At 39.5% G+C, this 144,179-nt stretch overlaps 4 protein-coding genes across 9 annotated transcripts in view; 2 read left to right on the top strand and 2 right to left on the bottom strand.

Annotated features, from left to right (window-relative positions):
• fan1 (FANCD2 and FANCI associated nuclease 1) overlaps positions 1-13,988 on the bottom strand; it is a 15,435-nt gene extending 1,447 nt beyond the window's left edge. Inside the window, exons 1-9 of one of the 2 annotated variants that reach the window (XM_061969731.2) lie at positions 12,358-13,988; positions 7,665-7,805; positions 7,283-7,484; positions 6,989-7,222; positions 6,760-6,891; positions 3,774-3,912; positions 3,585-3,704; positions 3,314-3,478; positions 3,084-3,240 (exon numbers count right to left, since the gene is read on the bottom strand). In XM_061969731.2, the coding sequence (XP_061825715.1) occupies positions 3,084-3,240; positions 3,314-3,478; positions 3,585-3,704; positions 3,774-3,912; positions 6,760-6,891; positions 6,989-7,222; positions 7,283-7,484; positions 7,665-7,805; positions 12,358-13,348 (2,281 nt within the window). In that variant the 5' untranslated portion in view covers positions 13,349-13,988. The remainder of the gene's footprint in view (positions 1-3,083; positions 3,241-3,313; positions 3,479-3,584; positions 3,705-3,773; positions 3,913-6,759; positions 6,892-6,988; positions 7,223-7,282; positions 7,485-7,664; positions 7,806-12,357) is intronic. The other variant, XM_061969732.2, reaches the window with a different exon arrangement.
• A 10,624-nt stretch (positions 13,989-24,612) lies between these two features.
• On the top strand, positions 24,613-63,799 carry apba2a (amyloid beta (A4) precursor protein-binding, family A, member 2a). Of its 3 annotated transcripts, none has more exons than XM_061969734.2 (12): positions 24,613-24,733; positions 32,396-33,563; positions 35,607-35,714; positions 43,053-43,089; positions 43,177-43,322; positions 48,021-48,107; positions 48,178-48,366; positions 52,160-52,339; positions 52,419-52,631; positions 56,811-56,930; positions 57,011-57,151; positions 62,986-63,799. In XM_061969734.2, exons 2-12 carry the CDS (start codon positions 32,427-32,429, stop codon positions 63,055-63,057), a joined length of 2,430 nt encoding a protein of 809 aa, XP_061825718.2. In that variant the 5' UTR covers positions 24,613-24,733; positions 32,396-32,426; the 3' UTR covers positions 63,058-63,799. The 3 variants fall into 3 exon arrangements, with proteins under 3 accessions (XP_061825718.2, XP_061825719.2, XP_061825717.2); XM_061969735.2 differs by having other exon boundaries at positions 35,604-35,714; positions 43,183-43,322; positions 62,986-63,795; XM_061969733.2 differs by having other exon boundaries at positions 35,604-35,714; positions 62,986-63,795.
• Positions 63,685-83,564, bottom strand: duox2 (dual oxidase 2). 3 transcript variants are annotated; one of them, XM_061969736.2, is made up of 10 exons: positions 83,383-83,564; positions 78,934-79,052; positions 78,756-78,830; positions 78,523-78,689; positions 70,629-70,686; positions 70,407-70,541; positions 67,372-67,579; positions 67,092-67,306; positions 66,819-67,018; positions 63,685-63,951 (listed from the first exon to the last, which is right to left on the bottom strand). In XM_061969736.2, exons 3-10 carry the CDS (start codon positions 78,796-78,798, stop codon positions 63,940-63,942), a joined length of 1,038 nt encoding a protein of 345 aa, XP_061825720.2. In that variant the 5' UTR covers positions 78,799-78,830; positions 78,934-79,052; positions 83,383-83,564; the 3' UTR covers positions 63,685-63,939. The 3 variants fall into 3 exon arrangements, with proteins under 3 accessions (XP_061825720.2, XP_061825721.2, XP_061825722.2); XM_061969737.2 differs by having other exon boundaries at positions 66,825-67,018; XM_061969738.2 differs by lacking the exons at positions 78,523-78,689; positions 78,756-78,830; positions 78,934-79,052.
• On the top strand, positions 83,273-116,957 carry duox (dual oxidase). Its single transcript, XM_061969739.2, has 32 exons — positions 83,273-83,477; positions 83,550-83,714; positions 88,690-88,877; positions 88,948-89,149; positions 92,527-92,693; positions 93,346-93,409; positions 93,663-93,756; positions 95,084-95,174; positions 96,763-96,865; positions 97,573-97,745; positions 97,817-97,992; positions 99,820-99,938; positions 100,014-100,151; positions 100,220-100,333; positions 100,399-100,601; positions 102,527-102,712; positions 102,839-103,064; positions 103,577-103,670; positions 103,739-103,914; positions 106,313-106,382; positions 106,531-106,575; positions 106,655-106,833; positions 106,906-107,136; positions 107,213-107,312; positions 107,745-107,794; positions 107,862-107,989; positions 108,076-108,229; positions 110,036-110,268; positions 114,877-115,035; positions 115,109-115,264; positions 115,358-115,486; positions 116,680-116,957. Exons 1-32 carry the CDS (start codon positions 83,357-83,359, stop codon positions 116,800-116,802), a joined length of 4,557 nt encoding a protein of 1,518 aa, XP_061825723.2. The 5' UTR covers positions 83,273-83,356; the 3' UTR covers positions 116,803-116,957.
• The last annotated feature ends 27,222 nt before the right edge of the window (positions 116,958-144,179 follow it).

Here is a 144,179-nt window from a genome sequence, read left to right as displayed (position 1 = left end):
TATTATTGATGTAACACACTAGGGGTTATAGGGCTGACTGTAGCCTCGTGAGTATTGTAATACAGTCGTCCCTCGCCACGTCACGCTTCGAGGTTTGCAGCTTGTAAAGCTGACTATGTGGTTGTTATTTCATGTCGAGAGGGCTGTTGTAGCCTCCTAAGACCCACACTTTTGTATGGCATGATTTTTTAATCTTGGCTATTTGGGCTCTATGGGAACCCAATAAGTATAAAAACAAAAAAAGGTAAAAGTTGCCATCTGAACTTTTGGATGTGTTTACAGCCATCTTGAATCCAACATGTGATTTTCTGCCCCACTAATTGGCAGTATAATGTCCTTGTAAATGGAAACCAGGGTCTTGTAGAGAAACATTTTGTTTTGTACTCTCCACAACCAAAACATGTGATGTCCACATATGTGGACGCCAGGACCTGGGAGATTTAATGTTAAAAAACATATTTTGAAAGATGTAAACCGTTTATTTATGCTCCATCTATAAAAAAAATATTCAATTTATAATCTATAATTCCTACTTCGCTGAAATTCATTTACAAAGACCAAATAAAAGAGATAAACAATGTTTACAGTATTACTCTTAGCAACCAAAAGTAGATTTGGCTTTGGGAGCCTGAGTGTGTGCAAAAAAAGACGCAACCAACAAAAATGTCGTACATGCGTCACAATAGGTAACGTCAGTTAGATGTTTGAGGCACATTTGCAATGCCTATTACTTTAACATTACGCCATTGTCATCTGTCATGTTTTCATAATTAGAAATGCTCGATATTGCCTTTCAATATCCGATATGCCACGACAGTCCAAAACTTCATTTACAATACAGATAACAGAAGGCAAAACTTATATAGGTCTAGACCACAGACATATTGAACTATCAAGCTAGTAGCTCTGTAGAGCATTGAACAGTTTGATGAGGTGATCATTTGCGTGGCGGTAATGATCACATGACCATTGACATTCCCAGAAATTTGCAGTGAAATCCAGGCAATCATTCAGCACTGATTTGTTTTTAGGATAATTTGTTTAAAATTGTTAAGTAAAACGTGCCCCAGTGACCTTTGATCTTCACCCCTCAAGTACAGTGGAATAATACCAAAACTCAAGATCTGTGAAGACTTCAAAGTACAATTTGGACTTCAACCAAAAATATCTGTAAAATCAAGGATGTGCCGATTGAGCGACCACCAATCATTATCGGCCAAATTTTGCACTTTGCATGTCGTTCTCGCTAGTTCCAGGTCCTAAATGGCTGACAAAGTGTCCCAAATTGTTGGATTATATCCTCAGCCATCTACTTTTCAGGTGAAAGGCATGATTTATGATCTACAATAAACATACAGGGAGCAGGGAAGCGAGGAAACAGCAGACCACGGAAGACCATAGACCAGTGGTTCTTAACCTTGTTGGAGGTACTGAACCCCACCAGTTTCATAACCCTTCTTTAGTGAAAAATAAAATGTTTTTTTTCAAATTCAAGACAAAGTTATATGTTTTTGGTAACACTTTAGTATGGGAAACATATTCTAAGTAACAAAGACTTAACTTAGAGTTTTTTGGACACTAGGGGAACATATTCTAAGTAACAAAGACTTAATTTTGTTATGATCCGCTGCCCGGATCATATTTCTGTTTGGGTTTTCTGTTAGTCTTGGACTCATTTTGTTCCTGTCTGTGCACCTTTGAGTTGGTTACCATAGTTACATATTAATTCCACCTGCCGCTTGTGTTTCTGACGCGCACCTGTTGTAATCACAGACGCTATTTAAGCCCACCTTTGTTCATCACTCGTTCTGCTTTCTTTGTTTTTGCATCACGCGACTGCCACGTAAGTTTGTTCTTGTTTCCTAGACTCAGCTAAGTCCCATAGTTTGTGCTAAGTGTTAGCCTTAGCTTCCAGTGCGTTCGGCACCTCTTCCTGTCGGTTTGTTTTCTGTTTTGTACCAGTTTTGTGTTATTTTTATTATTAAATCAAGTTATTACCTGCAAGTCCTGTCCGGATTCGTCCCTTGCATCTTGGAAGAACAAAACCCCGCATCACCATGCGCACCACACGTGACAAATTTAGAGTTAATTGGTTAGGGTTAGAGGGTTAGGGCCAGGATTAGAGGGTTAGGGTTATAATAAGGCCATGCCGAATAAGGCATTAATAAGTACTTAATAATGACTAGTTAAGAGAAAATATGTTACTAATTTGCATGTTAATAAGCAACTAATTAATGGTGAATATGTTCCCCATACTAAAGTGTTACCATGTTTTATTACTGGTGCACAAAATGAACCGTGCATGAACATCACCTTGTTCAAAGAACAAAACCAACACAGTGCATGACCTCACAACAAATTACACACCTGCAAATCAGTGTGACTTCTGCTGTTGCCGTATCCGTAATACGCCGATAGGGAGAAGTTTTTATTTACACGATGAGTCGGGTGTGTCTTGACCTCCGTCGAACCCCTGAGCCTGACTCACCGAACCCCTAGGGTTCGATCGAACCCAGGTTAAGAACCACTGCCATAGACCATAGGCACACACGGAAGTGATCACGCCGCCGCTATAAATAGTTTGTCTTCTTTACCGTTTATAATAACCATAACATTAATACTTGGTTAATATTCAAGTCACAAAATGTGAATTATGTATTGTTGGCGATTTTTGAATGGTTATTTATTGTATTTTAATGGGCGGAATAGTGGAGCTCCCATTGACTCCGCTGTAAGCGGACTTTTATATACGTTTATTTAATATTTAAGTCTTAATAACAGTGGTTAACTTTTTGTGACGAGTGAAAAGCCCAATACATGTTCTATAAAACATACAGCTTTTATCAATAAAACAGTTTGATGATGGAACAAATTATTTGTATTTTCATTTTTTCCGAAGAGAAAGTGTTTTTTGAACTCTGACCAGTATAATTTTTGCTGTGAGCAAGCATATTCCTCAGATATCTAAGCCCTATTTTAGGGGTGTTATTTGTACTGAGCAATGCCATATTGTCCGAAAATGGGAAACTTCACATTTTGGAAGGCTTAATCCGATTAGTTCTGCTGCTTTTGGAGTCTCTCACCTTGGTCAAAACCTTGCTGGCGGTAATGCGCTAAAGACAAGTCTTCCACAGAGCAAATTACAGTGGCATCAGAGCAATCATCCTCATTGGATGGTACCAGAAAGCGAGATTTGCCCATGCCCCCTTCATGGGGAAACAGCTGACCTCGAATGGTCACCTGCAGACAAAAGTCTGAAGCTGTAAAAGAGATATGAATTGACTTCAGCTTTGCATAGAAATATAAAACCCACATGTTTAACATCCTGGACATCCAGAGTAGGGAGATCTCTAAGCTGTAGACGGTACTTCTTAAAGCTGGGTGATTCTCTCATCCTGACAGCTCTCTGGTGGAGAGACAGCTTATGTCCAGTTCGCACGAGTGGGTCAGACAAGCCATCTCTCATTGCACAGATAGCCTGCAGAGCACCAGAGAGCACATCTTTGACTGAGCATTGTCACACAGAGAGCTTACAGTGAGCATGTCGAGAAGACAACAATGGAGCAACAGTTACAGGCACTGACTTTTTCGGGTTTTTTGAGGTGCTGCTGAAGGTTCAGTGCTAGTCTGTCCCACCAGCGCCCTCGACTGTCAGGACAGTAAACATCTTGCAGCAGTAACGACTGCAGCTCACTGACTGCCTCCTGTAATGTAAAAAAAAAGTCCAAATATATGTTTTTGAATTATTCCAAATAAAGATCAGATGAGCAAACCTCATAACGGCGTAGCCTCTGTAAGATCTCAACTCCTCTTGATAATATGCGAGTGTAGGCCCATCCTGCTGTAAAGCTGCGCAGAAACACTGGCAGCTCCTCCTGGTGACTGGTGCATACCACAATAATGTATATAATCCTTTACACAGACAGAAATACTCTGTTTTGATTGACAATGTTTGTAGAGGTAACAATTTATCATTTATTGTATTTCATTTTATTTAGGAATTTACTACATCATAAGTGTTTCTGATATTTTGATTTAAAAATATTACAAAGAGCTCTCAGTATGAAGCAGTGCATTCCTACACCACTGTAAACTACAACCACACAATAAACAATAAACCATTGGACATTATCGTCTTTGTTGAGCTCTTGTATTAGATATGATTACAGTAAACTACAACATATTTGTGGATTTCTTATTTTCTGCTTTTCGTTTTAAATATATATCTTTTTCATGGTAACTTAAAGGTGTCATATTATGATATTTTTTTTTACATTTTAAAACACTTATGGTCTACATAACATGCAATGGTGGTGCTTTGATCCGAATTTTGCATGGATTGTTTTACAGACCACCTTCAAGGCGCTTTCTGACTTTTTAGAATGTGCCGTTTTGCGGGCGGTCTTTTTTACGTGCCCATGTCCTCCTCCAGGCCGAGTCCCTTTCGACTGTGTCTTCACCCACTCAGCCAAATTGTAGTTTTTAGAGCTTCCATATCGAGTATACTGAGTTAATAAGTTAGAACTTTACTGTACTTTTTTTTTTTAGAAATGGCAACGGCAGAGGATTTTAGCATGTATGTGCATGTATGAACGAGTCTTCCCAACAACACGAGGACAGAGAAAAAGAAGCAACTTATTGACTACAACTTTGGACAACAACTGAATAACAATGGCAGACTCGTGCAAAGCTCTACCATATATGGAGATATCCGCTGTCGTAACCAAGGCAAAATGTTATTATAGTCGCAAATTCCAAACAGCTCATTTGGACAAAGTTTGGAAGGAGGCAAGATTTTTATAAATATCTGCACCATGCCTCCATGGTTTGAGTTAACATTTTCGGGACTTATAGGGATCCCAAATACACAAAAAGAGGTGAAAAAGTAGGTTTTGCCCAGTAGGACAATAGGACATTGTGAAAAAATATGAAAGTGGTTTGATGGCACTATCCATAAGGGAAAAAGAATCCAGCAGCGGGAGCTGTCTCACAAGATTTTTTGATAAGACGTGAGGATGTGTAACTGCACATTTTCTGAGTATAATACTGTATATATTCCTTAATGAGTAAAACTTAATTCAAAATTTGCACTACAGGATCACAATGTACTCTATTTTATTTTATTATATTTATAATCTACTACGATTAACCTATGCCACTTATAACTTACTCAATATCCATTTCTATTCTATTTAAATTGCTACTGTATGTAACGTACATACTATTGTTCTTGTAGTATTCATTGGGATAAATCTGGGACCTTGGGTACTAAATTTCATACTCATGTGTGCTGGCTGGTATGACAATAAAGTTCCTCGAATAACTGTGAGAGGCATTGTGTGGGCGTTGATCAAATGATCAAAAATTGTTTTTTTTTGTTTTTTTGTGGTGTGTCCATTATTTTTTTCTCCATAGCAAGTTCTAACTGCATTTTGGTTAAGTGTACCTGATACATGGGTTGTTATTATGGCCATGAAAAACTTGGAAAGGACCTGGAATATAATATTTTTTCAGAAATTTAGGAAAAGTTAAGGAGACATATCTAAAGTTTCATTAATCCAAAAACAATCAATAGGGATTGTGATTGCCTTTACTTTGGAATGTTCCCTGACAGCCAGATTGCAGCAAAATGTACCTGTGGCGAGAACAAGTGTGCTTATGTCTGTGCTTTTGGCCTTGCACCTAAAAAGACTCTTACTGTCATTAGTGTTCCAACAAACGGCATATGTATAAAAGCCTAAACCACCATTTGTCCACCAAATGGATTTATATGTGAGGCTGTGGGGTGGAGCAGACGCAAAGACTAAATGTGTAAGAACTGAAATATGAGGAGATGTATTTAGCATGCCTGTCTGGTGGGTTTTTTTGGTTGAAAATGGCACTATACATTTCGGGGAAACCTAATTTCACTGATTCAAGGAACTTTATTTTCATAGCATATGGGATTGCACAAAAAGTATGGTGCGTTCCATTAACCTTGAAAGTTTGAAGGCGGAGCTGGGAATGACATCACAGCCGAGTTAGGGGCATTCCAGTTACGAGATCAGAAATCAATCTATTCATCCGCTGGCCTTAACTGAATACAGTACAAACAACTTCTGGACAAATACTTCTGCAACTTTCAAACACGGTGGATGAAGAGGAAACACAGACGGTATTGCTCGAGATGTAGAACGTATGAAAGACATGAAATGATTTACACTACAGTAACATTACCATACATTAACAGTCAACAATACATTGTATATGGCTGTCTGATTTAGTGCAAAAGAAAATAGCCACGAGGGGAAACAAAAAGAATACTACAGAAGCTTATATTATTGTTCAGCAAGAATAGCCATCTTTGAAGCCAACTTGGGTCATGGTGTGAGTTCAAGTTGAAATTTCAACTTCCCAGAAAACTGGAATGTACCATGAGTATTCAAGGTCCTAGATATAGCCCCATAAACATTACAAAAACAATAGCATGTACATAACAATGTAGTGTTACTGGTATGATAATTAGTTATCAGTCGTCCCATCCATCCATCCATCTATGCATTTTCTACCGCTTGTCCCTCTTGGGGTTGTGGGGGGCTGGAGCCTATTCCAGCCCAATGAGATTAAATAAGTTATTTTGGTCAAGAAAATTCAGAAAAAGGTTATGGAAAAGTCATATAAAAATCATTGATAAGAAAGTTTATGAACCCTGATAGTATTGTGTCAATTGCAATAGTTAAAGATGTCTTTTGGCAGATGATTGAAACAATGCTGTCTAACCTGAGATCAAGACTCTCCTTCAGGTGCTGCCAGTCATTCTTGGCAGCAGTATAAAGGTCCGATGCCTCTTCCCAATGACCTGACTGCATAGCCAGGATGACCTCCTGTAAGGTCCGCATGGATGCTTCATATCTGACAAAGATTTACACAGTCACAAACTTAAAAATTGCTGCTAAACTACTTGAAAATGAACTACTTGAAAAACAATTCTAGGGTCACTAGAAGTCACCTGATCAGGTCGTCTCTGTCTTGAAACACTTTTGCAGTGCGCTGCACCGTGTACCCTGGGAAAGCCAGACGCCCTGAATTGACAAGCAAGATGGTATAAAGCTGGCTTTGTCCACCTGCTGCCATCTCCTCCTCATCCATAGTGTCCGTCAGAGAGAAGAGTAGAAGGATTCGAGAAAAAACGGCCCGAGGACCACGACACAGGCGCACGCAGGAACCCGCAAGCTGCTTTGCCCTTTGAGAGGAAAAAGAACATTATTACTATTGCATTGCAAAACGGTGCTCATTCGCTCACCTTTTCAAGATGATGGCGCCAATGTTGTTTTGAGCCTGGCTCAGAGAAAACAGCGACTTCTGCTTGCTCAGGCGGAGAAGCCCCTCCACTAGCTGTTGTTTTTGAGTGCCAGAATTGCCCAGATGAAATATCTTGGCCAGAGATTTGAGCTCGGGAGCCGGCAAGAGTTCCAGAGCTTCTGCTACTTCGTGAAGGTCATTCTCTTCAAAATGTGAGAACAAGTGTGTGGCATGATAGATTTTCTGGGTGATAAATTGATGTTGGACCTGAGAGATGGACTGCAAGCTCACAAACTTTGTTATAGTTAATCTCAAAATAATTTTTCCCGTTTCTATCTGCATATTTATATTGTAATCATACTATGAGCCATAACAACAATTACCTGACTGTAGAAGACCACCTTGCACCAGCTCATGAGCAACAGGCTCCAAGTTACTGCATATTTCTTCATAATCCAGTTTATCCACTTGAAGCCACTTCAATTTTCGTTGAAACAATCTCACATACAACTTCTGTCCCATGACTGTAAAAGAGGACGAAAAAATACATGTCACAAAATTGAGGACACCCCTCACACTTCACTCTATAATGTCTTCTAAAGTGACAATATGATAGAAATGAAACTTGTGTGTACATCTATTAAGTCTTAACGTATATACAAGTTTAATTTCTACGGTCAGATAAAGCCTTGAACCACTTCAGCCAATTGGTTCGAGAATTTCTTGAAATGTCACGTGTGCTTCGGCACAATAAACCCCCTGCTGGCCAAATGTATAGTTACAAACCATTATGTGTGATGCATTAAATGTTTGCGCCTGTTACAGTCTTTGGAAATGATGATGAATTACAATAAATGTTTGACCAAATGGTTTTGTTAGTCATTATTATTAAACTTAATGTTTGGAGTGATAAGCAAATTCAGAAACTGATGTTGCCAAGAATCGAACTCACATCATGTGGCATAAAAGGTAAAAAATACTCGAACAGAGGATTTTTGAGACCTGGGTGAAAGTCACCATTTACATGTGGTTGACAGTACACTAAACAACTTGGATTAAGTTTGCTTTTAAATGTATTATAATGCGCTGTTAATCTTTGATTCTAATAGGATTTCGAAAAACTTTTTACTCTCTATCCAGATTTCTCAAAAGCCCACATTATTAATGGAGCTTGGGCGGTTTATGTGTTGTCGAATCTCCCGGCAAAATCTGAACCACGTCTCCAAGAAGTCACGTGGTACGGCCTGGCAGCGAGGACTTTACAGATCATCATTTCCGACTCCTCCCCTATATGAAGCAAACCTCGATACACGATTAGCAGAAACGCCCCCTCAATTAATCGACACACGCCTCGAAGCTTGGGGACATTTCATCCAATCACCACTTTTAAAGTAGTACCTGTACAGCGTGCAAAGTTGTAAATATTTACAATCCACTGAAAATACACTGCCATAATTGTATAAGTCTGACAACACAAGTAAATCACCTCACAGTGAATATGTTCACATTGTAACTGTACAGTGTTGGCAATGACTGCACGATACGTATCACGATGCTTGAGTCACAATAAGATACAGCATTGCAATATTCTACATAGTTCACCGATGATTCCAAAATGCAACAAAGTTGTATAATGTTTACTACACTAGATGACAATAATTATTAACTGGACAAACTAGGTCAGAAAACAATGTAATTAAAATGATCAATTTCCATTAACTGCAATTGCACAGAAAGTGGATCCAGTTTCTTGCCTGTTAATGTAACAAAAAGCCCTCTACTTCTTAACAGCCTACTTCTTGTACTGCCTTGCTCACCACTAAGCTGCACAGCGACACTTTGCAAAACAGAGGTGCGGAAGTCGTACTTGAGTTACAATCGCCCCATAACATGACTTTAAAAAATATATATATACATATATACAGTCGTGGTGAAAAGTGTACATACACTTGTAAAGAACATAATGTCATGGCTGTCTTGAGTTTCCAATCATTTCTACAACTCTTATTTTTTTGTGAAAGAGTTATTGGAGCACATACTTGTTGGTCACAAAAAACATTCATTAAGTTTTTTATTTTATTTTATTATTTATTATGGGTCTACTGAAAATGTGACCAAATCTGCTGGGTCAAAAGTATACATACAGCAATGTTAATATTTGGTTACATGTCCCTTGGCAAGTTTCACTGCAATAAGGCACTTTTGGTAGCCATCCACAAGCTTCTGGTTGAGTTTTTGACCACTCCTTTTGACAAAATTGGTGCAGTTCAGCTAAATATGTTGGTTGAAAAGTCCATGTCAGAAAACCAACAAATTTAGCTGAACTTCACCAATTTTGTCAAAAGGAGTGGCCAAAAACTCAACCAGAAGCTTGTGGATGGCTACCAAAAGCGCCTTATTGCAGTTTCCAAAAACTATTTGAAATGTGGACTCGTCAGACCACAGAACACTTTTCCACTTTGTATCAGTCCATCTTAGATGAGCTTAGGCCCAGCGAAGCCGACGGCGTTTCTGGGTGTTGTTGATAAACGGATTTAGCCTTGCATAGGAGAGTTTTAACTTGCACTTACAGATGTAGCGACCAACTGTAGTTACTGACAGTGGGTTTCTGAAGTGTTCCTGAGCCCATGTGGTGATATCCTTTACACACTGATGTCGCTTGTTGATGCAGTACAGCCTGAGGGATCGAAGGTCATGGGCTTAGCTGCTTACGTGCAGTGATTTCTCCAGATTCTCTGAACCCTTTGATGATATTACGGACCGTAGATGGTGAAATCCCTAAATTCCTTGCAATAGCTGGTTGAGAAAGGTTTTACTTAAACTGTTCAACAATTTGCTCACACATTTGTTGACAAAGTGGTGACCCTCGCCCCATCCTTGTTTGTGAATGACTGAGCATTTCATGAAATCTACTTTTATACCCAATCATGGCACCCACCTGTTCCCAATTTGCCTGTTCACCTGTGGGATGTTCCAAATAAGTGTTTGATGAACATTCCTCAACTTTATCAATATTTATTGCCACCTTTCCCAACTTCTTTGTCACGTGTTGCTGGCATCAAATTCTAAAGTTAATGATTATTTGCAAAAAAAAAAAAAAAAAAGTTTATCAGTTTGAACATCAAATATGTTGTCTTTGTAGCATATTCAACTGAATATGGGTTGAAAATTATTTGCAAATCATTGTATTCCTTTTATATTTACATCTAACACAATTTCCCAAGTCATATGGAAACGGGGTTTGTACTTGAATTGTGGAAAGAGGCGCAGGTTTGTAAAAGGTCAGTGATCAATTCTAACAGTGGTGCTTGTTGGCAAATTTTGCTTCAAAATACACCCTGACTGGACTTTAGCTTAACATTTTAGGAAGTTTAAGCAAATACATGACATACTATCATTTAAACATTTTCCTGTATGACATTATGGCAATGTAATTGCATTTGTGTTCAAATATTGGGGTCTTTTTTTAAGTTAATTTGAAAGCGATGCAAGCGAGTAATAACCTGTGATTTATCATGAACAATCCAAATGCAAAAGTGTGATTAAGCTGATTAAATGTTTTCTAATTTCACAGCACTAACATATTTAAAAAAATTTATATTTATATCGTTAGAAAAAGTATTGCGACATATTGCCTTATCAATATCTTTTCCCACCCATAACAAGCATCAATATTGTCTAGCACTGCCTAAATCCTCTTGGACATGGAATCCACCAGTACATCTTACTGAAATCCTCTTCTACACCTACAAAACCCAAAACCAGTGAAGTTGGCACGTTGTGTAATTCGTAAATAAAAACGGAATACAATGATTTGCAAATCCTTTTCAACTTATATTCAACTGAATAGACTGCAAAGACAAGATATTTAATGTTCAAACTGAGAAACTTTATTTTTTTTTGCAAATAATCATTAACTTAGAATTTAATGGCACCAACACATTGCAAAAAAGTTGGCACAGGGGCATTTTTACCACTGTGTTACATGGCCTTTCCTTTTAACAACACTCAGTAAATGTTTGGGAACTGAGGAGACCAATTTTTGAAGCTTTTCAGGAGGAATTATTTCCCATTCTTGCTTGATGTACAGCTTAATTTGTTCAACTGTCTGGGGTCTCAATTGTGGTATTTTAGGCTTCCTATTGCGCCACACATTTTCAATGGGAGACAGGTCTGTACTACAGGCAGGCCAGTCTAGTACCTGCACTCTTTTACGATGAAGCCACACTGTTGTAACACGTGGCTTCGATGATATTACGGACCGTAGATGGTGAAATCCCTAAATTCCTTGCAATAGCTCGTTGAGAAATGTTGTTCTTAAACTGTTCCAACAACTTGCTCACGCATTTGTTCACAAAGTGGTGACCCTCGCCCCATCCTTGTTTGTGAATGACTGAGCATTTCATGGAAGCTGCTTTTATTCCCAAACATGGCACCCGCCTGTTCCCAATTAGCCTGTTCACATGTGGGATGTTCCAAATAAGTGTTTGATGAGCATTCCTCAACTTTCTCAGTCTTTTTTGCCACTTGTGCCAGCTTTTTTGAAACATGTTGCAGGCATCAAATTCCAAATGAGCTAATATTTGCAAAAAATAACATAGTTTTCCAGTTCAAACATTAAGTATCTTGTCTTTGCAGTCTATTCAATTGAATATAAGTTGAAAAGGATTTACACAAGATGCCAACTTCACTGGTTTTGGGTTCAGTACATGATGACATCACTGGATGACGTTAGAGACCTTGCGCTCTTCCAACTTACGCTAGAGGATGTGCCACAGGTCAGGTATTCAATTAAAATTCAGGCCTGCAGACATACTTGATCACACTGCTTCAAAATGTCAGTCCAGCTCCTTAGTGCCAACAGCACTCATGCAGCTTATTGTGTTGCCATTTATGTGGAGTAATTTTCAGAGGATATGCTAAATACACAAGTTGAACACTGACTACTCTAACACATATACACATTTGTTTTCGATACTGTTGTCTCTTAAGATATACTGTAATGAAATGCTTTCTGAAATGCCCGGGTGTTCGAGTTGTTGCGATAATTGACGTTACAATATATTAGTAACATACCTGATAGCTTCTCAAAGGCTTGTACCAGTGTCATGTCCTCCTGGTTGAACAGGCGTCTGTCATCTTCGTTCTGCAGCACGGCCTGCAGGACAGTTTGGAAGTTGCGTAGGTAGTATGGCAGTCTTTGTGTGGGCGAGGTGTCAACCGTCTGGTTGTTATTGTTTTTCTCAGCCTCGGAGATTGCCTGTAAATCACTGACAACGTGAGAGGAGGATTGGTTTGAGTCGGAAAGGAGGTTACAATCAGGTGCAGATGGCTCTTCGGTTGTCTGTGCTGCATTTTTACCAAACAATGTTCGAGTCCAGCTGGATGCTTCATGTTTGGGTTTCTTTCTCAAACTAGGTATCTTCTGACTGTCAGGGGATTTTCTCTTCGACAGTGTGGAAGATGAGGGATGCAGATGAATAGGAGATAGTTTTGTTGCTTTCTCGAAACCTTCTGTCGTCGTCGTGCATTTCTGAGCACTTGTTGTCAGGTCAATGGTGCTTTCCGAATTTTCTTTCTGCGAGTTGCTTGCATAATCCACAGACTCTCGGGTCTGATCAGGATGCTTTATTTCATTTCTCTTCGTGCATTTTCTCGATAACTTGGATGACAAACGTCCAAGATCTAAAGTTCCAACTACAGTTTTGTCGCACTTCTCCCCGGACACATTGGGAGAGCTTCTTGCTTTGAAATATGGGCTTGTTTTGGACTCTGCCTCATCTGGAATCAACTCCAACTCAGACGATTTGCTTGTGGGTGACACCACGATATTACTTGCTGGTGTTGCACTGCTATCTCCTCTCTCAAAGTTATTGCACTGCAAATCGATGTGCTCATTGATAGCAAATCTGGGAACTATTTGACCACACAGCGGACAGGGCAGTTTAGGAGGATGCGGGTTGCTAAAGAAAGACGTGATGGGAGTCGTGTTTACACCACTTTTCTTCTTGTTTTTGGACAAAGACAAACTCCTCCTCGGGGTTTTTTGCTCCCTTCTGTCAGCCATGTTGCACACGATAAAACGTATTGATGAAAATAACCTGGATGAGATGGCAACTTGTCCAGGGTGTACACCGCCTTCCACCCGAATGCAGCTGAGATAGACTCCAGCACCCCCCGCCACCCCAAAAGGGACAAGCGGTAGTAAATGGATGGATGGAACCTGGATTAGGTGGCGACTTGTCCGGGGTTTACCCCGCCTAGCGCCCGAATGCAGCTGACATAGACTCCAGCACCCCCACGCGACCCCGAAAGGGACAAGCGGTAGGAAAATGATGGATGGAATTCCTCGATGGAAGACGGTCGGTTGCTAGCTCGCACTTTTTTAAGCTAGCATACATGCTAATTTATCTGGGGGAAAAAGACTCAGAAAACTAGTTTAGAATCGGCGAAGAAGTGCGGTCCTTGTGCACGTCAAACATACGATGGATTAATGCCCCCAAATAAAAACAACGAGGGGAATAAATATCGCTAAAGGCGACTCCCATCATAGCGGAAGTGCTAGATAAACAAACCCGCTTGTCAAACTAGACTAGCAGAGCAACGAGAGCTTTTTCAGGCCAAAGCAATCGATCCCAAATCCACAGATGTACTCCTCTTTCCTTGTGTATGGTAATGTTGGGAACGGTGGTAGATATGAATGAATTTAACAGATATTCTTATTGTGTGAATGTTACAAAGCGTTACACCAAAATTCCATCCATCCATCCATTTTCTCTACCGCCCTGCAAAAAATGTTCTATAGAATTTCTAAAGAATATCTCTATAGAATTTCTAATGAACTTTAGGACCGAAGTTCTATAGAATTTCTAAAGAATATCTCTATAGAATTTCTAATGAACTTTAGGACCGAAGTTCTATAGAACAGGATTCTAAAGAATGGTTCTATAGAACATGGTTCTAAAGAATGGTTCTATAGAACAGGGTTCTAAAGAATGGTTCTATAGATCTCTAAAGAATAGTGCTATAGAAGAAAGTTCTAAAGAGTAGTTCTATAGAACAGGCTCCTATGGAATGGCTTTCTGTGGAATACGGTTCAGAATGATGTAGAAATGATTGGGCAGGCATTCTACAAAATCTGTGGTCTAACACTGGCAATGGAGAAAGACAAATATTGCAGTTGAATGAATGTTGACTTGTATTTATTATATACATGTAACTCAAATCTTGACGTAATAAATAAATGTCAGCAGCATAAATCAACATGATCACCGCGCTTCCCCGACTGTTAGAGACGGCTAGACGTCCAGCAGAATTTGTTTCTGAGGCCTTCTTTTTTTCCCATTTTCTGCGCAATGTTCAGTTTCACTCCAATGATTTTCTTTATCACATTTGCTTCACTTGAGGGATGGAGCTTCTTCACAAAATCTGAAAGATCAATAAAATATACCAGAATTAGTGTCTGCAGACACCAAGACACTAGCTGTCATGCAATGAGTTACACTATGGCATTTTTCAGCTCGATAAAGAGAGTGATGTCTATCATTTAATCAATGCAATGGATAGTCAACACACTGCATACATTGCATATCACGCGTTTCTATGCTGTAAGGCACTTGCACTGCTTGACGCACACAAAATCATATGTGGTGCAATCATGCCAGGCTTTACGAACTGCAACAAATCTGTATCAAATTCTGACAGTGCATGTACACTATTCATTAGCTATATAGAAAATCCATTCAGTGTGTGAAATATTTTTCAAATTATTTTCAGGATTTCACTATCTTGTGAATCTTGTTGTGTACTTGATGGGTGTCCCCAATGGCGTTCGAACAATCACGAAAGTGCATTAATAGAATTCTAATAAAAATATTTAACTTCAATCTGATTGAAACCATATCCACATCGGGAAGGGGATCTGACACATTCCCTATCTAAAAGTCGTTCACTTCTCAACTTGCAGCAGAACTCACGGAAATTCCCGACGCTAGTTGTTAAATAGTAAGGCGGAGAATGCCGATATAAGATATCAAACGAGAAAAAGGTGTAGATATCCGTGCGCTGCGGTTTTTGCTTTGTCACTTGATGTTGGTTTCCGACGAGATCAAAGCTAATGTGACCACCCATGCCTATAAATCTGTCAAAACGAACATCTCGCAGTCAATTCATGGACCAAGCAGACTGGAAGCTATGGATATCTATACTTCATGCCAAACGATCACGGAACGACTTGGAGATAGGAAAAGGGTCAGATCCACTTCCCTGATGTGGATATGGTTTTAATCAGATTGATTTAACTTATACTCACCAATAATAGCAGACACTTTCTTGTCATCCAGTTTTGGTTTCTCATGCTTATCCTTAAAAGCATTGGATTTTTTTCCTGTCAAGCTGCTGTTGGCCAGCTCCTCTCTGGCAGAGCGACAGCAGGACGTCGAGCTGATAGTATTGTTGCCTGACGTGATAAGTCGTCCATCTTCATTAGCAGGCCAGGAAGTCCTTTAATAGAAAAAAGTACATTGTGATGCAGACACAATAAAAAAAAAAAAACATTAATAACATGAAGCTGGCGATATCCAAACCGCTCGGCTCTAACCCCAGCTATCATAATGTAAGGGTATTTTGATAGGAATCTTGTTCAAGTCAAGGGAAACATGGTAAGGAAGCAATCAAAGATGAAAAATATATATAACCATATATATTAATTCATCCTGACCACGCGAAGATTTAATATTTGTCGGTCAAGTATTAATCAGATATCCAGCTGAGACAAAATATCAAGAAGGAAGGGCCGTAACTCTTGCTAATATAAGAGAAACACACAAAAACGGACGGACAGACAGACAAACAAACAAGTACCATATGTCCTCCCCTTATTTAGAGGGGAGGACATCACAACTTAGGATGTTGTATATGCAACAGTTCTGAAATTATCCCAAATCATAAATGGATTTTTATTGGAAAAAAGGGGCATAACTCTGGAAAATATTGTCCGAGACGACTCATTTTCGATAGGCTTCTTGTTACACTAAGATAAATAGATGTAACAAGTTTGGTTTCCGTACATGAAACGATTCTGTAAATATTGCGGTGACGGATGGACAGCCGTACATGACGACAATACCCGTAGGCCAAAGTTAGATGAAAATACAGTAATAAGAAAGTTATTTCATACATCGACATGTAAGCATATTTTCCATCAACCTATGATAATTACAATAACATACTTCTAGAATAAGAAAACCTACCTTCAACAACCCTCAATGCATCTCGAAGGGATTTGTTTTCCTCTCTCAACTGGAGGACTTCCTTCTTCAGGGATTCCATTTCTGTACATGTATCTTTCGGTGAAGTTCTTCCCAGCTGAAAATGTCAAAATAGTAAATCAAATGAAATAATTTGTATTATGATTAATTTGGGCGCTCATATGTTTTCCGGAAGCAATTTGTCCTGGATACGGCCCTGACAGCACCATATAAGTTTTACATGTATAAGCAACCTTGTAGGCACATTAATTTGAATATGCTACATGTACATGTAGCAGTAAGCCATTCACACAGGAGGCACTGTTCATCAGGTATTTGTAGTGTTATTTTCATATAAGTAAAAGTATAAACTTGTGTTTTAAACCAGTTGCCAGGGATGCAATTTTTACGTCCTCGATTTCAAATGAATGCTAGGCACTTGTGATTGTTTGCCTCGAGAGGGTGCTTTGATTAACCAATAAAATCCTATTCTATTCTATTCATGTACTCACAGCAGCAAGTTGGGCCTTCAATTGTGCCCGAGCATCATATCCCACAGCTGTACGGCTTACTTTCCTCTTTTTCTTCTGAAAAATCAAGATTAACAAGAAAACGTGTTCAGTTCTTTTATATGCCATTGAAGTGAAGAAATATGTTTGCAGAAATGATAGATTTTCGAGTACATGCAGAAAGTCTGTCAACACCTCAATTTGTCTTGAATATTATTCTGTCTGAGTTGGTCGAATTGAATCAAAATATTCAATAACTTTAAAGCCTACAATGAAACATGATTTGATTAACTTTTATGATAAAGAAAAACTGACAAGGTACTTCAAAAGTATGGGATTGAATCCTACAAAACCTCACACAGTTGAAACACCACTGAAATAGTGAGTGAGTGAATTAACGTTTAACGTCGCTTTCAACACTATTTCGGTCATATCGCGACAACACCACTGAAATAAAAGTACCTGCTGTCTGTCAGATAGAGTCTCCTCAACACTTTCATCCTTGCTCTCACTGTCTGATGACCAAGACTTTGGCTGTTTGTTTCTCGTGCCTCTGCCATATTCCAAATCACCAGTAAGGGGTACATCCTTGCCATCCTGAGCGGCTTTCAAATATGGCGTCAGTTCACGTGTGTCTTCTGTGTAAAAACAAATATGTGCCACATTAAGCTAAATTAAACTGTACAGTTAGTCATACATTTCAGCAGCAGATTGTTATCACTAAATTACTTTGGTATACCTACAGTTCTGATGATTCAGAAATTCACCTCAGCGAGAAACAAATTTCACCTTACTTTCCCTTATTTACAGGCTTACAGCCATATTAAAAAATTGTCAAGGTTAAGTCTGTACTATCATGACAATCACCTCAGCATTGCAGATTGAAACATTCAGTATACCAGGGCTGCACTGATGAGAAATTACTATCAATCATGGAAGAAAAAAAATTATATTAATTAAATTTAACTTTACATAAAGAAAGTCGAAAGTTCAAGGTGTAAAATCAGAAGTACATTAAATATATCTATATTAAATATATCTATATTTATATGTACTTCTGGTAAAACGTATACTTTTTACTGAATTGAATTGAAAAGTTTTCAACTGTTTATTAATTACCACCAAATCTCAGAATTCTTGCCACGTATTTGGTTTGTGACTGCTTCCTTCCTCCTGCTTTGTTGAGTGGCCATGGAACTTGGACTTCTTCATCACTGTCCCAATTTTCTCCATTCATCTTCTCTCGAGAACCGCGTGGTTAATATACTATATTTCGTCTCGATGATCATCCTCCCCTTGCTTCCGTTTGGCGACCTGACTGGGGGCCAAACTCCTTCTCTGTGTGATCACACAAGCCTGACGTTACAAACAATGGAGGGATGATAATAATAATAATAATAATAATAAATTAGGCTAGTTTTGCTAGCTCACCATTTCCGCCCGTGCCTCGAAGCTGCTGTTTGGCTCAACGTTAGCCCGCTTGTGACGTCTCGCATCGCGCCTTGAAGACCCTAAACCTAAATGTGATGTTTAAGCCAACAAAGTTACCGTCAATGAACTCCGACGTGACTTGAGCAGTTTAGAAAGAGCGAGTGAAGTCAACATGGACGTTGTGGCCGCCATCACCAACTCAAACTGCCCGCGAAATCTGCTTTGCAACTACGGCAAGCGCGAAGGGGAAAAATAAATAATTTAAAAAAAAAGTTGATTTGAAACATATTCGCACTTATTAGTGTCGGATATGAGAAACATTGATACAACGCGATTATTACCAACTATACATGAATTTGGTTGTGATTGCAGCCTTAAAACAGTTTTGTTATTTTATAACAAAACGAGAGCAGTTCTATCTATCGTGTTTGGGGGGGGGGGTAGTAAAAGTAGTAAACTAAATATAACATTGAACCATGCTTTTGAAAATGTATACATTTAAATCCTGGCAAATACTGACTTTTAACAATATAAATTGTTACTTACATGAGTTCGGTAAAGTGTTTTCCTATTGGGCTCCGTGAAGAAACGTGTCTGGGCTTGTTCTTCCACAGCTGCATGCAGGTACGCGTGGGCGGGTCCTGACGTTTTAGGTCTGATTTAAACCTTTGAACTGAGTTTTGCTAAATCAAATTATGTTGGAAGTCCAATAAAATTAATTTTATCACATAAAAAAGTAAGTTACGAAAATATTCACACTTTTTACTTATAGATAACTCAAAAACTCTAAAAATAAAAATAAATTGATTTATTGGAATAAATATACTTTTAAAAATAAAGTCTGCCGAAGTTCTGGGTGTCCGCCTTGAAATGACACCTCACAATTTTGAATGATACAAAATTAACATTTTCATAATTGAGGGAGACATCCTGCATTGTTCAAAAAACAAGCTCAAGTCTGGTGAATCAACTTAATGAGATTAATCAATGCTATGGTGATAGCGCTGCTGCCATTTTATAGAATTTTATTCCATGGAACAATCTATAGAACTTTCAGCAGATAAAGGATAATGTCTATAGAATTTCTGTTAGACATTCTATAGAATGCCCAGTTCTATAGAACAATCTATAGACCTTTCAGCAGATAAAGTAATGTCTATAGAATTTCTGTTAGACATTCTATAGAATGCCCAGTTCTATAGAACAATCTATGGACTTTTCATCAGATAATGTAATGTCTATAGAATTTCTATAGGATATTCTATAGAATTCCCAGCTCTATAGAATAGTGAAAAGACCTTCCAGCACATGAAGCTGATGTCTATAGAATTTCTATAGAATTTTGAATACATATTCTATAGAATCTTCAGTTCTAAAGAAATTCCGACGAAATTCTATAGCGTTCTATATATTTCTATAGAGATTCTATAGAACATTTTTTGCAGGGCGCCCCCCGCGCCTTTGGGGTCGCGGGGGGCGCTGCATGGAGCCTATCTCAGCTACAATCGGGCGGAAGGCGGGGTACACCCTGGACAAGTGTTACACCAAAATTAATCTATTTATTATTTAACCTCAATTTATTCTTTTTCTTCTACAGATTTTGGCGAAGTCTACCTTCCACGTTTTTCAAACCGTTCTAACTTCAAACTGTTCCGCCTATTCGGGAATCGCAGGCTTTCCCTTGACAAATACCACACAAAAAAATCACATATTTCCCAGAATTCCCGGTTTTCCGGGACATTTTTCCCATTTAAAATGAATTGGCCATTTTTCAAACTTCCACCATTCCACATGTTTCAACCTATTTGCCACCTTCAACACATTCCACCATCCTGGAAATCCAAACGACCCTTTTTCCAAGTTCAAAAAAAATTCCAGGATTTTCCAGAATTCCTGGTTTTCCAAAGCCCTATTTCCACCCTTTTTTCTGGAGACTACTCCTCCCACATTTTTCAACCCACTTCAACCATTCCTCGGTTAGGACAAAAAACTAAGTTCCCGGTTTTCCCGAAATTCCAGGAATTCCATAACACCGTTTCTCAATTCAAGATGTTACTACTTCAACATTTCTCGACCGAATTGAAAAATTGCAACACCAGACCATTCATGTTTGTTTTTTTAGCATTTTCAAAAAAAATCCCGCTTTTCCCGAAATCCCCCATTTTTTTGGAAATTCCCATTGAAGTCAAAGGGACATTCTTCAAAGTTGCACAATTCCCACATTTTTCATCTGATTCAAACCGTTCCAACTTCAAAAATATTCAGCCTGTTCAGGAATTGTGTGCTCAACTCCAACAATTCTAAAATAAATTCCCGGATTTCCCATAATTCCTTTTTTTTTTTTTTTTTTTTTGCATTTTCCCCATTCAAAATGAATTGTCCATTTTTCAAACTTCCACAATCCCCACATTCTTCGACATATTCCACTCACCCTAGACCAGGGGTGTCAAACTCAAATACAGAATGGGCCAAAATTTAAAACTGAACAAAGCGGCAGGCCACGGTTGGACAAATTAACCTTTTAATAGGGACCCAAACAAGTTTTGCATTGAATATTGAACAAGCAAGGCTTTTATAAATTATAGTGACATGCAAAATCCAGTTTCAAATGATAATAATAATAATAAAAAAATATCAATAGCATATCAAATACAATTGAAATAAAAATGTAATGCCTCTTTTCTATTTGCAGCCTTCTGAGGTAAATATCAACATTAACTTTTTCGACAGGCTAATAAATTTGAAAATACAATAACAATGAATAAACCAACCATTCAGGACTTTAAACTGCTCAGTTTGCAACACACTGATCTAATCTGATGTGCCCAAGCCAGATACCTGGCTTTGAGCTGAGGCAACCTTCATTATCGAACAAAGGTGTTCATCAGTCATTATATCTCGTAGTCCACAGTCTTGGGGGCGTGCCTTAAAGGCACTGCCTTTAACGTCCTCTACGAGCTGTCGTCACGTCCGCTTTTCAACCATTTTAACAACGTGCTGGCCCAGTCACAAGATATGTGCGGCTTCTGTACGCACACACACGTGAATGCAACGCGTACTTGATCAACAGCGATACAGGTTACACTGAGGGTGGCCGTATAAACAACTTTAATACTGTTAGAAATATACGCCACACTGTGAATCCACCCCAAACAAGAATGACAAACACATTTCGGGAGAACATCCGCACCGTAACACAACACAAACACAACAGAACAAATACCCAGAACCCTTTGCAGCACTAACTCTTCCGGGACGCTACAAAATACCCCCCCTGCCCCCCACACACACACCTTGTAGCATTCTTGTTTGGTGTGGGTTCACAGTGTGGCGTATATTTCTAACAGTGTTAAAGTTGTTTATACGGCCACCCTCAGTGTAACCTGTATGGCTGGTGATCAAGTATGCGTTGCATTCACTTGTGTGTGCGTGCAGAAGCCGCACATATTATGTGACTGGGCCAGCACTCGTTGGACTGGATGAAAAGCGGACGTGACGATTTTCGGGAGGGGCACTGAGATTTGGGAGTCTCCCGGGAGGGTTGGCAAGTATGAGAATTAGCGGTGAATGCGGCGTTACCGCGGCATCGCCGCTGTATATAATCTGCGGGCCAGCTCTAGTGTTAATTTGATATCGCCTCAAGGGCCAAGTGAAATTACACGGCGGGCCAATTTTGGCCCGCGGGCCAGTGTTTGACACCCATGCCCTCGACATTCAAACAAGTTGCAAACCAAATTCCCGTTTTCCTGGAAATTCAAACATTCAAACCATTTTAACATTCAAACTATTCTTACATTCATACTACATTCTGTCAGCATTTCAGTTCAACTTCACCGTTGAAGCATTCACACACAAGTCCTTCAGGAATTGCTTCATCTAAAACCCCCGTTTCCATATAAGTTGGAAAATTGTGTTAGATGTAAATACAAACGGAACACATCCGTCCATCCATCCATTTTCTACCGCTTATTACCTTCGGGGTCGCGGGGGGCGCTGGAGCCTATCTAAAGTTAAAGTTAAAGTTAAAGTACCAATGATTGTCACACACACACTAGGTGTGGCGAAATTATTCTCTGCATTTGACCCATCACCCTTGATCACCCCCTGGGAGGTGAGGGGAGCAGCGGGCAACAGCGGTGGCCGCGCCCGGGAATCATTTTTGGTGATTTAACCCCCAATTCCAACCCTTGATGCTGAGTGCCAAGCAGGGAGGTAATGGGTCCCATTTTAATAGTCTTTGGTATGACTCGGCCGGGGTTTGAACTCACAACCTACCGATCTCAGGGCGGACACTCTAACCACTAGGCCACTGAGTAGGTACAATCTCAGCTACAATCGGGCGGAAGGCGGGGTACACCCTGGACAAGTCGCCACCTCATCGCAGAAACGGAATACAATGATTTGCAAATCATTTTCAACCCATATTCAGTTGAATATGCTACAAAGACAACATATTTGATGTTCAAACTGATAAACATTTTTTTTTGTGCAAATAGTCATTAACTTTAGAATTTGATGCCAGCAACACGTGACAAAGAAGTTGGGAAAGGTGGCAATAAATACTGATAAAGTTGAGGAATGCTCTTGCAACACTTATTTGGAACATCCCACAGATGCACAGGCAAATTGGGAACAGGTGGGTGCCATGATTGGGTATAAAAGTAGATTCCATGAAATGCTCAGTCATTCACAAGCAAGGATGGGGCGAGGGTCACCACTTTGTCAACAAATGCGTGAGCAAATTGTTGAACAGTTTAAGAAAAACCTTTCTCAACCAGCTATTGCAAGGAATTTAGGGATTTCACCATCTACGGTCCGTAATATCATCAAAGGGTTCAGAGAATCTGGAGAAATCACTGCACATAAGCAGCTAAGCCCGTGACCTTCGATCCATCAGGCTGTACTGCATCAACAAGCGACATCAGTGTGTAAAGGATATCAAAACACGGGCTCAGGAACACTTCAGAAACCCACTGTCAGTAACTACAGTTGGTCGCTACATCTGTAAGTGCAAGTTAAAACTCTCCTATGCAAGGCGAAAACCGTTTCTCAACAACACCCAGAAATGCCGTCGGCTTCGCTGGGCCTGAGCTCATCTAAGATGGACTGATACAAAGTGGAAAAGTGTTCTGTGGTCTGACGAGTCCACATTTCAAATTGTTTTTGGAAATTGTGGACGTTGTGTCCTCCGGACCAAAGAGGAAAAGAACCATCCGGATTGTTATAGGCGCAAAGTTGAAAAGCCAGCATCTGTGATGGTTTGGGGGTGTATTAGTGCCCAAGACATGGGTAACTTACACATCTGTGAAGGCACCATTAATGCTGGAAGATACATACAGGTTTGGAGTAACATATGTTGCCATCCAAGCAACGTTACCATGGATGCCCCTGCTTATTTCAGCAAGACAATGCCAAGCCACGTGTTGCATCAACGTGGCTTCATAGTAAAAGAGTGCGGGTACGAGACATGGCCTGCCTGTAGTCCAGACCTGTCTCCCATTGAAAATATGTGGCACATTATGAAGCCTAAAATACCACAACGGAGACCCCCGGACTGTTGAACAACTTAAGCTGTACATCAAGCAAGAATGGGAAAGAATTCCACCTGAGAAGCTTAAAAAACGTGTCTCCTCAGTTCCCAAACGTTTACTGAGTGTTGTTAAAAGGAAAGGCAATGTAACACAGTGGTGAACATGCCCTTTCCCAACTACTTTGGCACGTGTTGTAGCCATGGAATTCTAAGTTAATTCTTATTTGCAAAAAAAAACATAAAGTTTGAGTTTGAACATCAAATATCTTGTCTTTGTAGTGCATTCAATTGAATATGGGTTGAAAAGGATTTGCAAATCATTGTATTCCATTTATATTTACATCTAACACAATTTCCGAACTCATATGGAAACGGGGTTTGTAGTTATTAATATTATTTGGCTTAATTGTTTCCTACAAATAAAGACAACTTTTAACATGCGTCACACAATTGAGCAAATTTTGCGATATATAATTAAATGTTGAATGTCACTTAGTTTCTTCTAGCGTTATGTCGTATGTGCTTAATCGAAATAATGCTTGATTTAATGTCTTTATTGTTGAGGAACCAGAACTGTGGTCACGTGACTCCGCCTGTATCTTCTACTCATGTTCCTGGGCAGCCGTGCGGCTTTTATTTATTAAAAAAAAAAAAAAAAAAACATCCACTCGGGAGAAGACTGATCAGAGGCACACGCAGCTAATTGAGTAGGCTATACGACAGCATCAATGTCGGTAAGTGCGATGGAGAATCATGCATGTTTACAAATAGATCGTATTTGGATGTGTAGGCCTGTGCTGGTTGGATGACGGACAAAGCTGGACGTGCTCATCTGGTCGCACATCAGTGGGGTGTCAGCGTGGTGCAGCCTTTAAATCAAGGTCGACGTGCAGCTTTTGCATTTGCAATAAATAAAGGCTCCGTTTGCATGGGGGAACAAAAGCAAGGGAGTGGTCGGCCAAAATGCACTGTGATGTTTACATGTTTACATTTACAATGGCTGTCATATCATGCGGCAAAACACAACAAGCGACCGTGAAGCTGCGGCAAAAAGTTCCTCGTAAAACGTATGAAATAAGGCTGAAGGTGCACGTCAAGGGCAGGGGAAAATATGTGCATAGGGGATTCAAATAAAAAATTCAATTAAGCCTTTGGTTTTTTTCATCACCAGTTCAGTACCATGGATAGATAAGTGACATGGGAGGGTCTCACCCTTATAACAACATGGCTTGATAAATAAATGACCAATATTTGGAATTATACGCTGATAAACAAACAATATTATTACTTTTCTAAAGGTGGGATGACAATTACAGTAGCTTTGAAGTCATGTTACTCTGGAAAACAATAGTATGTTTTATTTCCCTTTCAATGCTTATGCAATTTTGAGTCTTGATAACATCAAATAGTAGTGGATAATCACCCACATGTACAAAACCCAAAACCAGTGAAGTTGGCACGTTGTGTAAATCGTAAATAAAAACAGAATACAAATATTTGCAAATCCTTTTCAACTTATATTCAATTGAATAGACTGCAAAGACAAGCTACTTAACGTTCGAACTGGGAAGCTTTGTTATTTTTTTAGCAAATATTAGCTCATTTGGAATTTGATGCCTGCAACATGTTTCAAAAAAGCTGCCACAAGTGGCAAAAAAGACTGAGAAAGTTGAGGAATGCTCATCAAACACTTATTTGGAACATACCACAGGCGAACGGGCTAATTGGAAACAGGTGGGTGCCATGATTGGGTATAAAAGCAGCTTCCATGAAATGCTCAGTCATTCACAAACAAGGATGGGGCGAGGGTCACCACTTTGTGAAAAAATGCGTGAGCAAATTGTTTAAGAACAACATTTCTCAACGATTGCAAGGAATTTAGGGATTTCACCATCTACGGTCCGTAATATCATCAAAAGGTTCAGAAAATCTGGAAAAATCACTGCACGTAAGCAGCAAGGCTGGAAACCAACGAAACCTTCGATCCCTCAGGTTGTACTGCATCAAAAAGTGACATCATTGTGTAAAGGATATCCCCACATAGATTCAGGAACACTTCAGAAAACCACTGTCAGTAACTAGTTTGTCGCTACATCTGTAAGTGCAAGTTAAAACTCTACTATGCAAAGCGAAAGCCATTTATCAGCAACACCCAGAAACGCTTCGCTGGGCCCGAGCTCATCTAAGATGGACTGATGCAAAGTGGAAAAAGCGTTCTGTGGTCTGACAAGTCCACATTTCAAATTGTTTTTGGAAACTGTGGACGTTGTGTCCTGCGGACCAAAGAGGAAAATAACTATCCTGATTGTTCTAGGCGCACAGTTCAAAAGCCAGCTTCTGTGATGGTATGGGGGTGTATTAGTGCCCAAGACATGGGTAACTTACACATCTGTGAAGGCACCATTAATGCTGAAAGGCACATACAGGTTTTGGAGCAACATATGTTGTCATTCAAGCAACGTTATCATGGACGCCCCTGCTTATTTCAGCAAGACAATGCCAAGCCACGTGTTACAACAGCTTGGCTTCATAGTAAAAGAGTGTGGGTACTAGACTGGCCTGCCTGTAGTCCAGACCTGTCTCCCATTGAAAATGTGTGGCGCACTATGAAGCCTAAAATACCACAACGGAGACCCCCGGACTGTTGAACAACTTAAGCTGTACATCAAGCAAGAATGGGAAAGAATTCCACCTGAAAAGCTTCAAAAATTGGTCTCCTCAGTTCCCAAACAATGGCAGAGTGTTGTTAAAAGGAAAGGCCATGTAACACAGTGGTAAAAATGCCCCTGTGCCAACTTTTTTGCAATGTGTTGCTGCCATTAAATTCTAAGTTAATGATTATTTGCCCAAAAAAATTAAGTTTCTCAGTTCGAACATTAAATATCTTGTCTTTGCAGTCTATTCAATTGAATATAAGTTGAAAAGGATTTGCAAATCATCGTATTCTGTTTTTATTTACGAATTACACAAGGTGCCAACTTCACTGGTTTTGGGTTTTGAATTTCCATGCATCCATCTTCTTCCGCTTATCCGAAGTCGCGTCGCTGGGCAGCAGTCTAAGCAGAGAAGCCCAGACTTTCCTCTCCCCACCCAACTCAAAAACCATAACACTTTGAAGTTGTTTGTTTTTGTCAGGCTACTAAAGCTGATTTTAGACCAGTGGTTCTTAACCTTATTGGAGGTACCGAACCCCACCAATTTCATATGCTCATTCACCGAACCCGTCTTTAGTGAAAAATTTAAAAAAAGAATCATTTCAAATTCAAGACAAAGTTATGTTTTTTTTATTGGTGTATAAAATGCACAGTGCATGCACATCACCTTGTTCAAAGAACAAAACCAACACATGAAGTCACAATAAATTACACACCTGCAAATCGGATGGAAAATTAGAGGGAACATTGTTTGGGGGTATCCATATTACACCAATACGGAGAAGTTTTTATTTACACGATGACTTGGGTGTGTCTTGACCTCCGCGGCGGAGGCTCCGCCGAACCCCTGAGGCCGACTCACCGAACCCCTAGGGTTCGATCGAACCCAGATTAAGAACCACTGTTTTAGATGTACAGTAAACAGGTGGTCTCTTGTCTCAAGTGAGATTTCAAATGGTTTCCAATGTATTTTTCTGCAGGTTAATCTCTTAAAGGACTAATTGCCTCAGCTTCAAATATGATTGTGTGTTTTAGCACTGTTTAACTACACAGAGTGGAGATATAATGTTTTCCCAAAGTCCCTAGATCAGATCAAACTTTTTGGCTAACGGACCCACATTGGCTTTTGAAATTTGACATACGGGCCGACCGAGCACATGATGCATTTCAAAGCACATCATATCTATTGAGAGGGGAGTAGACTTCCCAAACATTGGCTATATATTTTTTTTCAACAATATCATATCAGAACCTCAAAGAAACACAACAATGGTATTACAGGGTTAACACTTACATTCTCTTTCAGTGGGAGCAGTGTTGTTGATCACCCTTTTTTGCCAATGCGTCGAAGTCTAGTATCAGTTTTGTTGTGGCAATTCTCAAAACAGATCTTTGCTTAATTTTGTTCTACTATTTGGCGGGGGCGGATTAAAAAGACTAATGGGCCGGATGTGGTCCATCCCTGCCCTAGATGCATCATCAGGGAACGGTGGCGTTATCAATAATTTGCTAGTGTACATATTTTGGTGATATTGTCCACAGAGAGATGTTATGCAGATGTAAAATTTCACATTATGACATTATAATGGTACACACAATAAGATCTCAATTCTACTTCATGCTGAGCTGGTTTGTGCTTTAATTTGGCACAAGTACTTCAAAGCAGACTGATTACCCTCGATGGTTCACTTGCACAAACTAATGAGATCCAATGGAGAGCTGCTTTGAAAAGTCGGACTTTAAAAAGATAATGAACTGTTTCAGAGAGGTATTCATTTTTAACAATATGCTTGTTATTAGTGTAAACCAGCAAGCACTGCATCATACTTAGAGATGTTGATAATATTTTTATTCCTGTTATGTTGCTGAATGTGGCAACACACTAGAGTGGTACAGTACTTCAACTTACGTGTACATTGCATTTCACGACCAAGCTCAAAACTCAGAACAGTCATATCTCCCATTGAAAGGAATTGAATTCACTTTGCTCTGTGCTTTGTTCTCCCAAAACACAACCATTTTAACTATAAGTAACATGCCTTTTAACAAGAAAAACAAACATTTAGATAATAAGTACGGTTATGGAAATCAATGCAAAGACATGTACCAAACAACCCCAGTAGTTTTACGTTAAACTATATTAATATTGTACATTATTTACATTGGGCAACAGACAAATATGTCTCCTTTGCTTATTCTACGTGCAGTGTTGTCAAATCCGCGTATTATCCCCCCTTCTTATAATACTTATTTTCATAGAGCTGCTGCATGTTTCTCTCGTGGCACCTGGCAACCCAGTGTCCGATGTCTTTGAGGGACAGACCAGAGAAGTCACTTTTGAGTTGAAAACATAAAAAGCGATGTGTTTGTCTGTCAACCAAGGCTAATGTTTGAGCATCCAGTTTGTTAAGTCAGGACTAAACGTACAAAATTGAAACTGAGTTTTTCTGCAGCTTTTCAATATTTTAATAGATAAATGTTTGTCGTTTGTTCCCGCATGCGCGAAGGCTTGCTGCAGCTTTTCTTCTTTTTGTTTTCAAAGTATTTTTATTGTAAATTTTCTTAATGGTTGAAACAACAGACAAACATATACACATATGATAATAAAAATAAATGAATAAATAAATAATATATGAAAATAAAAATAATGAATAAAGAAGGTTTTTACACAGATTGTAACATGTAAAAACAAAATACACACAGAGGCTTAACATATCATCAGTTGAATGTCCACTTTCATCGATCACATCAATTATGCCAAGACAGATACTTCTTAGGAGGGTTGACTACAGTTTCAGGTATTCCCAGATACTTCTCCACACACCACAACATTTCTGTAAATTACCAGATATCTCATATCTCAGATTTTCAATGTGGAGGATTCCCACTAACTCCCTCAACCAGGCTTCAAACTTAGGTGGTGAGTCAGATTTCCACACTCTCAAAGTGCATCTTTTTGCTATGACCATACCATAGGCCACCACTGGGCTAACATTCATTCAATCAATGTTTATTTATATAGCCCTAAATCACAAGTGTCTCAAAGGGCTGCACAAGCCACAACCACATCCGCGGTACAGAGCACCCATAAGGGCAAGGAAAACTCACCCCAGTGGGACGTCGATGTGAATGACTGTGAGAAACCTTGGAGAGGACCGCATATGTGGGTAACCCCCCCCCCCCCCTCCTCCGACCCATCTTGTCCAAAGTGTTAGAAATGCCAAGCAAAGCAGCTTCAGGGTGAGGATCCAGATTTACTTTAAGTACATGAGAATACCTGCTGCAGCTTTTCTGATGCAGACTTTGCAGCGGGGCTTGATTTGCCGAGGTAGAACATATTTTTACTGTTTTTTCTCTCTTTTATGGTCATTTGCTTCTCTTCCTTCGCACTAATTGTCTTAGTTCTGATGGTTTTGAGAGCAAGACGTGGATCTCTGCACGGCGCTTAAACACACACGTCAACTGGCAAATCAAAACTTATGTTTGTTTCTTAAGTAAATGAAGCAGGAACAATAATTTGTAACATTTGTAACAATTTATTGCTCAAATGGCACAAGCCCGTAACAAATATCACTTCAACAGAGCGCGAAATTACTCATAACTCAAGGTATACTCGCAATTTAAAGCATACCAAAAAGCCGACAGACAACTATTTCGTGAGTTAAGTTACTCGTAAGTTAAGTTACTGTATGATTAATTCTACTAACACAAGGAAAAATAAATAACATCGCTCAGTATCAATCAATCAATTAAACTTTATTTGTATAGCACTTTTCATGCACAGGCAAGTTACAAAACTGTTTTTTACACCAGTAAAAAAAAAAAGAATAGAAAAATAACACACGCACACACTACAAACTTTTTGACTCGGGGGCCGCATTGGGTTAAAAAAATTTGGCATATATATTATATACAGTGCAGGTCAAAAGTTTGGACACACCTTCTCATTTCAATGCGTTTTCTTTATTTTCATGACTATTTACATTGTAGATTGTCACTGAAGGCATCAAAACTATGACACCTGTGAAGTGAAAACTATTTCAGGTGACTACCTCTGGAAGGTCATCGAAAGAATGGCCAACAGTGTTCAAAGCATGTTTTCAGTTATTTCACCTTTTTTTGTTAAGTACATAACTCCACATGTGTTCATTCATAGTTTTGATGCCTTCAGTGACAATCTACAATGTAAATAGTCATGAAAATAAAGAAAACACATTGAATGAGAAGGTGTGTCCAAACTTTTGGCCTGTACTATATATATATATATATATATATATATATATATATATATATATATATATATATATATATATATATATATATATATATATATTCCGATAGCGATGTCACGTTATTGATAGGAAAATGCATTTTTAGACAATATGATTTGCCTGAGTGGTTAGAAGACACTGAGAGTAACAAGCGGTAGAAAATGCATTAGAAAAGACAGATTAAAAAAAAAAATAATAATAATAATAATTATTTATTTTATTTTATTTTTTTTACTTGGGACTTCCCGCAGGCCGGTTTTTGGACGCTGGGGCCGTAGTTTGGGGACCCCTGCACTACACTATTGACAATAACAACAAATGGCATGGCACTGTGGCATGATGAAAAAATGCCAACTTTGAGGCATCCACACTGGCGGACACGTAACAAAAGAAAACGCAACTTGAAAAATAATATAAAACACATTTAAAAATATATGTAAAAATAAAATATAAATGCAAAAATTCATAAGTGAATAAAAACATAAAATAGTGAGGATAATAGTAGTAATATTAGCAATACAGAAAATAGAAAATAACTGAATACAATTAATAATCTAAGAAGAGTTTAGATATTCAGTAAAAATCCTGATTAAAAAGGTGTGCCTTTAACCTTCAAAAAATATCAAAGGTCTCTGCCATCCTTTGTTCCACAGATGGGGGGCCTTAGTGGCTAAATGCCACCTCACCGTGTGTCTTTGCTCTGGTATTTGGTAAAGTTAAAATGTTGATGTATGATGCAGTGCAGTTCTACACCACCACAAACTACCTTCAAATTAATGAACAATTTTGTTACAAAGTCAAACAGAATTTAGCATTATTGTACTGGGTTTCATCAGAGGCGATTGTGTATGACTGTAAAAGATGCGAATGAGTACCATATTTTTCAAAGTATAAGTCGCACCTGCCGAAAATGCATAATAAAGAAGAAAAAAAACATATATAAGTCGCACTGGAGTATAAGTCGCATTTTTGGGGGAAATGTATTTGATAAAACCCAACACCAAGAATAGACATTTGAAAGGCAATTTAAAATAAATAAAGAATAGTGAACAACAGGCTGAATAAGTGTACGTTATATGAGGCATAAATAACCAACTGAGAACGTGCCTGGTATGTTAACGTAACATATTATGGTAAGAGTCATTCAAATAACTATAACATATAGAACATGCTATACGTTTACCAAACAATCTGTCACTTCTAATCGCTAAATCCCATGAAATCTTATACGTCTAGTCTCTTACGTGAATGAGCTAAATAATATTATTTGATATTTTACGGTAATGTGTTAATAATTTCACACATAAGTCGCTCCTGAGTATAAGTCGCACCCCCGGCCAAACTATGAAAAAAACTGCGACTTATAATCCGAAAAATACGGTATACTGTATTATTTTTTTTCATGTTACCATGTGGTATGTGGCAAGGAGAATAATGCAAAAACTCATTGTTATATTTTCTCTGTTCACAGGGTTGAGAGCTTTTGGCTGACTGGGCCAGTAATGGCTCATGGGAATAAACCAGCAGCTGCCATTTCCAATTTAGCAGCAGCCGGTCCACAGCTATGTCCAGGACCTAGTAAACCCAGTCAAGAAGACCACACGGATTTAGTGAGGGAGGTGTCATCCTGCACTTTAAAGGACGACAACAATGCCCAGTTGACTGCTGCCTATAGTAATCGCGAAGACATGGAGGACACATGCTCTGAGTACGACAACGTGGGCTCCGATGTGGAGCAGGACTATGACGAGGTGCTCCATCTGAACAGAAAGGGCGTCATGGACACACGGTACTACAAACAGTATTGCCCCGAGGATGGGGCTTACCTAAAGCACGCTGGAGTAGGTAAAGTCGTCACTGAGGGCAGCAGGGCCACACCTCGTCCAAGCACAGACCGATGCGATGGATCACAATCGGACACTAAGCCTTGTAAGGTGGGCCGCCCCTTTAGGGCACGTTGCACCCCGATTAGAAGGGAAGCAGTGGAGGGAGAAGAAGTGGTGAAGGGTCTGGAGAACAGGTTCTTCTTTTGCGATGGAGATGAGATTGAAGAGGTGCTGGATGGTGCCAGATTCATAGAAGATTTAGAGGATGACGGTCTCGAAAACAAGGTTCCAAGTCAAGTTGGCCATTATCAGGACAATAATAAGAGTAGAAAAGGCTGCGTTGGAAGGGATAGAGAAGACGACCAAGGAAACACAAGAACACAGAACATGCCTGCAGGAGCCAATAGGAAGTGTGAGTCATCTCAGGTGAACGCCAAGGAGGACAGGCAGGGGAAAGGGCGAGGCAGGAGGGCAGCTGGACAGGATGTCGGAGTCAAAGCTTGCACGGCCAACAAAAATGATAATCGAGTGAAGACGTCGTCAAAGGAAAACAAAAAAGCTCCTGTGCGGACAAAAGCTAAATCCAGCTCCGGTAAGCAACAACCGCCTCCTCGTCACCCTAATGGCCAGACACCTGTGAACAGCCAGAAGAGAGAGAGCCCTCCTGTCACAAGACCCGGCGCCTCCACTAATAACCTAGAGAGCCAGCAGGGGGTCATCAAGCCGCCCCCGCCTCCTTGTCACGCACCCGAACAAGAGACCAGGCCTCCCGAAGAGAGCCAGAGCCAGAGCCAGCACCAGAAGCTCCAGCAGGTTTGTCTTGTTTCATTCCCAGAGGCCATCTGCAATCATGTTGGGTTTAATTAAAAACTAGACAAGGACAATGCAATATTTAGTTTTCAAGCCACATAACTTCCTGCCAGTATTGATAACTTATTTTATCTATTATTTTTTTTAAATATAGATTCAACAAATATCTTGTCTTTGTAGTGCATTCAATTGAATATGGGTTGAAAAGTTTTTGCAAATCATTGTATTCCGTTTATATTTACATCCAACACAATTTCCCAACTCATATGGAAACGGGGTTTGTAGAATATAAAATAGAATGTACTACTAACAACTACATTAGTTTTATGCAGTAATGTAATAGTAATGTACAGCATTAACATTGGAGAGTGGGCCTCTAAGGTATCTCCGTCGAGCTGCTTCTCTGTCAAACACACCATCAGCAGCTTTTTCATATTTTCATGGATGATTGTCCGCCATTTAGATATAATTTTAACATTCTTGGTTGGTGTTAGACTCATTCTGCTTTATTATGATGCAGACTAGCAGTGATACGCTCGAATTACAGCGCCAAGTTGGCGACACGCCGTGTCATGTTCTTAACTACCGTATTTTCCGCACTATTAGCCGCACCTAAAAACCACAAATTTACTCAAAAGCTGACAGTGCGGCTTATAACCCGGTGCGCTTTATATATGGATTAATATTAAGATTCATTTTCATAAAGTTTAGGTCTCGCAACTACGGTAAACAGCCGCCATCTTTTTTCCCCGTAGAAGAGGAAGCGCTTCTTCTTCTACGGCAAGCAACCGCCAAGGTAAGCACCCGCCCCCATAGAAGAGGAAGCGCTTCTTCTTCTACTGTAAGCAACCACCCGCCCCCGTAGAAGAAGAAGAAGCGCGCGGATATTACGTTTCATTTCCTTTGTGTGTTTACATCTGTAAAGACCACAAAATGGCTCCTACTAAGCGACAGGTTTCCGGTTCATGAAATCTCTCCATCCGCACACGGACTACTATTTCACAGCAACTGCCTAAAGACTTTCAAGAAAAGCTGGCTACTTTCCGTGCATATTGTAAAAACAAGATAGCTGAAAAAAAGATCCGGCCAGAGAACATTATCAACATGGACGAGGTTCCACTGACTTTTGATATTCCTGTGAACCGCACTGTGGATACAACGGGAGCACGTATGGTGAATATTCGCACCACAGGGAATGAGAAGTCATCCTTCACTGTGGTTCTAGCTTGCCATGCTAATGGCCAGAAACTTCCACCCATGGTGATATTCAAAAGGAAGACCTTGCCAAAAGAGACCTTTCCAGCCGGCGTCATCATAAAAGCTAACTCGAAGGGATGGATGGATGAAGAAAAGATGAGCGAGTGGTTAAGGGAAGTTTACGCGAAGAGGCCGGGTGGCTTTTTTCACGCAGCTCCGTCCATGTTGATATATGACTCCATGCGCGCCCACATCACGCTGGTTTTTAATATATTATTAAAGTTTGACAGACCTATCTGACTGTTTTTTTGACATTCCCTTTAGCGCAGTTAGATGCGGCTTATAACACGGGGCGGCTTATAGGTGGACAAAGTTTTGAAATATGCCGTTCATTGAAGGCGCGGCTTATAACCCAGGGCGGCTTATGGTGCGGAAAATACGGTATTTCTTTCTTTATTTAATGAATGTCATCAACTTCTCCTACTCAGTAATTCCCACTCACTTTCTTCCTTTTCATGGTTGGAAAACCAAGTTATGTCGATCTCTAGCTACATGCTATTGCTAACAAGTAAGACCAGATGTTTTGGGGCCAATCCTATTGGGCTCACTGTGATAATAACTGCGTCAACTAATGATGCTTGTATCTCATGTTTTTGCTTGCAACTTAAAGCATAACAATTAGCCGAGAGCCACCTCTTATCTCAAAGCATGTCTAAGTTGAGGTACCACTGTGTATATATAACTACCTTTTCGATTATATTGTCTCTTGAGAAACTTTTGGTTTGTGAAATGTGAGCGTTATAATCACCTTAGTGAGATGGTGCTGAGGTGGTTGTTTGTGTACAGCAGGATGAGAAGGAGCCAAGCACCGCCGCGACGCACATGGAAGTGCCAGAGCAGCCGAGGAGGCCTCCGAGTCCAGATCTCCTTCCAGAAGACGAGAGTGGCTCCCCCAAGGTAAGGATGCATTTTTGAATATTACCCATCGTAAGACACTAGGTTCTTGATATTCATCCATAATTACAGTAGATGTGTTTTTACCGTTGAGACATGACCGCATCAGTAAAACGTCCAACGCCGCCAAAATCATTATGGCGCTGTCCATCTGTTCCAGGAAGAGTGGCCTACTAACGAACTAACAGATGGACAAACAAACCCAAATACAATGCACAACATTCTCCTAATCTTTAATAACATTTATTTCTGCTCTCTACTAAGTTACATTCTAATTCTATAAGGTCCTTGAATAATTATCAATGATCATCATCATAATTGTTATGTTTACTTAGTGCTGTAGTAAAACGGCACAAATCCAAACTAAACATTTAGGTCGAGATTTTAATTAAACTAATGTGAATTGTAACTGTCAGGTTCAAACACTGATGACACCTATCAAACAAGACAAGAAGCAAGGAATTAAACAGAGACAGAATTCAATTCAGCTCAATTGAGGAGAAACGCGTAGACACTGTACCCTTTGACAGTGTCGTCCCACGCTCTGACAAAAGATTGTACGCCTTCTCTTTTATTTGGACTTTCCCTGATTACATGGCAACAGCTGTTTCTAAAGGAAGGGGGTCATAAACATCCGCTGCCTTTGGTCACAAAACAGTTCAAAGAAAAGGTGCCTGGAGGGGAGTCAGGCCCTGCTTCCTCTCTGCTTTGTAGATCTCGGGTCAAGACAAAATCTTCCTGTGGATTACAATACATCAAAGAAACCGACGCCTTCATGTCGCTTCCCATCCTACACAGTGGAGTTTTACAAGCCTTTTGCTTGGTAGGATCAAAGACAGCTTTTGTCCTGTCGCAGAGCGAGCTGAACTCAATGTAACACAAAGTTTTGTGATAACTTAGATACAATTATTCTGACAGTAACCACGTCGGGATTGCTTATAAGAAATTAATTCACATTAATATGCAATAATGCCTGAAGATTCCGTTACCAAATATGTCTCTATCTCAGGCCTGGGCAATTATTTTGACTCGGGGGGCAAAATTTAGTAGAAAAAATGTGTCCGCGAGCCGGTATAATCTATTTATAGGTACACTAATACAAAACCTCACAATAATGTCTGATTGAATGCTAAAAACGCTGTGACAGACCACCTTAAAAACGGAATGGAAATCGTCAGGTTCAAACACTGATGACATCTATTAAACAAGACAAGAGGCAAAGAATTAAACAGGGACAGAATTCTACTTGGACTCAATTGAGGAGACACGTGTGGACACACTGTACTCTTGTACAGGCTCCAGCACGCTCTGCCAAAAGATTGCACGCCTCCTTCTTTTATTTTGGACCCTCCCCGACCACATGTCCACCTTTGTTTCCAAAGGACAAAGGTCGCAAAAGGTTCACAGAAAAGGTCCTAAACAATTCACAGGAAAGGTCAGTTCAAAAAGAGTTCGTAAAATAGTTCAAAAAGAGTTCCATAAAATAGTTCAAAAAGAGTTCGTAAAATACTTCAAAAAGAGGTCGTCTGGAAATTGGGCAGATCCTGTCATCTCTCCGCTCTGAAGTCCTTGGGCCAGAACAACATCCTTCTGTTGATTACCATACATGAAAGAACACAGGAACACCTTCATCTTACTTCCCCCCTACACAGTGGAGTTTTACGAGCCTTACTCTTGGTAGGTTTCAAAGACAGTTTTTGTCTTCTTGTCAGGAACTCAATGTAATTCAAAGTTTTTGTGATAATTTAGAAACAATTATTCTAACAGAAATTTAGATTTTTTTTTACTGAATGAGACACCCAGAATGGTACATGACAATAAATAGTGTGGGATTTACAATATTAACTATGAACGATAAAACACTGAATATTGACAATATATGAACGCCACAGCCCCTCTCGATCGATATGTTTTACAATCACTCGAAACGCAACAAAATTGCAATAAACACAGCAAAATATGAACTACAATCTGATACATCTGATACATCACTAAGCTTTAGAACTTTGTTGTGAAAATCTCCTTCCGCGTCTGTCCCTGACACCCACATTTCAGGCTGGCCGCTCTGGAAACACTCTGTGTAAACGCTCCCCGCCCACACTGCTTGGTGCCTCGTCTGAGCTGCTGTGACGCAGATTACCATAGTAACTAATTAGATTACAATAGTAACTAATTAGATTACAATAGTAACTTGTATATCATGCAAATGCGCATATTCCAACCATTGAAATACTTTGTATAGTTCAAGGATTGACATCATTTGAAAACATTGATTGATTGATTGAAACTTTTATTAGTATATTGCACAGTACAGTACATATTCCGTACAATTGACCACTAAATAGTAACACCCGAATACGTTTTTCAACTTGGTCCACGTTAATCAATTCATGGTACAAATATTTACTATCAGCATAATACAGTCATCACACAAGTTAATCATCAGAGTATATACATTGAATTATTTACATTATTTACAATCCGGGGGTGGGATGTGGAGGGGGTTGGGCGGGGGGGGGGGTTAGGTTTGGTTGCTATCAGCACTTCAGTCATCAACAATTATATCATCAGAGAAATGGACATTGTAACAGTGTAGGTCTGACTTGGTAGGATATGTACAGCGAGCAGTGAACATAGTGAGCTCAGAAAGCATAAGAACAACAACATCACTGCACATCATAATGGCAGCTACAGTTTCCATCTTAAAGATCTAAAAAAATTATTTGAGAATGTCCGGTGGGCCAGATTGAAAAGCTTAATGGGCCGCATGTGGCCCCCGGGCCCTAATTTGCCCAGGTCTGCTCTATCTGCTGGGAATGAAAAAGGATATATTTGGCTTTAAAGGCTTTAGAGCGTCCAGATGACCGAAATTTCACTAACAATGTATTTTTTTCCTCCTGAAAATGAATCTGCCTGTCATTTCCAATATCAATTAGTTAAAAAAAAAAAAAATCTGTAGATAATTAACTGTACTTGGAACGCCCCAATTCCAGACTCAATACGTCACCCCCTCTTGGTGTGACGTCATTTACCGAACTACAGCCCATTTCCCAGCATAGACAGTATGGATAGAAGCATGTAAAACTATTATTTTGATCATTTACAAACCCTGTTTCCATATGAGTTGGGAAATTGTGTTAGATGTAAATATAAACGGAATACAATGATTTGCAAATCCTTTTCAACCCATATTCAATTGAATGCACTACAAAGACAAGATATTTGATGTTCAAACTCACAAACTTTAATTTTTTTTTTGCAAATAATAATTAACTTAGAATTTCATGGCTGCAACACGTGCCAAAGTAGTTGGGAAAGGGCATGTTCACCACTGTGTTACATCACCTTTTCTTTCAACAACACTCAATAAACAATTGGGAACTGAGGAAACTAATTGTTGAAGCTTTGAAAGTGGAATTCTTTCCCATTCTTGTTTTATGTAGAGCTTCAGTCGTTCAACAGTCTCCGCTGTCGTATTTTATGCTTCATAATGCGTCACACATTTTCGATGGGAGACAGGTCTGGACTGCAGGCGGACCAGGAAAGTACCAGCACTCTTTTTTTACGAAGCCACGCTGTTGTAACAGGTGCTGAATGTGGCTTTGCATTGTCTTGCTGAAATAAGCAGGGGCGTCCATGAAAAAGACGGCGCTTAGATGGCAGCATATGTTGTTCCAAAACCTGTATGTACCTTTCAGCATTAATGTTGCCTTCACAGATGTGTAAGTTACCCATGCCTTGGCCACTAATGCACCCCCATACCATCTCAGATGCTGGCTTTTGAACTTTGCGTCGATAACAGTCTGGATGGTTCGCTTCCCCTTTGGTCCGGATGACACGATGTCAAATATTTCCAAAAACAATTTGAAATGTGGACTCGTCAGACCACAGAACACTTTTCCACTTTGCATGAGTCCATCTTAGATGATCTTGGGCCCAGAGAAGCCGGCGGCGTTTCTGGATGTTGTTGATAAATGGCTTTCGCTTTACATAGTAGAGCTTTAACTTGCACTTACAGATGTAGCGACGAACTGTATTTAGTGACAGTGGTTTTCTGAAGTGTTCCTGAGCCTATGTGGTGATATCCTTTAGAGATTGATGTCGGTTTTTGATACAGTGCCGTCTGAAGGATCGAAGGTCACAGTCATTCAATGTTGGTTTCCGGCCATGCCGCTTACGTGGAGTGATTTCTCCAGATTCTCTGAACCTTTTGATGATATTATGGACCGTAGATGTTGAAATCCCTAAATTTCTTGCAATTGCACTTTGAGAAACGTTGTTCTTAAACTGTTTGACTATTTGCTCACGCAGTTGTGGACAAAGGGGTGTACCTCGCCCCATCCTTTCTTGTGAAAGACTGAGCATTTTTTGGGAAGCTGTTTTTATACCCAATCATGGCACCCACCTGTTCCTAATTTGCCTGTTCACCTGTGGGATGTTCCAAATAAGTGTTTGATGAGCATTCCTCAACTTTATCAGTATTTATTGCCACCTTTCCCAACTTCTTTGTCACGTGTTGCTGGCATCAAATTCAAAAGTTAAAGATTATTTGCAAAAAAAAAAAATGTTTATCAGTTTGAACATCAAATATGTTGTCTTTGTAGCATATTCAACTGAATATGGGTTGAAAAGGATTTGAAAATTATTGTATTCCGTTTATATTTACATCTAACACAATTTCCCAACTCATATGGAAACGGGGTTTGTAATTGCATGTTGTTGTCGACCTGATCTATGATTACTTTAAAACCGATATAGTTAACATTATGAGCAAAAAAGAAATATAAAAACATTGCCATGCTCTTCCATAGACACCATAGCCTGTGTTTCCTCATGTTTTTCCAGCATTTCCTCAAGAATCTTAAGGTAAACATCAGTAGAAGAGGATGCCTAATAAAAAATATTGGCGGCTTACCTTCTTTTTCTCTCGTTTTTTGAGGGACTCCCCTCGAGGGTGCTCTTGATTTTCGGGATCACATTTGGCTTGAGTCTTTTAAAAATGTTTCCATCCAAACTCAGACCAAAACTCTTCTTCTTCAAAGTCAAAATCATTAAAGCGATCGCTGCAAATTACACTCCTCTCTTCTGGTTCGTCCTATTTTGTGTGAGTCAATTTGACTGGAGAGGTTCATACATATCGCGATTCGGGATGAAGATGCTACCAAAACACATACTACACAGTATGAAATGGCCTCCAGTCTTCTGTAGGTGACGTCAGCAGGCTGATGCATTTAGCATTTTGCAACTAAATGTGGGCATTCCAAAATGTGCTGAACTCGTTAGAAAACAAGCCTATAAGATCACTATTGTGTCTATTTTGGGGGGAATTTTACCTGTATACATCATTTTTAGGTCCAGAACTATGAAATAATTGCTAATGTTGACAGCATTAGAAGGGCCCTTTAAGCAACATACAGTATTATGATATGTTGATTCATGATATTTGATCTATTATTGTCTTTAAATCATCTGTCAATTGGCAGAAAGTGTTTGTTTTAATACCAGTTGATATAACAGATAAAGTAATATTTTTTTCTTTCTGTATTACAAAACCCCAAACCAGTGAAGTTGGCACGTTGTGTAATTCGTAAATAAAAACAGAATACAATGATGTGCAAATCCTTTTCAACTTATATTCAATTGAATAGACTGCAAAGACAAGATATTTAATGTTCGAACTGAGAAACTTATTTTTTTTTTGCAAATAATCATTAACTTAGAATTTAATGGCAGCAACACATTGCAAAAAAGTTGGCACAGAGGCATTTTTACCACTGTGTTACATGGCCTTTCCTTTTAACAACACTCTGAGGAGACTAAAGCTAAAGCTTTTCAGGTGGAATTCTTTCCCATTCTTGCTTGATGTACAGCTTAAGTTGTTCAACAGTCCGGGGGTCTCAGTTGTGGTATTTTAGGCTTCATAATGCACCACACATTTTCAATGGGAGACAGATCTGGACTACAGGCAGGCCACTCTAGTACCTGCATTCTTTTACTATGAAGCCACGCTGTTGTAACACGTGGCTTGGCATTGTCTTGCTGAAATAAGCAGGGGCGTCCATGGTAACGTTGTTTGGATGGCAACATATGTTGCTCCAAAACCTGTATGTACCTTTCAGCATTAATGGTGCCTTCACAGATGTGAAGTTACCCATGCCTTGGGCACTGATACACCCCCATACCATCACAGAGGCTGGCTTTTCAACTTTGCGCCTAGAACAATCAGGATAGTTATTTTCCTCTTTGTTCCGGAGGACACGACATCCACAGTTTCCAAAAACAATTTGAAATGTGGACTTGTCAGACCACAGAACACTTTTCCACTTTGCATCAGTCCATCTTAGATGAGCTCGGGCCCAGCGAAGCAGGCGGCATTTCTGGGTGTTGTTGATAAATGGCTTTCGCTTTGCATAGTGAAGTTTTAACTTGCACTTACACATCTAGCGACAAACTGTAGTTACTGACAGTGGTTTTCTGAAGTGTTCCTGAGCCCATGTGGTAATATCCTTTACACACTGATGTCGGTTTTTGATGCAGCCTGAAGGATCCAAGGTCACGGGCATTCAGTGTTACGTGCAGTGATTTCTCCAGATTCTCTGAACCTTTTGATGATATTATGGACCGTAGATGGTGAAATCCCTAAATTCCTTGCAATAGTTCGTAGAGAAATGTTGTTCTTAAACAGTTGGACAATTTGCTCACGCATTTGTTGACAAAGTGGTCACCCATTCCCCATCCTTGTTTGTGAATGACTGAGCATTTCATGGAAGCTGCTTTTATACCCAATTATGGCAGCCACCTGTTCCCAATTAGCCTGTTCACCCGTGGGATGTTCCAAATAATTGTTTGATGAGCGTTCCTCAACTTTCTCAGTCTTTTTTGCCACTTGTGCCAGCTTTTTTGAAACATGTTGCAGGCATCAAATTCCAAATGAGCTAATATTTGCAAAAAATAACAAAGTTTCTTAGTTCGAACATTAAATATCTTGTCTTTGCAGACTATTCAATTGAATATAGGTTGAAAAGGATTTGCAAATTCAGTTTTTATTTACGATTTACACACAGTGCCAACTTCACTGGTTTTGGGGTTTGTATTTTGCGTATGTCTCCAATAAATACATGTAGCTCAAAACTAACATTCCATTTTCTAAAAACAGTAGCACACTTTGTCATGCAGAGGACTCCTTCCATATAGAATATATTCTATATCATTGGGGAACTTTGACCAGTGTTTTTGCAGTAGATCCTTAAAAACATGACCTTTGTTGAGTAGATCTGTTCTTGCTTGTATGACTGATAGAGCTGCCTTGGAATCTAATAATCATTTCTTTTTTTCAAAAAGACACAAGAATCAGCTTCCTTTCCCAGTTTTGAAGACGGTAAGCGTTTCAGAATAATTGACTAACGTGTGTATCGGACACACATTTAAAGTTGTATAGTGTACGCTTATTTCCTGTGTCACCAAGTCCCAGGTCCTTGTGAGCCAGAAGATCTTATTGATGGGATCATCTTTGCTGCCAACTACCTTGGCTGCACTCAGGTCCTGTCGGATAAGAACCCTTCCAAGACTGTCCGCATGTCGCAGGCCCAGGAAGCCGTTAGTCGTATCAAGGTAAGGGACATCATGTTGTGCTTAATGCAGGGATTCTCAAAGGCACTCCAGGAGGTACTTGGGATTAAAAAAAACTATGCCATGCAATTAATGGCAAAAAATGTGCACATTAATCATACATAATGTTATGATCCGCTGCCCGGATCATAGTTTGTTTATGTCACATGTGTTTTCAGCACCTTGAGTTTCGTTTGTTTCAGTTGCATGACGGTAGATTGTACACACCTGCCTCTGGTTAGTGTTCGGGACGCGCACCTGTTGCCCGGGCGCTAATCAGAGGGCTATTTAGTCCAACCACGCATCACTATGCGACCCCGTCGTTACACATAAATGCAGATTAATTACGCAATCATCTCATGATCCTTGACCTTAACTGTGGATGGTTACCTAAAAGGTGGCACATGTTCTACACCGGGCGTGTCAAACTCATTTTCATTGAGGGCCACATCGCAGTTATGGTTGCCTCTCAGAGGGCCGCTTTTAACAGTGAATAATATACAGTATGTATGAATATAATTGTGTATATACAAAACGTGTATAATTGTCTGGGTTTTTTTTACGTACGCTGTACAAAACCAAATCTTTAGATTGTACTGTATAAAACTGGCAGCTCAGTTGCCACAATTTTACCGTAATATTTGCAGTTGTTTTTTTTGTTTTTTACAGCATATAAAATAGAAAAATACATGGATTTAAATTATTGGTTTTTTTATTGGTAAAATTCATGCATGTATTTTATACTGTAAAATCTATGGTTGTTGTCTTTTATAGTGTATTATTACTCTATATTGAAAGTGAATTTTACTGTAAATTTTTTTTTTACTGTAAACTTTTTACATGAACAGTTTGTTGGATAACTTCATCATCAAATCATAAGTCAAGCAGATATTTAAGTATTTATCTTTATTTGAACAATAACATTGTTATGAAATGTATGATGTAGGGCTGTCCAATAATGGCTTTTTACCGATATCCGATATTTCAATATTGTCCAACTCTTTAATTACCTATACTGATATCAACCGATACCAATATCAACCGATATATACAGTCGTAGAATTAACACATTATTATGCCTAATTTGGCAACCAGGTATGGTGAAGATAAGGTACTTTTAAAAATAATAATAAAATAAAATAAGATAAATAAATTAAAAACATTTTCTTGAATAAAAAAGAAAGTAAAACAATATAAAAACAGTTACATTGAAACTAGTAATTAATGAAAATGAGTCAAATTAACTGTTAAAGGTTAGTACTATTAGTGGACCAGCAGCACGCACAATCATGTGTACTTACGGACTGTATCCCTTGCAGACTGTATTGATATATATTGATATATAATGTAGGAACCAGAATATTAATAACAGAAAGAAACAACCCTTTTGTGTGAATGAGTGTAAATGGGGGAGGGAGGTTTTTTTGGGTTGGTGCACTAATTGTAAGTGTATCTTGTGTTTTTTATGTTGATTTAATTTAAAAAAACCAAAAAAAAAAAACGATACCGATAATAAAAAAAAAACGATACCGATAATTTCCGATATTACATTTTAACGCATTTATCGGCTGATAATATCGGACATCTCTAGTACGATGATATAATATTTGTTTTATTATTAGAGATGATTAAAGTGTAAATATATGTAATTGCACGCAGTACATTTATTTTTGTAATACATTTATTAAGAAAAGATAAGGTACTTTATTTACACTTTATTTACACATTATTTCCACGCTTTTGGGGGCCACACAAATGGATGTGGCGGGCCAGATCTGGCCCTCGGGCCTTGAGTTTGACACCTGTGTTCTACACTGTCAGTAATCAGGTCAATGCATACGTTGGCGCAATTATGAGTGAGGAGACTCCGACTGTTGTGCTCGCTGCAAATTTTACCTCAAAATACACTCAGATGAGACTTTAGATAACACTGTTATCAAGTTTTGAGCAAACAAATGACATCAAGTAAAATATATTAAAAGTTCTGTTACGCCCGTCCTATGAAGAAAAAAACTTTTCCTGCCCCTCCCCCAACTCTCCACCGCGACTATAAATAGTATACTTTGTATGTATTTGTTATAAGTGCACCTCTGCATAACATGGTATCCTAATTAACATTAACAACAAAGAATAACTTTGTCAACGTTGTTTTTAGTCGGTAACAGAAAAGCCTTAAAGTGCATCAATTTGCCTGAAAAAAAAAAATTAAATCTTTATTTTAACTATAAAAATGTTTTGACCGACTTGATCCATTTGATGCTTAACATTTTTAATAAATAATAAACACAATAAATACTAATAAAGTCAAATTAATCAGCAACATTAACCAGGAGCACAAAATATAAAACACTTTACCCTGCAACAAAAAATTCATAAAACAATTGTTGCTGATCCTTTTCTTTAAAAAAAAAAAAATCAAAATAAGGAAGTCAGGATTTATGCCTACAATAAACACGTTTATTGGTGCATAGCTTTTCGAAGCCGGGTTTGAAGCGTGAAATTGCATGTTGCTGATAGAGCCCCCAGAGAGACCCGCCCCTCTATTTGACAAGAACTGCTATACAACATTCTGACGATGAAATTGCATTTGTGTCAAAATATTGTGGTCTTTTTTTAAAGTTGATTATAAATAATGCACAAGTATTTTACTGCGGTTAATCAAAATGCAAATATGTGATTAATCTGATTTTGACAGCACATACATACATACACACATACATACATACATACATTCATACATACATACATACATACATACATACATACATACATACATGCACCAAAATAAGTATTTGATCCTCTGCTGATATGGACAAAAAATGATTGTAGGTTTATTGTAACTGAAAGATACATGTTAAAAAAAAGTGTATACATAGTTTCGTAATTATGATCCCCAAAATAGGCACTTTAAATTGTAATTAGAATTATATGTGGTTGTAGCCTTTTTTGCAATCAAGTTATTTGTTTGAGTAATTTTTTTAATAATAGTTTTATTTCTAAATGATAGGACGGTAATAAATCAGATTCTGATGTTTTTACTGGTGCTGTCAATTTTTTTTCCATCACATTAATCACACCTTTGAATTCAGATTAATCATGATTAATCACACTAAATTACTTGCTTACATAATTTAAATTGACATAACAAAAAGACCCTAGTATTTTAACAAAATTGAAATTTTATTGTTGAAATGTCACATTTATTTGCTCAAAAGCTGGTAACAGTTTTCTCTAAAGTCATGTCAGAGTGTGTTTTGAAGTGAAATTTCCACACCAGCTGATCACTGACCGTATAACGACCCACACCGCCTTTCAGGTCACCATCCGCGGTTAAGGTAAAGGGGCATGTGTGGTCAAAATCAAATGTGTGATTAATCTGCATCTATAAATGATTAATGCGATAATGATTTGTGATTCATTGTATGAGTTAATAACTTAACTTTGACAGCCCTGTTTTTTTACATCTTTTTTCAAACAAAATGCATTTCTCTGATTAGGGCAGGGGTCGGCAACCCAAAACGTTGAAAGAGCCATATTGGACCAAAAATACAAAAAAGAAATCTGTCTAGAGCCGCAAAAAAAGGAAAAGCCGTATATAAGTCTTATAATGAAAGCACCACATGACGTAAGTGTCTATATTAGCTATAATAGCCTACTATCAAAATGACTATGTGTCGCAGGCTGAAGCAAATCTTCGTTGACAGAAATGTTGAAATGTAATATTTATTCTACACATTTTTACAACATTAGAAAACAGAAAGTGAGATAACTCCTGGAAAAGACTGGCTTTTAATGGCCAAAGGTATAGATGTGTGTCCAAGTTAAAGGAAACGACACGCCGTCTTCTTTTAATAGATTTATTACAAACATTGGCAAGCTAGGTAACGTTTGCTGTGGTCTGGAACAACATGGCACACAAACAACTATCTGAAATGCAGCCAATATCACATACAGATAATGTGTCATGAGACATGCAAATATAAATTAAATACACAGAGGACATAAATGAAGGAAATTAAATGAATTCAAATATAACTACAAATGAGGCATAATGACGCAATATTTACATACAGCTAGTCTAAATAGCATGTTAGCATTGATTAGCTTGCAGTCATGCACTGACCAAATGTGCCTGATTAGCACTCCAACAAGTCAATAACATCAACACAGCGCACCTTTTTGCATTCACGCACAGCATAAAACTTTTGGTGGACAAAATGAGACAAAGGAGTGGAAGATTTCACATGTAAGCAAACTGTTGCGTTACAGTCCACACTATGGTGAGTTCAGGAACCGCCGAAATTAGAAGGACAAAACGATGTTCACCAAATAGTGTCATCAGTGAAGCATACACACACAAACATATTAAACAGTGGGCTTTCTAACAATTGGGAAGGATTGTGTCATGTTTGTCCTCAAACAAAAAACATACTAAAACAAAAACATTATTTTCCCCCCATCTTTTTCCATTATCAATCCTTTTTTTTAAATGCTCCAGGGAGCCACTAGGGCGGCACTAAGGAGGCGCATTATGTTGACCCCCGGATTAGGGGGTGCTTAGCTGAAAAAAAGATTGACAACCTCTGATTTAGAGTGCAATTGAATGAAAATTATTTAAAGTGTCGTGTCTTCACCACATGATGGCGGTGTTACCTTTTTCCCCTCTCACTCAAACTGACTTGTTTTTATTCATGTGAAAAGAGCCAGGATGAAGAATCTCAAATTATAACAGAAGTGGACCTGTTCATCTCCACTAAAGCTGTCAAAGTGCTGAATGCGGACACACAGGTGAGGGTGACAGCACGTGTGTGTGTCGTGTTTGTCAATAACGGCGAGTCGACTCTTGTTGTCCCTGCAGGAGACGATGATGGACAGCACCTTGCGGACTATTTCCTACATCGCTGACATAGGCAGCATCGTAGTTCTGATGGCCCGCAGACGCTTGTCTCAGGCCTCGTCGCTGGAGGATTTCTCTGAACCTGCGGAGTCCGGCGGTGAAGGGAGTAGTCAGTATGGGATGATCTGCTACGTCTTTGAGTCGGAGGACGTACGTATGACACTCTTAGTTCCTTCCGAAATGTCATTTTATCAGAACGTTTTGGACCGTTGACTGTCTCAGGTTCTAGCTCGGAATAGTTTGGTGTGAAAGACCTGTCAGTGTCGTTAAGCACCTTTTGGGTTGGACTAGACCAGGGGTCTTAACCAGTGGCGGGCCGTGCGTTTCCCACCTAGGCCTTCAGTGATGTCCTGTGTCCAATGATTACCTCTCAAAATACCATCATTTATGTCACCACATGACCATTGCTGGATAAATACTATACAGAAACACACTTACGGCGCATTGATACAAATCAACAGTGTACAAAACGGGTTATTTTCTGGCGCATTTAAAAATCAATAAACCCGCATCAGCAATTAAAACATATCTGTGGAGGGGGGGCGTGGCCTGCGGGCCTGCAGCGAAGCGGGGTGTGCCAGGACCGGCCTCGAAGTCAGCGACAGGTGCGTAGATGGCCGGGTGGGCCTTATTATCTAATCACCTGTCGCTCTGTTTAAGCAGTAGCCGGGGAGGAGAGGTGGTTGGAGCAGGAGGGGAGCTGGAGTGAGAGCGAGAGCGTGACGGACAGAAATACAATTGCTGAAAAGCAACACACAGACTTTATTTGAGAAAAATAAATATATTGTGAACCTGAACCGGGCTCTCATGATAATAATTGGTGGTCCGAAGAACCCCCTGGTACTGTCAAAATTTAAATTGCAAAAAACATATTAAACATGAAAAAAATTAAGAAATAAAATATCTGAACTCACAATTTGTAAAACCCATTGAGCTTCTGGGGTTGGCCGACATGGTCTCACAAGATGTAGTTTCTCTTTAAATATCCTTCTTGAAAATGGCCTTGCAAATATATGTGTTGTCTTGTCTAATCATAAAAGATGCAGACGAGGCATGTTGGCTGAGTTCTTAAAGTTTACTCCACAGCGTGCTCATCAAAAACATCCCGCTGCCGGGATGGCTACATTCAACATCCTAAACGGGGCTACTACTGCATGCTCTTCACTACTGTGGCATTTTGGGTAATGGAGTTTTTATGTTACCTAGCTCATAACATCACAATATAAATCTGTCTTAGGCCAGCTAGAAGGCCTTACTGACAACTCGTGATCTGATTGGGTATTGCAACTGTCTATCAACTGTATGTGTCCTGCATTATTGATTCTGAAGGCTTCGGGCAGATTTGGTACAGCATGGCAACATAAGCTAGCTGAATTCTGATTGGATAAAAACTCTAACCTAAAAACAACAGCGCTGGAAGGAACACAATATAACATGAAGATAATATGAATACTTTTATATATTTAGGGAAAGTAAATAAAAAAGTACTTTTATCTTTAATTATGAGAAGGCCTTGCTGGCCCTGACGGCACACCACTGGTCTTAACGTAATCCAAGTCAAGGACCCCCAAACTGATGGAGGAGGGTCCCCTATTTATACATCTCGTAAAAAAACAACTCGGTGTTTGATATTAAACTGGTCATAATGGTACCTTGTTATTGTGCAATACTAAGATTTTTAAATAATAGCAGTAGTGCCGTTATTAACTCGTTGGAAAATACAGCGCTAATCACTAGCCAGCATCTGGCGCGCTAATAGCTAGCTGACAACTAGAGCACTAATCGCTAGCTGACAATGAGCACGCTAATTGCTAGCTAGCAACTAGAGTGCTAACATCTGGCTGGCAACTTGTCCGCAAATTACTATTTGGCAAAAGGGGTACTCATGGCTATCTGGCAACTACAGTGCTAATGGCTAGCTATCGTAAATGCTAACATGAATACAATAATTTAGCTGTTTTACGTTTTTATTTATTTTAAAACTGCAAGGTACAGTGAGCAGGGTGTCCATGCCAATGCTATTTATAAACACCACTACTGTGTGATGGCTCAATATATAATAATAATATATAAATAATATATATACCATATTTTCCGGACCATAGGGCGCACCGGATAATAAGGCGCACTGCTGATGAACGGTCTATTTTTTTATCTTTTTCCATACAAAAGGCACATTGGATTATAGGGCGCATTAAAGGAGTCATATTATACTTTTTTTTTAAAATGTAAAACATTTCCTTGTGGTCTACATAACATGTAATGGTGGTTCTTTGGTCAAAATGTTGCATAGATTATGTTTTACAGATCATCTTCATGCCGCTTTCTGACAGTCTGGGCGGTCTTATTTACGTGGCTCACCTTCAACAGCGTCTTTTCTCCGTCATCTTTGTTGTAGCGGTGTAGCGTTCAAGGACAGGATTGGAAGAAGTGTCAAAAGATGGAGCTAACTGTTTTAATGACATTTAGACTTTACTTCAATCAATAACGGAGCAGCATCTCCTTATCTAAACAACCACACCGGAAATGTGTCCTGTGAAAAACAGTCCTCTTTAATAACTAAAGTTCCTTGGGTGAATAATGTAAACTCACTACACCGGTATGTTTTAGCGCTTTGATAGCTAGTTTACTGACAGATATAAGTAAGAACTTTACACTACTTTATATTAGAAATGGCAACAGCGGAAGATGAATGTTCCATAACAAGAAGATAGAGAAAAAAAAGAAGCTTATCGACTTTGGTGTTTCCACGTACTACAAAGGCGGACGCGCGCAATTTTTCAGGATTTATGCAGATCCCAAATACAGATCAGCAGGTACCAGAAGGTAAGAAAAGTTGCTTTTGCATAATATTGCGAAACAAAACCCCAGATAATGTTTTACCTTATACACACACCATAATAATACTCGTATGTTTAATGTGCTGACAATCCTTCAAGCGGTGCGGTTTCATAGCTTACCAAAGTCGTACTAAAACATTGTGATAGATTTTTAAGCGCCGTGTGTAATGTTCTATATTTTCAATGGAACATTTAAAATGTTGGTGTTGTTTACTTGAGACCCATCATAGTGCAGGCGACACTTATCTCTTATGTGTGACTGCCATCATAGTGCAGTCTACACGTGTCTCTTATGTTTGACTGCCATCTACTGGTCACGCTTATCATTACACCATGTACCAAATAAAATAGCTTTGAGGTGGGTGAGCCCAACCAAAATTATTCCTTACATTAGGCGCACCGGGTTATAAGAAAGAAGTTCCGCAGCCTCCGAAGCAGAACCTCCAGGTTCTGTAACAGCTTCTTCCCTCACGCCGTAAGACTCTTGAACACATCATAATTAAATTAAATTATCCCCTCAACTCCTCCCAAAATGGATTAACTTGCTGGAATAAAAAAGACAATATAACATACATCCATAAACGTGGACGCATGTGATAAAGTACAATATATTTATCTGTACAGTAATCTATTTATTTATTTATATATATTTATTTATTTTATATATTATTTATATATATTTATTATTTATATATGCACCTTATTGCTTTTTTATCCTGCACTACCATGAGCTTATGTAACGAAATGTTGTTCATATCTGTGCTGTAAAGTTCAAATTTGAATGACAATAAAAAGGAAGTCTAAGTCTTAAGTCTATAAAGCGCACTGTCGAGTTTTGAGAAAAAAAATATTTTAAGTGCGCCTTATAGTCCGGAAAATACGGAAATAAAAAACTTCAATCAACACAATATTTTACAACCCCCCCCTTAGTACTTTCACGGAAGCACCCCGTTGAAGACCTCTGGACTAGTTAAAAACGCCAACATCTTGGTCATGTTTTCTTCCACAGTCACTTATTTCCCTGTGGTGTTTTTTCCTTCTTTTCGGGCTGTTGTGATGTGGATGCCCCTTTTTGCTGAGTAGTCGTTTTCCCCTTCTTACAGGCCCAGCTCATCGCACAGTCCATAGGTCAGGCGTTCAGCGTGGCCTACAGAGAGTTCCTGCGAGCCAACGGCATCAATCCCACAGACTTAAGCCAGAAACAATACAGCGACATAATCAACTCCCAGGAAATGTACCACGACGACCTGGTCCATTTCTCAAACTCCGACAACTGCAAAGAGGTGTGGCCAAAAGAGACGCTCTTCAAGTGTCAAACCTCACGTCGCTGAAATACGTCAAAACACATCTTGTGTGTTGTAGTTGTGCGTGGAGAAACAGAAAGGCGAGAACCTCGGGGTTGTGATTGTTGAGTCCGGCTGGGGCTCCATTCTGCCCACCGTCATCCTGGCCGGCATGCTGAACAGCGGCCCGGCGGCTCGTTCTGGAAAACTCAGCGTCGGTGATCAGATTATGTCCATCAATGACACCAGCCTGGTGGGGCTGCCATTGGCCACCTGTCAGGGCATCATCAAGGTACCACACGCTTGATGCATGTTTGGGCCATTTGCTGTATAATGTAGCTGATCTTCCTCTTTTTTGATCTGGAAATGTACAAATTCAGCAATTTTTACTGAGGAAAATGTTAAAAATAAATTGGAATCTTAGTCGGGTGGTTAGCATGTTGGCCTCACAGCCAGGGTTTCTTCTGGTTGCAGCCAAATAAGCACATTTTGCTTTACAAGACGCCATTAATCAATTCCACTCGGCCGCAGCTATTTATTATTTCAGTAATCGATTAATTTGTTCGATTAATCGAGTAATAGAATAAAACCTAGTCTCAATGCGCCTTTTAGTTAAAATAAAAAAGTATTTTCTAATTACCTTTCTTGTTTCTTCTTATAAATGCACACAGCATTGTAATTGCACTTTTACCATTACAGCGTCACTATAAATTACTTATATTTGGAAAAAGAGTAAAATAAAAAATAAAAAGTGTAGCCTAAAACCAGGTTATTGATAATAAACAACCAAAATAAATAAAAAAAACTTTCGGATAAATTAAGTGACAATGTATCCAACAATTTAAAGGCCTACTGAAATGCGATTTTCTTATTTAAACGGGGATAGCAGGTCCATTCTATGTGTCATACTTGATCATTTCGCTATATTGCCATATTTTTGCTGAAAGGATTTAGTAGAGAACATCGACGATAAAGTTCGCAACTTTTGGTCGCTGATAAAAAAGCCTTGCTTGTACCGGAAGTGGCAGATGATATGCGCGTGACTTCACAGGTTGTGGAGCTCCTCACATCTGCACATTGTTTACAATCATGGCCACCAGCAGCGAGAGCGATTCGGACCGAGAAAGCGACAATTTCCCCATTAATTTGAGCGAGGATGAAAGATTCGTGGATGAGGAAAGTGAGAGTGAAGGACTAGAGGGCAGTGGGAGCGATTCAGATAGGGAAGATGCTGTGAGAGGCGGGTGGGACCTGATATTCAGCTGGGAATGACTAAAACAGTAAATAAACACAAGACATATATATACTCTTATTAGCCACAACACAACCAGGCTTATATTTAATATGCCACAAATGAATCCCGCATAACAAACACCTCCCCCCTCCCGTCCATATAACCCGCCAATACAACTCAAACACCTGCACAACACACTTAATCCCACAGTCCAAAGTACCGTTCACCTCCCCAAAGTTCATACAGCACATATATTTCCCAAAAGTCCCCAAAGTTACGTACGTGACATGCACATAGCGGCACGCACGTACGGGCAAGCGATCAAATGTTTGGAAGCCGCAGCTGCATGCTTACTCACGGTACCGCGTTTGCGCATCCAACTCAAAGTCCTCCTGGTAAGAGTCTTTGTTGTCCTAGTTCTCCACAGGCCAATGGTAAAGCTTGACTGTCATCTTTCGGGAATGTAAACAATGAAACACCGGCTGTGTTTGTGTTGCTGAAGTCGGCCGCAATACACCGCTTCCCACCGACAGCTTTCTTCTTTGTTGTCTCCATTGTTCATTGAACAAATTGCAAAAGATTCACCAACACAGATGTCCAGAATACTGTGGAATTTTGCGATGAAAACAGACGACTTAATAGCTGGCCACCATGCTGTCCCAAAATGTCCTCTACAATCCGTGACGTCACGCGCTGACGTCATCATACCGAGACGTTTTCAGCAAGATATTTCGCGCAAAATTTAAAATTGCACTTTAGTAAGCTAACCCGGCCGTATTGGCATGTGTTGCAATGTTAAGATTTCATCATTGATATATAAACTATCAAACTGCGTGGTCGGTAGTAGTGGGTTTCAGTAGGCCTTTAACACCATTGGAGGAATGGTGTTTGATTTCTCCACAAACAGCTTGTTAGCATTACCATACAAACTGTATATACTAACATGTCCTCACATGTGTTTCAATAAAACATTTGTTATGCAAGTCAAACAGACTGTGTTAGCTACCAAAATAGACTTATACCATGTTTCTGTCCTGCATTAGGATGTAGTGATATCGTAAAATGCCAGCTTTGTTTGACACTGCAAACATTTCACTACAATGTATTGACTTTTTCAATTTGAAATTATCGCAAAACCTCTCTCGTCTTCTTTGGGCCCTTTGCTCTCTTTCCACCTTCTTCTTGTTTTTCTTCGAGGCATTTCTCTCAACACTCTCTGTGCATTTTGCAGCATAGCTCAGGTCGTTGAGTGGTTGGCCCCCAACCCAATCCTCTTTACCCTTGTGATCATGTTGAAGTATCTTTGAGCAAGATACTGAATACCCAATTGCTTCTGATGTCCCGTCATCAGTAGGTAATGGCGGTAAAAGTGTCAAAGCGTTTTGAGTACCTTCACGGTAGAAAAGCACTATACAAGAAGAATCTATTTACCATCTACAAACCCCGTTTCCATATGAGTTGGGAAATTGTGTTAGATGTAAATATAAACGGAATACAATGATTTGCAAATCCATTTCAACCCATATTCAGTTGAATATGCTACAAAGACAACATATTTGATGTTCAAACTGATAAACTTTTTTTTTTTTTGCAAATAATCATTAACTTTAGAATTTGATGCCAGCAACACGTGACAAATAAGTTGGGAAAGGTGTCAATAAATACTGATAAAGTTGAGGAATGCTCATCAAACACTTACCGGTATTTGGAACATCCCACAGGTGAACAGGCAAATTAGGAACAGGTGGGTGCCATGATTGGATATAAAAGTAGATTCCATGAAATGCTCAGTCATTCACAAACAAGGATGGGGCGAGGGTCACCACTTTGTCAACAAATGCGTGAGTAAATTGTTGAACAGTTTAAGAAAAACCTTTCTCAACCAGCTATTGCAAGGAATTTAGGGATTTCACCATCTACGGTCCGTAATATCATCAAAGGGTTCAGAGAATCTGGAGAAATCACTGCAGCTAAGCCCGTGACCTTCGATCCCTCAGGCTGTACTGCATCAACAAGTGACATCAGTGTGTAAAGGATATCACCACATGGGCTCAGGAACACTTCAGAAACCCACTGTCAGTAACTACAGTTGGTCGCTATATCTGTAAGTGCAAGTTAAAACTCTCCTATGCAAGGCGAAAACCGTTTATCAACAACACCCAGAAATGTTGTCGGCTTCGCTGGGCCTGAGCTCATCTAAGATAGACTGATACAAAGTGGAAAAGTGTTCTGTGGTCTGACGAATCCACATTTCAAATTGTTTTTGGAAACTGGACGTCATGTCCTCCGGACCAAAGAGGAAAAGAACCATCCGGATTGTTATAGGCGCAAAGTTGAAAAGCCAGCATCTGTGATGGTGTGGGGGTGTATTAGTGCCCAAGACATGGGTAACTTACACATCTGTGAAGGCGCCATTAATGCTGAAAGGTACATACAGATTTTGGAGCAACATATGTTGCCATCCAAGCAACGTTACCATGGACGCCCCTGCTTATTTCAGCAAGACAATGCCAAGCCACGTGTTACATCAACGTGGCTTCATAGTAAGAGATTGCGGGTACTAGACTGGCCTGCCTGTAGTCCAGACCTGTCTCCCATTGAAAATGTGTGGCACATTATGAAGCCTAAAATACCACAACGGAGACCCCCGGACTGTTGAACAACTTAAGCTGTACATCAAGCAAGAATGGGAAATAATTCCACCTGAGAAGCTTAAAAAATGTGTCTCCTCAGTTCCCAAACGTTTACTGAGTGTTGTTAAAAGGAAAGGCCATGTAACACAGTGGTGAACATGCCCTTTCCCAACTACTTTGGCACGTGTTGCAGCCATGAAATTCTAAGTTAATTATTATTTGCCAAAAAAAAATAAAAATTATGAGTTTGAACATCAAATATCTTGTCTTTGTAGTGCGTTCAATTGAATATGGGTTGAAAAGGATTTGCAAATCATTGTATTCCGTTTATATTTACATCTAACACAATTTCCCAACTCATATGGAAACAGGGTTTGTATATTACCAATTGGTGCACCCCTCTCATTTGCGCTCCATTGTAGCAATCTTGCGGAAACTGTCGGCAAATGTTACCTAATAAATAAATCATCTCAGCAACAAAATATAAATTGAATGTTTTTTTCCTAATCGAATTAATCGATGACACTTATTTGTCATTCAATCCACATATACAGTAAGTATCTCCTAAAAAAACAGCTCTCATGTTATATTCATTGCCTTCCAGGGTCTGAAGAATCAGCTAAAAGTAAAGCTGAGTATCGTGAGCTGCCCACCTGTCACCACTGTCCTCATCAAGCGGCCTGATCTTAAATTCCAGCTTGGCTTCAGTGTTCAAAATGGCATTGTGAGTTTTCAAATTAACTGGATGATTGGGCGAGTGACAATCATACACACAATTTATCCTAATTTATTTTTATTTTTTAGATCTGCAGCCTAATGCGAGGCGGCATCGCTGAGAGAGGCGGTGTTCGCGTCGGACACAGAATCATTGAAATTAACGGTCAAAGCGTGGTTGCCATGGCACATGAGAAGATCGTACAAACTTTGTCTGTGTCAGTGGGTGAGGTAAGAGATTGTCGTCTCAGTACAATGTGCAATTACGACAGCGACTTTAAAACTGGTGTAATGTGCTCCTGCCCTCTGGTCCTCGTCAGCACGCGTGCAGCTGAGATTTGTAATAATTGTAGAGTTGTAATATTCTTTTTTGGAAAGGCCAAGGAGCATTAGTCTGAACAACAGGAAATAAAAGCATGCATTAGCACCTCTATGTTGGGCTGAGAGAGAAACGGGCAGACTTTGGCTACTTTGACCTATTTTTGTAATATTTTTATTATGCGGGATAAATGTTAGCTCAAAATCAAAAATCACACGCACATTTTTTATAGACTTTGTTGGTTTAAAATCTTGTCATTATGGTAAAAGTGTCTATTCTGTTCTTCAGAGCCTATAACTAAAACCTCTGTTTTTAGTCACAGCCATCCATGACTTGATGTCTACAATGCAGTTGAAAAGGAGATCTATTGGTCATGTGTCATCAGGAGACACGGCAATGTACAACTGTGTACATACTTGCCAACCTTGAGACCTCCAAATTCGGGAGATTGGGGGGGGTTAAGGGGGAAGAGTATATTTATAGCTAGAATTCACTGAAATTCAAGTATTTCTTATATATATATATATATGTATGTATGTGTATGTATGTGTGTGTGTGTGTGTGTGTATATGTGTGTGTATGTATGTGTGTATGTATATACTGTATATGTATATATATGTATGCATGTATATATATATACTGTATATATGTATATATATATATATATATATATATATATATATATATATATATATATATATATACATATACATAAATAAAATAAATACTTGACTTTCACTGAATTCTAACTACCGGTATATATATATATATGTATGTATGTATGTATGTATGTATGTGTGTATGTGTGTGTATTTTATTATATATATATATATATATACATATAAATAAAATAAATACTGTTAATTTATTTACACATATACACACATAACACTCCTCTCTACTCATTGTTGTATTTGAAAGTGCAATGCTTTGCAGTCAGTAGCACAGCCTTTGAAGGAGCATATGCATGGGCAGTGTAATATTCTGGGTTGGAGTCAATAACAAGACGAGGTGACGAAGTTACGTCTCTTTACTTCATACTTCAGAACCGACTCCCACACTTGCCGTCAGGGTGCGCAATACAACGTAAACCGTTGGCCAAGCGGACGTGACGACAGGCTGTCCTCACTCAGGTCCGCACGGACCTGGAGGGGGCGTGCCTTAAGTCCGGCTGGAAATCGGGAGAAATTTGGGAGAATGGTTGTCCCGGGAGATTTTCGGGAGAGGCACTGAAATTCGGGAGTCTCTTGGAAAATTCGGGAGCGTTGGCAAGTATGAATGTGTATCATCAGTGTAACTGCGGAAACTGATGCCGTGTCTCCTGACTGCATCCCCAAGAGGCAGCATATAGAGATTAAAAAGAATGGGATCTAAAATTGAGCCTTGTGGAACCCCACTTTTTATCTAATCGGTTCCTGAGGAACATGCATCCATACATACATAAAAACATCTGTATGTGAGGTAGTTAAAAACAGTACCAGAGAGGCCTACCAGTTGTCTAAGTCTATTTATGTGATGGTCTACATTCTACTGTATCAAAAGCAGTACTTAGATCCAGCAGAACTAACACTGGGATTTGAATTATCTAAATTCCATCTGATGCCGATTAAAATCTTTAAAAGTGCTGTCTCGGTACTGTGGATCATCCTAAAACCAGACTGTCTTTCTAAAATGTTATTTCTACCTAAAAAGTTGTTGACTTGGTTAAAAAAAAATTACTCCAAAGTTTTACTCAAGAACTGAAGTTTGGCCGATAGTTATTAAAAACATTTGGGTCCAAGCTTCACTTTTTCAGCTTTAGAAGTGGCAGGGAAGACCCATGTCTGAAGAGAATAGTTAATAATAGCTAAAAGCTGTTCCTCAAAGAATCCATAAAGTGATGTGGGAATCGGATTTAAAAGGCAGGTTGTTGGATCTAGGAGAAAACTCGCTCAAGTGTCCTTGCATCAACAAGGACAAAACTCTCCAGTGTTTTCTCAGGCAAGGACAACAGATCAGGTGTGTTAAAAGATAACATTAGTTGTGTTTGGAGACCAGATCGGATGTCCTTGATCTTAGTTCTGAAGTGGTCTGCAAAGTCCTCGCAAAGGGTGTCAGATGGTGTTTAAAAAGCTTGATTAAAATTTGTCCTTGTTTAATTAGTGAAAGTGGAGACGAGGAACCGGGGGTTGCTGTTATGGTCTGTGATGAGTTGGGAGTAATGTTGAGATCTAGACTGTTTGTAGGTATTGAGTTGTTGATGTAAAATCTGATAACGTATGGTTCATTTTGATTTCCTCGATCTCCTCTCTGCACTTCTGCAATTTCTTTTCAGTCAACATAATTCCTTGTTGTTTCTCCACGGGGTGTAGGGTTTTGTTTTGATTGTTTTTGTTAAAGTGGAGCCACTGAGTCCAGAGTCGGTTTTAGTTTACTGTTAAAATGCTCAACAATATTGTCACACGATGCTGGTAAAATTCCAGCCGGAGCGTTCAGTAAAATCTCAATAAAATTTGCAGCCACTTCAGAAGATAGGTAGTGTTTCCTCAATGCCGGTTAAGATTGGTGATATTAAAAACAAACAATAGTGGTCAGACAACAACAGGGGACACCCCAACGAAGAGACCATGGCTTATGACCAAGTCCAGAGTGTGTCGTCTGTTGTGAGTTGTGAGTTGGATGTGCTGCTTAAAATCAGTCTTCACATGTAAACTAAAATAATCACCAGTGATTAAAATCCTGCTATAGGAGGTATGGATGAATGATAAAAGTTCAGAAAATCCACTTATAAAAGAGGAAGAGTGTCATATTTAATATGAAATATTAGACTGAACAAAGAGGGAAACAAAACTATCTGGTGAGACACAAAGCTGCTTCCCAAATGAGTGATCATTTAACAAGATTCTGAGTAATTGAAATACTGTATTTTTCGGACTATAAGGCGCACTTAAAATCCTTTCAATGTCTCAAAACTCGACAGTGCGCCTCATAACCTGGTGCACCTCATGTACGGAATAATTTTGGTTCTGCTAACCGACCTTGAAGCTATTTTATTTGGTACATGGTGTAATGATAAGTGTGACCAGTAGATGGCAGTCACACATAAGAGATACGTGTAGACTGCAATATGATGGCAGACACACATAAGAGATGCGTGTAGACTGCCATATGACTCAAGTAAACAACACCAAAATGTTATATGTTCCATTGAAAATATAGAACATTACACACATTTCTCAAAAATCTATCAAAATGTTTTAGTACGACTTTGGTAAGCTATGAAGCTGCGCCACTTGATGGATTGTACTGTCCTTCAACAATACATACAAGTATTATTATGGTGTGTGTATAGATAAGACATACTATCTGGCGTTTTGTTTCGCAATATTATGCAAAAGCAACTTTTCTTACCTTCTAGTACCTGCTGATGTGTATTTGGGATCTGCATAAATCCTGAAAATTTGTGTGCGTCCTCCTTTGTAATCCCTGTCGACGCCGTAGTCGATAAGCTTCTTCTTTTTCTCTATCTTCTTGTTATATGACATTCATCCTCCGCTGTTGCCATTTCTAATTTAAAGTAGTGTAAAGTTCTTACTTATATCTGTCAGTAAACTCGCCATGAAAGCGCTAAAACATACCGGTGTAGTGAGTTTACATTATTCACCCAAGGAAATTTAGTTATTAGAGTTCCGGTCGGACGTTTTTTCACGGGACACATTTCTGGCGTTATTATTGCACTAGTGAGCCACGGATGAGGAGATGTTGCTCCGTTACTGATTCAAGTAGAGTCTGAATGTCATGAAAACAGTTAGCTCCATCTTTTGACACTTCTTCCACTCCCGTCCTTGCACGCTACACCGCTACAACAAAGATGACGGGGATAAGACGCTGCCGAAGGTGAACCACGTAAATACAAACCCCGTTTCCATATGAGTTGGGAAATTGTGTTAGATGTAAATATAAACGGAATACAATGATTAGCAAATCCTTTTGCAACCCATATTCAGTTGAATGCACTACAAAGACAAGATATTTTATGTTCAAACTCATAAACATTGGTTTTTTTTTGCAAATAATAATTAACTTAGAATTTCATGGCTGCAACACGTGCCAAAGTAGTTGGGAAAGGGCATGTTCACCACTGTGTTACATGACCTTTCCTTTTAACAACACTCAGTAAACGTTTGGGAACTGAGGACTGACACATTTTTTAAGCTTCTCAGATGGAATTATTTCCCATTCTTGCTTGATGTACAGCTTAAGTTGTTCAACAGTCCGGGGGTCTCCGTTGTGGTATTTTAAGCTTCATAATGCGGCACACATTTTCAACGGGAGACAGGTCTGGACTACAGGCAGGCCAGTCTAGTACCCGCACTCTTTAACTATGAAGCCACGTTGATGTAACACGTGGCTTGGCATTGTCTTGCTGAAATAAGCAGGGGCGTCCATGGTAACGTTGCTTGGATGGCAACATATGTTGCTCCAAAACCTGTATGTACCTTTCAGCATTAATGGCGCCTTCACGGATGTGTAAGTTACCCATGTCTTGGGCACTAATACACCCCCATACCATCACAGATGCTGGCTTTTCAACTTTGCGCCTATAACAATCTGGATGGTTCTTTTCCTCTTTGGTCCGGAGGACACGACGTCCACAGTTTCCAAAAACAATTTGAAATGTGGACTCGTCAGACCACAGAACACTTTCCCACTTTGTATCAGTCCATCTTAGATGAGCTCAGGCCCAACGAAGCCGACGGCGTTTCTGGGTGTTGTTGATCAACAGTTTTCGCCTTGCATAGGAGAGTTTTAACTTGCACTTACAGATGTAGCGACCAACTGTAGTTACTGACAGTGGGTTTCTGAAGTGTTCCTGAGCCCATGTGGTGATATCCTTTACACATTGATGTCGCTTGTTGATGCAGTACAGCCTGAGGGATCGAAGGTCACGGGCTTAGCTGCTTACGTGCAGTGATTTCTCCAGATTCTCTGAACCCTTTGATGATATTACGGACCGTAGATGGTGAAATCCCTAAATTCCTTGCAATAGCTGGTTGAGAAAGGTTTTTCTTAAACTGTTCAACAATTTGCTCATGCATTTGTTGACAAAATGGTGACCCTCGCTCCATCCTTGTTTGTGAATGACTGAGCATTTCATGGAATCTACTTTTATACCCAATCATGGCACCCACCTGTTCCCAATTAGCCTGTTCACCTGTGGGATGTTCCAAATAAGTGTTTGATGAGCATTCCTCAACTTTATCAGTATTTATTGCCACCTTTCCCAACTTCTTTGTCACGTGTTGCTGGCATCAAATTCTAAAGTTAATGATTATTTGCAACAAAAAAAAATGTTTATCAGTTTGAACATCAAGTATGTTGTCTTTGTAGCATATTCAACTGAATATGGGTTGAAAATGATTTGCAAATCATTGTATTCTGTTTATATTTACATCTAACACAATTTCCCAACTCATATGGAAACGGGGTTTGTACATTACCCCTTTAATGCGCCCTATAATCCGGTGCACCTTTTGTATGAAAATAGACCTGACTAGACCCGCTCATCGACAGTGCGCCTTATAATCCAGTGCGCCCTATGGTCCGGAAAATACGGTAAATATAATATTTATTGATATTAAACATTTTGTTATCAATCTCTGAAATCCTCCTTTTTGTCATTAACATTGTCTAGCGTCTTAAAGTATGTGTCGAGTAAAGTGATACACTGTCTCCACACAAATGAAGTGGTTACTGTATTGTCTAGATCAACATGAAGACGATGCCTGCTGTGATGTTCAGACTGCTCACCGGACAAGAGACGCCTTCTTACATCTGATAAGACATTGATTAGTGATGAGCAAAGTTTTATTTTTCTATCATTTCAATGTCATTCTGTTGCAATGCTGTAAAGAACATCCAGTTCTCATTTTCAGGTTTAATGTTGACTGTACATGATTCATAATGGCCTTACAATGTGGATACTCGGCCTGTTGTGCTGTGTGTGTGCGTGCGCGAGTGTTTGTGTGTGTGTTTGGAAGAGAACTAGCTTTATGGTCACTTTTATTTTCTTATGAGGAGATATAATAAGTGCATTTATATTTTAGTTAGTCATTTTTATAGCTTCTATGTACTTCTACTGTAAATACTCTGGATTCCTCAAGGAGTGGATTAGAAAGGCCATATTACTCTTAACAGTATATGCATGTTATAATGAAGTGTTACTGACCAGGGCATTGGTGATGTTCTATTACGGTACGTATTAAAAGCAAGTTATGTATCACACTGTATAAAGTCACTCAACGTGTGCGTATGACAGAGATGCTGAAGGCCAAAGACATCGCTTCATTTTAAATGCAGTACACAAGATCATAACCTTTACCAGAGCGTACAAGAATGTATCAACATGTACATGAAAGAATGAATGTATTGGTGTAACACAAATAATACAATCTCACTGCTTACTGATTGTTGTTGACTTTTATTTTAACATGTTGCCCTACAGAAAGTCCAGTAAAAATAATAATGTACCGGTAGGTCAATGTCAGACTAGTTATAATAAATATGTGTTCATTTACACTACGGTGTATGGATCCCATACAAAATATTGTGATTACCAGTACGCCTAATCACACAAAACATACAAATATGAATAATAAACAATGCCTCTGTAACTCATTCAGATCTTCAAGTATTGACCGGAAAAGTTGCAGAGAGGGACTCATATATGATCCTGAAAGAAAAAAACAAATGATATCAAGTCAATTACTGTAATAATTATTATTTACACCTCCACAATATATTCAGTGATGATGGTATACAATACAATACACTGGCTATATAATGTTTCTTATTGTGGTTGTAGTTTACAGTAGTAAACAATGAAACACCTTTTTAATGTTTTAGTTACATGAGCAAGGGAGCTATTATAGTGGAACCTGTCCATCAGTCAAAGCCCTTTGGATTTGACTGATGGTGACGTCAACATACTGTATGTGGTTGTCAACATAACCGTGATCGAAACCGGCCATTAGTGCACATACTTGTGACTTTCGCCAAAGAAATAAGGAGAATGGCCGATAAAAAATGTGTGAAAATATGTCAGTTTTTTTTCAACCATCCACCCATCCATCCATTTTTCTACCGCTTGTCCCCCTCGGGGTCTCGGGGGTTGCTGGAGCCTATCCCAGCTTGTGCATATTTTTCTGTTTTCATATATTTTATATTCTTAACTAATGTAGCTGCTCCAGTAATTGAGCTTTTATACAGCACATATGGTCTAGTGGCAAACAACAGGAAGTCACTGCCATGTATGTTAAAGTTAAAAAAAGTTAAAGTGCCAACTCTGCATTTGACCCATCCCCATGTTCAACGTTCCCTCTAAGGTGCGCGCCTGTGCAATTGCGCACTGCTCAAGCGTCCTCTGCGCATGGCAAATCTATGCCACGCATAAAATCTAATAAAAAAATAAGCGCATAACAATTTTCGACACACGGACACGACAGAGAAAACAGTTTTCGTCATCATTGTTCAAATATTGTAACGTCTGTCGATACGCTTTGAGGACATGAATTCCATCCATCACTTTACTGAGCAAAACTCTTTATTGTCGGCCATAAACACATCACCAAAACATTAGTAAAAAAAATTATATCTAGCAAAACTGGTCATTTTCTGCAGTACAAACCAGACCAAAAGCAACTTTGTTATATCAACAGCAGCCGCTCGCTCTTTCTCACTTGCGCCAACACATGCACATATGGTACTTAGCCAGTGATGCGTTTACAGCCACACAAAAAGTCGGACAACTCCAACACCACACATAAAGTGTAATTCCAAGTCGTTACACTATGATTTACCAATCAAATGTGTGCTTATTCTAGTGTCATTTATTAGGAATCTTAATTTATAAATATCAATCATGAAATGCGGTTAGTATATTAAATAAATACTAATAAAAACATATTTTTTACAAACAGGAAGTTGCAGGAATGTACACATGATCCCCTGCTTACATCTCATTGTGCAACATGTGAATGTTTTAATGGGAACTAAATGCAATGTCTGAAAGGGGTACAAGTTATTTCCAAAGCAGGACCTCCACCCAGACAAACAACACAAGTACACAGTTCATGAAAAACAATATTTTTTGTCATTGTAAGTGGGCCTAAACACTTAGAAAATAACCTCATAAAAATGACTGCTGTCATTTCATTATAATAATAAGAGAATGTTGTCTGTCTATCTGTGTTGGCCCTGCGATGAGGTGGGGACTTGTCCAGGGTGTACCCAGCCTTCCGCCCGAAGGCAGCTGAGATAGGCTCCAGCACCCCCCGCGACCCAGAAAGGGACAAGCGGTAGAAAATGGATGGATGGATGGAGATTGAACTTGTTATTTAGTCAGGTTTGGGACAGGTGTGCTGCTGGTGTAGCCACAGTGTGCACGTCTGATGTTGCTCACATGGGCTCCACTGAATGCTCAGGGAGTTTTTGCGTTTGCTCACACACATGAAAAATTAGAGGGAACATTGCCCATGTTCACCCCCTGGGAGGTGAGGGGAGCAGTGAGCAGCAGCGTGCGCCGCGCTCGGGAATCATTTGGTGATTTAACCCACAATTCCAACCCTTGATGCTGAGTGCCAAGCAGGGAGGTAATGGGTCCCATTTTTATAGTCTTTGGTATGACTCTGAGTTTGAACTCACAACCTTCCAGTCTCAGGGTGGACACTCTAACCACAAGGCCACTTAAGTAGTCAGAGGAACATGGTGGACCACAACTTGATGATTTGGTTCACTTAAGTGAGACCACTTTAAGGAGTTTCCATTGTATAGCATACACTGTTCAGTACAGTACAAATTGATTCTCAAACGGCAATACGAGTACCACTGGTTACGCGGGGCCCCATCTATTGGTAGTCAGGTACACCAGTTTATTCTATAAAATAAGGACTGCAATTCATTTAGCTTTTGTCTTCATGAATATGCAGAATATATGATTGTGGAAGTCGCTTCCTAGCGGTTCCGCTGATCCCACACGTCACAGGAGATCGGCGTCCAAAGTTGAACAAAGTTTTAATATACATCAATAGTTTTGCGCTATTTGACTTTCAGTCTTTCCAGAGTCTCTCCAACTCTCCCACCCCTCCTGCTCCCGGCCGCTTACTGTTAAAGACAACAGATGATTAGATTAACACGTACCACCTGTGAAATCTAATCACCTGCCAGCTGTGTCTCGCCGTCAGCATTGCCACGCCCCCGTCTGATGGTGCTCTGTCCTCAGCACCATGGACAGAGGCGGTGACTTTTGCTCCTGCAGGCAGCGCTGGCTACATCTCCCTCCACAATAATAAATATATCAGAACGCTCACAATACCGAGAGAAGAAGATGCAAATATAATCATGTAGCGCTGGCAATGTGATTTATCAAGACTAAAATTGTTCGGCCGCCGCTATTTTGCCTCTATATTTAGCAGGTCTTAGTAAATCAGGCCCATGGTGTACACAGTTTGAGAACCTTTGCATTACAGTATATTTTTTATGGTTTCATTAACCACATCAAGTTCAACTTAATTAGCACATTTTAAATGATGAAGCACTTACACTGACCTCGGTGACCCTTGTGGACGAGTGTGGTAAAACCGTTATTTCATCAAGGAAGGCTGGATTCAGATAAGTCTCCCCATTAGAAATGTCTTCATCTTCACAACTGTCAACACAATCGCTGAAAGCCTCTTTCATCTTCTCAGGCAACATGAAGCTCAGTATCACCACAAGAAGCCCGATGACGGCGCACAGCAAACCTGCAGAGTAGTTGAGGTAGTAGAAATCCAACAAGTCTTGTGAAAAATGCAAGAAAGGGGCTTTAACACTTACCGGTGGCGAGAGCAAGCCAGAAAGAAAGGCTGTATTGAGTTTCAAAGGAGGCTGTTCCGATGGAGAAAACACACTGTGGTGCAAGCGTGATTGCGCTGAAGGCGGCCATGGAGGTGAAGATGAAGGTGGCTGTAGCCAACATCATGTAGCCGGCGTACAAAATGACCGGCATTGAGAAAAGGATGTTGGCCAGCATCCAACAGCAAAACGCAGTCCTGGTGGGAGTGTTCAGTTCATTTCTGCGACATGATGATCATGTTATTAATCAACTATTATTTACCAGAGCGTGGCAGACGCGTATCGTCCTGACTGTCTGTAATGGAAAATGAGGCCGCACGGGCTGCGCAGAGTGAACTTCTCTGCAATGTACAGGATGGGGTTAGGTAGACCTTTCTGCAAGGCTTCCTCGTACTCCTCCTCAATGTCGTCACGCCAGGTAAACATCTCGTTGTAGTCAATTGTCTCGTTGAACTGGACGACAGGATTCCCTGCAGAGGCAAATGTTCATGTTTGCATCATGGCCACTGCTGTGATTGACAGTGATGTAGCTGGTAATGTAATCTTCCAACAGATTACCTTGTGAGATACTAAGATATTCAAAAAATCAATCAATCAATCAATGTTTACTTATATAGCCCTAAATCACGAGTGTCTCAAAGGGCTGCACAAGCCACAACGACATCCTCGGCTCAGATCCCACATCAGGGCAAGGAAAAACTCAACCCAATGGGCGACCGGTGCAATGGACGTCAAGTGGATCTAGCATAATATTGTGAGAGTCCGGTCCATAGTGGATCTAACATAACAGTGAGAGTCCAGTCCATAGTGGATCTAACATAATGGTGTGAGAGTGCAGTCCATAGTGGATGTAACATAATATTGTGAGAGTCCAGTCAATAGTGGATCTAACATAATATTGTGAGAGTTCAGTCCATAGCGGATCTAGCATAATATTGTGAGAGTCCAGTCCATAGTGGATCTAACATAATATTGTGAGAGTCCTGTCCATAGTGGATCTAACATAATATTGTGAGAGTTCAGTCCATAGCGGATCTAGCATAATATTGTGAGAGTCCAGTCCATAGCGGATCTAGCATAATATTGTGAGAGTTCAGTCCATTGTGGATCTAACATAATAGTGTGAGTCCAGTCCATAGTGGATCTAGCATAATATTGTGAGAGTCCGGTCCATAGTGGATCTAACATAATAGTGTGAGAGTCCAGTCCATAGTGGATCTAACATAATAGTGAGAGTCCAGTCCATAGTGGATCTAACATAATAGTGAAAGTACAGTCCATAGTGGATCTAACATAATAGTGAGAGTCCAGTTCATAGTGGATCTAACATATTGGTGTGAGAGTCCAGTCCATAGTGGATATAACATAATATTGTGAGAGTCCAGTCCACAGTGGATCTAGCATAATATTGTGAGAGTCCAGTCCATAGTGGATCTAACATAATAGTGTGAGAGTCCAGTCCATAGTGGATCTAGCATAATATTGTGAGAGTCCGGTCCATAGTGGATCTAGCATAATATTGTGAGAGTGGGGTCCATAGTGGATCTAGCATAATATTGTGAGAGTCCGGTCCATAGTGGATCTAACATAATGGTGTGAGAGTCTAGTCCATAGTGGATCTAACATAATATTATGAGAGTTCAGTCCATAGCGGATCTAGCATAATATTGTGAGATTTTCGTCTATAGTGGATCTAACATAATAGTGTGAGTCCAGTCCATAGTGGATCTAGCATAATATTGTGAGAGTCCGGTCCATAGTGGATCTAACATAATATTGTGAGAGTCCAGTCCATAGTGAATCTAGCATAATATTGTGAGAGTCCAGCCCATAGTGGATATAACATAATAGTGTGAGAGTCCAGTCCATAGTGGATCTAGCATAATATTGTGAGAGTCCAGTCCATAGTGGATCTAGCATAATAGTGTGAGAGTCCAGTCCATAGTGGATCTAACATAATAGTGAGAGTTCGGTCCATAGTGGATCTTACATAATAGTGAGAGTCCAGTCCATAGTGGGGCCAGCAGGAAACCATCCCGAGCGGAGACAGGTCAGCAGCGCAGAGACGTCCCCAACTGATGCACAGACGAGCGGTCCACCCCGGGTCCCGACTTTGGACAGCCAGCACTTCATCCGTGGCCACCGAACCGAAATAATATACAGTAGTATTGCGCCGCTGGAATAGATAGCTGACAACTGGTACTCTAATCGCTGGCTGACAACTGGTGCTCGAATTGCTAGCTGACAACGTGTGCGCTAATCGCTTGCTGGCAATGTATGCTCTTGTTTTTAGCTGACTGGTGCGCTAATCGCTAGTTTGTAACTACAGTGCTAATTACTTGCTGACAACTGGTGCTCTAATTGTGAGCTGATAATCGGTGCGCTAATCACTAGCTGACAACTGGTGCTCGAATTGCTAGCTGACAACTTGTGCGCTAATCGCTTTCTGGCAATGTATGCTCTTGTTGTTAGCTGACTGGTGCGCTAATCGCTAGTTTGTAACTACAGTGCTTATTACTTGCTGACAACTAGTGCTCTAATTGTGAGCTGATAATCGGTGCGCTAATCACTAGCTGACAACTGGTACTCTAATCGCTAGCTGGCAACGAACGCACTAATTGCTTAATCACAACTGGTGCTCTAATCCCTAGATGACCCCTAGCTTGCAACTGATGCAGTAATCGCTACCAGGCAACTAGATCGCTAATCGCTAGCTGGCAGCTTTCGCCGCGAATTGCTCGCTGGCAGCTGGCGCGGTAATTACTACCAGGCAACTAGGGCTGCAACAACTAATCGATTAAATCGATTAAAATCGATTAAAATCGATTATAAAAATAGTTGGCGATTAATTTAGTCATCGATTCGTTGGATATATGCTCTGCGTAATAATATAGTATAGCGCCGCTGATAGCGATCTGACAGCTAGCTCATTAATGGCTAGCTGGTAACAGGCATGCTAATCGCAACAATAGCACTAATTGCTAGCCGGCAGCTTGCACCGCTAATCACTAGCTGGAAATCACTACCAGGCAACGAGAGCACGGATAGCTAGCTATCTAAATGCTAAAATGACTACAGTAATATAATTTTTTTTAAATGTTTTTATATCAAATCTGCATGGTTCAGTGAGTAGGGGGTATAACATTTTGTTATGAACTGGTCCTAAAGGTACCTTGTTGTTGTGCAATACTTAGATATTCAAATTATATAATACAGCGCTGCTATTACCTAGCTGGAAACTAGCGCGCTGGACGCTAACTGTGACAGATATGACTAAAGTCGGAAGCTTTGACTTACCTTTTAGTGTAACATTAATGCCGTACAGTCCGACATGTAAGCCAATCTCCGCATGAACCACTGCATTGCTGAAAGACTTGTAGGTGGCATTTGTGGTCATCCGGGCCTCGGCCCAGTTGTCAGTAAAGTTGAGTGCTGCAGAGAAAAGGAGGGAGAAATGTTGTCGATGAGATGTGAGTGCGTAAAAAGTGAGCTTCTAATGAAAAATATATATACACTTACCCACAATTACAGCACCTACAAACAAGCTCACAATGATCCTCAGCATCCAGAAAAGCCTCTGTAGAAAAAAGAGAAAGCATAAGTTAGACCAGTGGTTCTTAACCTTGTTGGAAGTACCGAACCCCACCAGTTTCATATGCGCATTCACCGAACCCTTCTTTAGTGAAAAATAAAAACCTTTTTTTTTTCAAATTCAAGACAAAGTTATATGTTTTTGGTAACACTTTAGTATTAGGAACATATTCTAAGTAACACAGACTTAATTTAGAGTTATTTGGACAGTAGGGGAACATATTCTTAGTAATAAAGACTTAATTTAGAGTTACTTGGTTATGGTTAGGGTCAGGGTTAGAGGGTTAGGGTCAGGATTAGAGGGTTATGGTTATAATAAGGCCATGCCGAATAAGGCATTTAGGGATGTCCCGATCCGATATTTGGATCGGATCGGCCGCCGATATTTGCAAAAAAATGCGTATCGGCAAGGCATGGGAAAATGCCGATCCAGATCCAGTTTAAAAAAACAAACTCCGGCCGGTGTTTTCCAACGCACCGATTTAAATAATACATTCCACTTTTCTGCTGCTCCCTAATTTCCGTTCCGCATTTTCCAGCACACCTTCAACACATCCACGTCTGTGGATTCTCACGCATATGCTTTTAGCTGCTGGCATTACACGACAGGCTCTTCTCACTCTTTCCTGTGTCTCCCTCTCACAGACAGCAAGCGCACCTTCTTACACACGTCACATACTCTCACGTCACATACTGTCACGTCATACGTCACATACTCTCACGACATACGTCACATACGTATACGTCCTCTCCCAGCAGAGAGGTAGCAGCATGGCTAACGTTAGCTGTGATGCTAGCGCAGCCGTGCGAGAAACGCTCCCTCTAAGGTGCGCGCCTGTGCAATTGCGCACTGCTCAAGCGTCCTCTGCGCACGGCAAAAAAATAAATGAATAAAAAATAAGCGCATAACAATTTTCGACACACGGACACGACAGAGAAAACAGTTTTCGTCATCATTGTTCAAATATTGTAACGTCTGTCGAGACGCTTATCTCCATTCGGTGCCACACGTCCACACCATCAAAATGCCGAGGCAAACATTTCCACATCAACACCGTATGAAAAAAATAGTGATTTTTTTAATTGTGATTTCCTTCTCTGCATGAAAGTTTAAAAGTAGCATATATTAATGCAGTATGAAGAAGAATGTTTTAATGTAGACACATAAAATCATCATACTGCTGTGATTATATGCATCAAGTGTTCATTCAAGGCTAAGGCAAAATATCCAGATATATATCGTGTATCGCAATATGGCCTTAAAATATCGCAATATTAAAAAAAGGCCATATCGCCCAGCCCTAGTTCAATGATGCCATTTCTGTTTGTCATGTATAATTTTGTCTATTTTGTGTTTATCCTTGAATAAACAGGTCAGTTTCTTGTTACCAACCATTGTGTATTATTCATACTCCCCTAATTCAGCTGGCTAGTTGTTATCAAGAGTACTAAAACCCTTTTCAACATGATTCTGACAACTAAGTAGGCTAAATAACTTTAAACTTTAATACATGCTCGGATAGGCCAGTATCGGTCAGTATCGGTATCGGATCGGAAGTGCAAAAACAATATCGGTATCGGATCGGAAGTGCAAAAACCTGGATCCGGACATCCCTAAAGGCATTAATAAGTACTTAATAATGACTAGTTAAGAGCCAATATGTTACTAATTTGCATGTTAATAAGCAACTAATTAATGGTGAATATGTTCCCCATACTAAAGTGTTACCATGTTTTTTTTTACTGGTGCATAAAATGAACCGTGCATGAACATCACCTTGTTCAAAGAACAAAACTAACAGTGCATAAACTCACAACAAATTACACACCTGCAAATCAGTCAGCTGTTGCCGTATCCGTAATACGCCGATAGGGAGAAGTTTGTATTTACACGATGAGTCGGGTGTGTTTTGACCTCCGCCGAACCCCTGAGCCCGACTCACCGAACCCCTAGGGTTCGATCGAACCCAGGTTAAGAACCACTGGGTTAGACAGTAACAATTTGCATCGTAAACTCCCAGCAAATAACTAGCTAATAATTGCATTACTTTCACAGTAACATTATCAGTAATTTACTGTGAAATATATCTTTACAACGATATGTTGTAATTTCACAAACGTATTTTTATCGTTAATTACACTCTCAGTATATAACAGCATACCGCTACCTACTGTAAAAATGTGTGTAACGTAGTCTACGGAACCCCTTAAGATCTTTGCGCGAGTCCGCCATTGTAGTTATAGTCAACAAATGAAGTGAAGTGTGAAGTGAATTATATTTATATAGCGCTTTTCTCTAATGACTCAAAGCACTTTACATTGTGAAACCCAATATCTAAGTTACATTTAAACCAGTGTGGGTGACGCTGGGAACAGGTGGGTGAAGTGTCTTGCCCAAGGACACAACGGCAGTGACTAGGATGGCAGAAGCAGGGATCGAACCTGGAACCCTCAAGTTGCTGGCACGGCCATTCTACCAACCGAGCTATACCGCTTCTTTTTCTCCATCCTCTTGTTGTGGGGCAGACTGGCTCGTACATGCACATGCATCCTCGGTTGTTGACATTTCTAATACAAAGTAGCGTATAGTTGGAACTTGTATGCGTCAGTAAGCGCTAAAAACGACAACATGCCTAACGGGGTGAAGGCGCAGTCACAGTGGAGGCGCGTAAATAAGGTGCATCTGGTCAGAAAACGGTTTGAAGACTGTCTGTAACACATAATCTGTGCAAAATTTGGACCAAAAACCATCTTTACATGTTATGTAGACCACAAGGAAGTGTTTTAAATATAGAAAAAAAATATCTAAACATGACCCTTTTAAGAGACAAATTAGTTTCTATTTACAGTAATTTGTTGTGATATTACAGAGGATATTACAGTATTTTACTGTGCAAGAACAAGTTAATTGCTGTGAAATAAAAGGATGTCTTATTTTTCCCAGTCATTTTTTGTAATTTTACAGTAAATTTAGATTACATTATTTTACTATCAAAAATAAGGTTAAATGCTGTGAAATCCTGGTACAACTGTTTACAGTGTATGTTCAACAATGACAATATTGTTATTTTAGAATAGGATGGACTAGTGGTGCGTGATATAGACGATAAGCAATATAAATTATATAAATTTGGCAGACGATGGGGCTTCTAATTATATCGTTATATCGTGATAATGCATGTTGATGACCGTGATACGTGAACGAACGCGTACTCAACGCAATGTAGCATTCGAGCTGGCAGCCAATGACCTTTCACAGTGCAAAGCCACTACTAAGTCAACAATCCTCGCCTCTATGGCCACAAATAAACCGTTTCTTACAAGTATCATTACTGGAGAACGAGGAATAGCTAAATATGCTACACTACCCACTGTAAGATGATAAGCTATAAATCAATTTAATTCAAACAAAGGTGGGCACATCAATAAAAATATTGACAGTAATGATACCAAGTATAATATCAATATTTGTGTTACATTCCGGTGTAGCAAAGGTTGAAATGCGTCACGGTAGTGTTGGTCTTGATCCGAGAATACGAAGACGGCAGGAGAAGTGCAGGTAAAAAGTATTTAATAACAGAAAAATGTAGTGCAACAGGGAAGTGCACAAAAAGGCAAAAACAGATACAAGCATGGGGAAAGCTATGCTGCATGGTGGTTCAATTCTCAAAGCAAAAACACCGATCCATATAAAGCATCCTGATTTTCCACAAGGGAACAGGTGTTTCCTGATTGCCAATCAGGGACAAGTGAGGAAACCAGCTGGGCTGGAGAATAGCTAGCAAAAGGTGACATTAAGTCAAACTGAAATTGAGCGCAAAGAAAACAAAACAAAACAAAACAAAGGAATATAAATAAGCAAAGTGCCAAACCTGTCATGACAAATCATGACAATTTGGTCGATACCACATTGGTAAGATCGATATTTTTATTATCAAAAACTAGAGATGTCCGATAATATCGGCCAATAAATGCGTTGAAATGTAATATCGGAAATTATCGGTATCGTTTTTTTTATTATCTGTATCGTTATTTTGTTTGTTTTGTTTTTAATTAAATCAACATAAAAAACACAAGATACACTTACAATTAGTGCTCCAACCCAAAAAAAAAACTCTCCCCCATTTACACTCATTCACACAAAAGGGTTGTTTCTTTCTGTTATTAATATTCTGGTTCCTACATTATATATCAATATGTATCAATACAGTCTGCAAGGGATACAGTCCGTAAGCACACATGATTGTGCGTGCTGCTGGTCCACTAATAGTACTAACCTTTAACAGTTAATTTTACTCATTTTCATTCATTACTAGTTTCAATGTAACTGTTTTTATATTGTTTTACTTTCTTTTTTATTCAAGAAAATGTTTTTAATTTATTTATCTTATTTTATTTTATAATTTCTTTTTAAAAGTACCTTATCTTCACCATACCTGGTTGTCCAAATTAGGCATAATAATGTGTTAATTCCACGACTGTATATATTGGTTGATATCGGTATCGGTTGATATCGGTATCGGTAATTAAAGAGTTGGACAATATCAGAATATCGGATATCGGCAAAAAGCCATTATTGGACATCCCTATCAAAAACATCTTTTGTCATTTTTGTTATCCTTTACAAAGTCAGGAAATAAGTCCCTGGAGACAGGAGGCTTTAAAGGGAAACTGCACTTTATTTTAGAATTGTGTCGATCATTCAGAATCCTTATGAGACACAAGAACACGTACGTATTTTTTTTTTTGCATTCTAATTTGTCATAATTGGCTGGTTTTGGTAATGTGAGCCATCCAGTCTGCCTCTAGACAATACTACATTTACATTCCGTAACCTGTATGATAACCAAGCTGTGGTGACATTGTAATTGTAAGGACGAACATTGAGGAACTGTTTTTTCTAGCGTACTAACACATCACCTTGCTCACAGAGACACCCACAGTGCTACGGCATTAGCAAGAGGAAAGTTAGCTTCTGTATCAGCAGCTGAATCGCTTTTGAGTTTATAATGCACAACGCAATACGATACAGTTGTAATTTCAAGCATAATGTGCTGCATGTATCACTATTACAGGGGCTTATTGGTTGTTTATTTGGTCCAGCTGGCTGGGGACATTTTTTCCAGTTGATTTTGGGTAGGTGGAAAAAAGTTTCTTCCACTGCAGGGTTTGAGAGCACAAACAGTTTCTCTTTCATTGTGATGCAGTTTCTTTGAGCTGTGTCCACATACAATAGCTTTTGCATCGATAATAATATTGTGTGCCGCTCACTGCAGCAGAAGCACTCCAGCTCTTTTGTTGCAACGTTTCTTTCACCATCACTTTGTGCTCGCTTCGCTTCTATAACCGGCAGTTCATCCTCTGTATATTCAGGTTCAAAAAGATAATGTGGTGAATCCTCATTTGTCCAAAAGTAGTCGTCTTTGCGTATATTACAAAGTCTGCCATGATCAGAAAACACATGTTTATTGACGGAAGTAGGAATTGAGTTGATATGGGTAAAGAAATCAATGTGCCCGGCCGGGAAAGAAGTTCCGGTAATGATTAAAATGACCAATATAGTAAATATTGTACATATAACATATTTCTATAAATGTGTCTGTTACCACATTATATATATATATATATATATATATATATATATATATATATATATATATATATATATATATACACACCGCCATTTATATGTATATATTTAAATAAACATTTTGATGGAGGGTTTTAAAGTTTTTTAGACAGCTTTGTGCCAGGATTCTCACTGACAGTTTTTGTTATGTTTTGTTTTTTTCTCTGTTTGTTTTATTTCCTGTCAGCGCTCTTATTTTGGTTCCTTTTCCTGCATGTCTCTCTGAGCGCTTGTTTCCCTCACCTGTACCGGATTGGCAGTCTGGCAAACCTGGTGGCAATTGCCAATCAGGCTCCTATTTATACCTGCCTCTCCCTCCAGTCAGTGCTGGAGTATTACTAGCTGTATGTTGTGGACTGTGAGCTGTTCCTGTATGCTGAACGCTTTCGACTGTTTGCTGTCTCCAGGTCTTCCTGTTTCCTGGTTCCTGTTTGCTGTCTCTAGTTTGCCTGTTTCCTAGTGATGGGTCCGGCAACACCGATGCATCGGCGCATGCGTCGAGCTCATAGAGCAAAACCCTGTGTCGGTGCGCGTACCGCTTTTAAAAAGCGAACTGTCTCGCACTGACGCCTCCTCTGTGCCCTGTGAGCGGGTCTTTTCTACAGCCGGTGAAATAATAACTTAGAAGAGAAATGGTCTAAAATTGAATACGTTGGAAAAAATGTTTTTTTTAAATAAAAATGTGTAAAAAAACAAACAAAACAAAAATCCCAGTCCACAAGCATCCTCATTCACAACACATTCTCTTAGATTTCCATGTTATGATACATGTTCACATTATTTATTGACTGTATCTAAAAAAGATACAAATATATTTTTATTTAAATGAAGATATGAAATAATCCTAAATGAAATACAATGACTTGGTTTATATTATTGTATATACTAGGTCATAAAATCAGTGTCAGTTGAGTCGGTCCATAGGTTGCCTGTAGGGATTTTTAATGTCCAGCAGATGTCAGTATTTAGTGACACAGTATCGACACAGTATCAATACCGTTTTGCAATGTGTCGACGCCTCATCAACCCATCACTACTGTTTCCTGGTTTCTAATTCGTGTTTTCCTTGCATTTTTTGGAGATTAAAATCATGTTTTCCTGCACCAAGCCTGCCATCTCTGCATCTTGGGGTTCGTCACCACCATTTCCTGACACTTTGAAGGCAACAAAGGTGACTACTATTACTGCGATGTTGGCCGCACCTTCCATCCATCCATCCATTTTCTACCGCTTATTCCCTTCGGGGTCGCGGGGGGCGCTGGAGCCTATCTCAGCTACAATCGGGCGGAAGGCGGTGTACACTCTGGACAAGTCGCCACCTCATCGCAGGGCCAAACACAGATAGACAGACAACATTCACACCCACATTCACACACTAGGGCCAATTTAGTGTTGCCAATCAACCTATCCCCAGGTGCATGTCTTTGGAGGTGGGAGGAAGCCGGAGTACCCGGAGGGAACCCAAGTAGTCACGGGGAGAACATGCAAACTCCACACAGAAAGATCCCGAGCCCGGGATTGAACCCAGGACTACTCAGGACCTTCGTATTGTGAGGCAGACGCACTAACCCCTCTGTCACCGGCCGCACCTTGCAAGCGTTTTTTGTGTTTTAAAAAGAAACCTAAAAAACAAAAAAAAGACAGGTTTTTTTGTCTCTTATATTGATTGTGAATACGAAATTCCCCAAAAAGTGCAGTTTCCCTTTAAGGGCAGAAAACATATAATTTTAATCAGAGTATCTTAAACGTGCGCCTTTATAAGAAATAATTTGAATATTTGATTGATATTGTAACAACGCCATACTGTGTTTTTGTATGATTATAGTTTAAATCGAAAATAGAGTCATTCAATGATCTTGAACATTTTAAGTATCAGTATCAGTATTGGTATGGCCAATACTGCCCCTGTAACTACTTGGTATTGGATCAATACCCACATTTTTTCACACACAGAGCGCGCGTATCTCTTCTCCGGCTTGTAACACAAGAAGAATCAGAAGGACGACACCGCAGCGCTCCAATAAAACACACACAGATCTTCTGTTTCTAACCGATACTACATAAAAAAAGAACGTAAAATAACGCAGTAACGCATCATGTAGTAACGGTAACTGAGTTACTGAATATAAAAAATAATTATCTGTATAATTGCACTTGGTATACAGCAGCACTAGTGTGAGGCGTTCCACTTACTGACTTTCCCCGAATTCCAGGCAGGATAAGAAGCACACTGAGCGTGGGCACGAGGAAAAACACAATGACAGTGAGCAGGTGACTACTGAAGATGAAGGAGGTCCTTTGTAGAGGGTAGAAAGGGTAAATGTCATCGTAGAAAGTCATCTTAGCTCCGGTTCTTGTGGCTGCAGACCCAATTAACACAGTTGTAGAAGAGGCAAGAACAATCCAACACATCGTAGCACCCTTACCTAAACCTTGGAAGAGGACGGAGTGTGACTCATGAGGAGACATGCCCCTTTTTTATACGCACAAGGAAGAGGATGCTTTAGAGAAAAGTGGGAAAGAGTTGTGATTAAGAGTGGATAACAATCCCTGGTGGGAAAAACCAGGTCACACGTTGGTGCTGATAAGGAGCGTGACACTTACTGGCTTCGGTCGCACCATCTCTCATCTGCACTTTCAAGCTCCGCACCTGGTAAGCCTGACTCCTCTTCTCATGATCAAATATATACTGTATATATTTTTGGGAGATTCTGATTGGAAATCTGGGGACAAATAAGGGGGTATATAGTTTTTTCTGTCCTGTCGTATAACAGAAAGAGAAAAGACTGCTTAGGCTTTAAATGTTGCCTCCTGCAACACCAATGAATACATTATATGAGCTAAAATCATAGAACAAATTTGAACATAAAACTTAATCTGATTACATTACACTGTTCTTTATGGATATCCTTACAAGCTGTACAGGTAACAAAGCTTTGCATAGATAAGTCTGATAATAAATGTCAGTTTTCTCCACTTCACCTGCACTTTTCAGAAGTTCTCCACGGCTCTTGGCTCCAGACTGAGCTCAGGAGTATCTCCGCATCAATGGGTTTGCGTAAGCATTTTTGGAGTGTTGGTGCAGTGTTTGGCTTGCTGCTCATTGTTGGTGAGTACACACTATTGACTAAGTTAAAAGGTGCAGTTTGCAACAAGAGTACACTATTTTAAACTAAAGCTGTCAAAAATAATGAGCTAACTCATGCGATTAATCACCAAAAAGTAATCGCATGAATCATGTATACACGCAGATTAATCAAACTATTTACTTTGACTGTACATGCTCCTTTATCTTGTGTGCTATTGTATGGTCAGTGATCAGGTCAATGCACGTGTCAGTGCAAAAATTAGTGAGGAGGCTGACTGGCAAATTTCACTCCAATATACGCCCTTTAGATCAAACTGTTACCAAGTTTAGAAATAAATGTAGTGCAATCAAGTGAAACATTAAAAAATGTTCCTATATGACATTCTGTCAACAGAATTGCATTTAGGTCCAAATATTGGGGTATCTAAGTTAATCTATGCAAGCGCATAATAAACTGTGATTAATCATGATTAATCCACATTCAGTAGCAAGTTTAATCTGTTTTAAAAAAAAATATCATTTGACAGCACTACTTTAAACACAACAAAAAATGTGTCTTCTAAAAACGAAGAGATTTTAAAATAAAAAAAGATTCTAGTTGATTTTGGATAGGTGGAAAAAAGTTTATTCTACTGCAGGGTTTGTTAGCACAAACAGTTTCTCTTTCATTGTGATGCAGTTTCTTTGAGCTGTGTCCAGATACAATAGCCTTTGCATCGATAATAATATTGTGTGCCACTCACTGCAGCAGAAGCACTCCATTTATGTCGGCATACCCTGGCAAGCTCCACATTAACCCAGCCAACTCATGCCGGTCCTGACTCTTTTGTTGCAACGTTTCTTTCACCCTCTCTTCGTGCTCGCTTCGCTTCTATCAACAGCAGTTCATCCTCTGTATATTCAGGTTCAAAAAGATAATGTGGTGAATCCTCATTTGTCCAAAAGTAGTCGTCTACGGTCTTTGCCTATATTACAAAGTCTGCCATGATTAGAAAACACACACATAGAGCTACAAACATTATCAAGGACAGCTCCCACCCTGGCTTTGACCTGTTTGACCTGCTGCCCTCAGGAAGACGCTACAGGGTCATCAGGTCTAAGACAAACAGACTCAAGAACAGTTTTTTCCCTAAAGCCATAACCACGGTGAACTGTCATAGGCACCGATTTTATAGTTTAGCACCTCTCTGTGTGCAATTTTGACTTTCCACCCACAATCTGAATGCTTCTGTATATATGTATACAGTATAATATTTATTTCCTGTAAACAACACATTGAACATAAATCGTTCTCAGGACTGGACTGTGCACCTTACAGCTTTTTGCACTATTTTTCTTTTTCTTTTCTTCCTATATTTTGCATATTTTGTAGACTGTCGTACTGATACTGGAGTTACTTTTAATCTCATTGTACCTGTGTATAGTGGCAATAAAAGGCATTGTATTCTATTGTATATGGGCAAAGAAATCAATGTGCCCGGGAAATAAGTTCCGGTAATGATTAAAATGATCAAAATCTATATTATATATGTATATATATATATATATATATATACATACATACATCCATTTTCTACCGCTTGTCCCTTTTGGGGTCGCGGGGGGTGCTGGAGCCTATCTCAGCTGCATTTGGGCAGAAGGTGGAGTACACCCTGGACAAGACGGCACTTCATCACAGGTCTATCTCTCTCTCTCTCTATATATATATATACATATATATAGATGGATGGATGTATATATATATATATATATATACATATACAGTATATATATATATATATATATATAGATGGATGGATGTGTATATATATGTATGTTGTGTATATATATATTTGTGTGTATATATATGTATGTGTATATATATATGTGTGTGTGTATATATATGTATGTGTATATATATATTTATGTGTATATATATGTATGTATATATATATATATATATATGTATGTGTATATATGTATATGTATGTGTGTATATATATATATGTGTGTATATACATATGTATGTGTATATATATATGTATGTGTATGTATATATATGTATGTATATATATATATATATATATATATATATGTGTATATATATGTGTATATATGTATGTGTATATATATATGTATATATATATATATATATATATATGTATGTGTATCAGTGACGTGCGGTGAGGTTGATGGCTGGTGAGGCACTGACTTCATCACAGTCAGATTTACAAACATATGAACCCTAAAGAGTATCTTATTCACCATGTGATTGGCAGCAGTTAACGGGTTATGTTTAAAAGCTCATACCAGCATTCTTCCCTGCTTGGCACTCAGCATCAAGGGTTGGAATTGGGGGTTAAATCACCAAAAATGATTCCCGGGCGTGGCGCCGCTGCTGCCCACTGCTCCCCTCACCTCCCAGGGGGTGAACAAGGGGATGGGTCAAATGCAGAGGACAAATTTCACCACACCTAGTGTGTGTGTGTGTGTGACAATCATTGGTACTTTAACTTAACTTTAACTTTACACATACAAACTGTAGCACACAAAAAAGCACATTTAATAAAAAAACGTTATTATGGTCTTACCTTTACTTATAAATGCGCCGCTGTTGTGCTGGATTAATGAACCCCCTGATGGGAGTGTTATATCAACTAAAGCCCTCACTTCAACTTTCCACGTGCAAGATTGAATCTATTTAAAAAAGTGTAACCGAGGGTTTATAAATGTCGCCTATACTGTATGAAACTACAAAATAACAAACACGGAGGCTCCAGTTTACACGAGGACCACTTTATTTACCTTCTTTCAAAAACCTCCGCAACGTGACATCACTTCCGCTCTTAGCGCCTTCAAAATAAGAGCTCAAGGCATATACTGTATAACAGCGCATAACAGAAACTTAACATCACAAAGAGGAAAGCCCATAAAAATAGGTTACAAAAGTTATTTAATAAGAAGCCAAAAAGTGCAAAAACAATAATGTTCGTGTTGGAGGAGTTGTGAATTAGGTACACCTGCAGTCTGCAGGTGTAGTGTACCTAATGTTGTGGCCCTGCAGTCATTCATAACTCCTCCAACACAAACATTATTGTTTTTGCACTTTTTGGCTTCTTATGAAATAACTTATTTAAATAGATTCAATCTTGCACGTGGAAAGTTTAAGTGTGGGCTTTAGTTGATATAACACTCCCGTCAGGGGTTGCAGTGCATTCTACGGCGGGGGTGCAGGAGGCGAGCCTCAGCCAGTGCGTCTTTTGCAGCCGTTTTATGATCCCTCAGCACAAGAAATACGTTACACACATACAGTTGTTGACAAAATACACTGTACATTATATACCTCAGCTAACTAAACTATGAAAATGTATAATATAATTCATATAGCAATACGGTCTCACTGCACAGCAGACCAGCAGTTAGCCGAGTCCGTCCATGTTGAGGCACTGAGTGACGTGCCTCGACTGGCTGCTGTTCACCGCATTGTCTCTTCTCAGTATTTGAACGGCAAATGTGAAAATTCAGCGATTTTGAATAAAAATAATCTAAAACTGGTGAAGTTAAATGGAAAATAACTTTATAGTATAATCACTGGATACATTTAACAATTTAATATATATTTTTTTCTTTTTACATTTTTTTTCTTTCCATGATGGCAGGTGAGGCCCTGCCTCACCTGCCTCTAGTGACTGCACGTCACTGATGTGTGTATATATATATATATATATATATATATATATATATATATATATATATATATATATACACACCGGCATTTTTTAAGAATTAAACGTATCAAATATATATTCTTTGAGGCTTAATACATCATGTTTATTGACCTCTGAGAAGCCTTTTTGAATGTGTGCTTCTGGTTAAAGACAGTCATATAACAATTTTCAGTCCGTACAGAGAAAGCATAGTTTAACATCAAAACAAAAACTAGTCCTGTTTGCCGCAATCATGTTGCAAATAAACTCAACCATTACCATTTCAACAGGTTCACTTTGTGAAATACCATGGGAGGTCCCTCGCTTCGACGGCTGGTACAATAGTTTAGGGTATCCTAAACGCGGGGCCGTGGGTGAGTACAAAGAAAAGAAAATAAAATTAAATAAAATAGATCCACAAGCACCTGACTTGTGTTCACCTGCAGGAGCGCGCCTCGTGAGGCTCGTACCCGCGCACTTCCGGGATGGAGTCTATCAAGCGGAGCACGAGCCAGTTTTGCCCAATCCGAGACGACTGAGCCGAGTGCTGACCCAGGGTACTTCCGGGTTGCCATCAACGAAGAACCACACCGTGCTGTCTTTGTTTTTTGGTAAATGGTATATTTTCTATTCATTTTCACTCGTCGTGGAAGTAATGAAGCAATTCAAGTTTGTCCTAGTGTATTAATGTCAAAATTGTCCACATAAAATTGGATTAGCACATATTTTAACGAGCTATTTCCGCCTCCGCTAGGTGGCGATTTTGCTCCTACCATGTTTTAATAATATTAATGTAGTACAGGACAATACCTATTTAACATTATACATCAAAAATACAGTCCCGGAGGTGTTCATCACCGTATTATTTAGCATTATCATATGTATATTTGACTTACATTACATCACTCTGATTTTGTAAATATGAAAGTTGACCAGTAGACACATTTTATAGCATTATCTAAGTCGTTCTGATAGTTACCTCGTAGAAACAAACATTGTTCATACTGTATTAAAAAGGAAAATAGAAACCTCAGTACAGAATGATTGAGGGATAGGACATTCATAAAATAGGTGATTTTTTTTCATTTTTCTTAAATTAGTTTCCTTAAGAAACACTCTTAATGAATACAGTACATACACACAAAGTTCGCACATTTACTGTACAAACATACATGTACATATACATTCACTGTACAAACATACATATACACATACATGTACATATACATTCACTGTACAAACCATACTTGCCAACCCTCCCGAATTTTCCGGGAGACTCCCGAAATTCAGCGCCTCTCCCGAAAACCTCCCGGGACAAATATTCTCCCGAAAATCTCCCGATTTTCAGCCGGAGCTGGAGGGGGCGTGGCCTCCATGCGGACCTGAGTGAGGACAGCCTTTTTTCATGACGGGAGGACAACAGGGTGACAAGAACTAAATCATCCATACTAGAGATACATTGTATTATTATGTTTATCTTACCTAAAAATAAATATATTTACTAATTAAAAAAAACAAAAACGAAATACATTTTTACTATATTTTGCTAAAAACATCAAAATTAATTGTATTTTTATTTGTATTTTTTCTGACTCCTTATTACATCAGCCATATAATTATACATTAAAATAAACACATTTGAAATAATTAATTTTAAATGATCATAATAATTCATTTAAAATGACCATATTTAATTATTAAAATAATTGCTTGTTTATCAACAACTTTAGCATTTTATTCATTACATTTTGAAGCTCTCAGAAGCCAAGTTATGTTATATTCCTTAGTATTTATTTATGTAAGTTTGAAGTATCAATTATATAAACACAGTTTTCTTTGCATATTTTCAGGATGTAGATATATATGTATATATATATATATATATATATATATATATATATATATATATATATGTATGAAATACTTGACTTGGTGAATTCTAGCTGTCAAGAACTCCTCCCCTCTTAACCACGCCCCGCCCCCCACCTCCCGAAATCGGAGGTCTCAAGGTTGGCAAGTATGGTACAAACACATATACACATACTGTGCATATACATTCACTGTACAAACATACATATACACATACATGTACATATACATTCACTGTACAAACATACATATACACATACATGTACATATACATTCACTGTACAAACATACATATACACATACTGTAGATATACATTCACTGTACAAACATACATATACACATACTGTACATATACATTCACTGTACAAACATACATATACACATACATGTACATATACATTCACTGTACAAACATACATATACACATACTGTAGATATACATTCACTGTACAAACATACATATACACATACTGTGCATATACATTCACTGTACAAACATACATATACACATACATGTACATATACATTCACTGTACAAACATACATATACACATACATGTACATATACATTCACTGTACAAACATACATATACACATACTGTAGATATACATTCACTGTACAAACATACATATACACATACTGTACATATACATTCACTGTACAAACATACATATACACATACTGTACATATACATTCACTGTACAAACATACATATACTGTACACATACATGTACATATACATTCACTGTACAAACATACATATACACATACTGTACATATACATTCACTGTACAAACATACATATACACATACTGTACATATACATTCACTGTACAAACATTCATATACTGTACACATACATGTACATATACATTCACTGTACAAACATACATATACATTCACTGTACAAACATACATATACACTTTCTGTACATATACAAGTACATATGCATACATATACTCATGCACATAATCACGTTTTATCAAACATATATTAATGTTGTTGCTCTAGGGCAGGGGTCCCCAAACTACGGCCCGCGGGCCGGATTCGGCCCCCCAGCATCCAAAATCCGGCCCACAGGAAGTCCCAAGTAATTTTTTTTATTTTTATTTAAATTTTTTTAATCTTTCCTTTCTAATCCATTTTCTACCGCGTGTTACTCTTGGTGTCTCCTAGCCGCTCAGGCAAATCATATTGTCTAAAAATGAAGTTTCCCATCGATAACGTGACAATGTTAAATGTTGATGAACATCAATGTTAATTGATTGTTAAATGACAAAACGGATTATAAAGATAATGTATATATTGCATATATACACACACACACACACATATATATATATATATATATATATATATATATATATATATATATATATCCATCCATCCATATATACAGCCTGGCCCTCGGCCAAATTTTTTTAGCCCAATGCGGCCCCCGAGTCAAAAAGTTTGGGGACCCCTGCTCTAGGGGAAACTGGGTAACACACGACACACTGACAAAGCTTAACCTATTGATACTATAACAATCTACAAGGTTAAAATAGCTGGCCTCTCTTTCTTCCCCTCCATGTATCTGCTTTCTTTTGTATTTCAAGTTATCATTACATATATGTATTGTTGCATTTGAACAATTGTATTGTTGATAATAGAGGTAAATTATTGGTATTATTCATTATCAATAGTGCTATTTCTATTGGTATATGTATTGCTCCATTTGTAGTGTAATAATGTACATTGTCATTTCTGAATTGTTATTTATTTCACTAACTGCTTCTTTGCTATCACTTTTACTATCATATTTAGTATTACTATCACATATCGTATTTGCTGATGTTGTTCTATTGTTGTTGTTGTTATTGTTGTGTTTGCTGTTGTTGTTTTTGTCTGTCTGTCTTATCCCCCTCTTGTCCCCACAATTTCCCCCTCTGTCTTCCTTTTTTTCTCTTTCTATCCCCTCCTGCTCCGGCCCGGCTGCACCAAATGATAATATAAATACATTTAATAAAGTCAAATACGAATAAGGCAACAAGAGAAGTATCCCACACATCTCTTTTGTAAAGTAAATTTGTACAGCCGATATGGGCATCTACATCAACAATATGATTTGCCTGAGAAGCTGGACAGGACAAAAAAAAGAAACACTCTTAATGAATTTAGATAAAAGAGAGTTGCAAAGGTTAGGGGTCATGGAAAACATCAAATAACATACAAATTGTGATTGTTATTTATTTTTGATTCTTAATCCATTCATAATGTTCAATAAGTGATTTATAAAAGATATAAAATATACACAGTACATGCCAAAAGTTTGGACACACCTTCTCATTTCAATGCGTGTTCTTTATTTTCATGACTATTTACATTGTTGATTGTCACTGAAGGCATCAAAACTATGACACCTGAGAAGTGAAAACCCTTTCAGGTAGTCTACCTCTTGAAGCTCATCGAGAGAATGCCAAGAGTGTGCAAAACAGTAATCAGAGCAAAGAGTGGCTATTTTGAAGAAACTAGAATACAAAACATGTTTTCGGTTATTTCACCTTTTTTGTTAAGTATATAACTCCACATGTGTTCATTCATAGTTTTGATGCCTTCAATGACAATATACAATGTAAATGAAAATAAAGAAAACACAATGAATTAGAAGGTGTGTCCAAACTTTTGGCCTGTACTGTATATTTTTAATCTCTGCGGTTACGTCCATCTTCATCTATACGTCAAACATCAGAAAGCCAAGAGGAGCTTTTGTAACCTGTTTTGAAAAAGTTATATTACATTTGTTCTGCCAAACAGGACTTTGCAAGAATCAGTTTTAATCAAGAATCATGTTGAATCAAGAATCGGTTTTGAAAAAAGTCGGAATCGAATTGTGAGTTTCTGTAAGATTCACATTCCTAACAAGGGTAGAACGTATGATCATAGTTTTGATAAAGGTTTCTTTAACTTTGTTTGAAATTAAAAATACGTTTTTGCTTGATCGAAATCTTTTCAAAGGGGATATGAGAAAAGGAGTTAGTCCATAAAGCAAAAGCTTTTGTTGGACAAGTTCTCCCTAAGTGTTTTCCTTATGTGTTTACTGTTGCATTTAGGATCCAATAGGTTTCTTCTGCCTATCATTAAGCTCATAAGGAAATACTGTTATAAGGAAGTCATAAGGTTTTTCATTTTTGTGTTGTTAAATTTGCTAAATTTTCATATTTGTAATAATTTTGAAATTATTAAGCCTCATTGAAGCACCATTGCTCAAGATTATAGTGCAATCAAAGAACAAGCAGGCTACTATTTAGGAAACACATTTGGCACTTCAGGAATACTGAAAGGCAGAGATTTAGCAAAGATGCTGTGACACATTCAAGCATCCAATCAGATTGCTTTTATACAACCTTTATTTAACCAGATAAGAAACCCATTGAGATCACTATCTCTTCCACAAGGGTGACCTGGCTAAGAGGGCAACAGCAAATGTCACATGATAATGGTTATCAAACTTGTGTTTTACACCAAGTATTATGTCAAAACTATAGTATTTAGCATTGAAAGTTACTGCCAGTTTTGCTATACTTTGGTTTGCCATCACCACCAAGACACACAATGGACAAACAAGTCCTTCTTTAAAGCGGCAAAATGTATACTATTTAAAATACATCATAACAGATACATTCGAGTCAATATATGGACCAACCAAGGTAATAGAATGATTTCTTTTACAGGTCATCATGTTGCATTCGAGATAATTAACTCACAAATTCCTGGGTGCCCACCTGAATTCATGAACATCCCAGTGCCTCGTGGTGATCCTGTTTTTGACCCAACTGGCACTGGGGAAGTTCTGCTGCCCTTCCAAAGAGGAAAGTGGGACAAAGACACTGGCCAGAGTCCAAGCAACCCTCGAACACAGGTTATTGAAGGGCTTTATTTATTGTCCTGTCAATATGTTTGACACTTAATGAACTGAAACATGCTTCAAGGTCAATATGGTCACAGCGTGGATTGATGGCAGCTCCATCTATGGTCCATCCACTTCCTGGTCGGATTCTCTGAGAAGCTTCTCCGGGGGTCTTTTGGCCTACAGCTTGGAGCGGGACATGCCGAAACAGGCAGCAGGAAACCGTTTAATGTGGTGCGCTGCTGACCCCGCAACAGGTGATCATGAACCTCAGGGCCTTTACGGTAAGATAATCTAATATTTAAAACTTCATTTCTGACCCTCAGCACTCTTCCTAACCCAAATTTCAGAATTATTTTGTACTATAAGGAGGTCTGCTTGGATCCGGGTACAGGAACATGGCTGGAATAGATAATTGTGCAAATGCTTGCTCCCTCACTGCAAAATACCACACTAGTGTGTTCAAAGTTGTGTATTTGTTGGTGCGATGTATAGGGGGGGCTTCTTCTTGGCCACCACTCTCGAAAACAAATATTCTATGCATTAGAGCAGGGGTGTCAAACTTAAATACAGAGTGGGCCAAAATTTAAAACTGAACAAAGCCGCGGGCCAAGGTTGAACAAATTAACTTTTTAATAGGGACCCAAACAAGTTTTGCATTGAATATTGAACAAGCAAGGCTTATATAACTTTATAGTAACATGCACAATCGAGTTTCAAATAATAATAATAATAATTAAAACATATCAATGGCATATCAAATACAATTTAAACAAAAATAGAATGCCTCTTTTCTATTTGCAGCCTTCTGAGGTAAATATCAACAATAACTTTTTCCACAGGCTAATACATTTGAAAATAAAATAACAATGAATAAAACAACCATTCAGGACTTTAAACTGCTGAGTTTGCAACACACTGATCTAATCTGATGTGCCCAAGCCAGATACCTGCAATCTTTTCTTGGATGCTAGTTCATTAATGTCGGGGCTCAGGCTTTGAGCTGAGGCAACCTTCATTATCGAACGAAGGTGTTCATCAGTCATTATATCTCGTCCACCCGGACCACAGTCTTGGGGGCGTGCCTTAAATGCACTGCCTTTAACGTACTCTACGAGCTATCGTCACGCCCACTTTTCATCCATTCTGACATCGTTCAGACCCAGTCACAAGATATGTGCGGCTTCGGTACGCACACACGAGTGAATGCAACGCATACTTCATCAACAGCGATACAGGTTACACCGCGGGGGCCAGTATAAACAACTTTAACACTGTTAGAAATATACGCCACACTGTGAATCCACACCAAACAAGAATGACAAACACATTTCGGGAGAACATCCGCACCGTAACACAACATAATCACAACAGAACAAATACCCAGAATCCTTTGCAGCACTAACTCTTCCGGGACGCTACAAAATACAACCCCGCTACCACCAACCCCCCCCACCCCACACACACACCTTGTAGCGTCCCGGAAGAGTTAGTGCTGCAAAGGGTTCTGAGTATTTGTTCTGTTGTGTTTATGTTGTGTTACGGTGCGGATGTTCTCCCAAAATGTGTTTGTCATTCTTGTTTGGTGTGGATTCACAGTGTGGCGTATATTTCTAACAGTGTTAAAGTTTTTTATTCGGCTACCCTCAGTATAACCTGTATCGCTGTTGATGAAGTACTGTATGCGTTGCATTCAATTGTGTGTGCGTGCAGAAGCTGCACATGTTATGTGACTGGGCCAGCACTCATTGGTCTGGCTAAAAAGCAGACGTGACGATTTTCGCTGAAGTTCGAAAGACTCCCGGGAGGGTTGGCAAGTATTAGAATTATCAGTGAATGCGGTGTTACCGCGGCACAGCCGTAATATATAATCGGCAGGCCAGCTTTAGTGTTAATTTGATATCGCCTCAAGGGCCAAGTGAAATTACACGGCGCGGGCCAGAGTTTGACACCCATGCATTAGAGGGTATTATACACCTTCTGTTGTGATCCCACATGACTGTTTGGACTTTTTTCTTTATTTCCCTATGTTTGGTTTCCTGTCCTGGTGCTATTGTTTTGGTAGTATGTCTTGTTTGGTCTCTGCATGTTTTGCAGCACCATTATGATCTGTTCTGTGTCCTGCCGGCTCACCTGTTCTACTTTGTTCCCTCCTTCAGTACTGGTTCAGTATCTTTTGTATACCACAGCGTGTGTTTCGATATACTTCAGTTGATGCGCGACTTGTGTTGTTTTGGACTTTTACTTGGTTCCTCATTAAATTATCTTCTGCCTGCACGTTGCCGACCTTTGCTGCATCCCAGATCAAGGCATCAACAGCCGCTATACGCCATCGTCGCACCTACATGTGTGATGTCATAAAATAGAATGAATATGGTGGCATTTATTTTTTTTTATTTATATTATCTAGCTTTTTATGATGTATTAATGATTTTGTAAAACACACAAAAAGCCTTTCCAACTCACTCTGCATTAAGGGAAAATAACTTGTTTGAGTGATCCCCTCTTTCACAAGCCTACAAGCATAACCAGCCTCTAAGTTTTAAAATACAGTTAGAGTTAGGGATTGCCATTAGGGTTTCGATGTACAGTAAGGTTTCCCATTAGGGTTAAAGATTGGGGGTTAGGGTTGTCCTCAATGTACAGTTAGGTTTAGGGATTCCCATTAGGGTTTCAATGGACAGTTGGTTTCATTAAAATTTTTAATCAGACTTTTACATTTGGATGTATAATGATTAACCACAGGTTATTGCTCACTTGCATTATTTAAATGATTAAAACAACAATTTGAAACATTACCAATCAACCAATCTGAGACTTGAACCCTGATCCACTTGGTCAGAGATCAAGTATCATAACTGACTGAACTATGCAGCCTCTAAGATTTGAGCTGCAGTTATGTGAGGGTTACCACTTAAATGTACAGCTCTGGTTAGGGCTTCCCATTAGGGTTTCAATATACAGTTGGGGTTATTAGAATTTTTAGGCAGACTTTCAAATGGGAATTTATCAGGATTATTCACAGGTTATTGCTCACTTGCATTATTTAGATTTTTTTTTTTTTAATTCAAACATTACCAATCGACATACCTTCAGAGATCAAGCATGTCTGGTATTCGAACATACAATTATGAGGTTCTTGTAAATGATACATTTGGACAAGCTTATCCCTCCAACCTTACATGGGGCTCTGTAGATGATGTAAGAAAGCTTACCTCCGGCCGGGTGTTTTTCTTTGTAGCCCACGCAGGTCAAGGAGCAGCCAGCCCTGTTATTCTCTTCCAAATCCTGTTTCCTGACACCAATTATCTTATGGAACATAAAATAACAATAATCTGACCCAGCCTTACCATGAAATAAAAGTGGTGGCCCTTGTTAATTGCACATCCATTAATATAAGGTTTTGAAGAGATATCAACGAGGTGGATTACTAAATTGCCGCCCAACAGAATATCCTTGCGCTATTTATAACTGGACTGGGCTGTGTATTTCTGAGCTTCTTTGAACTGTTGGGGGTGGGTTTGCATTTGGTGTCTGCCTTTCTGGCTTTGTAATCTTATTTGGGGTGGTGCCAAGTACCAAACTTCAGCCATTCTGCCATAACGCATACCTGATTAAGATACATGTAAATAATTTGCTCATCTTTATTTTCCCTTTACAGTTTTGGGAAATGCTTGGGCCAATGAGAACATTTTCACTGCGGCAGAGGGGATTATCTGGTTTCGTTACCACAATCATGTAGCCTCCAATTTGCGTGAGGAACACCCACAATGGTCAGACGAGGAGTTGTTTCAAAATGCCAGGAAGACAGTCGTGGCCACGTTCCAGGTAAATTGAAAAGTTTTCTCATAATCCTTATGCATCACATGGAAAACAATTGGTCGCGGTCTATCAAATATAATTAATATTAGGTTAGGTTAAATATTTATACAATATATAATAATGCACATTTTGCTTTCATACCCCGCCTACCGCCCATGTGCAGCTGGGATAGGCTCCAGCAAACCCAGCGACCCCGTAAGGGGCAAGCGGTAGTAAATGGATGGATGGACATACAGGGCATTCCCTTTACATTGCAAAATAATTGATTTGACAAAATGTAGAAATTGCCTTACTTCCTAGAGCAGGGGTGGGCAAACCTTTTGGCTAAGGGGCCACATTGGCTTTTGAAATTTGACATTTCAAAGCATATCATATCTATTGGAACTAAGAGTAGGCTTCTGAAACATGGGCTATTGTAAACATAATACATCTATCTTTAACAACATCATATCAGAACATCAATTCAGTCAGATTAAAGGGACCAACGGGCCGGATGTGGCCGTTAGGCCGTAGTTTGCCCACCCCTGTCCTAGAGTATAAGAATATTTACATAACACAATTTTCCATCAGATTATTAATAATTTGTTTTACCATTTGCAGTTCACAGAATTTATAAATCTAGTGCCATATTACAACCATCTTATATCCCCCCAAACAGAACATTGCTCTTTACGAATGGCTGCCGACATTCCTGGGAGACAGATCTCTTCCCCCCTACCCAGGTGAGAACCAGTACCAAGAACATGTGCACACAAGCAGCTGTAGGTGACGCACTAGTGAGCACAAGTCTTTGTGAGGTCAAACATTGTTGTTGTCACATTATATGTTGTTTCAGTAAAGCTGTTTGAATGAGAACCAACACTTTCCACAGCAGTGCATTTGTTTTAATTCAATATTATATTACTTATATAATATTTAAAATAGGGATGCTATTGTTCTCACTCAGTCTTCTGGATGTACTGTTTTTTTCTGCAGGTTATCAGAAATTTGTTGATCCTGCAATCTCCTCTGAGTTTCAGACTGCAATGAGATTAAGCATCACTACGGCTCCACCTGGTGTTTATATGAGGTATTTTTGGATTGATTGATTGATCGCCTGTCAATCACAAGACTGACTCAGAAACAATCATTCACATTTAAAGACAGTTTTGTTTTCAATGAATCTAATATACACAATTATTCATGTCTTGGACAAGTTCTGAGATTTTACTTGGTATATTTGTTTTATTCTAGCTAGACATGATACAAGAAAGCGTCAAAAAATTATATTGTATTTCTATTTTGTTCATTATTTTTTATTTTTGCATGTTTATGCATAGCCAATGTTTACTATGTTTACATGTAACGTTCTTTAGAAGGCTCTATGCTTGAAATTTCCAGAATATTTTGGAATGGGGCAAAATTAGATCATTTTCAAAATAATGAACATTAAAATACAAATATCAATCCATCCATCTATTTTCTATACCGCTTACCCACACTAAGGTTTGGCGGTAAGCTGGAGCTTATCCCAGCTGACTTCAGGCGAGATGCGGGCTATACCCTTGACTGGTCGCCAGCCAATCACAGAGACTTATAGACAAACAACCTTTCACACTCACATTCACCCATGGGCAATTCACAGTCTTCAATCAAGCTAATATGCATATTTTTGGAATGTAGTAGGAAAAATAAGAATACTTTGAATTAATGTATTTTAATTAGGACTGTCAAAAATAAGGAGTTAACTCATGTGATTAATTAAAATATGTTGCATTATTCATGTATAATTGCAGATTAATCTCACAATTTATTTAGACCATACATGCTCCCTTACCTTAACTGTGGATGGTTACCTGAAAGGCGGTGCAGGTTATGTGGTCAGTGATCAGGTCAATGCATATGCCAGGACAAAGATGAGCAAATTTCATTTAAATATACACCCAAAGTTTTACCAAAGTTTTTGTAAATAAATGACAAGTAAACATTTTAAAATGGTCCTGTATGACATTCTTATAATAAAATAGCATTTTGTTCAAATTTTGAGCTCTTTTTAAAGTTAATTCAACTTATGATTAAATGTAATTTAATCCAAATTCAAAAGTATGATTTAAAAAAAAAAAATCATTTAACAGCACTCATTTTAATACAACTTACAATCTTTTGACTCATTTCCTTAGTAATGTACTGCAAAGATATACTAATTTAACAAATCTAATTTCACTTTAACATACATTCTTCATGTTATTAATAATATTTGGCTTGAGATTCCACACAAGCAAAAGGGAGAAAATGCTAGAGACTTGACACTATGTCATACATTGTCGTGCTAATCATGCTTATCATACATCATGCTTATCATACAGCTGTTGTTATAATAAATATTATAGCAATGATCCGCTCGCTGTTCTATACAGAAACAGAACGTGCCATTTTCGGGACATCATCAACACTGATGGGAATTCATCGCCAGCCTTACGTCTATGCAACAGCTTTTGGAAACGTCAGGTGCGTAAAAGTCACAATAGAGCAGTGCTTCTCAATCTGTGGTATGTGTACCACTAGTGGTACGCATATGCATCTAGTGGTATGCCAAAAAAGAGCACTTAGGCCTACTACGTTGCTGTATTTTAATGTTGGTCATTCTAGTGGTACTTGGGGAGCCAAGTGTTTTCTGAGGTGGTACTTGGTGAAAAACGTTTAAGAACCACTGCATTAGAGCAATATTGTTATTGTTCCAGACAATAATTTATACGGTCATGCCACCAGAGGTGGGTAGTAACGTGCTACATTTACTCCGTTACATCTACTTGAGTAACTTTTGGGATAAATTGTACTTCTCAGAGTAGTTTTAATACAACGTACTTTTACTTTTACTTGAGTATATTTATAGAGAAGAAACGCTACTTTTACTCCGCTCCATTTATCTACATTCAGCTCACTACTCGCTACTGATTTTTATCGATCTGTTAATGCACGCTTTGTTTGTTTTGGTTTGTCAGACAGACCTTCAAAGTAGGATCTATAGCATGCCTGCGTTTCACCAATCAAATACAGTCACTGGTGACGTTTGATTCCGTTTCACCAACCAAACAGAGCCAGGCGGTCACATAATTAACAAGCTTAAGCTTACATGAACTCAACAAAGCACATCGCGGTAAGTAACGTTAGTAGATATTTTGGCTGTCACCGTAGGCTGATGTTAGCTTCCCTGCTATGAATCACTGTCAAATGTAAATGGTGCGGGGACATTTATTAACGCACTGCAGCCTCGTAGACACACACACACACACACACACACACACACACACACACATGTTAATGTATTATTATTTAATATATATTATTGTTTGCTCTTGAACGCATCATAATTATCCCCTCAACTCCCCCAAAAATGGATTAACTCGCTGGAATAAAAAAGACAATATAACATACATCCATAAATGCGGATGCATATGAAAAAGTGCAATATATTTATCTGTACAGTAGCCTATTTATTTATTTATATCTGCACCTTATTGCTTTTTTATCCTGCACTACCATGAGCGAATGCAACGAAATTCCGTTCTTATCTGTCCTGTAAAGTTCAAATTTGAATGACAATAAAAAGGAAGTCTAAGTCTAAGTTTTAGTTGCTTAAGAGATATTCCTGGCTCTGAATTTGCTCATTGCTATTTTTATGTTTTTGTGCATTATTTGTTGCCGTCATCATTAAACGAACAGGTTACTCATCAGTTACTCAGTAGTTGAGTAGTTTTTTCACAACATACTTTTTACTTTTACTCAAGTAAATATTTGGGTGACTATTCCTTACTTTTACTTGAGTAATAAATCTCTAAAGTAACAGTACTCTTACTTGAGTACAATTTCTGGCTACTCTACCCACCTCTGCATGCCACTGACGCTAAAATGTATACTCAACATATGCGCGATTCTACACTACTGAAAGGTAGTATGGAAAGTAAGCGTCCAAATACTGTATGGCTAGTTATCTGTATGATAGTAGTCCTAGGGACACTCTTTTAAATTGTACTGACAGAAGTGTATTTCAAATGTATCCACTCTGCACACTAAATAATGATGGTTTTGCTGTCAGGAGGTCCATGTGAAGACAAGTCAGGATGTGGATGACCTCGTCATGGGCATGACCTCTCAGATTGCAGAGAAAGTTGACCACATTGTTGTGGAGGACCTAAGAGGTGATACAGCTTGTATGACTCCACCATGTGCTTTTCCTTAAGCCACTATGGAAAAAATTAACACCTGCTGAATATTGTAGACCAGAGGTCTTCAACATTTTCCAGGCCAAGGACTCCCCTAACTGACGGAGTGAGGACCCCGTACTTACGCTGTATAAAATCGTGTTTTAAACTGAAATGTCTTAAAGACACCTTGTTATTGTGAATATAATATAAATATTCATGTTCATATTCACTGCAACTACACAACAGTGTGTTGGATTAATGTTAATGTGTATTTACAGACATATACATTTGTGGAAAAATTGTACAGGAAATATAAAGAAATATACGGAGTGTAATCAACCAATGATTTGACAATCTCCTGCCGTACCTCTGCAGACCCCGAGGAGTCACGAACCCCCTGTTGAAGACCTCTGTTCTAGACTCTTACTTTCATGTAATTATCACACCAAGCAGAATGATGCTGCATGCAGGAGTTGTTCCACAGTAGAGATCTGCTGGGATGAAGATCTACTTGCCATAGCTGACATCACGTTTGTCGACATAAACTAGTGATTCAATAGTGCCTCTGCTGGTTACCACATAGTAGTATGTCAGCATAAACATTAACAATCAATTAATTAAGCACTATTCACATGTCGATATAGTACCAGAAGCACATTGCAAGTGAGAAATTGTTCATCATCTGATCTAAACCCCGACAGACTACATGTACGGTCCTCTGAAGTTCACTCGCACAGATCTGGTGGCATCGACTGTCCAGAGAGGAAGAGACTTTGGTCTTGGCAGCTACACTGAAGTTAGACAAGCACTGAATCTGCCACCTGTAAAAACGTTTGATGACATAAATCTGAAGCTCAACAGGACCAACCCACAGGTTCAAGCCAAATGATTCATGGACAAAAAAAACAACACAAAACGAGTCTAAACAAAATTGCACCTCAACAGTTGCTCCGTGAAGTTGCACAACTGTATGAGGGCGATATCTCCAAGCTGGAGCTCTTCCCTGGAGGACTGCTGGAATCTGTCGGAGGCCCAGGTCCAGTTTTTTCTACCATCATTTTGGACCAGTTTGAACGCATTAGAAATGGTGACCGCTTCTGGTTTGAGAACAAACATAATGGGTAAGCTCCTTCTGCCTATTTACATTCATCCGTTTTATCTGGAAAATCCTGTTTTTTTCTCCTTCTTTTTCCGGCGTTTTCCAGATTATTTTTTTAATTCATGAAAATAAATCCTCACCAGTATCGCCACTATTATAACAATCGTGTCTGCTCGACTCAAGTCTTGGCAATACTCGACATCACTCAAGGCAACTCACTTGTGACAGCTGCGTGGCAAGTTGCATGTTACGTGGGTCAATCAAATTAAAAGGCGAGAGTGATGAATGCACATGAAGACGATGGCGAAGGAATTTCTGCCAAAAACCCAAACTTTGTGTAAATATCTTGACAAATAAGAGACTTATTATTTTTACCTAAAGAAGAGCATGCAGCTGGTATCAAACACTTCACGGACTTTCTGTAAGATAGAGGAGGGCATGTAAGCGAGGTTGAAAAATATTTTAACCACAAGCGCTGTGAAAGAGCCCATAATTGTTGTTTTATTTTAATTTACGCAACATAATAGGTTCTCTCACTATAGGATGCCTGATATTATATATTTTATAGTATATTTTTTATGCCAACAAGGCATTATTTGGTAGAGGGTTTAGCGTCCCAGCAGGCACAAGACATTGATACAATGTTGATTATACATACATGTCCTTTAAAACTGACTTTGTAACAACGTTGCAAAATAGTTGTATTTGTAAATTGAGACAATGTTGGTGTCCAACATTGGATCCATGTTGTTGGTTGGGAAATGACCACATTTCAATGGTCAAATCAACGTCACAACCTGACATTGAATAAACATTGTCAAAAAACATGTTGTTTTAACGTTGTGTTTGTCTTGTTACATGTTGGTTGGAAAATGACTAAAATTCAATGGTCAAATCAATGTCACAACCTGACATTGAATAAACATTGTCAAAAAACATGTTGTTTCAATGTTGTATTTGTGTTGGAAAATGTTGGTTGGAAAATGACCAAAATTCAGTGGTCAAATCAATGTCACAACCTGACTTTGAATAAACGTTGTCAAAAAGCATATTGTTTCAACGTTGTATTAGTGTTGTAAAATGTTGGTTGGAAAATGACCAAAATTCAATGGTCAAATCAATGTCAGAACCCAACATTTGGGGCGGCATGGCGTAGTGGGTAGAGCAACCGTGCCAGAAACCTGAGGGTTGCAGGTTCGCTCCCCGCCTCTTACCATCCAAAAATCGCTGCCGTTGTGTCCTTGGGCGGGACACTTCACCCTTTGCCCCCGGTGCCACTCACACCGGTGAATTGAATGAGGTGGTGGTCGGAGGGGCCGTTGGCGCAAATTGCAGCCACGCTTCCGTCAGTCTACCCCAGGGCAGCTGTGGCTATGAACGTAGCTTACCACCACCAGGTGTGAATGATTGATGGGTTCTACATGTAAAAGCGACTTTGGGTACTTAGAAAAGCGCTATATAAATCCCAGTTATTATTATTATTATTAACATTTATTAAACATTGTAAAAAAGCATGTTGTTCCAACGTTAGGTTTGAATTGCTCAATGTCAGGACCTAATTCAACAAGTTCTCAATGTTTTTTAATGTCTTGTGCCTGCTGGGGTAGTAGTAAGTGATGCTATGTTGTGATGCGAGGGACCTGGGTTTGAGTCCTGTTTAGTGTGCGTTTTATTTAAGTATTTTTTATTCTTAATTGATTAAATGGCGATTTGTGATCAAAATGAAAATCCCTGATGTTCACCGATTTTCCTGGTAGATTTATCATATTTTAAAATGTAAATGTTGACAGGTATGCGTTTAAGCTCTGTGTCATTGTCATTATTAGAGTATTGTTTGCTTTTCCCCAAGTTGGTTCCAAGATGAAGACATCCAAAGGATCCGCAAAATGACTTTCCATGACGTCCTTGTTGCAGTCACGAGCGTAGAGGCTTCTGACATACAAACCAGTGTGTTCTTCTGGAAGAGTGGTAAACTGTGATTTTAATCTATAAAAAGCATATTAAAGATTAAATACAGGCGAAGGATAATGATTGTGTCCTTAGGTGACCCTTGTCCTCAACCTGCTCAGCTGAAAGCATCAATGCTCCATCCCTGCACTAATGCCACCAAACTTAATTACTTTGATGGAAGCAAAGCTAGCTTTGGGATATTTATTGTCATCCTATTCCTCTTTCCTGTCGGTCAGTATCATACGCTTAATTCTTTGTTTGTATTGATATCACTTATCAGAAAGCCTCTCCCCTCACAGTCAGTTATTCAGTGGCCTGCGTGGTGGCGTATCATCGAAAGTCACGCTACGGGAAGTTCCAAAAAAGAGGGGAAACTGTTGTTAGAACAGAAGAGACGACTTCTGGATTTCCTGGTAAACATACTAAAAATATAAATATATAAGAAATGTCTTGATTTGATACTTAGCATGCTCTCTAGCCTATGAGTGGCAGGGCCATAGAAAACCACTGCATCCTGTCAGTGTGGAGGTCACAGAGAATAGGGGGCTGCAGATCCGGGACAGATCTGGAACAACTCTCCGCTCCCTGAATCTGGACAAGCAGCGCTGCCTTGATGTGCTCCTCTCAAATGATCGCCATCATAAAGCTCTGCTACTCAAAGTGCGAAAAGAGTACGACATGGTTAGTAGCATGATTTTTTTCACCTGAAATAATAGTTGATCAATAAGTATATTGCACAACACAGCAGCAACAAAACAAATGTTGTAATACAGCAAACTGGATAACCAGGATCAATAGTGCTGATGAGTTCATTGTAAACATCAATGCAGCCAAATCCGGCCCGTGAATGAATTATCTATGGCCCCCAGGAGGATATTTGATTAGTATTAGAACCGGCCCGCAGGCCACAGCCGCCTACTGCTGTTTTGTTGGCGGTAGGAATTTTCAAAATGGGATCCTAGGGACCTCATCAAGTCATAAAAATGGGGTCCCATAGTAAACTTTTGGGGTCCCACTTGTTTGTAACCGTTTTGAAAACAAATGGTAAATGTATGCATTATCCTGTTATATCTCACATTCTATATTGTGTTTTGGAAAAAGGTTGTCATAAACGTTAACTTAATTCATAAAAAAAATTATACAAAAGAAAAATATTTTTTATGCATATGTAAATGTATTCAGTTATAAACATTCATTCGCTTTTTTCTATCTTTCATGGATTTAAACTTTACCACTGCCGGTATTTTAAAAAATATTTTTATTGGAATATTTTCAGAATGTGTTTGTTCTATTTTCGGCCAAAGTAAGACAAAGAAAACAATCCGAAGTTGTTTTTAGTTTTTAGTTTTAATGCCATGATTTTTATAGTCAGGCCCGCGTGTGCATAGATTTCCCTCCATGCGACCCCTGAGCTAAAATGAGTTTGACACCCTTGTACTAAGACTACGTGTCCAATTGATAACATGTGCAGTGCAGACCACCCTAGTTAAAAGGGGTTTTTGCGTGTATACTGGCTGTCAGCATGGAGACACTAATTTCCCTCCACATTTATAGCATCAAATGATGCCAGGTGGCGTTTTTTCATGTTGTTGACATGCTGCAAACAAATATTATATGAATCTTCTTTTCTAGGCTATACTGAAGCACAAACTAGATAACAGAGCCTTCTTTTAGCATGCTAAACTTGTGCTCAGGGAGGCGCTGCGGTGTTGTGTTCGTGTGTCTGGAACGACCCCTAATGCAGGAAGATGCATGTTTTATTGTTTTTTCATATAAAAACGCGAGCAGACACCAAAACAATCAATTCAATTTGTTTTTAATTAGCCCCCTATGTCATCCAGCAGCTATACAAATGTCATTGCTGACAATAAGTCTAATATTTTAATTTCTGACTGTACAAATATGTTGGCAATACACAGAGAGAATATTCTCTGTCAAATGCCTGTTTTAGCAGCGCGATCACCTCCTTTTTCACTGCCATTTATGCGCAACTGTGCCAGTTTGCATGCACATATCAAACATGCTAAATACAGATGCAAAATAGCAGCTGCAGAATAGTCTAAGTCTTGACAAATCACATTGTGTGTGCTAATAATTATATTTGCATTTCCTCGTCCCAGTAATGTGGCCACTCTGATATTCAGCATGTACTTTATTCTGCATACACATGAAGACAGACACAACACACAATAGATTGTGCTCTCTATTTTGCTCATTTAAGAGACACAATCCCCTGCGCACAAGCTTAGTAGATCAGCTTTGCGTGCGCTATCAAGTTTGCAGGTTTTTCCATCATGCAAACCTGTAGTAGATCAGGCCCAACGTGTAACACATGAGCTTTGCCCCAACATTAAGTAGCGTAGCCAGTATTTTAAAGTGCGTGTAGAGCTAGATGAAGCTGTTCAATGCAGACAGCTCATGATACTGTAAATTCCATGTCTGTAAATTCCATGTTCCACATCTTATCAATGATTTTGATCTTGCTCCATTAGTTTACCGAAGATCTCTGAGTAATTGAAAATAGGCAATAATTGGAGCCGCTATGGTAATTTGAATACTCTTTGAATATCCTACACTACTACCTCAAGTTCCCCTTTTATACTCAGGTGTTGTTCTTTGATGATGAGGGCAAACGTGCAGCATTCCTCAAGTGTCTGCACCCAGAAGTGACGGACATCAGGCATGAGATTATATTGAAGGAGATGAGCGAGAAGGACCTCCTGAAGGAGGCCTTAACCATAGAGCAAAGGGCTCAGATTGTGGAAACATTCATCCGTCACACCTTCTCCAAGGTAATTGCTAAGTGTTGATCTTCACTGTGACCCCTATCCTCGGTTGTTACCTCATGAAGCCTCTGCACTTTCATAACCATAACCATAGTACAGTGTTTTTTAATGACTCACGCTTGCCCATCACAGGTTTTGGTGATAGATAAGTGCGATGCCGGGGACATGAGCGGTGTTTCTCGCAAGAAAGCCAAAGAGGTTCTGCAGTGCGAGTTGACAGCTGCAGAATTTGCCAACGCGTTGGGTCTCAAATCTGGATCCTTGTTTGTGGACTCCATGTTTACGCTGGCTGATAAAGACGGCAACGGATACCTGTCCTTCCAGGAGTTTTTTGATGTCATGATAATTTTTATGAAAGGTAAAACATATGACACCACAGCTGATAATTAAACATTACAAAGTTTAACCATTATAATAATGAATAACTGTTTTCCTGTTGAAATTAACCACTACATAAGATACATTTGCGCAATCTATTGAGATTCAGCTCAAGACTGCTTATCAAACAATTTTGCTCTTAAAAGATAAAGCTCATTATGCTAACATATTTGTCTCAAAAATATTAGACAAAGATTCCAGTATGATGTTGTGCAGTTTTACACCACTGCAAACTACAACCATAAAGTAATGCCTCTTTGAAATGGTGACAGTGTCCATAATTCTCAACTGAGCAATAATAAAAAAATAAGATGACCAGTGAATGTACAAGCACATAGATCTATAGAAATAATCTGCATTATTTGGTCACTACTGTAAAAAGACAACTCATTCAGTAATTAGGGAACGAAGTGTCATGTCATGTACCATATCATTGAGAAGTGAAGCAATAGTCTGCTGGACCGATTGTTACACATGCTAAATGTTTTTAAGGGTCCCCTGAAGAGAAGTCAAAACTGCTGTTCTCCATGAATGACATAAGTGGAAGTGGTTATTTATCAAAAGAAGAATTTGCCAGGATGCTAAGGTTTGATAAATAGATGGTTACTTGTTTTTTTCTTAATAATGTAATGTTTTATTGTCAATTTGCCAAAGGTCTTTCATCGAAATCTCAAACGGTGCGCTGTCAAGGCGACAGACCGAGGATGGTATCAGTGCCATGATGCAGGCTGCCGGGTTTGATAACAAAGAGGAAATCACTTGGGAGGACTTCCATTTCCTCCTGCGGGATCATGAGAAAGAGCTGCAGTTTGCCCAGCTCAGTGTTAAGGGTAAATCTTTTCCTGTCAATTATTTTCTGTCAAAGTTGCCTTGGGGGACAGAATTTTTTAAATTGAATAACTGTTTATATAGAATGCGCTGTGTGAGTTACATTCTTTATATAAAACACGGACGACAACTTATTTTTTCTTTTCATTCCTGTCACAAATTTCTCCATCTCTTCACCTCCATTAGCTCTGTACGCATGTGTTCTTGACTACTTACTACGTCTACTGGGTAGAACAGGGAGCCTGTTGATTCGATTAAGCACTGCTGCCACCTAGCTGTATTGTTCTAACATGATTACTAGAGTACTATAGACACAAATAATGAAAATCTCTCCTGCTGCTTGCGACCCTTGCAAGATATTTTCGCTCACAACTTTTTTGCACAATATTACAATTACACAACAAACTGAAGACATCTAAATGGTTAGTGTAACATAATATCTGATGATAATCATATGTGATTGGCAATCTGGGAACATCTGGTTGCCAATCAGGCTTCTTTATGTATCAGTCTACTCTGCAAACTGGGCTCGATCAGGGTTCATTCCCTGCTTCCTGTTGCAATTAAACCTAGTTTTACCTGCATTCCGCCTGCCGTTCTCGGCATCATTGGGGTCATGATGCAAGCCAAGCTAACTAGAATTGGGACAGAATGATCCAGCCATTGAGTGACCCCACATAGATGTCTCTCACCCAGCGGCTTTACAAGATTTTGGCCTTGATGGTCACATAGAAGCGTTCTCCAGCTTTTTCCTCAAGCTCCCTCCCACCCATCCCTGTTGACTGGCCTTGTCTGGTTTCCTGAGCCTCGTCTGGACTCTTTGGAGATGTCTGTCATCCGTCCCTTGAGGGGGTGCTATAAGTATCTGTGTAACTGGGGAGGCACCGCTACTTGTTGCTCCAGTGAGGTCGTCCACGACGCTGGTACCATGCCTTCCTGCTTGGATGACCTCATCTGCAACATCAATAGCAGCACTCCTTCCATTATCACTCAGAGTCCTGCCACCTTCAGAAGTTTTCTGATGACTCTGCGACAGTGGGGTGTATTGAGGATGGTGATGATGAGGAATACAGGGCACTGGTGGAGGACTTTGTCACATGGTGTGGAAAGAACCACCTCCAGCTTAATGTGACGAAGACCAAAGAACTGGTTGTGGACCTGGGAAGAAGGAGGAGTACTGCGGCGACCCCTGTTTCCATCAGGGGGGTCGATGTGGTTGAGGATTGTAACTACCTCGGGGTACACATCGACAACAAGCTGAATGGGTCAAAACACGCTGAGGCACTCTACAAGAAGGGACAGAGCCGCCTCTACTTCCTCAGGAGGCTAGGATCCTTCAACGTCTGTACAAAAATGTTGAAGATGTTCTACGAGTCGGTGGTGGCGGGCGCCTACTTGTACGCCGTGGCCTGCTGGGGCAGCGGGCTGAGAGCGAGGGACGCAAACAGACTGGACAAGTTGGTAGAGAAGGCCAGTAACGTGGTGGGAGTGGTTTGTTATCAACTTGCTGTGTTCTGCGCCTTTTGCTTTTCAGCGCTTTTATTTTGGTTTCTATTTCCTATCTCTGCACGTCTGTCTTGAGCGTGGCCTCCTTCACCTGTCCCTGATTGGCAATCTGGGCACAGCTGTTGCAGGTTGCCAATCAGGCTTCTTTATATGCCAGCCTGCTCTGCACACAGGGCTAGACCATTGTACTTGAAAGCCTGCTTTGTGTGCGAGTGTTTGTTCCCTGATTCCTGTAGCAATGAAACCTAGTTTTACCTGCTGTTCTCTGCATCGTTGGGGTCACGCTGTAAGCCACATTCACTCGATCCTGACAACTTTCTTGAAAAACATCCATCTGTCCATCTTGTAGGCTTGTTCTCTTAATGCTGCTGCTCTCTGTCTGGCTCTACCTTACTAAGGTAACAGTGAAAAATTGGGCGTTACTGGTGGAATGGATTGGATTGGATAATAAGCTCCACCTTACACTGTGAAGTGAAGGGAAACCAAATGATTTATGATCATAGTGAACAATGACAGTGAACCTCATACACTCTTCTCTCATGAAACATCTCAACTGGGGCGGTATAGCTCGGTTGGCAGAGCGGCCGTGCCAGCAACTTGAGGGTTGCAGGTTCGATCCCCGCTTCCGCCATCTGCCGTTGTGTCCTTGGGCAAGACACTTTACCCACCTGCTCCCAGTGCCACCCACACTGGTTTAAATGTAACTTAGATATTGGGTTTCACAATGTAAAGCGCTTTGAGTCACTTGAGAATAAGCGCTATATAAATGTAATTCACTTCACTTCACTTCACAACTGCATACGCCATATATATGAAAGTTAAAAAAAAAAATAACGCATTAATTACTTTACTTTTTTGAAGTAATTTTCCTAACACTGGTTAATGTTCACACAGGGGTGGAGCAACAAGGAAATGCATTTCTTAGTCGAGACCAGAGAGTTTCCTTTATCTGCCCATCCAGTAGGTAAGCTGCTGTAACCAAGAAAACCGAGCCAACTAAGACGTTTTTTGATACAACTGCACACTCTGTACAAAACCTTAGAGACCGAGTGACAGGCAAAGCCCCATGAGTGTTTAATTCAATGATAATCATATGATTTATTTTATTACAGCAGCAGTGACATGACAGAGAGGCTGGATATACGCAGACGGAAAAAGTATGCATATTTTCATCTCAGTCCCCACCTAGAAATTGTTGATTGTGGAAAAGAAAGAAATAGATTTGGCTCATTTCAGGTTTGAACTCAACGCTCCAAATGTATATGTGAAGCCTAAACGCACCAGGTACATAAGGAGCCCTGTCGAACAGAAGATCCAACAGTTCAAACGGTTCATTGAGAACTACCGCCGCCATATTGTCTGCTTCATTGTGGTGTACGGCATCACAGCTGGTGTGGCGATTGAGAGATGCTACTGTAAGGATGAATCACCTCTGTGTTTTTTTTATGTTTGATCCATGTGGACTGATTAATAACACTCCACTGTAGACTACAGTTTGCAGGCCACATCTACAGGCATCCCTGAGACTTCAGCAGTGGGTGTCGTCGTGTCTCGAAGCACGGCTGCCGCCATCTCCTTTCTGTTTCCCTACATGCTCCTCACAGTGTGTCGCAACCTCATCACGCTGTGCAGAGAGACATTCCTGAACAGATACATCCCCTTCGATGCCGCCATCGACTTACATCGTTTCATGGCTGTGACTGCTGTCGTCCTCTCAGGTACCCGAGACGTTTATCCTTGTGTTTTAGGCTACAGTAAATCAGCTTGTTTCCAACAACAATGTGTTGTTTGTAGTTGTTCACACCTTGGGTCACGTGGTCAACATCTACATCTTTTCCATCAGTGACCTCAACATCCTGTCTTGTCTGTTCCCTAAGGTTTTCACCAACAATGGGTAATGTACATGACTTTAATAGACACATACAAAACGTGAGTAAATCTTCTACGTGGATATACTTTAAAGTAGTCTGTGTACAACTTGTATCGCAGTATAGATGTACTATCCACTGAAAATGACATAACACACTGACATTATTGTCTAAATGAGGGATTCTCAAACTGTGGTTCACGGGTTCTAAGTTTTTTTCTGAGGTGGTACTTTCTGAAAAAAGTTAGAGAACCACTGGTCTAAACAGTTGGCAGCACAAGTGAGTAGCAATATACATAAATGCTTGATCTGTGTATGCGTGAGTTGTGGTTTATGAAAAGATTAATTTCAATGTGTACTACTGTGACATTGTGAAGCAGAGCATGATCCCCTCCCTTTTTAATTGACAATTGAAAGTATTCTTCAGCATTCTCATGCATTTTTCTGTCTTCACTTTAGGTCTGAACTTCCTCTCAAGTGGTCGTGGTGGTTTTTTCAAACTGTTCCAGGTACAAGGAGATTCTGGCGTCACAGAGCTTCCTTGTTACATCGCAATGTTTTTTGTTCTTTTTACAGGGATTACTGGCATCCTCCTTCTCTTCACTTTGTCGGTCATGTACGTTTTTGCCTCTCGTTATTTTCGCCGCATCAGTTTTCGAGGGTTTTGGATCACACATTACCTTTACATTGCCGTGTATATATTGGTAAGTGTTTTCGTGCTTGACAAATATACCTCACGTTCCCATCTGTTTTAGGAGTGTTGTGATCGTGGCATGTTTTCATCCAACAGATAGTTATTCATGGCAGTTTCGGTCTGCTTCAAGAGCCCTGTTTCTACATCTTCCTCATCCCACCTGCACTGCTCTTCTTGCTGGACAAACTCATCAGTCTGAGTAGGAAGAAAGTGGAAATTCCTGTAATTACAGCAGAGCTGCTGCCTTCAGGTAAACTTAAGTTCTGTTATATTCACCCGTCCTTGGTTATAAGACAACATGTTTTAATAATGATACAGGGCCTGATCTTCTAAGATCCAAATAACAAGTGTTAAATAGTGTGTGCACACAAATTGTGTGTACTATTAGTGGGCTACTAAGACTGCGTGGGTAAGACTTCCGGTTGACCATGGTTGGTGCAAGGCATGCTTAGTGAGGACTCAGTGGAAATGTGACACTTTTAGGAATTCCAGCCGTCAACTCTACCATACTTTTTACTGACCTGTCGCGTGTGTCTGGCCGAGGGAAATCCAACAAGCCAGGCTGCTCCAAGCCCTGAGTGTCTCCGAATCCAAATACCATGTAGGAGTCGACGCCCTTTTGAAGAGGATAAGTCAGAACACGGACGAAATGCAAGCCGACATCCTCCACAATATTAAATCCGTTGTCAGAGGAGAGATAGAGATATGGAGCCATTCGAAAGCATTCTCTCGTCCTATAGCCGGACCATCGCTAGCCTGGAGTTTGCTGCTAACGCGAATGCAAACGAGCTAACCGAACTCCATACGAGCATCAACAGGCTAATTGCGATGATCTGCAGAGCCACTCAAGGTTGAATAACATCCTAGTGGTGGGCCTTCCTGAGGGCTGTGAGGGCCCCTGTCCGATTGAGTTCATCACTCAATTCTTGCAGGAGGTCCTTAAACTTGACAACAAGCCCATGTTGGACCGTGCCCACTGGATCATCCGCGCCAGGTCTAAAGACGGCGAACCTCCTCGGCCGCTCGTTGTACCAGTAAACTTACTTATTTCAAGACTATGCGAAGGGTGGTTGAGGCTTCTCCGCTATCCTTTATGGGCAAGAGGATTTACATTTTCTTGACTTCAACCCAGCCGTGGCTCGGAGGCGAGCTACCTTTCCTGCTGTGAAGAAGAGGCTACGTTCATGTCCCAACGTGAGGTTTGGTCTTCTCTTTCCGTCGACGTTGCGAATCACTTTATCTAACGGCCAGACGCACAGATTCGATGGTCCAACAAAGGCGGCGGATTTAGTCGACCAAAACATAAAAATGGGAGTTGCCTCGGATTCAAGGTAGGAGGCATGCTAGCATGCTAGCTGGCCGCCACCATTTTGGAGCTAGAGGACTACAGATAACAGAAGTATTGATTATGTTCTAATTCATTCAGATGGTATAGTTACTGTGTTCTGTCGGGACGACTAGTAAGTATTTTTTTGGTATTGTCTTGTTGATTATATTGACATATATTTTTGCACATTCGATTGAAGGAATAGGTTTTGATAGTAAGCTGTAATTAAACAACCTTATTTCATCCTATACAAACATATACCTTAGTGCACTTTATTTGCTAACTCAATGTTACATTTTTGGTACCTACTGTGTTTATCAGTGTAGAAGAGGCGCGATGGTTGTTTTTCTAGTCTTTTAGGAAGAATTTTCTGTTCCAGATATCTGGCGTTTTTTTAATCCCTCTAGAAGGCAATATTCCTTCTTCTCTAACGTTCATCACACGAGTTGATAATAAATTACTTTAATCTATATTTATATGCAAATATGATGCAATTGCTCATCAACTACACCAGATGTCAGGATCCCATTATATTCCGCTGATTCGTCCGATTCAGGTATAGTTACGGATGATTTTAAAGAATTTCTATGCTTCCATTTTCTCTTCTCCTCATTGTTCTACTCCTGGGTTTGATAATTTTTTTTGCCAATGTTTTAGTACATGCAAATCTTTAGTAGGTCAGGCCCATAATAATGAATGTCCCACTTCCCTCTGTCGTGCCCCCTGCAGGTGTAACTCATCTGGAGTTCAAGCGACCACAACGGTTTGTGTATCGTTCCGGACAGTGGGTCCGCATTGCATGCCTGATGTTGGGCACAAATGAGTACCACCCGTTCACGCTGACATCAGCCCCTCATGAGGAGACCCTCAGCCTTCATATTAGGGCTGTGGGGCCCTGGACCAGCCGGCTGCGGGAGCTCTACAGTGAACAAAATCTGCTAGAACTCGGAGCCTATCCAAAGGCAAGGAATGCATGTTTCTTTTTACATTTTGCTGGTTGATTTTCATAAAATTAAAGTAGGCAACAGTTTTTTCATTTTACTACCAAACCCTAATTTTTTAATCACGCCCTTATAAACTGTAAATTGATTGAGGGTTGGAGCCGTGGTTCCCAACCAAGAAGTGTTACTGTCACGCATGTGCAAAAGTCAATTTGAAAGAATCTAAACAGCGTACAAATAAATGAATAAACATAACGGAACAGTGAATCGGCATAAAGAGGTAATAACACAAAAGGAGTTAAAGGGGAACTGCACTTTTTGGGGAATTTTGCCAATCATTCACAATTCTTATGTAAGACAAGCACATATGTTTTGTTTTTTTTAATTTTAAATAGTAAATACATGCGATCAAAAGTCTGCCTGCAATGGAGCCTATAGTAGTTGCTCTATTCTGCCGAGGCCGGTAGGTTGTGAGTTCAAACCCTGGCCGATTCAAACCAAAGACTATAAAAATGGGAGCCATTACCTCCCTGCTTGACACTCAGCATCAAGGGTTGGAATTGGGGGTTAAATCACCAAAAATGATTCCCAGGCACGGCCACCGCTGCTGCTCACTGCTCCCCTCACATCCCAGGGGGTGATCAATGGTGATGGGTCAAATGAAGAGAATAATTTCGCCACACCTCGTGTGTGTGTGACAATCATTGGTACTTTAACTTTAACTTAAATAAAGCACATTAAAAACATCCGAACAGCTTTTTACACACGTATATATGTAATGTAGTAACAGGCACATGTAATATTTACATATTTTGATCATTAATTTCAAAAACGCATCACAATGTTCACTTTTTCCTTCGACTACATCACTGATTACTACTCACTGCAGACTTTGAGAGCCAACAAAAATAATAAAACATCACTTACTGTGCAACGTCTGCTCTCACTGTGATGTCGATTGCTAGGATGTTGAGCTATTCCCGATAAGATGACGAATGACTCGCGAAGAAAAGGGGGGTGGAGTGGAAATAGGGTATTGTTGGTGCTTTTTGGATGGTTCTTTAGAGGGCTTCATGGGCGGAACAGAGGACCTCCCATTGACTCTATTATAAGCTGACTTTTATTTCTTGTTACTCATAATGATTGTGAATGATAGGAAACATGTCCCCCCAAAAATGCAGTTACCCTTTAAGGTTGCGCACAAATGTGGATAAATGTTTGTTTATAAAAACAAACCGTTGGTCTGTGTTGACGTTGTTGGTCCGGACCCCAAAATGCAGAGAAGGCAGGTCAAGTGCAGGCAAAACGTCATTTTATAAGGAACAACTAAAGCAACAGCATGGTCAAACTGAAAGAGTGCAGCAGGGAAGTGCACAAAAAGCTACTGTCACAGGCATAGGGTAAATGGGTTATGCTTGCGTAGCGCTTTTCTACCTTCAAGGTACTCAAAGCGCTTTGACACACATTCACACACTGATGGCGGGAGCTGCCATGCAAGGCCCTAACCACCACACATCAGGAGCAAGGGGGAAGTGTCTTGCTCAAGGACACAACAGCACGTGACTAGGATAGCAGAAGCCGGTCATCGAACCAGGAAGCCTCAGGTTGCTGGCACGGCAGACCTATGCAGTACGTCAAAGCACATTGCTTTTATTGGCACACAACAACTACAATGATAATAAACACTCTGATTGCCCTTCAAGGACAGGTGTGAGAGCCAGCACTCAGTTCAGTTCAGTTTAGTTTCAGTTCAGTTTATTTCAAACATACATACAATACAATGTAATGCATCACACAATTCCAGTTGGTTCCTTACAGCACGTCCGAAAAGGAGTAGGAAGAAGCAGAGCTTATTTAATCCTACCCCTTTTCATATCATAGCAATTTTATCCCATTTCCTTGTTCTCTGTAACAGAACAGTGAACAAATAAATAATATATAAATATAATATACCATAGTAAGCATACAAATATTAAATACATAAATAATCTTTGTCTCAATAAAAAAAAAGGAAAAAAAAAAAGGGTTCAAGATGTTCATCGTAATTCTTGTTCTGTGTACTTTGTGAACACTTGTAGTTTGAACAGTCTCTTAAACTGAATCATATTGGTGCTTTGTTTGATTTCTTTGCTTAATCCATTCCATAATTTAATTCCACATACTGATATGCTAAAGGTTTTAAGTGTTGTACGAGCATACAAATGTTTTAAATTAGAATTGGTGTCAGTAGCACACACGTAAGCACAAACTAGAAATAAGAGCGCTGGAACAAAAATAACACAAAAAACAAGAAAATAGTCAAAAAACAGATTTTTGTTAGCATGAACTTGACGTTAAAGATGTTTAATAAACACTTTAAGTGCATATACTTTGCTTTTTTTCTTGAATATTTTCTCATGCAAAATGGAACACCATTAATATAGATGAAAAAAATACATTTTATTTAATCGTGATTACTCAAAATGAATCCACAGCAACTCTTTTTTTTTTATTGTGATTAAAAATGTAATTGTTCAACTGCACTACTTTTGATCTATTCTCCTGAGAGCCAGCATCCTCTGCAGCGAATGTTTGTGTTTTCCATAACGGGGCTATTTTTTATGTGTAACTCTGACAACAGAAGTAGACCAAAAATAAAATGTCCACTGCAGAGGACGCTGATTCTCAGAAGGATGTGTAGTGTACTTTGGAGCCCTTGAGCACGTCAGTCTATATTGTAACTTGAGGATGAGAAATGGGTTTTCTATTTATTATTCCTTTTATGACTTGCACTTTCGGGAAAATGTTTGCAGCTACTATCTTTCAGTAGGCGGCATTACTCAAAGACAATTACAATATGATAAGACACACACAAAATAAACAAATCCTTCCATTTATGTTCTTTTTTATCACATTGACAGCTCACCAACACCTTTTATGGTCAACTAACACAGATTACTTCTGGGTTCAGTTGCTCACACACTCCAATGCTTGTCTTCCCAGAAAGTGCAAAGATGTAATATTTGTACAAAACCTAAAACCAGTGAAGTTGGCATGTTGTCTAATTCGTAAATAAAAACAGAATACAATGATTTGCAAATCTTTTTCAACTTATATTCAATTGAATAGACTGCAAAGACAAGATATTTAATGTTCGAACTGACAAACGTAATTTTTTTTTGCAAATAATCATTAACTTAGAATTTAATGGCAGCAGCACATTGCAAAAAAGTTGGCACAGGGGCATTTTTACCACTGGGTAACATGGCCTTTCCTTTTAACAACACTCAGTAAATGTATGGGAACTGAGGAGACACATTTTTGAAGCTTTTCAGGTGGATTCTTGCTTGATGTACAGCTTAAGTTGTTCAACAGTCCGGGATCTCCCTTGTGGTATTTTAGGCTTCATATTGTGCCACACGTTTTCAATGGGAGACAGGTCTGGACTACAGGCAGGCCAGTCTAGTACCCGCACTCTTTTACTATGAAGCCACGCTGTTGTAACACATGGCTTGGCATTGGCTTGCTGAAATAAGCAGGGGCGTCCATGATAACGTTGCTTGGATGGCAACATATGTTGCTCCAAAACCTGTATGTACCTTTCAGCATTAATGGTGCCTTCACATACCCATGCCTTGGGCACTAATACACCCCCATACCATCACAGATGCTGGCTTTTCAACTTTGCGCCTATAACAATCTGGATGGTTCTTTTCCTCTTTGTTCCGGAAGACACAACGTCCACAGTTTCCAAAAACAATTTGAAATGTGGACTCGTCAGACCACAGAACTCTTTTCCACTTTGCATCAGTCCATCTTAGATGAGCTCGGGCCCAGCAAAGCCAACAGCGTTTCTGGGTGTTGTTGATAAATGGCTTTCACTTTGCATAGTATAGTTTTAACTTGCACTTACAGATGTAGCGACAAACTGTAGTTGCTGACAGTGGTTTTCTGAAGTGTTCCTGAGCCCATGTGGTGATATCCTTTACACACTGATGTCGTTTTGGTGCAGTATCGCCTGAGGGATCATCGCTTACGTGCAGTGATTTCTCCAGATTCTCTGAACCTTTTGATGATATTACAAACCGTAGATGGTGAAATCCCTAAATTCTTTGCAATAGCTGGTTGAGAAATGTTGTTAAAGTGTCGACAATTTGCTTTCGCATTTGTTCACAAAGGGGTGACCCTCACCCCATCCTTGTTTGTGAATGACTGAGCATTTCATGGAAGCTGCTTTTATACCCAATCATTGCACCCACCTGTTCCCAAATAGCCGGTTCACCTGTGGGATGTTCCAAATAAGTGTTTGATGAGCATTCCTCAACTTTCTCAGTCTTTTTTGCCACTTGTGCCAGCTTTTTTAAAACATGTTGCAGTCATCAAATTCCAAATGAGCTGCTAATTGCAAAAATTAACGTTTTTCAGTCCGAACGTTGAGCATCTTGTCTTAGCAGTCTATTCAATTGAATATAAGTTGAAAAGAATTTGCAAATATTTGTATTCTGTTTTTATTTACCATTTACACAACGTGCCAACTAGTTTTGGGGTTTGTAGGTGTAACAGCTTGCTACAATTCTACTAATACTTAACCCTCAAAGTGTACATTCGGGACTTAAAATAAGAGTTTTTGTTATGCTTCTTTTACCACAGCTGTACATGGATGGCCCATTCGGAGAGGGCCACCAGGAATGGACTGACTTTGAGGTGTCTGTGTTGGTGGGAGGAGGAATCGGCGTCACGCCATTTGCCTCCATCCTCAAAGACCTGGTGTTCAAGTCCTCCATCAAGTCCAAGATCCAATGTAAAAAGGTGTCTTAAAAACAAGCATTTCTTCCCACATCGTGACGTATCTTTGCGGACTATTAACTGTCATATTTGCCAGGTGTACTTCATCTGGGTGACCCGCACGCAGCGTCAGTTTGAGTGGGTGTCAGACATCATCAGGGAGGTGGAGGAGATGGACTCGCTGGAGCTGGTGTCAGTTCACACTTATATCACTCAGGTGGCCGAGAAGTTTGACCTCCGCACCACCATGCTGGTGAGCCCAATTACAGTACAACTACACTGTATTTGCATTATAGTCAGTGATGGATTACCATCTGTGTTTATCTTGTGTGGAATCTGTGAACAGTATGTGTGTGAGCGTCACTTCCAGAAAGTGTGGAGCCGCAGTCTTTTCACCGGCCTGAGGTCCGTCACCCACTTTGGCCGTCCGCCTTTTGTCTCCTTTTTCAGCTCACTGCAGGAGGTTCACCCTAAGGTCAGGCCTTTTCTCCATGCATATACACTCAAAGTTTGATATAACGCGGTCCAATAAAACGCAACATTCTATATAAAGAAGGAGTCCCCAAACTACAGATAAGGCCCGCCAACATCCAAAATATTTTTGGACGCTAAAATATTTTTTTAATCTGTCCTTTCTAGCCCATCCAGCAATCCATTTTTTACCGCTTGTTACACTCGGGGTCTCCTCGCCGCTCAGGCAAATCATATTGTCCAAAAATGCATTTTCCCATTGATAACGTGACAGTCTCGGGCAAGCGTGCGGCAAGTGTGCGCTCTTTCAGTCAATTAGTGCACGAGGGGAAAAAAAGGCAAAATCGTTGGGGAAACATAAAATAGACTCCTAGTGTAGAGTTTTTAAACATCAGTGGACATATGACTTTTTTTTGGTCAAGTGTAAAGAAAAAGGCAATTTGTCTAATCTGCAATGAGACAGATTATATATATGTATATTTGTATATATATATATATATATATATATATATATATATATATATACACATATATAAACAGTATATATATATACATATGTATATATATGAATATATATATATATATATATATATATATATATATATATATATATATATATATATATATGTGAAGTGAAAACCATTTCTACCTCCTGAAGCTCATTGAGAGAATGCCAAGAGTGTGCAAAGCAGTAATCAGAGCAAAGGGTGGCTATTTTGAAGAAACTAAAATATAAAACATTTTTTCAGTTATTTCACCTTTTTTTGTTAAGTACATAACTCCACATGTGTTCATTCATAGTTTTGATGCCTTCAGTGATAATCTACAATGTAAATAGTCATGAAAATAAAGAAAACGCATTGAATGAGAAGGTGCGTCCAAACTTTTGGCTGTATATATATAAATATATATATATATATATATAAATATATATATATATATATATATATATATATATATATATAAATAATGGACCCCGAATTTTTGCCCCAATGTTGCCAACAGTCCTAGTCCTCCTTTGTTTACGTTCTTGTTGCTAGAAGTGCCTTAGCTCATGCACCTGTTTCTGTTTCTTTATAATGCGATCTCGGTAGTAACGCGATCGGTATTCTATGTAGCCCAACCACAGCGTCATATGGAACTTTGAGTGTACACACGCATTTAACGTGTCCACTTTACTGTGTGTATTTTCTGCAGGCGTCTAAGATTGGTGTATTCAGCTGTGGACCACCAGGACTCACCAAAAATGTGGAAAAAGCCTGTCAGCACATGAACAAAAAGGACCAGGCACTCTTCATGCATCACTATGAGAACTTTTAAATGGCCGTCCATGTTATTGACGATCGTGCTGGCCAATTTAGGAGGAGAAATTAAATAAATACACAATTTAGAAGGAGCAAATCTCAAAGATCTAAAGTATGGCAATGAGAAAGTTGACACTGTTGATCACCAGAATAAAATAATTAATGTACAAACCCCGTTTCCATATGAGTTGGAAATTGTGTTAGATGTAAATATAAACGGAAAACAATGATTTGCAAATCATTTTCAACCCATATTCAGTTGAATATGCTACAAAGACAACATATTTGATGTTCAAACTGATAAACTTTTTTTTTTTTGCAAATAATCATTAACATCTTGACAAAGAAGTTGGGAAAGGTGGCAATAAATATTGATAAAGTTGAGGAATGCTGATCAAACACTTATTTGGAACATCCCACAGGTGAACAGGTAAATTGGGAACATGTGGGTGCCATGATTGCGTATAAAAATAGATTCCATGAAATGCTCAGTCATTCACAAACAAGGATGGGGCGAGGGTCACCACTTTGTCAACAAATGCGTGAGCAAATTGTTGAACACTTTAAGAAAAACCTTTCTCAAGCAGCTATTGCAAGGAATTTAGGGATTTCACCATCTACGGTCCGTAATATCATCAAAGGGTTCAGAGAATCTGGAGAAATCACTGCACGTAAGCAGCTAAGCCCGTGACCTTCGATCCCTCAGGCTGTACTGCATCAACAAGCGACATCAGTTTGTAAAGGATATCACCACATGGGCTCAGGAACACTTCAGAAACCCACTGACAGTAACTACAGTTGGTCGCTACATCTGTAAGTGCAAGTTAAAACTCTCCTATGCAAGACGAAAACCGTTTATCAACAACACCCAGAAACGCAGTCAGCTTCGCTGGGCCTGAGCTCATCTAAGATGGACTGATACAATGTGGAAAAGTGTTCTGTGGTCTGACGAGTCCACATTTCAAATTGTTTTTGGAAACTGTGGACGTCGTGTCCTCCGGACCAAAGAGGAAAAGAATCATCCGGATTGTTATAGGCGCAAAGTGGAAAAGCCAGCATCTGTGATGGTATGGGGGTGTATTAGTGCCCAAGACATGGGTAACTTACACATCTGTGAAGGCGCCATTAATGCTGAAAGGTACATACAGGTTTTGGAGCAACATATGTTGCCATCCAAGCAACGTTACCATGGACGCCCCTGCTTATTTCAGCAAGACAATGCCAAGCCACGTGTTACATCAACGTGGCTTCATAGTAAAAGAGTGCGGGTACTAGACTGGCCTGCCTGTAGTCCAGACCTGTCTCCCATTGAAAATGTGTGGCGCATTATGAAGCCTAAAATACCACAACGGAGACCCCGGACTGTTGAACAACTTAAGCTGTACATCAAGCAAGAATGGGAAAGAATTCCACCTGAGAAGCTTCAAAAATGTGTCTCCTCAGTTCCCAAACGTTTACTGAGTGTTGTTAAAAGGAAAGGCCATGTAACACAGTGGTGAACATGCCCTTTCCCAACTACTTTGACACGTGTAGCAGCCATGAAATTCTAAGTTAATTATTATTTGCAAAAAAAAGAATAAAGTTTATGAGTTTGAACATCAAATATCTTGTCTTTGTAGTGCATTCAATTGAATATAGGTTGAAAATGATTTGCAAATCATTGTATTCCGTTTATATTTACATCTAACACAATTTCCCAACTCATATAGATGTTGTATGTTGTGTTCTTTATCTGTAGTTACTATGCTGTATCTACTCACATAGTGACCTGGTTGTTGACCATCTATAAAGTGTTTGGCATTTATTAGGGGGTTATTCAAAAAAATATGTTTTTAAATATTTAAAAAAATATATATGCTTTGAATATTTTATATTCTACAATTTACATACAAAAGTGGAGACCACTATTTGAGTAATTGTGGTATATTAATGTTATGGCAAAACATGACGGAAATGAACCAAACCAGGTAAGTTTGATTTATTTGATAAACATATATAATGTTTACAGTATATATACTGTATATATATATATATATACTGTATATATATATATATATGTATATATATATATATATATATATATATATATATATATATATATATATACTGTATACATACATATATATATATATATATATTAGGGATGTCTGATAATGGCTTTTTGCCGATATCCGATATTCCGATAATGTCCAACTCTTTAATTACCGATACCGATATCAACCGATACATGCAGTCGTGGAATTAAAACATTATTATGCCTAATTTGGACAACCAGGTATGGTGAAGATAAGGTACTTTTTTAAAAATTAATAAAATAAGATAAATAAATTAAAAACATTTTCTTGAATAAAAAATAAAGTAAAACAATATAAAAACAGTTACATAGAAACTAATAATGAATGAAAATGAGTCAAATTAACTGTTAAAGGTTAGTACTATTAGTGGACCAGCAGCACACACAATCATGTGTGCTTACGGACTGTATCCCTTGCAGACTGTATTGATATATATTCATATATAATGTAGGAACCAGAATATTAATAACAGAAAGAAACAACCCTTTTGTGTGAATGAGTGTGAATGGGGAGGGAGGTTTTTTGGGTTGGTGCACTCATTGTAAGTGTATCTTGTGTTTTTTATGTTGATTTAATAAAAAAAAATAAAAAAAACAAACCCCGATACCGATAATAAAAAAAACGATACCGATAATTTCCGATATTACATTTTAACGCATTTATCGGCCGATAACATCGGCAGGCCGATATTATCGGACATCTCTAATATATATATATATATATGTGTGTATCAGTGACGTGCGGTGAGGTTGATGGCTGGTGAGGCACTGACTTCATCACAGTCAGATTTACAAACATATGAACCCTAAAGAGTATCTTATTCACCATTTGATTGGCAGCAGTTAACGGGTTATGTTTAAAAGCTCATACCAGCATTCTTCCCTGCTTGGCACTCAGCATCAAGGGTTGGAATTGGGGGTTAAATCACCAAAAATGATTCCCAGGCGCGGCGCCGCTGCTGCCCACTGCTCCCCTCACCTCCCAGGGGGTGATCAAGGGGATGGGTCAAATGCAGAGGACAAATTTCATTACACCTAGTGTGTGTGTGACAATCATTGGTACTTTAACTTAACTTTAACTTTACATACAAACTGTAGCACACAAAAAAGCACATTTAATAAAAAAAAACGTTATTATGGTCTTACCTTTACTTAGAAATTAAGTCCATCCGCCGCAACTAAAGCCCTCACTTAAACTTTCCACGTGCAAGATTGAATCTATTTAAAAAAGTGTAACCGAGGGTTTATAAATGTCGCCCATACTGTATGAAACTACAAAATAACAAACACGGAGGCTCCAGTTTACACGAGGACCACTTTATTTACTTCTTTCAAAAACCTCCGCAACGTGACATCACTTCCGCTCTTAGCGCCTTCAAAATAAGAGCTCTAGGCATATACTGTATAACAGCACATAACAGGAACTTAACATCACAAAGAGGAAAGTCCATGAAAATAGGTTACAAAAGTTATTTAATAAGAAGCCAAAAAGTGCAAAAACAATAATGTTCGTGTTGGAGGAGTTGTGAATTAAGTACACCTGCAGTCTGCAGTGTGGACTTTAGTTGATATAACAATTCTACGGCGGGTGTTCTACCCTCACTATATGTGTTGAGGTTGTACAGCTTGGCAGACAGCTAACAACCAATCCAGGACGTTCTAATAAAGTTCCAAAGCAGATGAATCCATTTAGGCTCTTTATTGTTGTTGATCTTGCTTTGTCTTGCACTGGACTTTTATTTTATTTATTTATTTGTAAAACTGAAATACACACAATGACAATGTATAAGCTATATGATTCAACCAACATACTGAAATGTAATACACAATATGTAAACATTAGCTGTACACAAATATACAGCATTATCACCAAACAAATACTGCTGAGCGTTGAAACTACTTCTATGGTGGAAATATGCGACCGTGGCAGCCATTTTAAGTCCTCAAACATCCATTAAATTAGTGCACAAAAATCGTTTTTTCAATACACATCTTACTATCAAATTTAGCCACTTTCCACCTTCATATTGAGCCACATAAACAAGTCAAACAGTTTACTTACAGACTTATCTTTTCTAAGGCTTGTAAGAGCTAACACAACTTGTTTGACTCTCATTGTCTCATAAACTGGACTAAGATCGTAAATCAGAAGTGCCCAAACTAATGACGCGCAACATTTCCCATCGCCACAAGGTGTCAGTAATAGTCCACAATCAAACGGGCATAACAGCGGGGGTGCAGGAGGCGAGCCTCACACACAGTGCGTCTTTTGCAACCGTTTTATGATCGCTCAGCACAAGAAATACTTTACACACATACAGTTGTTGACAAAATACACTGTACCTTATATACCTCAGCTAACTAAACTATGGAAATGTATAATATAGTTCATATAGCAATACGGTCTCACTGCACAGCAGGCCAGCAGTTAGCCGAGACATTGCGCAATCCATGTTACGGCACTGAGTGACGTGCCTCAACTGGCTGCTGTTCACCGCACCGTCTCTTCTCAGTATTTGAACGGCAAATGTGAAAATTCAGCGATTTTGAATAAAAATAATCTAAAACTGGTGAAGTTAAATGGAAAATAACTTTATAGTATAATCACTGCATGGATACATAACAATTTTTTTTTTCTTTTTACATTTTTTTTTCTTTCCATGATGCCTCTAGTGACTGCACGTCACTGGTGTGTATATACTGTATGTGTGTGTGTATGAATATAAGAATGTATTCATTTTATCATAATCAATAGTTGTGTGATTGTGTCACATTTGTTTGGCTTGTAATATTTTATGCGTTGTGATAATTTGCTACACTTCTAAATAATAAATGGAGCCATTCAACTTGAAATATTTATTGATTTCCCTGACAGTATAAATCATTTCAGTCTCCCTACCTCCAGTATATATTTATCTTCTATCCTCAGTACCTATCTCTATCTATCTATAGTTCTTTCATTAGTTGCAGATTAGATTATATAAAGAGCATTTTAACAATTATATATACTGTTTTGTACTGACATTTTCCTAAATTGCGCTCTAGGCTTCTTAGTATACTTGAATTAATTGGCATTTCTAAGATTTGTTGGTTTGGTAAAAAGGCAGACTCTTTCTTCTTGGGTAAACAGTAGCTATTATAAATGTTTATTTACTATTAGGAGTTTTGCGAGACAGACTGCAATAAAAATGTTACTGTAGTAGTTTAATAAAAAGTTCATTTAGATGTTTGCGGTGCACTTTCAGGGCTTTGTTATTATTCCAAAGTGCCTTCCTGAAAGTGACAGAGGTTATATTTAATGACAGCTCAATAGACGGGAGGGAATGTTGAGTGTGATATAAGTGGTCAGAGCAGGAAAAGACTGAGCTTTGAAAGGTTTGTCTGCTTGGAAAAGGAAGCTACTTCCTGCTATGAGTAGCTCTTGTTTCAAAAGCAAATATAAGATTGCGAAGGTGACGTCACCTGAAAGGTGATAATGACTATCAGTCATATAAAGAACACCTCCTATTGTTATCTCAAATGTGCTCATTTCTTGTATGATGTTCCACAGCACGGGTGTGCAAAGTGCCCACAGCTGATTTCTTTGAATTTACTGTGCAAAAACATTTTCATTGGGCCACGTACTTCCGGTGTTGTGGTTGTTGCACTAAGAAGTCACGCATGCATAGATAGTGCTCAATTAATTAAATACTAAGTCTGAATGTCAATAAAACAATTATCTCCATCTTTTGACACTCCTCCTTCGACTCCCGTCCTTACACGCCACATTGGTGACCCGAGAATGAACAGAATATCGAACAGAGCGACGGTGAATTACGCCGGTCTCAAATGTCCGCGGTGAACGTGGTTCACACCGGTAATTGCTCAATTAACCAGTCGTACAGACGATCCATCCATCCATTTTTTTTACACCGCTTGTCCCGTTTGGGGTCGCGGGGGTGCTAGAGCCTATATATCCTCGGACGAAAGGCGGGGTACACCCTGGACAAGTCGCCTCTGTCATGATCCGTGGTCCGGATCATGTTTTGTTTAATTATGTTAAGTTAGTTTTGGACTTCTTTCGTTCCTGTTTGTGCACCTCCTGAGTTTAGTCACCATGGTTACTTAGGCAGCACGGTGGCAGAGGGGTTAGTGGGTCTGCCTCACAATACGAAGGTCCTGAGTAGTTCTGAGTTTAATCCCGGGCTCGGGATCTTTCTGTGTGGAGTTTGCATGTTCTCCCCGTGACTGCGTGGGTTCCCTCCAGGTACTCCGACTTCCTCCCACCTCCAAAAACATGCACCTGGGGATAGGTTGATTGGCAACACTAAATGGTCCGTAGTGTGTGAATGTGAGTGTGAATGTTGTCTGTCTATCTGTGTTGGCTCTGCGATGAGGTGGCGACTTGTCCAGGGTGTACCCCGCCTTCCGCCCGATTGTAGCTGAGATAGGCTCCAGCGCCCCCCCGCGACCCCGAAGGGAATGAGCGGTAGAACATGGATGGATGGATGGATGGGTTACTTATGATTTTCACCTGCCTCTGTTATTTGGGACAATCAAGAGACTACTATTTAAGTCTGCCTTTGTTGATCACTCGTTGTGGCTTCATTGTTTGCGTCACGTTCATGCCAAGTAAGTTTTGTTCATTCCATGCCATAGCCCATACTTGCCAACCCTCCCGAATTTTCCGGGAGACTCCCGAAATTCAGCGCCTCTCCCGAAAACCTCCCGGGACAAATATTCTCCCGAAAATCTCCCGATTTTCAGCCGGAGCTGGAGGCCACGCCCCCTCCAGCTCCATGCGGACCTGAGTGAGGACAGCCTTTTTTGACGGGAGGACAACAGGGTGACAAGAACTAAATCATCCAGACTAGAGATAAATTGTATTGTTATGTTTATCTTACCTAAAAATAAATATATTTATTAATTTAAAAAAAAAAAAACTAAATAAATTTTTACTATATTTTGCTAAAAACATCAAAATTAATTGTATTTTTATTTTTTATGACTCCTTATTACATCCAGCCATAGAATTATACATTAAAATAAACATATTTGAAATAATTAATTAATTAATTTGGCATTTTATTCATTACATTTTGAAGCTCTCAGAAGCCAAGTTATGTTATATTCCTTAATATTTATTTATGCAAGTTTGAAGTATCAATTATCCAAACACTGTTTTGTTTGCATATTTTCAGGATGTATATATATATATATATGAAATACTTGACTTGGTGAATTTTAGCTGTCAATATACTCCTCCCCTCTTAACCACGCCCCCAACCACGCCCCGCCCCGCCCCCAACTCCCCACCTCCCGAAATCAGAGGTCTCAATGTTGGCAAGTATGCCATAGCTTACGCTAAGTCCTAGCTTTACGTGTTTTAGGCACGCCTTCCTTTTTTGTTCTTTGCCTAGTTGGGTGATTTATGTTCAATAAATCAAATCCTACCTTTACGCCTTCGTCCGGAGCCGTCCATTTTGCATCCTGGGAGAACAACCGCGCAGCAAGCTGCACCCCTCAACATGACAGCCACCTCATCACAGGGCCAACACAGATAGACAGACAACATTCACACTCACATTCACACACTAGGGCCAATTTAGTGTTGCCAATCAACCTATCCCCAGGTGCATGTCTTTGGAGGTGGGAGAAAGCCGGAGTACCCGGAGGGAACCCACGCAGTCACGGGGAGAACATGCAAACTCCACACAGAAATATCCCAAACCCAGGATCAAACCCAGGACCTTTGTATTGTGAGGCACAGTGGTACACCCTGTCCCACTGTGCTGCCACTTTCACGCACATTTTGGTGCCAAGGCTAAAAGGTGGCGCTGCACTCGCATCTACAACGTGGCAGGAAACACCAAGGCCAGTGCTGTTTGTCAAAGACACCCTTTCTGGGTGCTGATTCCTCTGTGAGACCGGCACCCAGAGAAGCGTCCTGCCAGCTACAGTGGACGAGGCCGCTGGTAGGGTGCACATCCCGCCGTCGACGTTCGCCAACGACACCCCCATCCGGAGGTATGGCACAAAAACTGTAGACTTATGTTTCGGGGGTTAATGTCATCTCCTTTCCCGTTGTCGGTGCAGGTTTTTTGTGCACCCACGGGCTGCTTGTAGACGTCAAGAACGGCTGCCTGGTGGATGTGTGATGGGACACAAGTAGGGGATTTTATTTGTTTTGTTTCATTGCCATGCATGTCTTATAGTGTTTTATTGCTGTGGATTTTAATTGCATGTTTTTACATTTTAGAATTTGATTGTCTTTTTAATTGCATGTTTTTACTCCTTGTGGACTTTGCCGGTATTAAAAGACATTGCTCCTAACAACCGAAGTGCCCAATCAAACGACACCTGACGTTAGACGCACCTGTGGAGCAATAGGACTGCACCCATTTAAAAGAGAACAGGCAGGATCGACGAGGAGGGAAGCGACAGCAGAGCGATCGGGGAAGAATCGACATGGCCCACTCCTTCCAACGGCTGATGGACTCTGAGCTTAGAGACATGCCATTTGTTTTTGTCAACTTGTACGATGACCTTCCAGGAGGAGGAGCACCTGACACACCTCCGTGAGCCTGGACCAGCACATCCTGATCAATAGCCTAGCCAAGTGTGTCTTTGGGGTGCCGTGATGGCACTGCATTTAGTATCCTTCACAACCTGTCGTCGCGTCAGCTTTTTTCACCATACTATTTACGTGCCGGGCCAGTCACATGTTGTATGAGGTTTCTGCCTACACACGCAAGTGACTGCAAGGCATACTTGGTCAAGAGCCATACAAGTTACACTGAGGGTGGCCGTATAAACAACTTTAACACTCTTACTAATATGCGCCACAATGTGAAACCACACCTGTCATGATCCGCGGTCCGGATCATGTTTTGTTTGGTTATGCTGTTAGTTTTGGACTTCCTTAGTTCCTGGTTTCACTTCCTTGTTTGAGTTTGTTTTGTTTCCATGGTTACCCATTAGTTTCACCTGTTCCACGTTTGGACTCACACACACCAGTCACCAATCATGTCACTGTTATTTAAGCTTACCTTTGTTCATCACTCGTTCTGCCTGCATTGTCTATGTCACACCGGTTCATGTCTCGTTCTGACCTAGTAAGTTTCCTGATCCATGCCATAACTTCTGCTAATTAGCAGCTTCTTGTGTTTTAGGCACACTTGCCTTTTTTGGTTGTATTTTTTAGTTTTGTGGTAGTGAGTGATTTATGTCAATAAATCCAAGCCTACCTTCACGCGGAGCTGTATTTTTGCATTGGAAGAACAACCCTGCAGCAAGCTGCGGTCCCTCCATGTGACAACACCAAACAAGAATGACAAACACATTTTGGGAGAACATCCACCCACCTCAACCGACGCACGGGGGGGTGTTGATGTGTAGGGGGGCGGGGTTGGGGGGGCGGGGTTTGGTGGTAGCGGGGGTGTATAATGTAGCCCGGAAGAGTTAGGGATGCATGGGATTCTGGGTATTTGTTCTGGGTATGTGTTTGTCATTCTTGTTTGGTGTGGGTTCACATTGTGACGCATATTAGTAAGAGTATTAAAGTTGTTTATGTCGCCGCCCTCAGTGTAACCTGTATGGCTGTTGACCAAGTATGACTTGCATTCACTTACGTGTGCAGGAAGAGGCCGCATACAACATGTAACTGGGCTGGCACATTGTTAGCACAGGCTGTAGAGGGCGCTAATGTCAGTGCCATCAAGGCACGCCCTTATTAGTGTTGTTCGGGTGAAAATCAGCAGACATTCGAGAGGATAGTTGCTCTGAATTACGGAAATCTCCCGGTAAAATCGGGAAGGTTGGCTAGTATGACGCTGTCAAGCGCCATTCATATAAAACTTGCGGCCACGCGAACATTAAATTTTCACATTAAGGTGCAAGCCGCAAAATAACGTCTCGCGGGCCGCGTGTCTGAGACCCCTGGTTTATACATAGCACAAAGCAAAAAAAATCTTTGTATGCAGTGTTATTTAATTTTAAATTTCAAAAGTGTTTTGTGACTCCCATTGTTTTCTTGAATTTGTGAAACGGGTCAAAATGGCTCTTTGAGTGGTAAAGGTTGCCGACCCCTGAGCTAATACAACGAAGTTTCGTTCCAATTTGAATGACAATAAAGGAAGTCTAAGTCTTAAAGACATTCTGACAATATAATTAAGAGCAACTTCATCTGGATTAACCAATCTGCAAATTTATGATTGATTATACACACTTAATAATAAAAAAAATATAATAATCAAATAATAATAAAAAAAACGCTTGAAATCTTTTATAAACTTTTATGTTTTGTGGATTTTTGCAAAAATAACAACCGTTTTGTAGAAAGGAAAATGCAAACTATGCAATATTTCTAAAAAAAAATAAAAATAAAATTGCATTGTGGAATACTTCAGATTGGGTAATTACAGCCTCAAATAGGTCAATAATTGATACATTGGACAAGTAGACAAATAAATATTATTTCTACAGTTCCTACTGAGCTACAATGAGAGAGAAAAAGCAGGACTTGGTGGAGTTTGTTGCATTCAGACAAATATTTTATATATGTCTATTATTGTATATAACTGCCCAAGATTATTTTCATTACAATTCAGCAGTTTAATGGCAGTTTAGCTCCATCCATCCATCCATCCATTTCCTACCGCTTAATCCCTTCGGGGTCGCGGGGGGCGCTGAAGCCTATCTCAGCTACAATTGGGCGGAAGGCGGGGTACACCCTGGACAAGTCGCTACTTCATCACAGGGCAGTTTAGCTCATTTATCCTAATCAAAGCTTTGAGAATCATGCATGATGGTTCTCTGGCGTCATCTGGTGGTTAAAAAGCACAATTACACCAAAACAATATTTTCTTGCTTTTCAATCGTCCATCCATCCATTTCTACCGCTTGTCCCTTTTTCAATCATAAGAATGAGATTCATTTGGGGTTCATGGAAAAATCACAGTAATATACCAGAATTAAAGTCCGTCAGACAATACCAAATGTAATGGAAGTCAATGGGGCCGAAAGAGGTCTTAAAGGGCATTTGTACTTTTTTGGAATTTTGCTTATTTGCCTTTTTTTCCCCTCTAAATTTTAAATAAATGCAATCAAAAGTTTGCTTACAATGAAACCTATGGGAGCCGCATAATTCCGCTTATGAAGCCCTTAAAAAACATCCAAACACCTCCATTAGGGTTTTATATACATGATGTAAGTATATATGTAATGTAGTAACAGGCACATTCTTAATACCATTTAATATTCGCATATTTTGATAATTTTAAGCAGATGTGGCGCATTAATTTAAAAAATGCATCACTTATTGTTACTCACTGCAGACTTCATGAGAGCCAACTAACATAATAAAACATTACTTACTGTACAAGGTCTGCTGTCATTAGGATGCTGAATGATAGGATGTTCATATATTCCCATTTAGATGAACAATGACTCATAATCCTTGTAAAGAAACGGGGTGAGGAGCCCGTGTCTTTTCGTGTCGTTCTCACCAGTTTCGGTTCCGAAATGGCTGTCAAAGTGTACCAACTTGTCGAAGTACCTACTCAGATGTCTTATGTCTAGGTCACGATTTATGATATAGAATAAACTTACTGGGCACAGGGAAGCGAGGAAGCAGCAGACCATTAGATGATGTAAACATAGATAGATAGATAGATGGTACTTTATTGATTCCTTCAGGAGAGTTCCCTCAGGAAAATTTAAATTCCAGCAGCAGTGTACGAAATTGTAAAAAGTAAAAAGTAAATAATGGGGGTATAAATGGAAACAAAATAGAAAAATATTACAAAAGAATAAAAATAAAAAGCAACAATGAGAATAAAAATATAACCGTAAAATAAGAATATAACAAGAGAAACTAGGCAGTAGTGACCATGTTATGAAAAAGTATTGCACTGTTATTGTTTTGCATCCCCTGTCATCCTAGTACCCCCCTAACCCCCCAGAGAGGAGTTGTACGGTCTAATGGCATGTGGGACAAAGGAGTTTTTGAGTCTATTAGTCCTGCACATGGGATGAAGCAGTCTAGCACTGAACAGGCTCCTCTGGCTACTGATAACGGTGTGCAGAGGGTGACTGGCATCATCCAGGATGCTCACTAGTTTTTCCACAGTCCTCTTCTCTGCCACCGTCACCAGTGAGTCCAGTTTTATTCCGATCGTAGAACCGGCCCGCCTGATCAGTTTCTCCAGTCTGGAGCTGTCCTTCTTAGATATATATATATATATATATATATATATATATATATATATATATATATATATGTATATATATATATATATATATAATTACATATTATTATAATGATATAATGGATATATAAGTAATAATTATTATAATTGGTTATCAAGAATATGTGAAAATTCGACCCCTACCTTGTTTACTTCCGTGACGACCTCCTTAAAGTTTTGTAATCAATCAAAAATATCAAGCAGCTAAAATTAACCAAACATTGATAAGTGTGGAGAGAGTGTTTTGCATTTTTCCCATTATCCCTTGTAATGGATTTAAATATGTGTAGTTTAGATTTATTTTATGCTGATTGGATGTTTTTTTTTGTTTTTTTTATAATATCCACAAAGGAAATGAGCAGGATGTGTTATGTGTGACCATGTTTGTTAGATTTTTGTGCTGGTTGAATTTATTTTCTGCACCGTGATGAGGGAAGGTTGTTCATATAAATAATAATGTGCAGCTTTTGACATGGATTTACAATTAATGGCCACTAACTTGAGTTACTTACATTGGCAACCAGGTGGCAACAAAATGGCTGCTATTACACTGCAGACTATTTGTATATTGCATGTAAACACTGTGCAGGCCAAATTGAAGAGGCAGGCTGGTGAAGACCCAGTTAATTGTGGGGCAGGGATCTCTTGGCCCCTCTGGCGAGGCGTCCTGTCATTCTCCCCGCGTGAGGTATGGTCTATTGCTGGTTTGGAAGCTGGCTTTCTCCTGCTTCTCCCGTCTCTTGCCCCCTACCGGTCGCGTCTGTATTTCGACCTGCCGCTGGCCTATCCCCCGACACATTGGGCCCGGTTCTGGGGTCCTGTCGCTGCTGGGGCCGGGTCCCTTGTTCCCTGGGTACCGCACCTGCTGTTTTGGGTTGGGCTCTCTGGGTGGCTGGAACCGTACGTTGGCTCCCGCACACACTGGGAGACAGATATATTGTACATACAAACACACAAACATACGCACGTACACACAATTATTCATACATATATACATACATACGTACATTCATTCATGCAGACATATGCGCACACATAGGTACTTATGCACATACATAGGTACATACACTCGCACATACATACACAAATACAGTACACACACATACATCCACACGCACATTCACTGTACAAACATACATATACACATGTTATACATACACAAGGACATTGTATCTAAGTTATCACAAAACTTTCTGTTCTCATGAGTTCCCGGCGAGAGGACAAAAGCTGTCTTTGATCCTACCAAGCAAAAGGCTTGTAAAACTCCACTGTGTAGGATGGGAAGTGACATGAAGGTGTTGGTTTCTTTGATCTTTTGTAATCCACAGGAAGATTTTGTCTTGACCCGAGATCTACAAAGCGGAGAGGAAGCAGGACCTGACCCCCCTCCAGATACCTTTTCTTTGAACTGTTTTGTGACCAAAGGCGACGGCTGTTTACGACCCCCCTTCCTTTAGAAACAGCTGTTGCCATGTAATCAGGGAAAGTCCAAATAAAAGAGGAGGCGTGCGACCTTTCGTCAGAGCGTGGTGGAAGACTATACAAAGATTACAGCCCAGACGTTTCTTCTCAATGAGCTAAATTGAATTCTGTCTCTGTTTAATTCCTTGCTTCTTGTCTGTTTAATAGATGTCATCAGTGTTTGAACCTGACAATATGCATACATACAGTCATGCATATAATCACGTTTCATCAAACATATATTAACGTTGTCCCCCCCCATGGGAAACTGGGTAAAACACGGCACATTGATAAAGCTTAACCTGTTTTTACTATAACAATCTACAAGGTTAATATAGTTTGCTTCTCTTTCTTCCCATCCATTTATCTGCTGTCTTTAGTAATTTAATTCAAGTTATCATTACATATATGTATTGTTGCATTTGAAACAACTGTATTGTTAATAATAGAGCTAATTATTACTATTATTCATGATCAATGGCGCTATTTCTATTGGTATTTTTATTGCTCCATTTGTAGAGCAATATAATGTTCATTGTCATGTCTGTTATTAATATTACTTCACTGCTTCTTTGCTATAATTTTTTGTATCATATTTGTACATATCATATGTGCCCATGTTTTTCTGTTGTTGTTGTTGTTGTTGTCTCTTTGTCTTATCCCCCCTCTTGTGCCACAATTACCCCCTCAGTGGACAAAAACATTAATAAATAAATACATGTCAATATTATTTCAGAATATTGTTTGCACCTGGGGGAGGAAGAGAAGTGTGATGATGACCGTAGACTTATGAATTAAACATTAAACTGTCACGGCCAGGGCGCATTCCAATGCGCCCTCATCCTTGCGCTCTGCTTGTCGCACCTCGGGACACGCCCACGGCCGTGCACATCCAGGGACAGGCCAGGCGCGTCTCCGCCCTGCAGAAGCCGCCAGCTGCAATCATTCACTGGCAATCAGCCCACCTGCCTGTGATGAGCGAGCTGCCTTCATAAGCCGGCACAACCTGCCATGCCGGGCCGGATTATAACCTTCAGTTGGCGTACAGTAAGCGATCATCGGATCTTTATGCGCTCTCTCTCTCTCCTTCTCTCTCTCTGCGTGTTCCCCTCCGGGTTTCATTGTTCTTCCTTGTCCTTCCAGCGTCAGCCCTTGTTCCCGTGTTGCCGAGCTGTGCGTTTCGTCACCTTTTTGTTCCCTTGCTTCCCGGACTGCGCTTGGACACGGACCTTGTCTCTTCTCTCCTGCCCTGGATCATCTGCCTGCCCCACTGACTTCCGTGTTCCTTCTCTCTCGACAACACTTGGTAACACACACACCTCAGCTAACTACACACATAGCCTCACACACACACACACACACACACACACACTCTTGGGTTTTTGACACTCTCCATTTCCTTAGTGAAGTGAAGTATATTTATATAGCGCTTTTCTCTAGTGACTCAAAGCGCTTTACATAGTGAAACCCAATATCTAAGTTACATTTAAACCAGTGTGTTTGGCACTGGGAGCAGGTGGGTAAAGTGTCTTGCCCAAGGACACAACGGCAGTGACTAGGATGGCGGAAGCGGGAATCGAACCTGCAACCCTCAAGTTGCTGGCACAGCCGCTCTACCAACCGAGCTATGCCGTATATAGTGCAGTTCATTACAAACCCCGTTTCCATATGAGTTGGGAAATTGTGTTAGATGTAAATATAAACAGAGTACAATGATTTGCAAATCCTTTTCAACCCATATTCAATTGAATGTACTACAAAGACAAGATATTTGATGTTCAAACTCATAAAAAATTTTTTTTGGGAAAATAATAATTAACTAAGAATTTCATGGCTGCAACACGTGCCAAAGTAGTTGGGAAAGGGCATGCTCACCACTGTGTTACATGGCCTTTCCTTTAAACAACACTCAGTAAACGTTTGGGAACTGAGGAGACACATTTTTTAAGCTTCTCAGGTGGAATTCTCTCCCATTCTTGCTTGATGTACAGCTTAAGTTGTTCAACAGTCCGGGGGTCTCCGTTGTGGTATTTTAGGCTTCATAATGCGCCACACATTTTCAATGGGAGACAGGTCTGGACTACAGGCAGGCCAGTCTAGTACCCGCACTCTTTTACTATGAAGCCTTCTTTGTCACGTGTTGCTGGCATCAAATTCTAAAGTTAATGATTATTTGCACAAAAAAAAAAGTTTATCAGTTTGAACATCAAATATGATGTCTTTGTAGCATATTCAACTGAATATGGGTTGAAAATGATTTGCAAATCATTGTATTCCGTTTATATTTACATCTAACACAATTTCCCAACTCATACGGAAACAGGGTTTGTAGTTAGTATTGTTTATTATTATATATATTGACTATATATATAATATATTATTGAACATTACTGCCCCCTGGTGTCTGAGCCGTTATCTCCCTCTGTCCAAACAATAACATTAACAACACACATACAGGAAAACAATACACAACATGCTGAGTACAATTTTGCTAAAGCGACTAATACTGTAATAGCCTGAATAAGGAAAAAGTCTGAAAAAATCTTATATTAAGGGTGCATGCAAACCAAAAGACTTCTCCTGAACAAGACAGAGCTTTTCTTCCTGTCATTCACATACACTAATCATCAAACAACCGATTCCGTGTAAAGAAATTCTGAATCCAGTAGTTGGTTTATTGAAAACACCATTTAAAAAAACTCCTAAATGTAATTTGTCACCCTAAAGACAGGAGCTGTCTTATATTAGTGTCAATATTGTAATTTATCATTAGTAAAAGATGATTGGATTGTCCACTGCAAAGTTAACTGTTTAGTGTTGATGATGTTATCATTTGTTTGTAGAATCCTATCAGTTCACCATTTTTACCTTTGTATGGCAGAATGTTAAATGTGACTAAAACATAGCCTGCGTGGTAAATAAAAGCAGAATGCTGGCCACAGTTTGACTCTGGAATGAGTTAACTCAGTTTCCATGTATTCCTGTTAGAACGATAGAGGAGGATCAGCGTTGTGTAACTGATTTGACTTTGGAAGTTCCAGAGTAATTGTACTCATTGATCAAATGAGTCGATGCAGGCCAAGACTTAGCTGTCGACCTGCACCTCAGGGAGAAAACAGCACTCCTTTGAGAACTAAAAAAAAAAAAGTACCTATACTGGACGGGGAGGACGGATGGTACAAAAGAGGAATGAGGGAAGCCATCTGTGCAGGTTGAAAAACCATCCCTAAACAGAGCAGGTGGTCTGTGACACCACCTGTCTCCCACATACAACACTGTCCTTTCAACCATTCCTTTTTTTTTGTCCTGTCCAGCTCCTCAGGCAATTCATATTGTTGATGTAGATGCCCATGTTTGGTGCAGCCGGACCAGATCAGAAAGAGAAAAAAGGAAGACAGAGGGGTTAATTGAGGGGACAAGAGGGGCATAAGACAAAGAGACAACAACAACAACAAACACAACAATCAATCAATCAATCAATCAATCTTTATTTATATAGCCCTAAATCACAAGTGTCTCAAAGGGCTGCACAAGCCACAATGACATCCTCGGTACAAAGCCCACATACGGGCAAGGAAAAACTCACCCCAGTGGGACGTCGATGTGAATGACTATGAGAAACCTTGGAGAGGACCGCATATGTGGGTAACCCCCCACCTCTAGGGGAGACCAAAAGCAATGGATGTCGAGTGGGTCTGACATAATATTGTGAGAGTCCAGTCCATAGTGGATCCAACATAATAGTAAGAGTCCAGTCCATAGTGGGGCCAGCAGGACACCATCCCGAGCGGAGACGGGTCAGCAGCGTAGAGATGTTCCCAGCCGATGCACAGGCGAGCGGTCCACCCCGGGTCCCGACTCTGGACAGCCAGCACTTCATCCATGGCCACCGGACCTGTGCCCCCCCCCCCCTCAAGGAAAAGGGGAGCAGAGGAGAAAAGAAAAGAAACGGCAGATCAACTGGTCTAACAGGGGGGCTATTTAAAGGCTAGAGTATACAAATGAGTTTTAAGATGGGACTTAAATGCTTCTACTGAGGTAGCATCTCTAATTGTTACCGGGAGGGCATTCCATAGTACTGGAGCCCGAATAGAAAACGCTCTATAGCCCGCAGACTTTTTTTGGGCTCTGGGAATCACTAATAAGCCGGAGTTCTTTGAACGCAGATTTCTTGCCGGGACATATGGTACAATGCAATCGACAAGATAGGACGGAGCTAGACCGTGTAGTATTTTATACGTAAGTAGTAAAACCTTAAAGTCACTTCTTAAGTGCACAGGAAGCCAGTGCAGGTGAGCCAGTATAGGCGTAATATGATCAAACTTTCTTGTTCTTGTCAAAAGTCTAGCAGCCGCATTTTGTACCAACTGTAATTTTTTAATGCTAGACATAGGGAGACCCGAAAATAATACGTTACAGTAGTCGAGACGAGACGTAACGAACGCATGAATAATGATCTCAGCGTCGCTAGTGGATGAAATAGAACGAATTTTAGCGATATTACGGAGATGAAAGAAGGCCGTTTTAGTAACACTCTTAATGTGTGATTCAAACGAGAGAGTTGGGTCGAAGATAATACCCAGATTCTTTACTGATTCGCCTTGTGTAATTGTTTGGTTGTCAAATGTTAAGGTGGTATTATTAAATAAATGTCGGTGTTTAGCAGGACCGATAATCAGCATTTCCGTTTTCTTGGCGTTGAGTTGCAAGAAGTTAGCGGACATCCATTGTTTAATTTCATTAAGACACGCCTCCAGCTGACTACAATCCGGCGTGTTGGTCAGCTTTAGGGGCATGTAGAGTTGGGTGTCATCAGCATAGCAATGAAAGCTAACACCGTATTTGCGTATGATGTCGCCTAGCGGCAGCATGTAATTACTAAAGAGTGCAGGGCCAAGAACCGAACCCTGAGGAACTCCGCACGTTACCTTAACATAGTCCGAGGTCACATTATTATGGGAGACGCATTGCATCCTGTCAGTAAGATAAGAGTTAAACCACGACAAAGCTAAGTCTGACATACCAATACGTGTTTTGATACGCTCTAATAAAATATTATGATCGACGGTATCGAAAGCAGCGCTAAGATCAAGAAGCAGCAACATAGATGACGCATCAGAATCCATCGTTAGCAGTAGATCATTAGTCATTTTTGCGAGGGCTGTCTCCGTAGAGTGATTTGCCCTGAAACCGGATTGAAAAGGTTCACAGAGATTGTTAGACACTAAGTGTTCTTTTAGCTGCTGTGCGACAATTTTTTCGAGGATTTTCGAAATAAAGGGAAGGTGGGACACCGGTCGGTAGTTTACCATGAGGTCAGGATCAAGGTTAGGTCTTTTGAGCAGAGGATGAATAACCGCTTTCTTGAATGCTAGGGGAACAGTGCCAGAGGAAAGTGATAAGTTTATAATATTTAGCACTGATGGACCTAATAATACAAAAAGCTCCTTGATAAGTTTCCCAGGAAGTGGGTCAAGTAAACATGTTGTTTGTTTTATCCCACTTACACGCTGTAATAGTTCCTCTAATGTTATTTCATCAAAAAGAGAGAGACTATTTTGTATTGCAGTATCCGTCGTAGATACAGTTGTATCTGTGTTCATAGAACCCAGTTGTAGCTGGGATGCGTTGTCTTTAATCTCCTTTCTAATGAGTTCAATTTTCTTATTAAAGAAATTCATAAAGTCATCTGCCGAGTGGGTGGAGCTATTGGGAGGAGTCCCTTGTTGGGTTAGCGATGCTACTGTACTAAACAAAAATTTAGGGTCGTTTTTGTTGAGGCGGATGAGATTTGAGTAATATTTAGCTTTAGCTAAGGTAAGCATGCGTTTATACGATATTAAACTATCACTCCATGCTTGATGGAAAACCTCAAGCTTGGTCGCGCGCCATTTGCGTTCCAACTTTCTACATGATAATTTATGAGCTCTGGTTTCCTCTGTAAACCATGGGGTGCGCCTTTTAGGGGCCCTTTTTTGTTTTAGCGGTGCTATACTATCAATGGTTTTGCGCAGGGCATTGTCAAAGTGTTAGTGAGGTTATCAATAGAGCCGACATAATTTGGGAATGGTGCCATTACCGAAGGCAGTAGGTCAGCAAGAGTCATCGTTGTGGCGGCATTAATGTTGCGGCTGCTATAGCAGTTATTATTATTATTAGTTTGTTGACAATGAGTCAGAACTTCGAATTTTATAAGGTAATGATCGGACATTACTTTAGTATACGGGAGTACCATAACTTTGGAGGTGGTGACACCCCTGACCAGCACTAGATCTATCGTATTGCCGTTGCGATGCGTAGGTTCATTTATTATTTGTGTAAGACCACAGCTATCAATTATAGTCTGGAGCGCCACGCACTGAGGGTCCGATGGGGTATTCATATGGATATTAAAGTCCCCCATTATGATTATATTGTCTGCGTGCGTCACTAGATCAGCAACGAACTCTGAGAATTCATTAATAAAGTCCGAGTAGGGCCCTGGGGGGCGGTAGATAACAGCCATATCGAGAGGCAGCGGTGCGACAGACCTCATAGTAAGCACCTCAAACGATTTGTATTTATTATTTAGGTTAGGGGTAAGGTTAAAGTTTTCATTGTATATTAGTGCGACCCCCCCACCCCTTTTAAGGGGACGGGCAATATGCGCATTCGTATAGTTAGGAGGAGATGCCTCATTTAGCGCAAAAAATTCGTCTGGTTTGAGCCAGGTTTCGCTAAGACCAATGACGTTAAGATTGTTGTCTCTAATGACCTCATTAACTAATAACGTTTTGGGAGACAATGATCTTATGTTTAAAAAGCCCATATTATAAGTATTGGGCTGTTTTGACGAGTTTTTGTTTAAATTATCCGTAGTAGAAATATTAATAATGTTGCGTTTATTATACGTAGTGCACTTTAAATAGTTTCGACCATATCTAGGAATTGATACGACGGGAATTTTCAGATTGTTTGCTTGATGCTGCGATCGACTGAACGCATCATGATTTGCCACCTCAGTAGAATGCATATCTACCCCGGACACATTCACAACAGAAAACACATTATGTGAGTTGTGTGTTATTCTAAGAAAATTGCTATGCGTACAGGAATTATCCAGCCTGGTGCTGGCTAGTTCTAGCTTAACAACAATACAACAACAAACACAACAATAACAACAACAAACATAACAATAACAACAACAAACACAACAACAACAACAACAACAACAACAACAAGAGAACAACATCAGCAAATACAATATGTCCAAATATGATACAAAAAGTGATAGCAAAGAAGCTGTTAGTGAAGTAAATAATAATACAGAAATGACAATGAACATTATTGCACTACAAATGGAGCAATACAAATACCAATATAAATAGCACTATTGATAAAGAATTATCATGTCTGTGTGATCATGTTTTGTTTTAGTCATGTTCGGTTTTGTTTTTGGACTCTTTGTGCACTTTTGTTTGTTTTGTCACCATAGCAACCCATTAGTTTTCACCTGTCATGTCACGCACCTGTTTCACGTTTTGAGTCACGCACCTGTTATCACTGATCATGTCACTGCTATTTAAGCCGGTCTGTTTCTGTTGTTCGTCCTGGTGACATTATCTATCCTTTCATACCATGCTTCTTCTGACACCCCTGCTACCTTGTTTTGTCTTCATGCTACTATAGTTTCATGCCAAGTAAGTTTTTGTTTATTGTTCATAGTTTCTGCCTTTGTGGAAGTTTTGTTTCATTAGTCAAGTTTGTTCTCCGCTATTGTGCGCGCCTTTTGTTTGCTTCCTTTTTTGTAGTCTGTTAGTGTTAAAATAAAAATATGTACTTACATTCACGTCTTGCCCGCGCCAACTTTCCTTTGCATTCCGGGAAAACAAACCCCAAGGACCACGTATTGACAAACAATAGTAACAATAATTACCTCTATTATCAACAATACAATTGTTTCAAATGCAACAATACATATATGTAATGATAACTTGAAATACAAAAGAAAGCAGGTAAATGGAGGGGAAGAAAGACAAGCAAAATGTATTAACCTTGTAGATTGTAATAGTAACATTAGGTTAAGCTTTGTGTGCCATGTGTTACCCAGTTTCCGTTAATATATGTTTGATTTCAACCATTTCTAAAAGATTCTGCAATTTAGCCTCCAACAAATAACAGGAGTTAGAAACATTCTGGTCACAGAAGGGGACCAGAATCCTATTTGTGCCATTTGTTTACAACTGAATGGAATGCTTACGCGGGGGATTTCGGCTATTTTGGACTGGTAGTAGTCGATCGACAGCGATTGTTCTGCCACACAATACCTCAATGCTAATGAAGTGTATTTCTGGTCTTGTCATCCTCGTCCGGACAGAAGGGTGACATGGCAGTGAGGCTGGATCAAAAGAGACGTCGGAGACGCTTTACTGAACCAAAAGTTGCTTTATTACAAGCGAGCGTCATTATACAGGACTGCAGTTCCCTGGAGGAGGTCAGGTCAAGAAAATGAGGCACTCCTATCTTGGAGAAGCCAAACCATCCGTTTAAATATTCCTCCTTCCTGTTTCTCTATGTGTGTGTGTGTGTGTGTGTGTGTGTGTGTGTGTGTGTGTGTGTGTGCTAAGTCAGGAGAGTACATCATCACCATAAAAGGAGATGTTCATGTGCAAGTGTCTGGAAAACAACTGCTTTAAGTCATAACTTAAATGTTGACGTTGAGCTAGACAGGTAGTCTCTACACAAGGATACGGTTATCACTTTTGCATTCCGAAGTCCCAATTAGGGCCTTTTTCCTGCGAGAAGTGATCCAATCCACCTGCGAATATCAAACTAAGGGGCCTTATCTTATTATGTGCTCTAACGGAACTATTTACTTAAACTTGGTGGTTTGCTTTCTCCAAGATGAATATGAACATTCACCATATGTAGAACATACAAACCCTGTTTCCATATGAGTTGGGAAATTGTGTTAGATGTAAATATAAACGGAATACAATGATTTGCAAATCATTTTCAACCCATATTCAGTTGAATATGCTACAAAGACAACATATTTAAAGTTCAAACTGATAAACATTTTTTTTTTTTGCAAATAATCATTAACTTTAGAATTTGATGCCAGCAACACGTGATAAAGAAGTTGGGAAAAGTGGCAATAAATACTGATAAAGTTGAGGAATGCTCATCAAACACTTATTTGGAACATCCCACAAGTGAACAGGCAAATTAGGAACAGGTGGGTGCCATGATTGGGTATAAAAGTAGATTCCATGAAATGCTCAGTCATTCACAAACAAAGATGGGGCGAGGGTCACCACTTTGTCAACAAATGCGTAAGCAAATTGTTGAACAGTTTAAGAAAAACCTTTCTCAACCAGCTATTGCAAGGAATTTAGGGATTTCACCATCTACGGTCCGTAATATCAAAGGGTTCAGAGAATCTGGAGAAATCACTGCACGTAAGCAGCTAAGCCTGTGACCTTCGATCCCTCAGGCTGTACTGCATCAACAAGCGACATCAGTGTGTAAAGGATATCACCACATGGGCTCAGGAACACTTCAGAAAACCACTGTCAGTAACTACAGTTGGTCGCTACATCTGTAAGTGCAAGTTAAAACTCTCCTATGCAAGGCGAAAACCGTTTATCAACAACACCCAGAAACGCCGTCGGCTTCGCTGGGCCTGAGCTCATCTAAGATGGACTGATACAAAGTGGAAAAGTGTTCTGTGGTCTGACGAGTCCACATTTCAAATTGTTTTTGGAAACCGTGGACGTCGTGTCCTCCGGACCAAAGAGGAAAAGAACCATCCGGATTGTTATAGGCGCAAAGTTGAAAATCCAACATCTGTGATGGTATGGGGGTGTATTAGTGCCCAAGATATGGGCAACTTACACATCTGTGAAGGCGGCATTAATGCTGAAAGGTACATACAGGTTTTGGAGCAACATATGTTGCCATCCAAGCAACGTTACCATTGACGCCCCTGCTTATTTCAGCAAGACAATGCCAAGCCACGTGTTACATCAACGTGGCTTCATAGTAAAAGAGTGCGGGTACTAGACTGGCCTGCCTGTAGTCCAGACCTGTCTCCCATTGAAAATGTGTGGCGCATTATGAAGCTTAAAATACCACAACGGAGACCCCCGGACTGTTGAACAACTTAAGCTGTACATCAAGCAAGAATGGGAAAGAATTCTACCTGAGAAGCTTAAAAAATGTGTCTCCTCAGTTCCCAAATGTTTACTGAGTGTTGTTAAAAGGAAAGGCCATGTAACACAGTGGTGAACATGCCCTTTCCCAACTACTAAGTTAATTATCATTCTTAAAATAAAATTAAGTTTATGAGTTTGAACATCAAATATCTTGTCTTTGTAGTGCATTCAATTGAATATGGGTTGAAAATGATTTGCAAATCATTGTATTCCGTTTATATTTACATCTAACACAATTTCCCAACTCATATGGAAACGGGGTTTGTAATATGAGTTAATTAATTCACTTCATTAACAAGGGGGAACTACATTTCAACGATTGTCGTTGGCTTTGACAGTTAGGATTGGTCGTTTGCATTAAAACAGTTGTTTTTATCACTACAATAGGGCAAAACCATTCTTTCCCAGGCACACCATCCTGGTTTTTTGGAGTATAAACATTTGGGGTTTTGGCATCAGCCGCTAGACAAGATCTGACCAATCTAAGTCTATGAGCACGAACTGATGAAGCCTACTCGGATGAGAGACGAAACGTCTTCCAAGACAAACCAAACAGTCCAGTTGTGATCGATTGAATGCCCTGAGATAGATCAAATAGTTCCCCCTTGTGGGAAAGACTGAGTACGGTACTGCTCCACCTCGTCTGATGTGTTCACACAAGGTCATCCCGGTTTATGCTGCATTATGTGGACTTTTTGTATCTGCAATGCAACCACATCATTTTCCTATTGTGGGATGAGTAAAGTGTATCCCATCCTGTTACCTTTTTCTATAGATTTTTATTACAACACATCAGCCTCCCCTATAAATGTCCTTCCTGCTCTCTTTTTGCTTCTGACTTAAACCTGATGTCTCATTGTAAGACTTTGACACCCAGAAAAAATGTTTTCATCTTATCTTAATTAAGGGTCACTTTCATGCTAGTAATTTGGAGCCGGGGGCAAAACCTGAATTACACGGTTGAAAGCACACAATGTCATGTTTTAATGAGAGCGATGCTTGACTAGGTTATTCTATTGACTACATTTTCAGGTATAAAAAATGGGCCGACATCCTTTTATTTATTTTCTTTAAATATACTATCCCACATAAAGCAGTATTTATGTAAATATATTCTACAAACCCCGTTTCCTTATGAGTTGGGAAATTGTGTTAGATGTAAATATAAAAAGAATACAATGATTTACAAATCATTTTCAACCCATATTCAGTTGAATATGCTACAAAGACAACATATTTGATGTTCAAACTGATAAACTTTTTTTTTTTTTGCAAATAATCATTAACCTTAGAATTTGATGCCAGCAACACGTGACAAAGAAGTTGGGAAAGGTGGCAATAAATACTGATAAAGTTGAGGAATGCTCATCAAACACTTATTTGGAACATCCCACAGGTGTGCAGGCTAATTGGGAACAGGTGGGTGCCATGATTGGGTATAAAAACAGCTTCCCAAAAAATGCTCAGTCTTTCACAAGAAAGGATGGGGCGAGGTACACCCCTTTGTCCACAACTGCGTGAGCAAATAGTCAAACAGTTTAAGAACAACATTTCTCAAAGTGCAATTGCAATGAAATTAGGGATTTCAACATCTACGGTCCATGATATCATCAAAAGTTTCAGAGAATCTGGAGAAATCACTCCACGTAAGATAAAATAATGTGGCGGTCCACATAAAATGATGTGACGTGCAACATAAAATTATGTGGCAGGCCTACTAAAATAATTGGGCTGATAAAATTATTTGGCTGGCCACGTAAAATGTTGTGGTGGACCAAACAAAATTATGTGACAGACCACGTTAAAAATATGTAGCAGGCCATATAAAATATTGTGGTGGATCATATAAAAGGACGTGGAGGACCACATAAAATGATGAGGCAGAACAGCTAAAAGGAAGTGGTGGGCCAAGATAAATGTTGTGGCGGACGACATAATGACGTGGAGGACCACATAAACTTATGTAGCTGACCAAATTATATGATGTGGCAGGCCATATAAAATAATTTGGCAGAACAGCTACAATTATGTGGCGGGTCACTTTAAATGACCACATTAAATGACCACGTTAAATCATACTTGCCAACCTTGAGACCTCCGATTTCGGGAGGTAGGGGGGTGGGGGTGGGGCGGGGCGTGGTTAAGAGGGGAGGAGTATATTGACAGCTAGAATTCACCAAGTCAAGTATTTCATATATATATATATATATATATATATATATATATATATATATATACAGGTAAAAGCCAGTAAATTAGAATATTTTGAAAAACTTGATTTATTTCAGTAATTGCATTCAAAAGGTGTAACTTGTACATTATATTTATTCATTGCACACAGACTGATGCATTCAAATGTTTATTTCATTTAATTTTGATGATTTGAAGTGGCAACAAATGAAAATCCAAAATTCCGTGTGTCACAAAATTAGAATATTACTTAAGGCTAATACAAAAAAGGGATTTTTAGAAATGTTGGCCAACTGAAAAGTATGAAAATGAAAAATATGAGCATGTACAATACTCAATACTTGGTTGGAGCTCCTTTTGCCTCAATTACTGCGTTAATGCGGCGTGGCATGGAGTCGATGAGTTTCTGGCACTGCTCAGGTGTTATGAGAGCCCAGGTTGCTCTGATAGTGGCCTTCAACTCTTCTGCGTTTTTGGGTCTGGCATTCTGCATCTTCCTTTTCACAATACCCCACAGATTTTCAATGGGGCTAAGGTCAGGGGAGTTGGCGGGCCAATTTAGAACAGAAATACCATGGTCCGTAAACCAGGCACGGGTAGATTTTGCGCTGTGTGCAGGCGCCAAGTCCTGTTGGAACTTGAAATCTCCATCTCCATAGAGCAGGTCAGCAGCAGGAAGCATGAAGTGCTCTAAAACTTGCTGGTAGACGGCTGCGTTGACCTTGGATCTCAGGAAACAGAGTGGACCGACACCAGCAGATGACATGGCACCCCAAACCATCACTGATGGTGGAAACTTTACACTAGACTTCAGGCAACGTGGATCCTGTGCCTCTCCTGTCTTCCTCCAGACTCTGGGACCTCGATTTCCAAAGGAAATGCAAAATTTGCATGGTTGGGTGATGGTTTGGGGTGCCATGTCATCTGCTGGTGTCGGTCCACTCTGTTTCCTGAGATCCAGGGTCAACGCAGCCGTCTACCAGCAAGTTTTAGAGCACTTCATGCTTCCTGCTGCTGACCTGCTCTATGGAGATGGAGATTTCAAGTTCCAACAGGACTTGGCGCCTGCACACAGCGCAAAATCTACCCGTGCCTGGTTTACGGACCATGGTATTTCTGTTCTAAATTGGCCCGCCAACTCCCCTGACCTTAGCCCCATAGAAAATCTGTGGGGTATTGTGAAAAGGAAGATGCAGAATGCCAGACCCAAAAACGCAGAAGAGTTGAAGGCCACTATCAGAGCAAC

This window comes from Nerophis lumbriciformis, linkage group LG10, assembly GCF_033978685.3.
Source record: "Nerophis lumbriciformis linkage group LG10, RoL_Nlum_v2.1, whole genome shotgun sequence".
NCBI lineage: Eukaryota > Metazoa > Chordata > Actinopteri > Syngnathiformes > Syngnathidae > Nerophis > Nerophis lumbriciformis.
This window is presented reverse-complemented; position numbering and strand designations above follow the sequence as displayed.

What these genes read in the sequence shown, in the direction of transcription:
- apba2a (XM_061969733.2), top strand. Translation starts at nt 32,427, where the DNA reads ATGGCTCATGGGAATAAACCAGCAGCTGCCATTTCCAATTTAGCAGCA. An exon ending in AGCACCAGAAGCTCCAGCAG is followed by an intron (nt 33,564 to 35,603) that starts GTTTGTCTTGTT and finishes GTTTGTGTACAG; the next exon opens with CAGGATGAGAAGGAGCCAAG. An exon ending in TCAGTGTTCAAAATGGCATT is followed by an intron (nt 56,931 to 57,010) that starts GTGAGTTTTCAA and finishes TTTATTTTTTAG; the next exon opens with ATCTGCAGCCTAATGCGAGG.
- duox2 (XM_061969736.2), bottom strand. Translation starts at nt 78,798, where the DNA reads ATGTCTCCTCATGAGTCACACTCCGTCCTCTTCCAAGGTTTAG. An exon ending in CTGGAATTCGGGGAAAGTCA is followed by an intron (nt 70,687 to 78,522) that starts GTAAGTGGAACG and finishes TTTTTTCTACAG; the next exon opens with AGGCTTTTCTGGATGCTGAG. An exon ending in CTGGCTTGCTCTCGCCACCG is followed by an intron (nt 67,019 to 67,091) that starts GTAAGTGTTAAA and finishes ACTACTCTGCAG; the next exon opens with GTTTGCTGTGCGCCGTCATC.
- duox (XM_061969739.2), top strand. Translation starts at nt 83,357, where the DNA reads ATGTTGCAAATAAACTCAACCATTACCATTTCAACAGGTTCACTTTGT. An exon ending in ACATTGCCGTGTATATATTG is followed by an intron (nt 107,990 to 108,075) that starts GTAAGTGTTTTC and finishes TTCATCCAACAG; the next exon opens with ATAGTTATTCATGGCAGTTT. An exon ending in AACTCGGAGCCTATCCAAAG is followed by an intron (nt 110,269 to 114,876) that starts GCAAGGAATGCA and finishes CTTTTACCACAG; the next exon opens with CTGTACATGGATGGCCCATT.